The sequence below is a fragment of the Macrobrachium nipponense genome, chromosome 2, assembly GCF_015104395.2.
Source record: "Macrobrachium nipponense isolate FS-2020 chromosome 2, ASM1510439v2, whole genome shotgun sequence".
In the NCBI taxonomy this organism is placed as follows: domain Eukaryota; kingdom Metazoa; phylum Arthropoda; class Malacostraca; order Decapoda; family Palaemonidae; genus Macrobrachium; species Macrobrachium nipponense.
In genome coordinates, this window is record NC_087201.1 from 31,155,190 (window position 1) to 31,291,942 (window position 136,753).

Sequence of the window (136,753 nt, forward strand, 5' to 3'; positions counted from 1 at the left end):
TTCTTTTTCTGCTCCCGATGTCACTAACTTCCTAGGACTCTTGTTCGACAACTATAATAAGAATTTATGCCAAAGAAGAGGAAAACTTGATGCCTCGCCTCTTCAGGATGCAATTGCGGAAAGTTAAGGCCACAAAACCATCCCCTCCCCATCCCCATTCCCCCTCACGGGAAAGTGGCAACCTCTGGGCGGTGTAAAAACCCGTAAGTTAATGCCACCAACCCATCCCCTCCCCCCCCTCCCCCCTCTCCTTCCCCTTGAACCCCCCCCCGGGAAAGTGGTTGCCCCCAACCTCTGGCGCTCGGTGTAAAAAACCACGTAAAGTTATGCACAAACCATCCCCTCCCCCCTTACCCTCCCCTCACGGGGAAAGTTGGCAACCTCTGGCCGCGGTGTAAAAAACCGTAAAGTTAATGCCAAAATTCACCCATTTCCCCCTCCCCTTCTCCTCCCTCACGGGAAAGTGGCAAAACCCTCTGGCGCGGTGTAAAACCGTAAGTTAATGCCCAACAAACCATCCCCCTCCCCCCTCCCGTCCCCTCACGGGAAAGAGGCAACCTCTGGCCGCGGTGTAAAAACCCGTAAGGTTAATGCCAACCAACCCATTCCCCTCCCCTCTCCTCCCCTCACGGGAAAGTGGCAACCCTCTGGGCGGCCGCGTGTTAAAACCCGTAAAAGTTAATGCCACCAACCCATCCCCTCCCCCCTCTCCTCCCCTCACGGGAAAGTGGCAACCTATGGCACGGTTTGTAAAAACCCGTAAAGTAATGCCCTTCAAACCCAATTCCCCTCCCCTCTCCTCCCTCATGGGAATAGTGGCCCCCAACCTTGGCCCCGAGGTGTAAAAACCCCGTAAGTAATGCCACCAACCATCCCTCCACCCTCCCCTCCCCTCACGGGAAAGGGCAACCTTGGGCGGCAAGGTGTAAAAAACCCGCTAAGTTAATGCCACCACCCATCCCCTCCCCCCGGTCCCCTCCCCTCCATCCCCTCACGCGGAAAGTGGCAAACCTCTGCGCGCGTGTAAAAACCCGTAAGTTAATTGCCACCAACCACCCCTCCCCCCCTCTCCTCCCCCCCAATTTTCCCACGGGAAAGTGGCCCAACTTCCCCTTGGCCCGCGGTGTATTAAAAACCCGTAAGTTAATGCCACCAACCCATCCCCTCCCCCCTCTCCTCCCCTCACGGGAAAGTGGCAACCTCTGGCGCGGTGTAAAAACCCGTAAGTTAATGCCACCAACCCACCCCTACCCCCTCCCCCCTCCCTCCCCTCCACGGGGAAAGTGGCAACCTCTGGCGCGGTGTAAAAACCCGTAAGTTAATGCCACCAACCCATCCCCTCCCCCCTCTCCTCCCCTCACGGGAAAGTGGCAACCTCTGGCGCGGTGTAAAAACCTGTAAGTTAATGCCTCCAACCAATCCCTCCCCCTCATACCCCTCCCCTATCACGGGAAAAGTAGGCAACTCTGGCGCGGTGTAAAAAACCCGTAAGTTAACGCCTCAAACCATCCCTCCCCCCTCTCATGCCCCTCACGGTGACAAAGTTTTGGCAACCTCTGGCGAGGTTGTAAAAACCCGTAAGTAATGCCAACCAACCCATCCCCTCCCCCCCTACCCCTCCCCTTCACAGGGAAATTGGCAACCTCTGGCCGCGGTGTAAAAACCCGTAAGTTAATCGCCAACCAACCCATCCCCTCCCCCTCCCCTCCCCCCTCCCCTCCCCTCCACGGGAAAGTGGCAAAACTCTGGCGCAGGTGGTAAAAACCCCGTAAGTTTAATGCCACCAACCCATCCCCTACCCCCTATCCTCCCCTCTACGGGAAAGTGGCAACCTCTGGCGCGGTGTAAAAAACCCGTAAGTTAATGCCACCAACCCATCCCCTCCCCCCTCCCCTCCCCTCACGGGAAAGTGGCAACCTCTGGCCCGCGGTGTTAAAAAAAACCCGAGTTAATGCCACCAACCCATCCCTCCCCCCTCCCCCCCCTCACGGGAAGTGGCAACCTCTGGCCGCGGTGTAAAAAACCCGTTAAGTTAATGCCACCAAACCCATCCCTCCCCCCCCCTCCCCTACGGGAAAGTGGCAACCCTGGCGCAGTGTAAAAACCCGTAAGTTAATGCCACCAACCCCATCCCCTACCCCCTCTCATCCCTCACGGGAAAGTGGCAACCTCTGGCCGGTGTTAAAAAACCCGTAAGTTAATGCCACCAAACAATCCCCTCCCCCTCTCCTCCCCTCACGGGAAGTGGCAACCTCTGGCAGCGTTGTAAAAAACCGTAAGTTAATGCCTCCAACCCATCACCTCCACCCCTCTCTCTTCCACGGGAAAGTGGCAACTCCTGGCCGTTTGTAAAAACCCGGGTAAAGTTAATGGCCAACCAACCCCTCCCCTCCACCTCTCCTCCCCTCACGGGGAACAAAGTGAAACCTCTGGGCGGTGTAAAAAAACCCGGTAAGTTAATGCCACCAACCCAATCCCCTCCCCCCTCCCCTTCCCCCTCACGGGAAAGAAAAGTTGGCAACCTCTGGGACCCAGGCGGTGTTAAAAACCCGTAAAAAAGTTAATGCCCTCCAACCCATCCCATCCCCTCTCCTCTCCTCACGGGAAAAGTGGCAATACCTCTGGACGGAGGTTGGTAAAAACCCGTAAGTTAATTGCAACCAAACCCATCCCCTCCCCCCCTCCCTCCCCTCAAACCCGGGAAAGTGGCCCCAAATCCCCCCCTGGAGCCCCGGTGTAAAAACCCCGTAAGTTAATGCCCCACTAACACATTCCCCCCCCCCTCCCCTCCCCTCCCCTCCCCTCGGGGTAAAACGGGGAAAGTGGCAAACCTCTGGCGCGGCGTGTTAAAAACCCGTAAGTTAATGCCACACAACCCATTTCCCCTAAAAACCCCCTCTCCTCCCTCAACGGGAAAGTTGGCAACCTCTGGCCGCGGTGTAAAACCAACCCGTAAGTTCCCCATGCCACCCCCAACCATCCCCTCCCCTGTCCCCTCCCCGCACGGGAAAGTGGCAAACTCTGGCGCGGTGGTAAAAAACCCGTAAGTTAATGCCACCAACCCATCCCCTCCCCCGGTACCTCCCTCACAGGGAAAGGGGCAACTTCTGCGCGGTTGTTAAAAACCCGTAAGTTTAATGCCACCAAACCCTCCATTCCCCTCCCCCCTGTCCTCCCTCTCACCGGGAAAGTGGAAACCTCTGGGCGCGGTGTAAAAAACCCGTAAGTTTATCCACCAACCCATCCCCTCCCCCCCTCCTCCCTCACGGAACGTGGCAACTCTGGCGTTTTTGTTAAAAAACCGTAAGTTAATGCCTTCCAACCCCACCCTCCCCCCTCCCCCCTCCTCCTCCCCTCACGGGAAAGTGGTGCAACCTCTGGCCGCGGTGTAAAAACCACCCGTAAGTTAAATGCCACCAAACCCATCCCTCCCCCCTCCCCTCCCCTACCCCCCGGGAAAGTGGGCAAACCTCTGGGGCGCGGTGTAAAACCCGTAATGGTTAATAGCCACCAACATCCCCTCCCCCCTGGGCCCCTTCCCCTCAAAAACCCGGGAAAGTTGGGCAACCTCTTTTATGCCGCGGTGTAAAAAACCCGTAAGTTAATGCCACCAACCCCATCCCCCCCCTCCCCCCCCTCCCCCCTTCCCCCTCCCCTCACCCGGGAAAGTTGGCAAACCTTTGGCCGGTGGTAAAAACCCGTAAGTTAAATGCAACCAACCAGCCCCTACCCCATCTCTCCCTCACGGGAAAGTGGCAACCTCTGGCGCGGTGTTTAAAAATAACCCGTAAGTTAATTGCCACAACCATCCCCTCCCCCTCTTCCCTTTTTCTTCCCTCAACCCGGGGGAAAGTGGCCCCAACTCCCCCCCCTGGCGCGGTGGAAAAAACCCGTAAGTTAATGCCACCAACCATTCCCCTCCCCCATGTCCTCCCTCACGGGAAAGTGGCGCAACCTCTGGCGCGGGTGTAAAAACCCGGTAAGTTAAAAATGCCACACACCCATACCTACCCCCCTATCCTCCCCTCCCGGGAAAGTGCAAAAACCTCTGGCGCGGTTGTAAAAAACCCGTTAAGTTAATGCCACCAAACCCAATCCCCTCCCCCCCCCCTCCCCTCTCCCTCACGGGGAAAGTGGCAAACCTCTGGTTCGCGGGTGATAAAACCCGTAAGGTTAATGCCTTCCAACCACATGTCCCCACCTTCCTAATCCCTCACGGGAAAAGTGGCCCAAACCTCCCCCCCCTGGCCCGAGGTGTTAAACAAACCCGTAAGTAATGCCACCAACCCATCCCCCCCACTCCCTCCCCTCACGGGAAAGTTGGCAACCTTGGCGCGGTGTAAAAAAACCCTTAATTTAATGCCACCCCAACCATCCCTAACTCCCCTCCAAGAAGCCCTTCAACGGGAAAGTGGCCAAACCTCTGGCGGGTGTAAAAACCTCCGTAAGTTAATGCCCACCACCATCCCCTCCCCCCTCTCCTCCCCTCACGGGAAAGTGGAACCTCTGGCGCGGTGTAAAACCCCGTAAGTAATGCCACGCAACCATCCCCGCCCCCCTGTCTCCCCTCACGGAAAGTGGCAACCTCTGGCGCGGTGTAAAAACCCGTAAGTTTAATGCCACACATCCCTACCCCCCTTTCTCCTCCCCTCACGGGAAAGTGGCACCTCTGGCGCGGTGTAAACACCCGTAAGTTTAATGCCACCACCCATCCCTCCCCCCTCTCCTCCCCTCCCGGGAAAGTGGCAACCTCTGGCGCTGTGTTAAAAACCGTAAGTTAATGCTCCACCATCCCCTCCCCCCTTCCTCTCCTCCGGGAAAGTGGAACCTCTGGCGAGGTGTAAAAACCCGTAAGTTAATGCCCCCACCCATCCGCCTCCCCCTCCCCCTCCCTCACGGGAAAGTGGCAACCTCTGGCGCGGTGTAAAAACCGTAAGTTAATGCACCACCCATCACCTCCCCCTCCCCTCCCCTCCCTCACGTAAAGTGGCAACCTCTGCGCAGTTGTAAAACCCGTGTTTAATGCCACCACCCATCCCCCTACCCCCCCTCTCCTCCCCTAACGAAGTGGCAACCTCTGGCTCGGTGTAAAAAAACCCGTAAGTTATGCCACCAACCCATCCCCTCCCCCTCCCTCACTCCTCCCCTCACGGGAAGTGGCAACCTCTGCGCGGTTGTAAAAAGCCCTTAGTTAATGCCCTCCAAACCCATCCCCTCCCCCCTCCCTCCCCTCACGGGAAGGGCAACCTCTGGCGCGGTGTAAAAACCCGTAAGTTACTAGCACCAACCCTCCCCTCCCCCCTCCCCTCCCCTCAATGGAAAGTGCCAACCTCGGCGCGGTGTAAAACCCGTAAGTTAATGCCACCAACCCATCCCTCCCCCCTTCTCCTCCTCCCTCACTGGAAGTGCAACCTCTGGCGCGGTGTAATAACCCTTATTTTACTGCCTCCAACCCATCCCCTCCACCCTCCCCTCCCCCCTCCCCTCACGGGAAAGTGGAAACTCTGCTTTAGGCGCAAGTGTGAAAAACCCGTAAGTTAATGGCCACCAACCATCCCTACCACCCTCTCCTCCCTAAGGGAACGTGGCAACCTTGGCGCGTGTTGTAAAAACCCGATAAGTTAATGCACCAAACCCATCCCCTCCCCCTCCTCCTACCCTCACGGGGAAAGTGGCAACCTCTGGCGCTGGTGTAAAAACCGTAAGTTAAGGCCTCCAACCCATCCCCTCCCCCCTCCCCGCCCCTCACGGGAAAGTGGCAACCTTCTGGAGCGGTGTAAAAAACCCGTAATTTAATGCCACCAACCCATCCCCTCCCCCTCCCTCCCCTCAAGGGAAAGTGGCAACCTCTGGCGCGGTGTAAAAACCGTAAGTTAAGCACCAAACCCATCCCCTCCCCTCTCCTCCCCTCACGGGGAACGTGGCAACTGCTGGCGCGGTGTAACAAAAAACCCGTAAGTAATGCCTCCAACCCATCCCCTCCCCCCTCTTACTCTCCCCCATCTACGGGAAAGTGGCAACCTCTGGCGCAGTGTAAAAACCCGTAAGTTAATGCTACAACCCATGCTCCCTCCTCCCCTCCTCCCCCCTCACGGGAAAGTGGCAACCTCTGGCGCGGTGTAAAAACACTGTCAAGTTAATGCCTCCAAACCATCCCACACCCTTCCTCCCTCACCGGGAAATGGCACACACATCGGCGCGGTGTAAAAACCCGTAAGTTAAGCCGCCAACCCATCCCTACCCCCTCTCTCCCCTCACGGGAAAGTGGCAAACCTCTGGCGCGGTTGTAAAAAACCCGTAAGTTAATGCCTCCCAACCCATCCCCTCCCCCCCTCCCTCCCTCAAGGAAAGTGGCACCTCTCGCGCGGTTGTAAAAAACCGTAAGTTAGCCTCAACCCATTCCCTCCCCCCATCCCCTGACCCCACGGGAAAGTGGCAACCTCTGGCGCGGTGTAAAAACCCGTAAGTTAATGCACAAACCCATCCCTCCCCCCTCTCCTCCCCTCACGGAAAAGTGGCAACCTCTGCGCGGTGTAAATAAAAAACCGTAAGTTAATGCCTCCAACCATCCCTCCCCCTCTCCTCACCTCACGGGCAAGTGGCCAACCTCTGGCGCGGTGTAAAACCCCGTAAGGTAATTAATGCCTCCAACCCATCCCCTCCCCCTCTCCTCCCCTCACGGGAAATTGGCAACCTCGGGCGCGGATGTCAAAAAACCCGTAAAAAGTTGCCTCCAACCCATCCTCCCCCCTCCCCCCTCCTCCCCGCTCACGGGGAAAGTGGCAACCCGGGCTGGCGCGGTTGTTTTTAAAAACCCGTAAGTTAAATGCCTCCACCAATCCCCCTCATCCCCCCTCTCTCCCCTCACGGGAAAGTGGCAACCTCTGGCGTGTTAAAAAACCCGGAAGTTAATGCTCCAACCCAATCCCCTTCCCCCCTCCCTCCCCCTCCCCGACGGGAAAGTGGCAACCTCTGGCCGGCGGTGGGTAAAAACCCGTAAGTTAATGCCTCCAACCCATCCCCTCCCCCCTCCCCCCTCCCCTCCCCTCACGGGAAAGTGCAAACTCTGCCGCGGTGTAAAAAAAAAAAACCCGTAAGTTAATTTGGCAACCAACCCATCCCCTCCCCCTTCCCCCCTCCCCCCCCGAAAAAGTGGCAACCTCTGGCGCGGTTGTAAAAACCCGTAAAGTTAATGCCACCCAAATCCCCTCCCCCCTCTCCTCCCCACCCCACGGGAAAAGTGGGCAAACCTCTGGGCGCGGTGTTCCAAAGTAATTTAATGCCTCCAACCAATCCCCTCCCCCTTCCCCCTCCTCTCACCGGGAAAGTGGCAAAAAACCCTGGGGCGCGGTGGGGGGGGGTAAAAAAACCCGTAAAGGTTAAATGCCACCAACCCCATCCCCTCCCCCTCCTCCCCCCCCCCTAAAAAAAAACAAAGTGGCAACCCTCTGCCGCGGGTGTAAAAAAACATAAGTTACCTGCCCTCCAACCCATCCCCTCCCCCTCCCCTCACCTCACGGGAAAGTGGCAACCTAGGGCGCAGTTTAAAAAACAGTAAGCTAATGCCACAAACCCATCCCTTCCACCCTCCCCTCCCCCCCATCCCCCCCCCCCCCCCCAATGGTAAAGTGGCAACCTCTGGCACGGTGTAAAACCATGTAAGTTAATGCCACCAACCAATCCCCTCCCCATCCCCATTCCCCCCCATGGGAAAGTGGTAACCTCTGGCGTGGAGTAAAAACCTGTAAGTTGATGCCACCAACCCATCCCCTTCCCCCAACAGGAAAGTGGCAACCTATGGCAAGGTATAAAAACCTGTAAGTTAATGACACCAACCCATACCCTCCCCCCACCAACCACTCAAGGGAAAGTGGCAACCTCTGGCGTGGTGTAAGAACCCGTAAGTTTATGCCACCAACCCATCCCCTTCCCCCTCCCCTCCCTCCACAGGAAAGTGGCAACCTCTGGCATGGTGTAAAAACACATAAGTTAATGTCACCAACCCATCCCTTCTCCCCTCCCCTCCCCTCTTGGGAAAGTGGTAACCTCTGGCGCGTGAAAAAACCCGAAAGATAATGCCACCAACCCATCCCCTCCCCTCTCCCCTCCCCTCAAGGGATAAGTGGCAACCACTGTCGAGGAGTAAAAACCCATAAGTTAATCCCACTAACCCATCACCTCCCCCACAGGAAAGTGGCAACCTCCGGCAGGGTGTAAAAACCCATAAGTTAATGCTACCCACCCATCCCCTCCCCCCTTCCCGGGAAAGTGGCAACCTCTAGCGTGGTGTAAAAACCTCGTAAGTTAATGCCACCAACCCATCACCTAACCCTACCTCCTACAGGAATGTGGCAACCTTTGCGCGGTGTAAAAACCAACACATCACCTTACCCCCTCTATTCCACTAACATGAAAGTGGCAACCACTGACATGGCGTAAATACCCATAAGTTAATGCCACAAACCCATCCCCTCCTACCTCGCCCTCTCCCCCATGAGAAAGTGGCAACCTCTGGCATGGTATAAAAACCTGTTAGTTAATGCCACCAACCCATTCCCTTCCCCTCCCCCCATGGGAAAGTGGTAACCTTTGGCGCAGTGTAAAAACCCTTAAGTTCATGCCACCAAATCATCCAATCCCCCCCCCCCCCCCCCACGAGAGAGGGACAACCTCTGGCAAGGTGTAAAAACCCATAAGTTAATGCCACTGACCCATCCCCTCCCCCGCATGGGAATATGGCAACCTCTTTCACGGTATAAAAACCTGTGAGTGAAAGCCACCAACACATCCCGTCGGACCCCCATGGGAAACTGGAAACCTCTGGCATGGTGTAAAACTCCATAAATTAAACACACCAACCTATCCCCTCCCCCCCCCCCCAGGGAAAGTGGCAACCTCTGGAGTAGTGTAAAACTCCGTAAGTTAATGTCAGCAACCCATCACCTCCCCACTCCCCCCACGGGAAAGTGGCAATCTCTGGCGTGGTGTAAAAACCTGTAGGTTCATGCCACCAACTCATCCAATCCCCACTCCTCCCCAAGAGAGAGTGAAAACCTCTGGCGAGGTGTAAAAACCCATGAGTTAATGCCACCGACCCATCACTTCCCCACCTTCCCCTCCCCCGCATGGGAATATGACAACCTTTGGCGTGGTGTAAAAACCTGTAAGTGAAAGCCACCAACACATCCCCTCCCCCACCAGAAAGTGGCAATCTCTGGCACGGTGAAAAAACCTGTAAGTTAATGCCACCAACCCATTGCCTCCCTCCTCCCCTTCCCCCCCATAGGAAAGTGGCAACCTCTAGTGCGGTGTAAGAACCCATAAGTTAATGCAACCAACCCATCCCCTCCCCCTACCACTCCTCCCCCACCAGAAAAGTGGCAACCTCTGATGTAGTGCAAAGACCCGTAAGTTTTTGCCACCAACCCATCCCCTCCCCTCCTAGAATAAGTGGCAACCTCTTACGTGGTACAAAGCCTAATAAGTTAATGCCACCAACCCATCCCCTCCCCATACGCCCCCACGGGAAAGTGGCAACTTCTGGTGAGGTGTAAAAACCTGTAAGTTAATGCCACCAACCCACCCCCTCCCCCTTGGGAAAGTGACAACCTCTGGCACAGTGTAAAAACCCGAAAGTTAATGCCACCGACCCATCCCCTCCCCATACCGTCACCCCCACGGGGAGAGTGGCAACCTCTGGCACAGTGTAAAAACCCCTAAGTTAATACCAACAGCCCATGAGATTTCATGCTTTCTTGAATATTAAGGTGATGGGTATCACGGTTTTAGATCTTTGCCCGTATTTTCTGTAAAAATTGAATATATATATATATATATATATATATATATATATATATATATATATATATATATATATATATATATATGTAGAATCTACTGGTTAGTTTTTTACCATATACATATGCAATTGTAATAGCCACAATGCCCTCTTAACTTCTTGAATTGTTTGCTCTTTTTTGGATACGCTTGTCACTACCAAGCCTGAAGATCGAAGTTCAAAGAAATTTGAAGAAAAAATTGTGATGTCTGGTCCTGGGAAACGAACCAAGGTCCAATAATCACAAAGAGGTCACGTTGTCGACCTGACCACAGCAACGTGACCTCTTTGTGATTAAAGGACCTTGGTTCGTTTCCCAGGACCGAACATCACAATTTTTTCTTCAAATTTCTTTGAACTTCGATCTTCAGGTTTTGTAGTAACAAGAATATCCAAAAAGAGCAAAGAATTCAAGAAATTAAGAGGCCATTGTGGCTATTACAATTGCATATATATATACTATATATATATATATATATATATATATATATATATATATATTATTTGTGTATATTTATATATATATCTATATAGATATATATATATATATATATATATATATGTATATATTTTGTATATATGTTATATATATTATATATATATATATATTATATTATATATATAGTATATTATATATCTATATATGTATATATATATCTATATATGTATATATTATATATATATTTATATTATATATTGTATAGATATAATATATATATATATTATATATATATATATATATATATTATATTATATATTATATATATATTATATATAGTATATATTTATATATATATATACGTATACCCTATATATGCTATAGTATATCATACTATATATATATATATATATATTATATATTATATATATCATATATATATATAGTATATATCTATATATATATATAGATATATATATATATATAGATATAAATATCTTCTATTTATATATCATACTATATATAATAAGATATATATATATATATAGATCTATATAATATATATGATATATATATATATATTATATATATATATATAGTATATTATATAGATAGAATATATCTATATATATAGCTATATATATATATATATATATATAGATATATATATATATATATAGATTATTATATATAGATACATATATATATATATATATATATATATAGATATATATATATATAGATATATATATATATATCTATATATATCTGTAGTATATATATATATATATAATATATATAGTATATAGTTATATATATATATATATAGATAGATAATGTTATATATATTATATATATATATATCTATATAGATATATATATATATATATATATATATATATATAGATATATAGTTTATATAATATATATAATAGATCTACGTATATATATATATATATATATATATATAGTATATATCTATATATATATGTGAATATATATATAATAGTATATATATATATATATATATATATATACTAGCGATATATATATCTATATAGGATATATGATATATATATATATATATATATATATATATATAATATATAATTTTAATATATTAGTATATATATATATTATCTATATGTAATATATATGTGTAAAAAATCTATATATATATATATATATATATATTATAGTATATATATCCTATCTATTATAATATAATATATATTATATATATTATATAATATATATATATATAATATAATATATATTTGTATATATGTATATGTTTTAAATATATATGTATATATATGTATATACATATATATATGTGTGTATATATGTATATATAAGTAAATATGTATATATATATTATAGATATGTATATATGTATATATATATATATATATATATATATATATATATATATATATATATATATACAGTGGTACCTTGAGATACGAAATTAATCCGTTCCGAGGCGGCCTTCATATAATGAGTTTTTCGTATCTTGGAACACATTTTACATGTAAAATGACTAATCCGTTCCAAGCCCTCCAAAAACACCCCATTAAATTTCATAATAAAGCTAAATTGACCTATAAACAATGAAATACTACAACAATTTGGACCATTCAATACCTAAATTAAGAATAAAAATCCAAAACCTGTAAATAAAGTGTATATTAGTGTACAAGAAATATTATTACTGTAATGTAAAATGTGGAAGCTTACCTTTCGAGTGAGGCTATCTCTGATGGTGGCGGCAGAGGAGGAGGAGGACAAACGGCAGATAACGTACGTACGTACACTTAACTTTACGAAAACACATAAAAAATTTAAGGAAAACCATAAAACTAAAATTTACGAAACACCTTAACAAAACTGTATCACTTAACTTACAAAAATCTAGAAATTACGTAAAAAAAAAATTTTTCTTTTTTTTATTTTTAACTTTTTTTTTTACTTTAACGTAGGCTTTTTTTTTTTTACAGAATTTCTACTTCATCACCGCTTTCAACGTTCTGTTTTTCATCACTTGGTTCTTCCTTTTTGCTTTCAACTTTCTGTTTTTTATCACTTGGTTCTTCCTTTTTGCTTACTCCTGCTAATGCTGAAGGCCTCTTTAAAAAATAACGATCCAAGGAAGATTGCTTCTGCCTACTTTTCACAATGTTCCTGAAACGACTCAAGCAAACGTCATCGAACTGCGCAAGCATATGACCTGTGTGAGCCTTTTCGGGGTGTCTTTTTTCGATAAACAATTGCACTTTATGAAAAGCGCCTAGAATATCCTTAATTTCTGCCATTGTCATAGGCTCCTCCTCCTCTTCCTCGCCGCTGCTAGAGAACTCCTCTTGAACGACGTTAAGTTGCATGGCCTCCAACTCCTTCAGGTCATCCGTCGTAAGCTCCTCTTGGTGCTCCTCGAGAAGGTCGTTGATGTCGTCCTCGTCGACGACCAGCCCCATGGACTTGCCAAGTGCAACGATCTCGTCAAGATCTGGTTCCAAAACAGTTTCGGGATCATCAACTGTTTCTGACTCTGCAGCACCAGCTTCACCCACGTCGAATCCCTCGAAGTCTCTGGCGGATACGGCATCAGGCCAGAGTTTCCTCCACGAGGAATTCAAGGTTCTCCTCGAAACCTCCTGCCAAGCTAGGTCAATGAGTCGGATGCAAATGACGATGTCGAAATGCTCCTTCCAAAATTGACGCAAGGTGAGGTTTGTGGTATCGGTGATGTCGAAACATCTCTTGAAAAGATGTTTCGTGTACAGCTTCTTAAAGTTCGCTATCACTTGCTGGTCCATGGGCTGGAGGAGAGGGGTGGTGTTGGGTGGAAGAAAAAGAATCTTAACGAAGGAATACTCCGCTAGGATATCTTCCTCGAGGCTAGGAGGGTGGGGAGGGGCATTGTCCAACACCAGCAGACATTTCAGGGGGAGGCGCTTCTCTTGCAAAAAACTCTTCACAGTCGGGCCGAAACACAGATTTACCCACTCGGTGAAAAAGCCTCATTACCCAGGCTTTTGCATTAGCCCTCCACATCACTGGAAGCTTCTCCTTCCAACACTTTTTTTGTCCTTGAAGGCTTGAGGAGTCTCTGAGTGATACACCAGTAGGGGCTTCACCTTGCAATCCCCACTGGCGTTCGAACAAAGTGCAAGCGTAAGCCTGTCTTTCATAGGCTTATGCCCGGGTAGCTTCTTCTCTTCCTCCATGATGTACGTCCGACGAGGCATTTTTTTCCAAAAAAGGCCAGTCTCATCACAGTTGAAAACCTGCTGAGAACTGTAGCCTTCCTTGGTCATCATCTCGTCGAAAGTCTTCTTAAAGGCTTCGGCCGCTTTCGTGTCCGAGCTGGCAGCCTCCCCATGACGCACCACTGAATGGATGCCAGTCCGTTTACTGAATTTCTCGAACCAGCCATGCGAAGCCTTGAACTCTGGGTATGGCGTTGAAGTCCCTTCCCCTCCCTCGTCTTCCGCCTGCACAATCAAATCGCTGAAAATAGCACTGGCCTTGTGAGCGATTGCCGTCTCCGTTACTGTATCGCCAGCGATTTCTTTGTCTTTTATCCAGATGAGGAGCAGCCGTTCCATCTTGTCGTGCACATGGCTCCACTTGCTGGACAAAATAGTGATGCCCTTCGATGGTGTAGTTGCTTTGATGGCATCCTTCTGTTTAAGGATGGTGCCTATTGTCGACGGATTACGGCCGTATTCCTTTGCGATCACACTCAATCGCATACCAGCTTCGTACTTCTTTATGATCTCCATCTTTGTCTCCAAAGAGAGCATGCGCTTCTTTCCGTGAATTTCAACTTTCTTGGGACCCATGACTGCGTTAATTTACGTAAAGTTACACAATATACAGTCTTCACACAGCATGATAATATGTACTGCAACGAAATCACTAACGAATTTACGTTACTAAACGAAATCGTTGGAGCGAACGAATGCCGATTGCGTACGGTAAAGTTTCGGGTGCGGAGTGGCCGAGCTATGGGACGCCAACACGTACGTATAGAAGATGCATGATGGGAGGGATGCTGTCCAATCAGAGAGAAGGATCTCATGGCTTGGCTAGCATCAGGAACCAATGGAGAGCAGGAGGATGGTGGCGAGTCTACTATAACTAAGATGGCGGCGTGCGGCGCGAGTTTCAAAATTGTTATCGGGCGAATCTCGGACTTTCAGAAACCTTTCGTATCTTGAAAACTTTTTGTATGTAGAGCAGTAAAATTTTTTGCATTGGCTTTCGTAACTTGGATTTTTCGTAAGTTGAGCCTTTCGTATCTCGAGGTACTACTGTATATATTTAATATTGTATATCAAGACCAAATGTATTTGGAGAAATACTTCGATTTGATAAACAAGAACTTTACAGTGAATCCTTCTACCGATAATTTACAAGCAAGGTGATTTTATATTGCATATATAATATAATATATATTATATTATTATATATATAATATATATATTATATTATATGATATATATATATATATATATATATGTGTGTGTGTGTGTGTGTGTGCGTGTGTGTGTGTGTCGTGTCAGCGTATGTGCGTATATAATTTCATTCATTACGTTTGCTGTATGAAGATTTTTCCGAAATATATTGCAGTGAATATTAGCATGAAAGCTTCCTCCTAGGTTTTTAGGGAATCTCTATTATATCTACGACCATAAAGAAATTCTCTCCATTATTTCAGCTTTTTTTTCTGTCAGCGCTTTTTCTGTCCGCCCTCAGATCTTAAAAACTAAAGATGCTAGAGGGCTGCAAATTGGTATGTAGATCATCCACCCTCCAATCATCAAGCGTACCCAAGTGCAGCAGTAGTTTTTATCTTGTCTAAGGTTAAATTTAGCCATAATGGTGCACCTGGCAACTATATGGTCTAGGCCACCACCGGGACGCGGTTAATGTTTCGTGGACCGCGGGTCATACAGCATCATGCCGAGACCACCGAAAGACAGATCTTTTATCGGAAGCCTTGATCACACGATGAACAGAAAACTCGATTACGCCGAAGAAACTTCGGAGTATTTTTTTTTTACTTTTTTTTCTTTCTTTTTCCACTCTATACAAGACCCGAGCTGCAGCCGAGCTTGTCTGCATAAATTGACTTTGTTCATATCAACGTTATCCTGAATACTGAGAGATGAGCAAAACGGATCCATGTCGTCGTGCTGCTCGTGGCTTTTTCCTTGCTTTTACTTATACATTTCAGGGTTTACTCTCTCTCTCTCTCTCTCTCTCTCTCTCTCTCTCTCTCTCTCTCTCTCTCTCTCTGTTCTATGAAAGCGTGAATTGTCAAGTGATTATCATTTTTTTACACTAGAATAAGCTGTCTACATCTAAATTCAAACCGCTCCCCTTTTCATCCTCAGGGTGAAGTTTCATTCTGAACGCAAAGAACTCTCCCTGTTCAATCCAAATGAGGACCATCGTCTAAAATGGAGGTGACCATGAATTTTATCATTCCATTACATCCTCACTGCATTATGCTCAAAATTTACTATGGAAATAAAATGGAAATCCAGTCATCGCTTTCTTTCGCGAATAAGATCACGAATCTCTTTATAGCTGATAACAATTGTAATCGCTAAACCGATGGAACACTAACTGCGAACTGTGACAAAATGCCAAGTATCTGGTTACTACACTTACCAATCAGAAAATAGTTACCTCACTACAGCCAGACACCTGAACCTTCATCATAGATAAAATGCGACTGAATACTCTAAAGGCAATAGTCATCACTTGAAAATTTATTAATTACTCAAAAATTTAGACCAAGTTCATTAAAACAGTGTGAGGTAATAATATAAGTAAATAAAATTAGTTAAAGGGCATCACTCCATCAACTACTTTCCAAAGTCTAAACATCAATTAAATTGAAGGAAAGCAAAGCAATTTCCACTCTATACTTCTAAGTAAACAAAATTAAATATGCTGATGAAAATAAAGAAAACGCTCATAAAAGTTTCAAATACAAAAATTTATTATCAAACTCAAAATTTATAAGTGAAATTCACAATCTCAGGGAAATTTATTATTACTTGAAAACAACACAAAGCTTAATTAATTCTTGAATTAATTATTAAGTAAAATTAAATCAAAATTAATTTATCACAAAAATTAATTAATTACGTAATTAAAGTATCCAAGAAAATTTGAAAGAGTTAAGTAACAAGTAAAATTTGAAAATCAATTCATAAGTGTTAAACAACAATAAAACTTGAAAAGAATTCTAAATAAATGCAAAGCAATTCACAAGTACTAAATTCCATTGAATAGGCAATGATTAATTGATTAAAACAATTAAGTCAAACAAATTGTGAATGCAAAACAAAACGCACTATGCATAACGATTTCAAATTCACCACCAAAATGCGAAAAATAAGAAATGGTAACAGAATTTAAAAAAAAAACGCTTCAAAAGAGCAATGGTAACAGAATTAAAAAAAAAAACACTTCAAAAGAATTAAACAGAATATAAAAATTTGCAATGTGTAAGAAATGAACTAGTTTCACCAAACCACTGTAAATATCCTTGGAGCAATGCCTTTTAGTCTAGCAGCTCTTTTCATAGTTTTCTGTAGTTACAATAATCTATATGGTTCATAACGCAGTTGATGACAAGATTCTCAACAGAGCTCTCATCAAGATACTTCCTCACAAAGGATCACACGAGTGTGTTCTTCCCTTCCGCCCGCCTTCTGAATCTCTTCATTGTTCTCGAGCCTCTGTTGCAGCTGAAGAATTATCCTGTCTAAGTTCACCTACTGCTCTCTCTGGCACCGGATGGTGTCTTGCCAAGCCGCAATTCTCTCCTTCAGTTCCTTCTCCTTGGGCTGTTCAACTCCATCAACAGTAGTCAGGAAGAACCTCACCAGTGAATAGGCAGCCACAATAAACAAGACTATTCCTGCGTTAGACTTCTCTCCGTATTGCGAACAATATCTGGACATACCCAGTTCACATACTCTCCTCTCATTCTCTCTCGATTTTTCGTTGATTATTTATATTCCACGAGAGATATTTCGATTTTTCAAAATATAGCAGGAAATATTCTGAAAATTTTTTTAACTCTGCCTTGTCTCTTGGTGTTAGAAATTGCTGAAATCTCTCACTCTCAGGGATTTTTTGCAGTACGTATCTTCTCTCTCTCTCTCTCTCTCTCTCTCTCTCTCTCTCTCTCTCTCTCTCTCTCTCTCTCTCTCTCTCTCTCTCCATGCGGGATTTTTTGTTCATCTTACCTGTTAAAATAAATTTGGGGATTTTACTTTATTTACCTTTTTGTCTATAAGAAAAACAATATTACCTACAGGCGGGCAATTGCAACTTTTTATTGAATTTTACAGGATAACTAATCAAAAGATACAATTCTAAACGAATTAGCCGAGACATCAAGAGAAATATATAGGAAATATATATACTATATATATATATAATATATATATAAATATATAATAATAATCTATATATATATATATATATATATATATATATATATATAATTACCTATTCAACCATAAACATTTTCAAAAACTTTAGGTAAGTTTTAAGATTTTAAATGTATATCATATGGATACAAAGAAAAGATGAACTGAAATTTAATTATAATTCATTTTGTCCTACATAAAAGTGAAAAAAGATATAAAGGAGTACAATTTTATTAGAACATGACTCGCGTTCGTAAACTGAAATGCAATATGAAAACAAAGTAGGAAACAATAACATCCCTATTCCTATTTAAGGCGAAAATGACACTAGCCATGAATTAGCGCGACTCGATGCGACACGTTTGGTGTGAACGCAACCTTAGTAAGACGTTGCATATATGTTTAATATAATATGCAGGCAGCTTTCTGAACGTCGGAAATATTTGAGACTCCTTGTAAAACATTAAAAATGGTATGCAAATATGCAATTCACAATTATCTTATTATTTGAGAATATAGAAATAATAAGAATTGTTTTAAATGAATGCGGTTCAGCGACCATTAATCACCTGGAATCTAAATTCAGTCCCAATTCAGTAACAGAACAAAAGTAAACACACCTTTGATTAACCACAAAGTCATTTTCCAGGGAATCTATGTTATGTGACTGGAAATTCTTTGTACAATTCTGTGACGGACGGTTAATTTGAATCACAGTAGTTTTAAAGAATGTTGTATTCCAATAAAATATGCAGCACTCCTACAGTACTGTGTAACCACACTATATCATCAAATTGTTTTAAAACTGAAAATTTCATAGAGATGATGAAAATTTGAATTCCATTTTCAAGTGTTCAATCATTGACTAATTAATTATGTAGTATACTACTGGGTGTTTCGAAATTAGAGCCCCCCCCCCCCCCTTCCACAGAACAAATGGAAAGTTATGACGTTTTCTGCCATAGGCTATCTCCAAGTACATTATCTTTAGTTTCTATTAAGCCATTTTTTATTTTACATTTCTTGTATTTTCAGACTGAGTGACGGAGTTAGATACAGCCATGGCTAACGACTTGGAGGAAATCAGATGGATTGACCGAATCCGGGCTATAACCTTCAGAGAGGCCAGGGATGCTGGCGCATCCTTCATTTCACGTTCCTGGATAGCTAAATACATTAAAAGAGATTAATCCTTTGTTAAAAGAAACTGGAACAAAAATCCATATGACTGTCATCGCAAAATGAGTGAGAATCTTGTAAAGGCTGAAGTCCTTTCTCAGGAGTCAAAAGACATAATAGCTGAAGCAATGGGTAGACCAAGAAAGTCTTTATGTAAATTGGCGCTTGAACTAGAAACAAAAAGGGGAAAGAAGAGAAGTTATAGTGCTGTATATCGTGAGTTGAAAAAATCTCGTATTAAGCCATTACATGTTATCAGCAAGCCCAACATCACTCGGCAACAGAGAGAAGACCATGCATGGTTTTGTGGTTCATTTCTTAAAGATTGGGATGAAGCTGACTTTCTCCATGTTGCCGCATCAGATGAATTCTTCATTTACACAGTCAGGAAGCCAAATCATAAAAATGACATCATTTGGGCTGCAAAGTTGGATGATATCAGCGATGACGTGCACTATCACCAAGTTGTGAAATTTCCTGAATGTTTGGGAATTATTCTCCGTTTCACAGCCAAACGGTTAATGTGGATCATCAAAGGAAAGGGACAGTCATGGAATGGCGAATACTTCAGAGAAACTGTGCTTACTGGTGGAGTATTTCCTTTCCTCAAAGATTCTGAAAATGTGTTATCTGTTGAAGAAATCACATTTTTGCGTTATAAGGCATCATGTTTCAAGGCTCTTCAAACACAGGAGCTGCTTCGAAATAGTAGTATTGATTTCTTCACGTCAAGTGAATTTTCAGGTAGCTCCCCTGACCTTAATGTGTGTGAAAACATTGGTAGTATCTTAAAGGATCGTGTTGAAGCATGCACAGTGAATAATGATGGTATACCAAGCCTCGACAACCTGCGAAGAGAGGTGACCGAAGTGCTCAGGGAAATGGAGTTTGAGTCTCAGCTTTTTTATGATTTACTGAAATCATACCCTTCAAGAATGCAGGCTGTAGTAGAGGCAGATGAAGGCCACGCAAAATATCAAATACTCAAAGAGAAACTTAAATACCTGTTCTAAATTACTATTGTTTTTGTCCATATCAATTTTAGTTTATGCTGTAGAGGTGGGGGGGGGGGGGGGGGTGGGGGGGGGGGGCTTTAATTTCGGAGCACCCTGTATATATGTTCATACAACCGAGTAACCTACCTACATATATTGGATATCATTTCTATTGCTATGGAATGCATCCACCTACAATTCCAGTACCTATTATTTAGTAAAACACTGAACCGTCTTCTCTACCAGAGAGAGAGAAATGACAGTTACATTTGCTTTGAATATGAGAGCATTTTTTTTTACCTGGTGCAGTAGTTTTCATCAATTGAGACACAATAATCCATATTTAAGATATTTAATTATCTAATTAATTTTGTCTTGAGACCACTAAACTAAACAAAAACAAGAAAATGCTGGCGCATTTCATAATTATACAAACTCGCATTGTTAAAAATGCAGAAGTCTGTAGAAATAGTTATGTAGGGAATATATTAGCTAGGAAAATCTACTAGTAGAGTTATGGTAGATGAAGGCGAAGGAGAGGTAGAGAGAGAGAGAGAGGTAGAAACTGAACGCAAAATAGGATGTTTGAAAAGTGAGACCCATAAAACCAGCGCCTTCGACACAACAAAATGTGATGAGGCAAGTTGTAAGTGTTGAACCTTGGCCCATCAAGTGGGTGGTTACGATGGATCACGGCACCCACTAGGATTCGCCCAAAGTGGGACCGGAAACAGTAGGCGTTCAAGTTCAACCAATTAAGAAGAAATAGGGTGTTCTCCAGTTGAAAAGAAGGAGGAGTCTGATTTATCCTTATTTTTAATTACTTATTGAAAACAAACTAATGATGACATATGACAGGGAAAAAGTTTTAATCTGTCCTGGGTCCTGAATCAAATATTGGTTCAAATACAATAGAAGCTCAACTTTTCACTGCATAAAGAAAACATAATTTCAGGTCTATTTTAAATGTATTATGATGTAAACATATATTAATATAATAAATTCACATCACTGGTGCATCTGATGTCTAGGCCAGTGCTTACGACGCTCCTGATTGGCTGATGATAAGCCAATCACGGGGCTGGAAACTCTCAGTCTCTCTCAAGAGTTCACATAGGCAGGATGTATGTTCCACCTCTCATGAGGGATACGTCTTTCAAAAGCATCCCTCAGGAGAAGTGGAACATACATCCTGCCTATGTGAACGCTCCAGCCCTGTCATTGGCTTATCAACAGCCAATCAGGAGCGTCATAAGGGACTGGCCTAGACATCAAATGTACGGCTGATGTGAATCCACTATAGATTGAATAATGTGCACTACTAATTTTACTTCAACATAAATGTTATAGATGACATGATAATGGATTGGCGATCTGGGAAGACAGAATACTTAGTCCGCATAATCATGGTTGCCACTTGATCTTTACGAGTTTTGCAGAGATGCAGGTATATATATTAGAAGTTTCATTGTCTATGAAACGTGAGCTCCGAAGACATATTTTTGAAACGCTGGACATCACCTTTGTACATAGCAAATTAATTAAAAGCGGGAATTCGTTGAAAACACTGAGTATCGCACGTGTTTAGCGTACTAGCTACTGGCGATAAAAACTGTATGCCCATAGGAGATTGTGGAGGTAATTGATCACTTGTTTACTGCACCTATTAGTAGGATATTGTGATCATGAACTTCGCACATAGGGATTTGAACGATTTATATCAATTTCGGTATACTTAAGGTACATTACTAATATATATATATATATATATATATATATATATATATATATATATATATATACGTGTATATATATATATATAGTATATATATACTACGTATATATATATATATATATATTATATATATATATATATGAGAAGTATTATTTTTTCCTTTCTTATTTGTCCCAGATATATTTACAGATAAGTTTGTTATAAGCACAACAGCATTTATGTATCAGTATATAACTCATTAAATCATATAGGAAATAATTTTATAATATATTAACAGATTGATGTACATTAATCATATCACCGTCATATTCTGATAAGAGTCTTATCTTTTATAATATTGTATTTGAATGAGAAATTGTTTAAAAGTAAAAAATTTTGTAATTTGTATATGATAACTTTACATGAAAGCACCATGAAGAAATTGCTGCTGAAAATGCAGATGTGGAATCTGCATCGGCATACAAACTTGGATAGCTGCCCCGTAGACTTTTTATTCCGCATAGCAGACGAAAATTCCGTACTTCGGCAACACTGGTTCACAATGGTTCCCACCACAGGCTTGCTTAGAAACTCTTCTTCTTCTACTTAGTTCTTCGGCTGAAGACAGGTGATCCTCGATAGTGCAAACTTTATAACTGCTCCTGTCGTTTTACTACTCTGGTTCTAAATTCAATTTCGTGATTGCATCGATATTACGGATTTTTACGATGGACATGACGAAGATTAAATAAGATTCTGGATTTATGTTTAAGCTGCCGAATGGTAATTTTTTGGGTTGTTAACAAAACGGCTGCATAAGTTGGTGGATTTTGATTTTATCATTTTCCCCATTCAGATAGTTGTTTACCTTAAATACCGCAGATGTTTTCCTGATTGACAATCTGCATACAGACAATTATATTCCACTGAGACACCTATTATGTTCAGTGGTAAATGACCTATTGGATACATGATTTACTTTTAGATGATCTCCTCCATCGGAGTTGTGAATGATGCACTTGAGCTTTTGAAGGACCATTTAAAGGAAATGTCGTATTGCGTAGCCTGCATATTGGAAATGCCGTGTCGTCGTATGAACCTTTAACGGACGGGAGGAGTTCCTGTCCTTTTCGGTTTGTCTAATATACTACATAATATTGGAGTAGAATATATAAGTTATATGCCGATAGCACACGATTCTATTTCATTGTTACAAAAACAAATAGAAAGTTAAATGAAGTTCCATCGAATATTAAAACAATGGATGGCTCTGAAACCGTTGAAATTGAACGAAAGTAAAACTGAGCTTATTATAGCCGGCAAGGAAACTGTCTGGGTGTTAATCAAGTGTGTATAAACGAAAATTGGGTCCAGACAACTGATAGGGCCCATCACGGGCCCTATCAGTTGTATATTTGGAGTCTGACTTGTCACTCAGCCTACAAATTAATAATGTAGTGAACGTTGTTTGACATCACCTTAAGAATATAGCCTTTGTGAGGAAATGATGAGACCTCTGTTGAGAATCTTGTCATCAACTGCGTTATGAACCGTATATTTTATTGTTAACAAAACGGCTGCATTAATTGGTGGATTTGGATTTGATCCTTTTCCCCAGTCAGGTAATGGCTTACCTAAATACTTCAGAATAATTTATGTGTTTTGACGCATCAAATTGTTAAGATCGGCTCTCCTCGGTATTTGAGTGACCTACTACAGTTTATACAACCAATAAATCGACCTTGTACAAGACTAGTTACAGATTGTTTAAAGTTGGTAGAGCCGCGTTTTGCCTCAGTCTGTGGCTGTACTTAAAACCTTTTTGTTTAATCGAGCTCTTATATGGAAGATCAAACAGTGAATGTGGAATTTGCAGCGTGATCAAATACATTCGAGGAATAAACTGTTCATTTGATAACAAGGGTCCTTCGAGGGCTATGGAAGTGTCTTTATGGTAATAAAGGTAAAAGTTCGTTTCAGGTTCAAACTCCAATTCCACATAAAGCGCCTCAGTGGCGTGGTTGGTTTGGTGTTTGCTTCTCACCTCGGTGGTCGCGGGTTCGATTCTCGGCCATTCCATTGAGGAGTGAGAGATGTGTATTTCTGGTTCACTCTCGACGTGGTTCGGAAGTCACGTAAAGCCGTTGGTCCCGTTGCTGAAGAACCACTGGTTCCATGCAACGTAAAAACACCATACAAACAAACAATTCCACATGACAAACATATTTTTTCGACATTGTTCTCGCTGTTTTCAATTGTCCCATTCAAGATATCCACCGAAAATCATTCGTTGTCAAGTTTCCAAACCTCTCACATCTTTTGCAATTTTCTCAAAACTTAGTTTTTTTTCAAAAATAAGTGCTTATATATAAAAGAAGAGTGAACCAAATTCGATAAAAGTTTCGCAAAGTGTAGCATAACCACATATCTTGATTTTGCACTCGGGAAATTAATTTTTGAGGTAATCTTTTTTATCTTTTTTAAAAGTTTTAATTTTAATTTTCGAATGCAAAAACAATTAACATAGCAGTCGAATTTCTAAATTTTCCCCTTTGGAGAACTTTAATGTTTAGTTAAAGGTAAGTGGTAAAAATTTTACCATAAATGGACAGTAAGCACTTACGTACTTTATAATGGGGCCTTATGGGATAAAAGCTCCCTTTATAATGCCCACGTCTCCACAACAGCATTTGATAATATTTTTTTTATAATATCAGTGCCAACCTGTGGTAGGCGTGTAGGAATACTACCACCGTAGGTCCTGTGTGTCGTAAAAGGCGACTAAAAGGACAGCTGCTGCCTTGCAGTCTTACTTTTTTAGTAAAAGGCTAGGCCCATCGCCAATAACTGTGGAAACTGCTACCATACAGGTGGACTTTGCCAAACAATAAACCATGCCTGATGTAAGGAAAGGCGCACCAGGCAACCAACCCCGTAGTGTAGGGATAACGGTTGGAAAGAAGAAGATTTGATAATATCAGGGGTTACCTGCTGATAGAGTTCAAGGCTTTGAATATATCAGTATGATAAACAGAATTGTATGGTAATTGCCAGAACTGAATAAGGTAAAAAGATCCAGTGGAGCTATCTTAATTTCTTGGTCCAAGCATGAGCAAGCGAATCTGTTTTTTATATATCCAGAATGAAAACCAGCCAAGACAGGCGTTTCATTCATGCAATATCACATATTCATTCTTAAACAACAGATTACGGTAAATAAACGCTACAAATAAAACGGGAGTTACATGACGGGATGGTAGCGACACCGTATATGTAGTACGTACGCGTGGAGGTCGACATGACCGGTCCCCCTCCGCAGAAGCTGTCATGGTGGAAACCGATTTTCTCTGTTACTTCGATATCAGCCGACGTGGGGCGAGCATCGTCATCGTTTCCCGCTCAGCATCTAGGAGAATTCCAATCGTAAAAGGTGAATATGATACTTTACCCTTTTCATTGTTTACTTTTCAATAGCGTGAGATAGAAGTTGAATGAATTAGGGGGCTGAATGATCCCAATCATCTCTTCGTCACAATTCTTACCTTTGTGTGTGTGTGCTTTAGTGCCTTAGATTTTTCTCTCTGTACTTTCCTTGTCTCGACGGCCGGATAAACACATTGGCAACAGTTATGAATGGTATATATACACGCACGTACGCTCTTATGAGTGTATATTTGCCTATTTATATAATAAGTAACAAACTGATTTAATACAATAGTGTGAGAATCTCTGTGAAAACGAAAATATAATCCCGCCGAGATCTGAATAATAATAATATGAATAATCGAAGGAAAATTGCTTGGCACATTCAACACAGTGGGGCAGTGGGCTCATCCAAAATGGATAAAAGTTGGGAATTAAGGGACAGGTCACCGATTTTAAAATGCTATGGTTGCATGTTCGACGCAAAATAAATCCTCTGCATCTGTATAAGAACAGTTAATACTTGAGCGAGTGCAATGAAGCTGAAGTGAGAGAAGATGAATCATATAATCGAACTATCGTAAAGACGCCAGACCTTTGCTTTAGGACAAGGGCATTCTCAGATGCGAAAAAAAAAAAAATTATGTATGTGAGTGGTAGAATGTTTTGCCGCCACCGTCCTAAAAGAGGTTCCTGGTTCCTAAGCGCTCACTCCACAAACACAGTTGCGGGCACACTACGCTGTTTATGAGGTGCAAAGCTCTATTTCCTTAATTGTTTACTTTACTCACTATTTAGTTTAACTTTACTTTATGGTACTTCAAAACTTTTATTTTAATTCATCTCTATTATCCCTTTTTTGTAACAAAAATAACCCCGAAAAATTGCAATCCAATATTTTCACTTTACTTTTAACCCAACTCCCTTTCATTTCTTCTTCTTTAAAAGTGATGCCCAACCGTACTATTTAGCTTTGACATCCCTCGCTTTCCAGGTTAAGAACATTCTTAATTTTGAGGGCTATCCTTATATATTCCCCCTGTTTTCTGTTAGGGGGTATCAGTGTCCCTAAATTTATATCCTGATCTGGTTTTTGTAGCGATTTACACATGAATAAATGTCATCCTCCACCCTGCATATTTCACAGACCTCGTCTGTAGATTTCCCCCGGAAGTTAACCTTTAAGGTCAACATATTCAGTCAGTCTGGCTTTCATAATGATACACGCATCCTTTGTATCCAGTTCCCTTATATGTACTTGTTTTCCTCGAAGTCATCTATGAATCTCAGCTTCTTCATTTCTTTTCTCTTTTCTCTCAGTCTCTTGGATATCTTGATTCATTTTTATCTTTATTTCCTTTTTCAGTGCTGCTTTGGGATATTCTCTTAGTCAATTCATTTCTATGTCATATTTGGTGCATATGTTCACAGCGCCTTTTGTCCAACATTGCCCATAAGGGGCTCTTAACTTATCTTCTACTGTTTCTTTTATTAATCTTTCCTCCTCCGAATTTGTGATGTTGTGGAAAAGCATTGCTTTCTTATAATCACTTCTGTAGGCTACTGGCCATGTGCCGGACTCAACTATAATTCCCCAATACGGCGTGCCCTTGGGCTGTTCATACATACCTCGGAGGGTCATGTATTGCATTTTCTCTAGCGCATTTAACTCATTTTCCGTTACGTTACTCCATGTCTCTATGTTGGCAAATGAGGTTGGTACAACTACTGTTTCATGGATCTTTTTCCTGAGACCAGAGAATTTGCGTGCATCGTCTTCTTCTTCTACAACTTGCGTGCATGATACCACAAAAGAAGTTCCGTTTCGCGTTTTGTGAACAGTGCTCGCAAACGTTTCAAATATTCTCAGACAAATAGACACCTATGTGAAGAAATAAATCAAGAAAGAAGGGAGAGGGAAAGATTATTAATAAAGACGATGATAAAAAATGGAAAACATTCATGACAAACTCGGCTACGGGGACAAATATACGTTTTATATATAGAGATGTTAAGAACCATGTGGTTCGTGTATTTGTACTTTATCTGGCTTTCCATTTTTGCTTCTCCTCTTCATCGCTTGATCGAACGCGCCCGTTTCGTCGCTTTTTCTTCTCGCTACATCACTCTTTATTCGTGGATTGGTTTACAATAGGTTTCTTGAATCTCTCATATTATGTGAATGCAGCTGATAATAAAGTTTTTAGAATTCCATTGATTTTGTTTTATTTCATTATTTTTATAGTGTCTGGGATTCAAATGTGCAAGTAAATGGCTCCCAATACAACCTGTAGATCCTCACAGGATGTTCGCAAGACAGGATCATGCCTAATGATGCGTAGGAAATCCTAATTCTGGTATTGTCCGAACTGAAACCAATGCACGAGAGAGAGAGAGAGAGAGAGAGAGAGAGAGAGAGAGGAGAGAGACGACTACGATTAAAGTTTGTTAATCATGAAGCATTTCCCCGCGCGCCGTTACGCGCACACACACGGTTTATTCCCTTCGAGAAAGTAACTCCAGAATGCGTTTATCTTTTTATGATTGCCCACTTCCTTCCCCATAGCTAATGGCGTCCACTACAGTCTGCTGACTACCAAGAACCTAATTCCCTGCTCAAAACTAGTAGTAGGTATCACGAAGTGTTATTGGAGCGAGCTCATATTATTCTGTGCACAGAGAGCGTGTGATTACGTCGCTGGTTCGGAATGGAATATAAAATTTCGGCCAAAGACCAAACACCATGACCTATGAGGTCATCCAGGGCTGCAAGGGAAACAGAATAAAAAATTTGAAACCTGTTACAAGAGGAAGCCCTGGCAGTTGCACTATGAAACATTGTTAGGAGAGGGTAGAAAATATGGTGGAAGAAGAGGTTCAGTAAAGGAATGAAAGGGGTTGAAGTTAGCAGCAGCAAAAGTGACGCTGCAAAGAACCTACAGTCATATCTACAGTTTATTAGTTTTTGTTTGTTTGTAGTATGGTGTTTTTACGTTGCATGGAACCAGTGGTCATTCAGCAACGGGACCAACGGCTTTACGTGACTTCCGAACCACGTCGAGAGTGAACTTCTATCACCAGAAATACACATCTCTCACTCCTCAATGGAATGGCCGAGAGTCAAACCCGCGACCACCTAGGTGGGACGCCAGTACCATACCAACCACACCGCTGAGGCGCTACAGTGTGACTTAATATTTGCACTGGTAGGTCACTGGTTTAGAAAGGTCAAATTTATGTTTCGTATTGTGTGTGCATTTGATTATTATTATTATTAAATCTCCCGTTACCTGTTTGTAGTACTACAACCTTTCCGTACAATTTCAAACGAAATTGTCCAACCTTTAGAGATACCTCAAGTTCCTAAATATTCACGTGTGTGAATTTCTAATTAACCCGAGACTCTAATTCACCTTCTTTACATAGCCTAGTGGGTGACTGAACTTTGGAAAGAAACCTGGCTAACTGTGCCGCCAAAAACGAAAAACTCGGAATCACGTATATATACGCACGTACGGGATGCGCTCTATTCCAACAAGAGCCTCTCTAACACATCGGTGCTTCTTCCTCCATTTGCAGACAATTTAACCTTTTGTGTGCTGAACCCTGCAGTCAGGAAGGGCTCTTTTACCTCGGACCATTGAATCGTGAACCCCGGACATCGCATTTGGGGCAAATACCAGACACGTGGATTTGTGAATGACAGTAGTGTATGTTTATTCTGCTGAACGACGAGATGATATGGAAGGAAACATATGCTAAACGAAAGAGTGAAAGATAATCAACTCATTTGTTTAATAAAGAGGCCATTCTGCCAGTTAGTCCCTTTCCAATAATGGTTAAAATGCTAGTGAATGATTATAATCGAATCGTTCCGGAAACTTTCTGTAAATGGGTTTTGAACAACTGATATAGCATAAGTTTGTCGACGAAAATACTTTTTCATGTGACGAATTTGAAGTTGTGCCTTTGAAGGAGAAGTTTTTAAAATTAACTTTGGTAAATGCGGTTGTTTATATATTGTCATTGTCTGCAGTTATTAACATGCGTAGATAGTCCAACGATTATCAATATTACAGAATGCATTTGTAATGCCAGTACAGGTACCTGAAGCAAGACATTTATGTAAGATACAGAGTAATCAAGAAGCAAGATTTGAATGAACTCAGAAAAAAACTGACTTATGCTAACAAACAGAGTAATGAATAATACTAAAGAATAACATTTGAACGCAGCGAAAATCAAGATACAAAAGTAGTAACTTCAGATAATCTAATTAGCATACTTACTTCCCGGCCATACGTGGCTGCTCTTACGACTGTTGAGTCTTGCCAAGTAACTCCACAAGCTTGAGGTTCCATTAATTTCCATTTTTCACCACCATGCAGGAATGCAAGGACAACTCTGAGAGAGGAATACCTACCGTTTCTGTTGATGCCATACGGTGATTGCTTTTTTAATATATGCCTCGACAGCTTAGCGGAAGCATGCTCGGGTAGCTAGCGGGCCCTTTATTCTTTAAGAGTATAGAAGTAACATCAAGATTATTATTAATTCAGACTGTACACATCCATGTGGAGAATGAACGAATGTATAGGATATAGGCCAAAGGCCAAGCACTGGGACCTATAAAGGCATTCAGCGCTGAAACTTGAATTGACAGTAGAAAGGACTGCAAGGTGTAACAGGAGGAAAACCTCAAAGCAGTTGCATTATGAATCAAGGGTTAGGAATGGGTGGAAAGTAGGATGGAAGAAAGAGAATACGAGCGGAGGTATATAGTCAAAGGACTCATAAAAGTAGACAAAGACCCAGAAATATAGACAGGAGAATGACAAACAGAATGGAGAAATGACACAACAAACCTATGCACGGACAAACTAAAGAAATGGGCAGCGATGAAACATGACACTGGCTACAGAGGGGAGAAATCAAGAAGGAAACTGTAATGCTATAAGAACCAGATATGTTCAAAGAACAATAGATGGAAATAACATCTCACCCCTATGCAGGAAGTGCAATATGAAAAACGAAACCAAACCACATAGCAAGCGAATGTCTGGCACTTGCACAGAACCAGTACAAAAAAAAAGGCATGATTCAGTAGCAAAGGCACCCCATGGAACCTTTGCAAGGTAGCTGGTAACACCAGCTACCTTGCAGTAATAGGTGGTACGAGCACCAACTTGTGGAAGTGATAGAAAACGATCAGGCAAAGATCCTCTGGGACTATGGTATCAGAGCGGATAGGTTGATATGTGCCAATAGACACACACTCAAGAAAAAAGTATCACGCACTGATGTCGTAATACCATGGGACACCAGAGTAGATAAAAAAAATGAAAAATATCAAGACCTGAAAATAGAAATAAGAAGGATATGGAATATGCCAGTGGAAACTGTAGTACCTATAATCATAGGAACACTAGGCACGATCCCTAGATCCCTGAAAATTATGTATTCAATTTAGACAATAAATCTCTTACATAGATACCAACAGGTAAGACTACTAAGATGTAATCTACATATCTGAACCATTTTAAGGGGACAAGTGTGATATTCGGCAGGTGTTGTCTTTCAAAAAATTCCATATATATGTAAGTTTGAAAGAAGAGGTGATAAGGGGTTACCCATGGCCATACCAAATATTTTTTGTTAACATTCTCCATTAAAAGTAATTCTGCAATCACAAATACACAACTTTATCAATGAAATTATGTGACTAGCGGACATAGGTAATTCATGCAATACAAGTTCACTGAAAATTTACTTTAAATGGAGAATATTACCAATAAATATTTGGTATGGCCATGGGTAACCACTTTTCACTCTCCTCTCAAACTTATACAGGGTGTTTCGAAATTAGAGCTGCCCCCCCCCACAGCATAAACTAAAATTGATATGGACAAAAACAAAAGTAATTCAGAACAAGTATTTATTTAAGTTTCTCTCCTGAGCATTTAATATTTTGTGTGGCCTCCATCTGCCTGTACCACAGCCTGCATTCTTGAGGGGTATGATTTCAGCAAATCGCAAAAACGCTGAGAATCAAACTTCATTTCCCTGAGCACTTCCAATGTTTTCACACACATTAAGGTCAGGAGAGCTACCTGGAAATTCACTTGACGAGAAGAAATCGATACCACAGTTTCGAAGCAGCTCCTGTGTCTGAAGAGCCTTCAAACATGGTGCCTTATCATGCAAAAATGTGACTTCTTCAACAGATAACACATTTTCAGGATCTTTGAGGAAAGGAAATATACTCCACCAGTAAGCACAGTTTCTCTGAGGTATTCGCCATTCCATGACTGTCCCTTTTCTTTGATGATCCACATTAACCGTTTGGCTGTGAAAGAGAGAAAAATTCCCAAACATTCAGGAAATTTCACAACTTGGCGATAGCGCATGTCATCGCTGATATCATTCAACTTTGTAACCCAAGTGATGTCATTTTTATTATTTGACTCCTGACTGTGTAAATGAAGAATTCATCTGATGTGGCAACATGGAGAAAGTCAGGTTCATCCCAATCTTTAAGAAATGAACCACAAAACCATGCATGGTCTTCTCTCTGTTGCAGAGTGATTTTGGGCTTGCTGATAACATGAAATGGCTTATACCAGATTTTTTCAACTCACGATATACAGCACAAAACCTTCTCTTCTTTCCCCCCTTTTGTTTCTAGTTCAAGCGGCAATTTACATAAAGACTTTCTTGGTCTACCCACTGTCTCAACTATGATGTCTTTTGACTCCTGAGAAAGGATTTCAGGCCTTCCAAGGTTCGCAATGACAGTCATATGGATTTTTGTTCCAGTTTCTTTTAACAAAGGATTCAGCTCTTTTAATGTATTTATCTATCTAGGAACGTGAAATGAAGGATGCACCGGCATCCCTGACCTCTCAAGATGATAGCCCGGATTTGGTCAATCCATCTGATTTCCTCAGAGTCGTTAGCCATGGCTGTATCTAACTCCGTCACTCAGTCTGAAAATACAAAATTACAATGAAAAATAGCTTAATATAAACTTAAGATAATGTACTTGGAGATAGGCTATAGCAGAAAACTTCATAACTTTCCATGTGTTCTGTGGAGGGCGGGGGGGGGGCCGTAATTTCGAAGCACCCGGTATATGGAATTTTTCGAAAGACAACACCTGCCGAAGATCACACTTGTCCCCTTAAAATGGTTCAGATAAGTAGATGGCATCTTAGTAGTCTTACCTGTTGGTATCGATGTAAAAGATTTATTGTCTAAATTGAATAATTTAGTGTCATCCATAAAATTCGCTGTTGAAATTGAAAATAACAATGTCATCTCTTTCCTAGATATATTAATACATAGAAAGTCTTTCCAATGTAGATTCAGTATTTATAGGAAACCCACAAATAATTTAACGTATGCACATTTTTATTCTGGCCACCATCTTAATATTAAAATTCAATTCTTTCTTCCATGTTCTGACATGCTTTGCGGATTACGAGTCCATAATATCTTGACCAAGAAATAGAATACATAAAAAAAGATGGGAAATTATCCCTGCTACCCACTTCATATAATTGATTTATGTTATCAAAAAGCTCACAAAAAGTTTTGTAGTGTTCTAAATAATGAAAAGAAACCCCTAAAAAATGTACTTAGCTTGCCTTACTTTCGTGGATTTGAAAATATAAAATCAATATTTAAGTCTTTTAATGTTAATGTTGTGTTCTCTTTAACAATTAAAGTTATGCTAATTAAGAATAGTTCACTAACAAATAACATCATTTACAAAATTCCTTGTAATGGTTGCCTATCGTTTTATGTCGGTCAATCAAGCAAAGATTTAGATGTGTGAATAAAGCAGCATATGTAACAGCCCAGACTTCAAATGCACTATTTATCCATCTGAGCAAAAAAATTTCATTGTATTAATTGGGGTGATAACACTAATTGCTAAGTCTAATGATTGTTTCAAGAAATTTATTGGAATCAGCAATTATACAAATCACTAATAAAAAAAAAAAAAAAAAACCTAAATCTTAGTCTGGGATTGTACCATTTGGACCCATTTATTTGTAAAATGTTTATGAAGGACCTTAAAATAAATGAATTACACGTTTTTTTAGTTATAATTATTATTTTCTCTCATGCTCGCTATATTTATATCTTATGTTCGTTTCCCACTCATTGTCTGAACACTTGTAAATTTCATGTTACTAATAGAGTCTATTGTTTTCCTAATTAAATTGCCTTTGACTAGTGCGTTTAGCCGCACCATTCTTAAATCCTTAATCTAGCCTCCGGGATTTTACTGAATTTGTACCGTCCGGTCGTATATGCCTCCGTTTTCAAAATGTATTGTTTTCTGACTAAATTATCCGTGATCACGTGTGGGTTGGCTGCTTTTAAATCTTTAATCTAGGCCACGGGCATTTTTTTTGTTTCTTTTAAGTGAATTGGACCTTTTGTTAATTCTGTAATGTCCGTTTGTATATGCTTACCTGTACTGTGTTTTCTCATTGTTCTGCTCAGTTTTGCCTACAGTAAAAGGTTATTAAGACCGAAAGACCTCGGCAGCTGTCGTTTTTTTATTTTCCTCTGTGGCATTACCTTTATATATATATTAATATATTTGTGTGTATACATATATAAAAGAGAGAGAGAGAGAGAGAGAGAGAAGATGGAGAGGAGAGAGAGAGAGAGAGAAGAGAGAAAAGAGGAGATAGAGAGAGCGAGAGGAAAGAGAGAGCGAGAGAGAGAGATGAGAGAGAGAGAGAGAGAGAGAGAGAGAGAGAGAGAGAGAGAGAGAGAGAGAGAGAGAGAGACTCAATAATGAGAATCTCTGTGGGTGAGTACACCACTTACTTTCCAAGAACTTACCAATATAATAATATATTTTTCCACGTATTCCAGAATAAAGTGAATCCCTGAATCCATAAGCCTTCTCAAGTCGAGGATCAAAGTATATCGAAAATCGAGATGGGGAGCTTTCGTGGAGCTGGTCCCGCACTATTTATGTTGGCTGTCATTGTTTTTGGCGTAGAAGGTAAGAAGAGCTCTCTTGAGTGTCCAATACTTTTCTTTGGGGGTAATAGAACTTCGAATTTAATGCAGGGCAGCTCTGTTGCCTTGATCAACCCTCCCTGTAGGGGAGGTAGCACCGTCAGTGCACCGTAGGTGTCATTTAAGGTTCTTTGCAACGTGCCTTCGTCCCATAGCTGCAACCCCTTTCGTTCTTTTTACTGCACCTCCATTCTCTTTCTTCCAAATAACTTTCCACCAGGGGCTTTATGTGCAGGCTTGAAAGCATCATGGGTCTGGCAACGCAAATCTGCACTTCTGTGTCTGCTACTGCGAGTGTGGACACTTACCTTCCCCTTTCATGGGAAACACAAACCTTGATTGTAGGGTTGGGGGAAGAGGGGTGTCTCTGCAACAATCCCCAAACTCCTGCTGTATTTCTGGAAGAGCCCTACCTTTTGGCACCCATGTCACGCCATACCTTTGCTGGGCACGATGCTCAACCAGGTAAATGACGTCCCCCACAGTTCCCGCATTGCTTTGCATTGGAGTTACTGTGCAACACCATGACATCTGGGTAAGGGCATTGGCGTTCCATTTGGCATCCGAGTACCAAACGTCCAGGCAGGTTTCAGCACCTGAACACAGTTGTTCTAATAACATCCTGTGGCAGAAACTTGTTAAGGTAAATCCAATATGTCATCGAACGTCTCCTGGACCTGAGCGCTGCTGAGGACATCACAACATCACATTTCTCAGGGGCAGCAGACACAGGGACTTTGCCGGCACATCATCCAGAACTGGGAAAAGCATCCCGAAGGGAACGGATGACGCGTAGCTGGTCTGCAATTAACACCTGTGCTTGCATCACGGCCCGTGACAAGGCCCTTTGCATTGCAGAAGAAGCGCACCTTGGTGGGGCCTGGGGTGGTTGACGTATCAGGGGCATGACTTGGCTCGAAAACTCACTGTGCCATGCTGGGTTTGCAATGAGACGACGTCCTAGTAACAGAGGTTTATTGTAAGAGACCAGAGAGCCGGCTGAATGTTATTCGTCACCTCTTAGCATTAAACTTTTACAGTACTTTTAGGGAGGAACCTCCTTTTCCAGCAGAAGAAATTCATTCAGTGCCTATTCTTTACTGGTTAAGGATATGACAAAAGTTATATCCTTTGGTTTGATTTTTAATTAAGTAGGGAATTGAAATTAAGGGACAACGGGTCATCAGAATCAATAATCATAGGAATCAGCAGTTCACTTTTAATCAAATGTAAAATTCAAGCAATTATTAAATCCTACACAAATTCATGATCATAATCAAGCATCAAACTCCTATTTCCAAGAATAATATTCCGGTACTATAATCTGCAGACCACAGCAAATCATGTGATCTAATTAGGCTGACGTGAGCTTTCAAACGTGAAATCCCTCACAAGAATTAGTCCCCAGTACAAGCTTATTTAGCCATTCTTCCAGAAATATTTACTATACTATACTATCTCTACTTAGCCTTATTTTTAGGCTAATCTATTCCTTACTTTTGCGATTAAGGTCAAATATGTATCGGTGTTTACTTCTTTCGCATATCGTTCCTTTATATCTCACAGCCATACCATACTTTCCTACAAATATCTGGCTCTGCAATGAATGTTTGGAATGTGAAACTCGACATTATGAGGTCACACTCTTTGGGTATTTCAATAAGCTTTGGTTCCGAAAACAAATTTCGGTTTTAATATCTTACCCATTTCTCTCTTTAGGCTTCTGTAAAGAAAACTATAGAGATGGTTATTCATCTGTCTGTCCACACTTTTTCTTTCTGTCCTCAGTAAAAACTGCTGAAACTAAGGGGCTGCAAATTGGCATGTTGATCATCCACCCTCCAATCATCAAGCATACTATATTGCAGCCCTCTGGTCTCAGTAGTTTTTATCTTATTTAACGTTAGTTAGTCATGATCGTGCATCTGGCACCACTTTAGCTGCCAATGACACAGGCTGAAAGTTTCATGGGCGACGGCTGAGTTTCATACAGCATTACACACTGTACAGAAAACGCTATTGCTCCAAAGAAACTTTGGCACAATTTCTTGTTTTTTTTTATCTCTTTGAGCATTTTAGGCTTTCTCCTTTTTAATCATAGAATAAACAGCAATAACTCTCTACTCTACTGCATACTGTAATTCCTCATTAGACAGCACAAATTTTTAATAAGGTGGAGTGTTATTTCATGTCTGCCACATTATGGAAGTTACTTTATTATAAAAAAAATTTTAAAAAGTTGCTACTTTATGAAAGTTTTCCTCATTGCAGTTAGCTTTCAAAATTACCTAATTTTATTATTATGGTTTAAAAAAGAAAAATGGGAGTCGCTTCTTTATACACAGGAAATGAAATTAAAGAATTAGTATGTGCCTCTACTTATCTCTTCGATATTTTTGTCCCTAGAATTCACTTGCTCAGTAATCATGACATGCGGTACGTACGTTATCCTTAAACCAGATTACCCGCTATGTCTTAGGGATAAAGCCAGCTGTTCAGTATTTGCAACTGTTCATAAATACCACTACTATATCCTTATACTACAACTAATATTTTTATTCTTATGTGTTGTATACAAATTAATTTACTTATCATGTACATTTTTGTGTTGTAAAATGTTTTATATAGTACAGAAACTACTGCACAATATCTTACAATCATGGACGCTGCAATTTATTATTTTTTAAAGCTATTTTTTAAAGCAATCAATTAACTTATACATATGTTGTAACAATACCTCTGACTCTAAAAGATATGAATTTCACAGTCTCTTAAAAATCTGCGGTAATATTAACGCCATTTTTTTCCCATTTTTTTACTTGATAGATTGCAAGGCCAAAGCATACGCAAAAGATACTTGGTGTCGATTTACAGGCAATCTGAACTGTGGCAATTACAAAATTCTGTGTAATGGACATGGCTTCATTGACTGCAATGGGAAGGATAATGACAAAGGTTAGTATATACGTAATTACTGTTTCTGTACTCTTTATTCTGTTGAGACAAAATATTCTCTTTGATTCTACTGAAAAGTAGTTTCTTTTTGTGTGAACTCAAGGTCAAGAAAATGGGTTGATAATCAAAGGCAAGGGAAGAATTTTCGTAAAAACATTTTTTGAGTGCAGTCACAGGCAAAAGGTAAACATGAGCACTGACAAAGGGTGAAAATATGATTCTCAGCCACTTCACAAAATGGCAATTTGTACCTTAAAGACAATTAAAATATCCACTAACATTTTTCCACAGGATTTTGGAATGTTGTACAATTTTTAACCAACCCAGTTCTGACCAAGATTTTCAAGACAAAGATGAAGCAGCCACCAGGTGCAACTGGAAGACAAACGATAGAAAAGCTCCTAAACAGTTTGCTGAATGAGGAGGACATGCAAGATGTAGACAGCGATGGTTTCCTCAGTTTTTTCAGTGACGAAAACACCAACAATAACATCAATCTGGTGCCGTCTATTACTGAGAGCCAGCTCACTGAAGAACTGGTTACAATTACTAACAGTAAATTATTTTCAAAGGACACTAGAAGTTATGATAGCCAGTTAGATACAGTTGGTACAGGCTCCTTGGAGTCGTTACATTTGTTAGAAGGAAATAGAAAATCTACTAATATGGAAGATGAAAGAGACAGCATCTTTTATCCACCAGTAGATTATTACAAACAGAATAAAGATGATGGGCCCAGACTGGAGATAACAAAATTTGAAACAAAAAACAAAGCTGCATTTAGTTCAGAGAAATTGGATGAATTATTCTCATTGCTTGAACAAGAGAAAACTAATACGACTCTAGTTGATGTTAGCAACAACTCACAATCCCTGTGGGACTTCACCCCAGAACAAAATGATAAGGAAAACATTAAGCTAAACTCTGGCGAAGAAACTTTCTCTTTGGTGAAAATCTTAAGAAACCATACAATGACTGCAGAGGAAAATGTCTCCAGTGGTGCAACCACACGATCAGATGAACTTGAAGACAAGGTTGATAAGCCAGTCAGTAAAACAAAACGTTCCATTTACTTGCTGCCACAAGAAACACACACCAGCAGAAACGGTGGTTACGCAAAAAGCCCTGTTGACAGATTTAGACCAATCCCATTGAAGCATCGGCCATACAGGAAGAAAGGCAGCATTTTTGAGCTCCAAAGACGTCTTGAACGTATCCTTGATACTTTGAAAACATTCAGAAAAGCTCATTCAGTCAAAACAGGACAAGTAACAACAGAAGTGGCACTCAAAATCTTGGCCTCCGATATCCTGCATAAACTCCATTCAACTTCACGAAGGGTAACAAGAGGTAAAGAAAGGTTTTTTTGTTTTGGAATATTGTTTATAGTGTAAAGACTTTCTCTATGGTTGAATGACTATTCCTTTTCCCGAGAAATTCTACAACAAAAAAATCAATATTTCTCACAAGTTGATATAAAGTCATATTAAATCTAATTAAAATTTGGTCATTTTCCTCTATGCTCAAGACTAGAGGTAGGATAAATCGCTTTCTGGAACAAATGCAAAACTCAAAGTAAGCCTTTAGCACAGATAACACTTTCATAATAAATGAGAAAGCATGCCATTTCAGATAGGTCTCATGTACACAAATCTACCTGGTTGCACGATCTTTCACTCCCAGATCATTCATTGTGGGATATTTCAAGTGTGAATTTATATACTTGTCACTTTTTTATTGCCTGACATAATGGCAGCAAAACATTTGCTTCTGTCCATAAAAAAGCAGGCTAAAGATAGGATATAAATTATCAGGAAAAGGGAAAGCTGCAGTATGTACATAGGAGACTGGATATTGGTTAAGGGAAAACACTGATAGTTGTTAACAAAGTAGGATTGGGCTTATATTCCCTTATATTCCATCTTCCTGGAACATCCAGAAACAAGCTGCTCTATTTAGACAAAATCTGTAGGCAAAGCAAGGGTATAGGTTATCATCCTCTTATACAAAGTTGTCTGAAAGGAGAAATAAAAGGAAGGAAAAATGGGACGTATGAAAATTTCACAATTATCATCAGATTTGCATGATCCCATCATAATCATTTGTAAATGTGAATTTTATGCCTCAAGTCAGTTATGGTTTACAATAATTTTGTGTTGCAAAGGATAATTACAACAATTACAGACTGATAGCATCACATTATTATTATAATTATGGTATATTGGTTGGAGATCCACAATTATATAGCCGTGTGAGAGTTGATGGTTCTTTATAAATATCAATAGCTTTCAAACCCTGCGGTAGGTTCATCCTCCATCACTTGACTAGGATGAACCTAATACAAGGTTAGAAAGCTACTGATATTTATAAAGAACCATCAACTCACACAGCTACTTTATTGTGGACCTGCAACCCTTATTATCAATTTTGACACGTTAAACTGTACTAATTATTACTTCTTTTTCCATCATTATTATTATAATTATTATTATAATTATTATTATCATATTTGGAAAAGTAAAATGCTAGAAGCCCAAGGAGCCCAACACAGAAAGTACTCTGTATGGAAAAAATAAATGGGGAAGTAAATTTACTAAACAAGAGAAATGGCAAACAAAAATTAAGAAAATATAACAAACTGTGAAATAACGCTAAATTTGAACTTATGGATTTCTTAAAATCCAATCCTATGATTAAGATAATTTCATAATATGGTCACTGTGTAGGATTTTTTAGTGTACGAGCTGTGGGCTGTCTCTCGGCAGCTATGATGTTACCACCTCGACACTGTACCTTGCATTCATCTAGGGAGCATTGCTTATTCTTTGTAAGAGCTAGAATAAAGGGATTTACAATGAGCACGATACGAACCTACGGGGGAATATCCCATCTGATTTCCATTCAGTCGAACACAATGATAAAGTCTGTAATAAATATGGTGATATCAGAATCCAAACAAAACTTATAATTTCTACGTTAGAGCACTATCTCAGTAACTTTACACTTGTGAAATTAGCCATACAGAATAATAAAGATTGATGTAACAGAAGAGACAGAGAAAATTAATATACAGGCAGTCCCCAGTTATTGGCGGACTCAGTAATTAACGTTCCGGTTTTATTGCACTTGTCTAGTGCCATAAAATCGGCGATTTATGGCACCATAACAGGCCGAGTTTCGGTTATTGGTGCCAATAACTATGGGCAACTTGTAATAATCTACCAAGCTTTTTTTACCAATACAAATGAATAGTACCCTTACAGGTTTCATAAATAGAAGTAGATAACTTGGTTACTTTAGTGTTGCATTTTACCTGTAGTACATAAATTATACACATGCATACAAAAACGAAATATAGAAGATATGAATTGTGATACTCTAAATTGCTTGACCATTACTTATATATTTCAGATGCAAGTTCTCTACTGAACTCAAACAACGGTTACATAGTTGGTGGTCCTGGTACCGGAACCTGCCGTGTATTCAATATGACTTGTTTAGAACTGCCTCCCTTGTCCGCTTGTAGTGGAGCGGGCCTCGGAGGCTGCATAAGTTAGATTACTTGTTTGTTACCTGACTGGCCTGATAATGAAAATGCCAGTTTATATTTTAGTTTGTGTTAATATCAGTCATTATGATATATGTACGTAATACTTATGGGTGAATACGATATGCTATACATTGAGAAGTATGACTGAACATTCCATTAATTGCCATACTGAATACACAAGATGGAGACCCTATCTTCTTTGAATGACCAGCTAAATATGATTTAAAAAACATTTGGTCTGTATCATAGACACTGATTTCATTTAAAATGAGGAAATAAAAATCTATCTGTTTGTTGTTAAATAATTAAAAATATTAATGATATACCGCTCTACTTGATGATGTTAGGTGTATTTATGATGAATTGCTGAACGGAGATGGAAACAATTTGAAATGGATTCTGTAATCTTCTACTCTTAAAAATTTCAGAGAAAGGGGTACCATACACCAACATATCTTGCCTCGTCATTTCTACATCAGTTTTGATTGTTATGGCTATTGTTTCATTGATTATTGCTTTTGGAATACTATACCAAAGGTGAGCTCTTCTTTTCTATAGGAATAATTTGAGTGTAAACATTTTATCAATTAACCAGTTCATGCACTTGAATAATACAGTATATATAATGCAAGAGGAAAAGAGAGTTGTGGCTCTGCAATGCTCTTTTGCTCGTAGAGCCAAAAGTAGTTTCTTTTTATCTATACATCTGACAAGACTTATTTGAAACTTACAATTATAAACACTTCAAGTTTTTTCTTCAAAAATTAATGTTCCACACAGTGTTATCCCACTTCTTTGCGCTTCACTTTGGCATGGATTTTTGGGGGACACTTTTCACTTTTCCGCTGGATCTTTCACCAATTTGCAAATTTTTGTATGGGCTTTATCTCTAAAATGACATTCATTTTTTCTGTATTAAATTAGGCAATTAACTGTTAAAATAGGCGGTTATAAGCATTTTAATTTAAGGGGTACATAGTATTTAGCAGTTACGTACATACGAATATGCACTTAACCAGTAATTACATAGCTGATTCCCACATTGAGGGGAGGTGGGAACTATGGACATAATATCTACTAGTACTCCCAAAACATTATTAACTATAATGACTGAGAAATAGAGACTGCTAACATTTGTTGTTGTACTCTAACATGATAAGCGAGCTGCACAGATAATTACTGCTTCTGGATGGTGTTCATCCTATCATGTAGAGGCGAGGCTGTATGGCCTTGATGCGGCTACTAGTACTTTAGTGGGTGACTTTGTAGCTAAGGTTCATTTCCTCTAGCTAAACAAAATGCATGAATCTCACTAACTCTTTTTGCTGAAGCTAAAGATACCAGGAAAATAGTTTTCTTTGTTGAGTCTCTCAGAGAAATTAACTGCAAGGGTTTGAAACGAGGATGCGTCAACCATTTTAGGACTATGTCCAAGTTCCATGCTACGGAAGAAATCCCCTTTTGCTTAGAGGTATCGAATGATTTAATTTAATCTGATAAATCCTAATTTGAAGCTAAATCTGTCCCTCTGTGCTAGAATGCAGAATTTAACATGGATTTGAACCCTTTAATAGTTGATTAGTTGAAGTAGAGAGATTTCTATCCTTCCTAAGAAATAGCAGGGAGTCGGCTATTTCCGCTACAGATGTTTGAGTAGAGGAGACACCATTACTCCTGCACCAAACTTGGAAAATTGTCCACTTTGCTTGATAGACTCTGTCAGAGGATAACCTTCTACATCTGGCAACCAAAAGCTGCTGCAGCTGTCTTTGAAAATTCCTTTTTTCTGAGCAGTTTCCTGACAGTTTGTAACCTGTCACAGCCAAAGAAGACAGGTTTTGATGGAACCGGCAGATATGTGGTTGTCCAAGAAGCTGTTGTTTCTTTGGGAGCAATCTTGGAAAGTCAGACAGCAGATCGAGTAGGTCTGGAAACCACACTTTGGCTGGCCAGAACGGCACTATCAATATCATTGACACGTTTGTGTGTGCTCGAAATTCGTTCAGCACATGTCTGATCATACTGACCAGTGGAAATACATACAGAAATTTGTCTGTCCAGTCCTGTAGTATGGCATCCATTGCCCATGCTAGAGAATCTGGAATCGGAGAACAACATAATGGGAGATGGTTGTTCCTGGACGTCACAAAGAGGTCCAGTACTGGGTTTCCCCATAACTTCTAAAGGTCAATGCATACAAGAGGGTCCAAGGTCCACTGTCAGGAGAACCTGCCTCTGGTGGCTTAATTTGTCTGCCAGTACATTGTGCTTCCCTTGAATGAAACGAGTCTCTACTTTTATATCACTCTTCCAACCAATTTGAACCAAAGTTCTTCAGCCTTTTGGTAAAAGGAAAAGGAGTGAGTTCCCCCTTCATTTTTTAGGTATGACAGAGCAGTCATATTGTCTGAGTGACCTGTAACTGTCTTTCCGGAAAGCTCTGACTTGAAGAACTGAAGACCTAGGTGTAATGCTTTTAGTTCTTTGACATTTATATGCCAAGCTCTCTGTTACATGGATCACTTCCCCGAGATTTCCTTGTTCAGAATTCTAGGTTGGGGTTCAGAGGGAGGAGAGACTTTCCTTTTGAAAATCTTTCTCTTCAGTTCCACCACTGAATGTTTGTTTTTATTTCTGTTGTTACTGGGAACATGGAGGAATCTGGAAATTTCTTCCTGTTCCAACTGGCTTTTAAATAAAATTGCAATGGTCTCATGCAAAGTCTTCCCAGGGACACAAACTGCTCCATCAAGATAGAGTTAAGTATTTCTTAGTTTTACCAGACCACCGAGCTGATTAACAGATGTCCTAGGGCTGGCCCGAAGGATTAGATATTTTTACGGGGCTAGGAACCAATTGGTCGTCTAGCAACAGGACCTACAGCTTATTGTGGGATCCGAACCACATTATATAGAGAAATTCATTTCTATCACCAGAAATAAATTCCTCTGTTTCCCCGTTGGCAGAGCCAAGACTCGAACTTCAGACCACCAGACTGGTAGCCAAGTGCGAAAACCACTGGTCTAACACAGAACTATCAAGATAGAGTGCCTACGAGCTTCATCCACCTGTTGGCCAAACATTCCTTGAGTGCCAAAGTACTTTCCAGTTTCTTGAGACAAGACTCTTATTCTTTCCTGGGCTGGGAAAACCAGAAACTCCTGAGCGTTGATCATCATCCCAAGATACTGAATCTCCTGCGGAGGACAAAGATTCAACTTCTGTACATTTATTAGAAGGCCCAACTCCTCAGCCAAAAGATGGGTTCTTTGTAGGTCCTCCGTACACATCTACTTCAAGCTGGACTGTCGAAGCCAATCGTCGAGGTAAAGGGAGATCTCTATCCCCATTAGATGTAACCACTTCATGAACATTACACACGGAACTGAAAAACTTGGCACCTGGACACAAACCTGAGATACTCTCTCGCATCCAGGTGGATCAGGACATGAAAGTATGCATCCATTCCCCTTAACGAATAGATGCAAGCACTGTCTGGTTTGTCTCCATTTTGAATTTTGTCTTTTGGACAAACACATTTAAAGAGCTTACATCTAACACAGACTTCCAACCTCCTGACGATTTGGGAACCTCAAACAGCCTGTTGTATGACCTTGGGGAATACGATAGGACTGCAAACTTCCTTAGTTGACGGTCTAGTGGATGATTTCCTGATACTTTTGGGAGTGAAGCGGGCATCAGCTCTTGATCTAAAACTTGTTCTCTGTCTGCCATTCTGAATCTGATGCACTTGGGGCAGCTCCAATGACCTGGCACTGAATACAGACTGCTCCTTTGGGTGCCCAAAAGACTGAGACAAAAGATCCTGTGTACTCTTTTTCTGCAAGTTAGAGGCTATACCTAGCACTGTCTCCTGCGAAAACAGATGCAAACAATTCAAAGGAGGAAAAAGGCTGATCTTTGAGCTGGAGTTTCTCCTTTGGAAGTGAAAGAGCACCAAAGATCTCATTTCTTAAGAACTCCCATTGTGTATAGGGAAGTTAATTCACAGGTGCTATCCCCGACTCCTCTATCCATACAGGAAAAAACTCCCTGCCAGTCTGCAGAGAAATTCTGTGGGAGCACTGAACATTCCTTAATCTTTCTAGCCAGTGCAGCTAATGACCAATCTAGAAACTCATCACCTCAAATACCTTAAAAATATTTTCCCGTAGATGAGATAATTCAGTAGCCAAAAAAAGTTTTAGCTGCATCAAAGGCTGACCTTCTAGCCGAATCCACAAGTCAGGGGAAGCCCACAGGGAGGAGGCAGTACTCCCTGAGAAGGACCCATGGCATAGAAGAGGTACTTAGAATAAGAAATCCTAGTAGGAGGGAAACTGAAGGCAGCTTTACCATGTTCCATCTTCGTTGACAGTCTTAATCTCACCTACAGCCCTTTTAGCTGAAGAAGAAAGCACTAATATAGGCAGTTTTGAATAGTTCACCAAATGAGCTTCCATTAAAAGGAAGAAGCAGGAGAGGAAGGTGCTATAGGAGAGAAAAAACTGGAAAATGTTGTCGGAAGAAATCTCATCAATGATGCATAGGCTGTAGGAGGAGTGTCTGTTTCCTCTTCTTCTTCAGAGGGAACCTAAGATAAAGCCAAATCCAGGGAGTATTGAGGAGTTAAGGGCAGCTTATTAAAAAGCTTCAACATACTTTGAATAGGATCCAAAGTAGCCGATATGTCTTGAATAGAGCTGCCTGAGCTCCCGTATTAGCAGTCACTTGCATCTGCTGAGCTTGGTGGGGAGCGAGCACCAATGGGTGCTTTGGGCGCCAAATCCACTGTCAGCAAAACTGGGCGCTTGGGCACCAGAGAACCATCCACCACCTGAGATTCCCTTGGTATGTCAACAACAGGCACCACTGGTATTTGGGGAGCTCCTGTATGAACCGTTACTGGAGGACGTTCTACTTCTAACAGAAGAACTGACGTTACTTGATTAGAAGGAGGATTACGCTCTTTAGAAGAAAGCTTCTTATCTGTAGAACACAAAGTGCCCTTGTGTGAAGCTTGGTGTTTCAGTGCCTGGAAACATTCTCCTGAGGAAAGGCTATCTGACGAAAAGTGCTCCTTGATTATACAGTGGACCCCCGTATTCGTCTACTCTGGATTCGCGGACTCACACTTTCGTGGATTTTTCTCGGGAACATTTCCCCGCATTATTCGCAGAAAATTCGGCTATTCGCGGTATTTTTATATGAGAAATATCCACAAATTCCTGTTTTTTTTATTAATTTCACCATAAACTGCACTTTTTGTGATAAAACTATTAAAAAAACCAGGTATAAAAATTTTTAGTGGGTTTCCTTGAGTTTAAACTAACAAAATAGGAGGTTTAAAGCATTTTTATAGGGGTTCCAACTATTCGTGGATTCTAACTATTCACGGGGGGTCTGGTACAAATCCCCCGCGAATACAGGGGGACCACTGTATATCAGTTTAGTCAGCGTTATTTTATTTTTATTTGCTGAATTGGTGAAATGTGGGTGATGTTCAATGTAAGGGAAATGTGGTTGATTTTAGAAAATGTCTTGATGTATTCAAGTTGTGTTGTGACATCACAGAAGACAAGATGGTGGCAGTGTGGGGTGGAAAAATATTCAATAATAGAGCGTGGAGAAGAGGACGCACGGAACTGGAGTTTGGTTTTATAGAAGTTTGTGGTTGTAAGCCATGTTGTGGTGTTGTTCTAAGTCTTAAGCTGGAGTATACTAGGCCCAAGGAACGTGAACAGGGGGGTAGATTTCACATTTGCAGCAAATAAGAAAGATTAGGCTAGGAAAATATTCAAAACTCCAGACTATCCCAGTGGCTACAAGGATGCTCTCTTACTTTCTTACAAGGCATGGGAAAAGAGTGACACACATCCACACCTCTCCTTTTCAACGGGGGCGATTTTTCCGCAAAGCATCCCCAGTGCCCGGAAAATGAGCCTTATGAACTCGATGACAACGTAAGGCAGTCCATTGAAACCCCTTTCCAGTGGGCTTTGGTTGCAGCCTGGGATTCATCAATAGGTTGAACCAAGGGGGCGACTACCAGGGACTCCCTTAGGCTCCCATTTTGACTCCTCCCAAGTTTTGGGGAGTATGTCAGGGACTTTGGCATAGGAGAATAGTGGGCCGAGCAGCCACCTCCTCCAAAATCACTTCACTAACACTGGTTGCTACAGGGCACTCTGATTCATTATTCTTAACCATAAGAATCTTCACCAAGACGCTAACTAAGCAATTGATTCTACAACCATTTTGAACTGTTCATCTATCTTGCACTCGAGACTGGATATGGTGTTGGGTTGGGAAACTTGGGAGCATGGTAAAGGAAGTGATGGGACAGATAAGGGCATCACAGGATTCAAAGAAATCACAGGGACAACAGAGTCAGATTTATCTAATGACAACTCCTAACTGGCTAATACTTTGCTATTTCCTCCCCTAGCCAATTTTTTCAAGTTAATTGTGTATTACAGCCTGTGCTGCAATACCTAAAAGAGCAAATACAAGAGTCGGAGATCTTGATAAGTCAAAATTGGTAATACAATGAAAATATTCTAAGTCAAAATTAGAAAATAAAGTTTAAAAATCCTCTATCATAAGCTAAATAACCTGAAAGGCAACCAAAAAATTGTACTTCGCCAACTGATGCGAAATCTTAAGAATCAGAAAAGTCAAATTCCAAAAAATTATCTGCAGCCAACTACAGGACTTCACCCATCGGCCAGCAGAAACAAATTGAAGCTCTTTGATACGTCGTACCACACTTTCCCCCTCAAAGGGGGTGGGGGTTAGTTAACTGACCCCAAAACTTTAACTGCCAAACAAGTGAAACTAATTACTAGGTAAGTACATATATATAAAACATGATAAATAAAGTAAATGCAGTCACGCATTAAAAAATAATGAAAGTTACAAAAATCTCTCAAAACAAAATAAAGACATAAAATACAATTCACCTTCTCTTTGCTAGTACAAGAAAGAAAAATGGAAAAGAAAGTGGTTAGTGCTCACAAGAACTAACTTTCATGAACTAGTTAGGGGCAATACTGTAGTACTTTAAAAAATTTCCCAGACAAATATAACAAATAACAAAATATAATTAATTTATATGTACTAAGAACACTGAAATCACAAACTAGATTTAAGCAAACACTGTATTACAGGTAATTGTCAGGATTATCAAAATATTAACGAATCACAGATAGGTACACCTTGCAAAGCTGGCAATTTGAGAGAAACTGGTGAGTACCTGCTACATGAAGGATAGGAGAAAATTGAAAATAGTTATTAGTAAGTGCTGAAATAATTATCTTTTTCAAGGTAAACACCTTGGGATGGGAAAGTTAAGAGAACTGTTGACAACATTACACCTAAAAAGGTAAAGGTGACTGAAAAATACTAAAGTAGTATCCTGAGTCATGCTTAATTAAATTACCTTCTCTTGTCTGACTAATAAAAGAATGGCACATGAATGTAAACGAATACATACTGTATTGTACATGATTACTGAGGGTGTCCTGAAACAACATAAAACTCGCCCATTACTGAGGATGTAATAACATACAAAAGTCTACTAAAATTTATTACCTATAACAACCAATCATCAATTCTTCACTTTTCTAAAGACAAGGCAAGTTACCTGAGACCCGACCTTCCCTCCAAACATGAAAGATGGCGTTGGAATCACATGATCAACAATGAAATCTGTGAAAGAACGAAACAGAAAAATAGAATTGATAAATTACTGATAATTCAAAAGGAAGGTGAAATACATGGAAAGCAATTTTGTACCTGCAATGTATACTGCACTATCTAGATGTCTAAATGAATTTTGTTGGTGTAAATGCCCTGCCATACTGAAGATGGTGTGCTCTCTATTTAACCTGAGTATGATAATTATATCTGGCAGCTATTGAGCAATGCATTATATTTATACAGCTTTTAAAGAACAAAAGTGATTGCTTGTACAAATGCATGACTTTCCAGCAGCCTATTCCTGCAGAATAAAGCTCTCCAGACACACACCAGAATTCAAAACGACTTCCACCTAGTATAATAAGACTTTCAAGTTCCAATACTCCTTTACCATAGAAACAAGCCCTCTCTGTGTTGTCTGATCTTCTCCTGAGATATGTGGAGTTGGCAGGGGAGGAAATTCAAGAATTATAGTACTAACAATGGGTCATGGGTTGGACAGTATTCTTATTAATATAACTTGTAAGTATGCCTTTAATTCCCACCAGAATATACAAATTATTCACTTACCCTTTTACCACAAGCATGGTATAGTATTTCTCACATTTCATACACTCAGAATAGAACATATGGCTGTTTAAACAAAGTCAGGTTATTGAAATACCTTTAGCTGTAAAAACTTAGTGAGGTATCTGTTATCTTCTCTATACTAGTCCCTTTTTCCATCACTGACCTCAAATCCATGTCCAGAACCAGAAACTTCATTGAGTTCTCCATTTACATCTCAAACTATACATAGATTCAGGTGTCCTGGGGGAGCTTTTCTCCAAATATGGTAATCAATAACCTTCCTTCAAGTTTTGTACTAACCACAAGTATGTGCTCAATTCTTGCCAGAGCATCAAACGAGTTCCCACAGAGAACATAATGGGAAACCATCTAATCTATGCCTTTGTAGCCCCCGAAGAAGACTTTGGATTAGGCTTCCTACTCTCTCTGCTGGGTAAGAAAACCACCCTAACCTAGTTTCACCAACCTAGTCAAAATATTGGGACAGGATGTCCTGACTGGAGTTTCAGATCTATAGGACTGCCTACCCATGGAATGCAAGGACATGGGGGAATTTTAAGCTCCCCTACCATCCCTGCTTCCAGCAGAATGTCACAATCAAAGAATTATGGCATCCAGTTTCTTTCTTGATTTCTTTAAAAGAAAAAAAAAAAAAAAAAAAAAAAAAAAAAAAAAAAAAAAAAGAGAGAGAGACTGGAAAGAAATGTCAATGCATTACATCAGCTTTTCTGAGACTCCCAGAATCCAAAACTCTTCATGATCAAGGAAGTCCCCTTAAAACAGAATATCTCTTCTTCAAGGTGTTAATCACTACAAAATATGAGCTCTTTCATATAAAGATTTCACAGGCTTTCTTAATGAAGCTACTACAGTAGTACTTGTCTCTCTATCTTTCACTATAATAGGAAGGACCTGTACAGCTTTCTCCAAATGCTTGTTTGTGGCCTCAACATCCATTTCTGTCAGTTGGCAACCACTAACATTTCCTTCCAAAACCTCCCCATATAATGCACACTGCTTGGATTACGTCTAAGAAGAATTGTAGCAGGGTCACTTCTTAAGTGCCCCTATACCAAAGGATGTTTGCTCACCAGGAGTAACACAATTAAGCCATTTGCATTATCACCCTAGTCTTACATCTGGAAGAGAAAAAATAAAAGGTGTTGTGATGGGATTACCCCCAGAAGATCTTAAATTACTCTATTGCAACAGTCATGGGTAATTCAAAGTCTAAATAGTATCCCTTTTCTGCTTTGATAGTTGCTCTATGCTCCATTGTAGAGAGCAGGTTTTGGTTATCTTTCCAGCACTATCTCTTCACAGATGCAATTAAGAGTCTTCTACAATTAATCCTCTTCTTGAACTGTCTGGAAATTTTCCATCTCCATTCATTAAAATTTTAACCCACTCCAAAGATACTGTGAAGATTTTCTCTTAGGTGCTGAAAAATCTTCCAAAACTTCAAAATGTTCTTTGTACCTTCAGGAGATGAAAGGGTGATTTTTCTTCTTCTATTAGTAACATAACCATTGACTAAAAAGGTTCTAAATAAACTTGCAACTACCAGTTGGCTACCTCTGCCATTGCTAAATAATTTAGCAAACCTGCATGAGACTCTTTACATAACAAGAAGCTTTCCAGTCTCAAAGCATAAAACCTGTGCTTGGGACAGGATATGCCACAAGTCACAGTTCAAAGTCTTCTCACCTTACTCTTAGCATCGTGTAAAATTGACTTAATTTCGCTCTCCCAAAGAAACGTACACCAAAACATTTTTGGACAGGAGCAATAGAAATACTCTTATCACTGAATGAAGCTACTAATAATATCTGAGTCTGCCTCTCCTTCGTTGAAGAATATTCTCTTAGTATTTCCTACCCAGGATGCTGAACTTGATCTTGGAAAGATCAAGTGACTTCCACCCTGGTCATGATGCTATTGCATTGCATTTCTGAGCTGGGCATGGTTTCACCAGCACAACCTCCAAGTCATGCCACTCCTCCAAATCAGCAAAGCTGGTTTCCAACTTTTACCCAAGTATCAGGAGCAAGATCATACTTAGTTGCTCACTCATTCATGGAAGTAGAAGCACAACTTCCACTACCTATGGAATCTCTTAAAACCACATGTGCGACTGCAACAAGTCTTGAGAATGGGATAACTACAGGTCATGCTCTATGCCTGCAGCCATGGAATACCATTAATCCTTCATACCAGCAAAGTTGAGTTTTTTACTTTAAGGCAAGTAATAGTTGCTCATTGTATGCATGGAATTAGATGGTACAGTTTCAATTACCTCTAGAATCTCTTGGGTGAAGGTGAAAGTTACAGGGCATTGCATACAGGTTTATGCATAGCAAGAGTAATACATTTTTCTACTGGTCTTAAAAGTAGCCACTGGATCAGTCATAACTATCTTATCAGTTGGTGTGAAAAAGTCACTTGAGCTGCTTGTTTTAGAGGTGCCACTAAAATGCTCATACTGTCCAATATATCACTCAATTCCACTGAAGCGATAGTGCAGGGAGCCTGATTAACTTCACTATTAGTAGATATTGTACACTAAAGAGGCAGAATGGGATGTGCCCCACCTTGAAATTTTGATAATCTTAGACCTAACACTTTTGCACATTTGACCAAAACAAAAATCCTCTATTCTGTCGGCAGATTGCACCTGAATCTTTATTGGACTAAAGAGGTACAAGCTCAACTCTGAGGCATTTGCGACACTTCTGAAAGTTAACTCCTTAAGGTAATAGAACCTAGAAGTATACTTGCCAGGGAAAATCTTGATGCTTATGGCACTGGCATTGTGGTTGTCAGACTTTTTACCTGTCCTACAAAACAATCTGAATCTGCACAAATGTCCAAATCCCTCCTCCATGATGGTACAAGTCATGCAATTATTCTGTCCTTATTAATACATAATATACATTAGTGGCATTAACAGAACAGACTCCAGAGAGGGGCAACCTCTCTTTTTTTAGAGAGACAGATAGCAAATAGCAAATTTAGATAATTAAGTAAATGTTCAAATAACATCATTAGATTACTCCATCTGTTTATGAAATATACAGAAGAGGTAACTTTTTAACTTACAAATCCTTGATTGCATACGCTCAACGAAATCTTTATTAACTGACTATGAAGGCAATGAGCACTTTCTCTTTTAACAAGATGAGTACCATACAGCCACAGAAATTCACACAAAACCATTTCCTTTCAGACCAGTTAATGCACACCTCAAGCAAGTTCCTGTGTACACACTTGTACCCTGTACAAATACAAGCTTGTCCCCAGCATGGATCCTTCTGAATACGTAGTTGGTTTAATATTTTACACACTGCATCATGATTCCACTGATTTATGCCAGTTTAACTTTTACACTTAAACATTGCATCATTTTGGCTCATTCTTACAGTGCATTAGGGGATCTACTAAGTCCAATAACTCCCTGAGACTCAAAACCATTTTACTCTACTCTTCACCAAAGTTAACTGTATTCCTAACAACATGGCACACATATCTTCCACAAGCAAAACAAAGGAATCTGTAATCATAGAAATTCTGACAGTGTGGGGACATCAACTCCACCTGATGCAACAATCCACCTGGATGGTTATGCTTATTCCTCATTCAAGGTTTAACACCTTATTTTGCTGTAACTCGAGAAAAGCATTGTATCATAAGAACTTTTTGATGATCTCTATCAGAAAAGTTTGAGTACTTGAGGGGTGTGAAAATATCTCAAATGGGGGTGATACAGGAGCTTGGGTCATAAAGGGTTTTAAACGAATCTGTCAGTAGACCCAAAAAGTAAGAAAACATTTCATGGCACTACATAATACATTATATCAGTTTCAGTCTAGTGAATGACACAGCCTTATTGAACAGAATTATCAGAAGGGAGGGCATGGGAATAGTTAATCTACATAGTCCACCTAGCTGCTCATAAGATCCATTCTCCAGGCTAACTAGTTTAACAGTGGAGGTTATTACATTATATTTTCACAATTATTTGCCACCCTTGGATACAATGAAAGATATCTGTATCTGTATAATCAATGACAAGACCACCAACATCAGGGAAATCATCTTTCCCCCCATACTGATCTACAAATACCTGAAAACCCTCTGCTAATTTAGGTATAAAAATACTTAATATGACTATACTTGAATTTCATGAATATCGCAGGGCTGACTGACTTATGAAATAAAATTAAATAAATCATCTGAGTCTCAATCTGCTGCAGCTGTTCAGTAAATTTCTTGTGTGATTGGATTCTAGTGATTTTTATGCTTAACAAATAAATTCCCAAAACTAGATCCAAGTACAATTATTGACTGTTAACCTTATCCTTCAGTTAGAGTGTAAGAAATTTTTGTGATCCATGAAAGATGCAACTTACCAACAGATGTGTCAACCTCAAAACAGGAATAACAACCACTGTGACCAGCAAAGATTTGATTCCTAGTCTGCTTTGATGGTTACAATTCCACATATCATTCAATGTACCTTCAAGTCTTTATCAAACCATGTCTTCCAGTCAAGACATATCCTGTGAAAGTGCACAATACCCATCTCTTTATTACTTTAGGTGTTGAAGAGATACATCTTGTTGATCCTTGGTCAATGTTTCCAACATTTGTATCTAAACATTTTGTTAGAGTGCAAAGGAGTCTCCCACGGAGAAGGGTAATAATCTTGCTGTCACCATTTTTCTAAGAACCCTTATTTCCATAGCTGTTGGTTAAAATAATTGCTGGCCAACAAATCAATATCCTTGGATAAAAATAAATGTTAGGCTGTTATTTGGCAAACTGACAACAGTCCAGCATCATCAGCACCTGATGCAAACGTTTTGATTAGCTAAGCACATTTTTCATAAACATCCTGAATAGACCACCTCTCACTCCATCACTACTCTTCTTCACTACTTAACAACGAAATAATGAAAATGGTATTGAAAAATGCATTACAACTATTATTATTGCTATTATGATTATTATAATTTCAAATTTCATATACATATTATTAGTTACTTTCTTACACATGAACTTTAAGAACTCTGTATTCCTACATGTCTAGCATTACAGTCAGCATCTATTGGGTTCACTGATCCCATGAATTGTTGTTTGTTTGTTTGTTTGTATGGTGCTTTTACGTTGCATGGAACCAGTAGTTATTCAGCAACGGGACCAACGGCTTCACGTGACTTCCGAATCACGTCGAGAGTGAAGTTCTATCATCAGAAATACACATCTCTCGCTCCTCAATGGAATGGCCGAGAATTGAACCGGCGACCACCGAGGTGGGACGCCAACACCATATCAACCACGCCACTGAGGCGCTCTGATCCCATGAAGCCTCTCCTCATAGATGGATCTCAGCAATTTAATGGGACCATGCCTTACATATTCATCAAGCAGGCTCAAGTTTCTATCTGGTCTCCAACCTCCTGTTGCCTGGGCACTACTTTGGAGGAAAAATACTGCTATGTACTTTAGTGGGTCATCCTGAATCTCCTAAATTGTTGTATTTATGATGGCAACCACATTCATGATACAGAAACGAAAAACAAACTGGTTTCTACTGAAAGGAGGCTATTGTATTTGTTTCAGAGAATGTGAACTACCTACAGTCTTTTTCAATGGCTTTCCACATTCTCTGTGCTATCCACAGATATCACCCTAATACGTACTATGGCCACCGGTGGAAATAACATCCTCATCATTTGTGTTCTGTCAACTTTTGGGGGGTTTAAAGACTGATCCTTATGTCCCAAGACTTTAATTATTACTTCCTATATTTTCTGGCAACATGGCTATTTCCTTTGATTATGGGCTTCTTCTTAAGAGCAAATCTCAATTCCTCATATGAGAGCTCAGTGTTCTTTGTCTATCGGCTCTGAAATTGTAAGTAAATCTGAATACAGATCATGTAACTTAAGTTTTATGCTTTAAAAGCATAATTTCAACCATTTTCTCTATCTCGTCTATTATACTACCAAGACAAAATGTTGACTATTTTCTCTATTTAACTTGCTGGAAAAAGTAATACATACGCTTCCATCTACCAGTATTTAAATGTGAGCAATGCTTACACATCTCATGGGGTAGTGCTGCTTGCAGTGGACTTTGTGTGGTGAGCTTTAGGCACTACTTTGACCCCAACTACTATATGGATTTTTGGCTATTCTGTGTGATGAGCTTTAGGTACTACATACTTTGAACCCAACTACTCTATGAATTTTTGGCCATGCAGGTCCCTTCAATTGTATGCATTGAACTTCAACCTTCACTAGTTCAAATTTTTACCATTAATTTACATTCATATAATTTAAGACAACCCAAAAGGTCTAAAACTTTACCTCAATGGCATTTAAACAAAATTACAACAGGGGTGAGGCTTACACTGGATTGGTTGGCGTCACCTTAATTTACTTGTACACTGTTGAATAAATGCCTCCATTGTCAGATTCATGGAAAGGTTGAGGTCTTGTTGTTTCAGCTTAATTCACTGACTAAGTGGAAGCAGAATAACTTACTAAGTGTTGTGGTGGTCGAGTTCTTGGGGACACCTTTCTTATCTAGTATCAATTCAGTATTGTCAATGTGAGCAATCAAGGTCATTTATACGAACTTCTGATGTTTGGTAAATTCCTACCTGCTCGAGAAAAGTTTTCGTCGTGAGGCCTCCTTGAACGGCCCTTGGTTTATTGGAAGGAGGAATATTTCCTGTGGGTAATTCTATTCTGCCTTGATACATAACATCTGTAGTGCCTCTGGGAAGTGCAAGTGACTGCTGTAGATTCACTAACAATAACTTTGATAATTGAACTTTTGTAAATCATAGCTCTCATTTTTGGGGTCCTTGATATTATCTTTTCATTTTTTATATGACATTAAAGAAAACTTATTTAGCCTTCTTCCTAAATACTCTTTTCTATTTACAACATGAAAGGCTCATTCTTACTTTTCTACGGTCACTTTTTTTGTTAGTGTTAATGAATTTAAAGAAAGGTTACTTCTCAACATAGAACAATTCATATCATCAATCATGCAGCCACTTCACCAGTTTACTTAGATTACTCAAAGCTTCAGTAATCCTCAGACAGCAGTTTGGTACCTGTATTTTAGCCTCTCTTTAGACCCGATGCTAAAAGTTAACTTGTCTTGTCAAACACAAAATTCTCTTTCTGTTTATCTTTCTGTGTTAAACTCCAATGCTTTTCTTCCCTTTCTTGTTTTTGGTAAACCTACACAGAATAGTCACGAGTCTGTCTAGCCCATGATACTCTTCATCAATGAAAGGTAACCATCAAAGAGTACCCTTTTCTGGTACTATTAACATTCTCAAATAGTTTCATAAAGCTTGGTTAAAATATTTTTTCTTGTCCTCACCACGAACCTTAGGAGAATGATGAATATATTACTCTTTCTCTCTTCCATAAAGTTATGTCCCTTTTATTTGGACTGTCTAAATGGCTAAGGTCTTCCTGTTGTTTTTTTGTCATAATTAAAACTGAACCAGCAACCTAATGTGCAAACTAAAAATTACCAAAGTACAAGTACCCTGCTTGAACCAGTCTCAAGAGAGGGCATGACTATATATATCTTGTCATATAAAGAAAACTATCATCACGACAAAAATGCTGCAAATTGCCACCAAATACTGGGCAGACATTTCCCCAGAAACCTGACTTTCTGTTAAATACTTATAAGAATAAAATAAATGATAAATATGCAATCTAAACTCCAAATCTGAAAAAAACCATGACATCTTGAACACAAGCTGCCACCAGATCCATGTGAGAGCCTTTGCACTTTCCTTATACTGTAACCCTGATCTTCATAAAACTTATAATAAAACTATATTTCAAAAGACTTATAATAAAACTACAGTAAAAAAAAGGGGTATACTATGCGGAATAGTGAGTTTTTCATTAACAAAAAGAATATAAAATTCAAATAGAAAAGCTATCAATAAATCGGAAGTATTTTTTACTTACAATTCTGAAACTGTTTTTCCAACTCTTCTTTTGTCCAGTTGCAAGAAGTAATGATAAACAGCCCACTATCATCAATAAGACAATGAACCCCTTTTATGTATGCTAATCTTTTGTTCGCAGGGTCTTCTGGATTAAGAGAAACGGCATCATAAGTTCCCTTATCATGAACAACATCATAAGTTCTGTTAAGCAATCCTTCTGTCTTGTTACCTGCTACCAAATCAACTTGCTGAAAAACAATAAAAAATATAACTGTAACAGCAGTAAGGAAGTGTAAACAACAATAGTTTAAAATTCAAACAATTACATACAGTTATAAAGTGCAGGTATATACAAAAAAAGGATATCAGATAAATATGAAATGACTAGTTTACACGTAATATCAAAAATGAAATCGGTTACATATTATGAAATGGGCAGTTTTAATATAATTCAAGTAAGATATTTATTAGTATCCCGGAACAATATTCATGAAAATACTGAATTCTGCAGTATAGGAACAAGCATAGCTCTCAGTCCTCTACAATACAAGTTAACCCTTAAACGCCTATTGGACATATTTTACGTCGACTAAAATTGTCTGTCGTGTGCTTAATTGACGTAAAATACGCTGACTCAAAAAAAGTTTTTTTTAAATATTCCCGGGAAAATAGTTATAGGCCTACTTGGCAAAAAATTTTGAATCACATGCCTCGAGGGATGCTGGGAGTTCACGGATCAAGCTGTTGTTTTGTTTACGAGCGTTACCCTTGCACGCATACGCGAATTTCTTTCTTCTCGCACTAAAAAGCATCAGCGTCACATCTCGGAAATTCTTTTGTCACTTTGTCATAATTTTTGCACCGTTTTATATTAGCCGTTACAGAGTTTTACATATGAAAATGTGCACAATTTCATGTAGAATACAACAAAAAACAACCCATGGTTGTACCTCTTATCAGTTTTGAAATATTTCCATATAAATCATGATAAGTGCCAAATTTTCAACCTTCTGTCAACTTTGACTCAACCGAAATGGTAGAAACGCAATTGTAAGCTAAAACTCTTACATTCTAAAAGTATTCAATCATTTATCTTCATTTTGCAACAAATGGAAGTCTCTAGCACAATATTTCGATTTATGGTGCATTTTTGAAAAAAAAAAATTTTACGTCATGCATCATATTGTGATAATATTTTCTCTCTGTTGCTTTGATCGTTTTACAATTAGTTATATACCAAAATCATTGAAATTTAGTGTACAATACAACGAAAAAAAATTTAACTCATTAGCTTCAACCATTTTGCTCACAGCACGATTTGTATACAACTATATATGACATTTTTTTCATGCTGTCATATATTCCAATATTTATATATGATAATGATATTTTTTTTCATTTCTGATGGTTGCATACTAAACTTCAGGCAATGACAAAAAAAGGAGCCAAAAATGAACTCTTAATCTTGAAAACTAAGTGTGCTGTGATTTTTTGAAAAAAACTTTTTTTCGGCTTCGGTGCTCACTCCCGAACCCCGCCGGCATACGGGAGACACTTTTGGAAATACCAGCTCGGCGTTTAAGGGTTAATTCCAAGTAACCAACCAAAGTCAGTTATGTAATCTCAGATTCTAAGCAAACCGGAGAAATAAGAACGATAGAAATGCAGCTAGAGGTAACAGAAGATGGATCATTACTACATTTGCTAGTTGGAAGCTATCCAAGCACATTCACTGGAATGAATTCTTTATAGATGTCTTGTTCTCTGTTGTGTAAATATTTGTATTTAAAGTATTTCCAAGTTCTTAATAATATACAGCATGTTCCTCTACATGATGGTTAATTTATCTTCTTCAGAGGCCTTTTATAGGAAGGTACTTATCAAATGAGCAAATATTTTGTATGCTTATAAGTTACAATACTGTTACCACAGTTCTTATTTAACATTTCTGCGTTTTCATTTAGTATAAAAAAATCAATAACCTTGGAGTCATCTGATCATAACTTTGTAGATTTACCTGCCAGCTTTTTTGTCAAGAAACTGCTCCATAGTGGCTTTGCTGCTGGCAGGATTATTATACTTATTAGTACTTACTGTACATACCAAATTTCATTATAAGGAAAGCATTTACAATTAGGAAATTTAGTGTGGAACAGGAATTAGGATTTCTCATAAATCATGGATATTTTACATATTTTACATATTTTACAAGCTGTGAAGAATCATTAAAGTCTCTGACCTTTACACATTTTACCGTGTGATATGATGTATGTAGTATACTCCACCAAGGAATACTACCATTTTATAGGCATACGTACCTTTAAAAACTCCCTTCAATCTTTTTAAGCACCCCTTCTCTACTGCATCAAGTAGCAAAGGTCTTCTAAATGCAACAAATGCCTGTACTGTTTATTATCGGGCTAATCTTACTTATCAGTGATTTAATATTCTCTTTGCACTTCATAAAAGCTCTTGGTGCTCTTTACACATGAGATACATTCAAATCATTAACAGATGAGCCTTATCAAATGAATGGAAGTTCATGTACTCAAGAAAATATCACTTTCATTAAATCAAATGGATTAGTATATCACTTACTCAAATTCATCTTCCATATCAATATCCAATCTATTGTTATGAAGAAAACGTTACTTATTACTATTCACCTATTTGCTATATACAATGTTTCACTTCAAAACACTGTCCCTTACCTCATAAACTGCAGAAACATCCTTATCCAGTGCAATCGCCTTTGCTAAGTCTATGGCCTTTGCGGAATAATCAATCCCAAATAGCTTGGTAAAACCTTCATTTGCCTGTAATAAAGTTATAAAATGAGAAAAACAACTGCAGTACTGTAATAATTTCAAGTAACAGCCCTCAATAGATCAACATTCACTATAGGCACAAGTCTGCTATTCGTACAACAAAGAACTCTTAAGTGTTCCTTTAAGTTCCACAAAAACAATACTTGTTATATTTATATAAGAATATCATAAATTCCTGAATTGGATTCAAACTCGGATAAAATGGACTTCATTAATTAGCCAACACCATTCTCTATACCAGCTCCAGGATCCCTTCTACATTAGTAACACTGAACTTCATGACATAATATTTGATGATACTTGGGCTTTGCTGTGGCCTCTGCACTTTGGCTTTCGTATACACTTTACTTTCACCATGTTACTGTTTAGGTAACGGGCAGAGGAGCTGTGCAAACTGCTTCTACAAGTCACTGACCAAAAATACACCAAAAAAGCTATTTGGGCAAGGATATACTGCAACATAACATCCCCTTAACCTAACCTCAACCTAAGGTGATATGACCTAATATCAAAAAGCAGCCCAAAGAGTAATGTGTACCTCTATGTCTTACAAATTTTACTGTATGTAGGTTATGCTGTTCAAGGGTATAGGCAAAAATCCAAAGATGGGGGAAATTCTACTGCTGGCAATTGTTTTGGTTTCATTTATTGATCCAAATATTCTGTTAGCTTTTTTAATGAGTATAATGCCAAGCCATTGCTATAAGCATCCTTCTGAAACTTGTTTTTTTCTCTTTTCTTATTCCAAATCACGAGGGAAAATTCTGAAACATGAGGGAGAATTAAAAAACATACGGGAAATTGAAAGAAAAAAAGTAACTGCTTCATGTAAAAATCTTAAAAAAGCAAAACCTTGTTGATGTGATGTTTTTGAGATACATGTAATACTTTTGACTTGGCTTTTATTCTATTGTTTCCTTAACGTCTTGAAGACACCGACCTTAAGGTGATAACGACCTTCCACCTCCGTACGCCATTGTGTTTTGGTCCCTAGACTAATTTCATGAGTCATTAAAAGGGATCAGCCCTAGTCCATCTGACCTGAACTCTCACCCTGTCCTTCTTTGTTGCAGTGTCCCACCCCTGCATCTCCGCTACCAACTCAACTCTCTTAATCCAATTTAGCACCTCTATGTATCCTTTCTTTCCATAACCTTCTCTGCTGGCGTTCAATGACTTTTCCAGGTCCTTGCAAAGATTAATGGCAGAGATGAAAGGACCAAAGGAGATTACCACAGTTCTGTCAGATGTCAGAAAGGACATTTCCAGCGACTCCTGAAAACTGAGTATAGGCAGTCCCCGGTTATCTGTGGATTTGGTTATCGGCGATGCGGTTGTATGGGGCTTGTCTCGTGCAGAAAATCTGCGTTTTTTGGCACCATAATACGCAGATTTCCAATTATCGATGCTGATAATAGAGTTGTGGCACCGATACATACCTAACAGACACACCATCACCAAAATCCAATTATAGGCGCCAAAAATCGCCAATTTTTAGTTATTGCAGTTTTTGCTTATCTCAGGCCATCGGAATGGAACCCCTGCTGATAACCGGGGACTGACTGTATAAATCCTGTATATGTAAACATAGGCTGGCATGGCCCATCAAATCACATTTTGCCCTAGCCTGTACACATGGCATTACGCCCTAACAAAGTAGTGTCACGCCCGAATCTGACAACCCAGCAAGCTGCTCCAGTATACCCAGGTCTTGGTAATGAGCTACGGCTAGCTTCCTCTACTACTAGTACTCCGTCTGGAGGCAGGACTAGTCTCAAAGTCCAACCTAACATCCCACTTGAAGCTGTCACACCCTGAAGTACCTGAGCTTTGTCTGATGCGGAGTGCTCTTTCTGTTATTCCCTGGTGAAGATCTGCAAGCAACCTTTATCCAGCTGATACTCTGGCTCTATCTTTGCATGTCTCATCCACAGACAAAGGTAACTGATTTGGAAGTTGATTTGTTGGCCCTTCACCTACTATTCCTTGCACTCATTCCTTCTTCTGACTGTTCTCCTATTCCCACACTCCTATTATCCTGTCTCCTTCAGAGACCTTCATGACTTAGTCTGTGCAATTGTGACATGCTTGTAAAATCATTGTGGAAGTGTTATTAGATCTCTGCTACTCATACTAACAATAATTTTGTTGTGTTAACGTCTCATCTAAATTTGAAATATCTCGTGTTCTGCATAGTTTCTCTTTTCCATTGATCATTTTATGTAAGCTTAGAGCTCTTAGTATTTGTGTTACAATGTTACCTGCTTTGCAGATTCGTGTAGACTTCCCTCCCATTATGTGCATTCTTCTGTAGTTCAACAGTGCCACTTAACATTAACTGCCAGTGCCATTCTTGGGATACTATTCCTGAGACTCCAGTGGGAGCAAACCTTGCTTACAGCACTCCATCCCTATGTTGTGTTTTGTATTAGTAGTCTTAAGAGTTCGATCCATGTATCTATGCAACATGTTTAACCGCTAAAATTATAGTGTGTTTGCTTGCAACTTCGTGGCGCTCTTGTCCTTTGATATTGTACATAAGTTCAAGTATTGATTCTGTGCCACAGAGGCAGTGAGAGCTCCTTGTCAATTTTGCTTTCCCGATTAACTTATAGAATTATATTTGTAAGTGGACAGATTATGTTTACCTTCAATCCTTTTGAAAGTAATTTTAAAGGCTTCTATCAAGGTATTTATTCTATTCATTTTTCTGATCACTTATGGCAGGACAACCCCAGTCAGCTTTGTCGTTTCCAAAAAAAGGCATTTTTAAGTAGCGCCAGTCCATTGCTAGATTTTCCCAAAGTAAAATCATACACCCCAGCCTGTCCTGTGACACCATATATCTGCCTTCCACAGTCTAAAATAGATAGGACAGCTACTTTGTGTGATAACATCCAGACTGACATCTTTCTTTTCAGGTTACTGTTCTTGCATCTGAGTTTCATGCATGCAATTCGTGCTTTCCAGTATACTAATTGTGTTTCAAAGATTAACCCAAAGAACTTCACAGCTTAGTAGATTGCTAACTGATTGTTTCTTGCTTTTATTTCACTGTCATGATGATTGCTTCAATTTTCTTTCAGTAAAAGTAGTATTCTGACATGTTGTCATTTCTAACAGATATATGTAGCCCAAAATCTACCAAGTGGAAAAAACTTTTTAAGCATACCCACCCCACCAGATATTACTAGAACCTTCAACCAACTCAACCTTCACACTTGGAAGTTACCCAGCAGTACCTCATTAGAAGAGTTTTATCTCATATGGCAGCAGAGGTCATCGCTAGCCCAGGCAAACCCTCTATAAGATATACCAACCCAAATAATGTTTCTCTGTAGCTAGTTCCAGTAACAGTGTCTGGATATATTTCCTACTGTTTTTGAGAAGAATTTCATCAATATTAGCAACTAAAACATCAAGCTCTGCCTTAACTCAGTTTTTTAAAAGTAGAGGAACTGGGTAACTTTTGTTCTTAAAGAAAACCAGACACACACATCAAAGCCTAGATGTACAGAATCTCCAAGTCAGAACACATCTTTGGTACTTTAATATTTATGTACACCAGGATTTGAACCTTTAATAAAACAACCCTAAGATGCCTAAATCTGAGATTGTTTTTTCTAGCACTTACTATTAGCAAGGAGCATTATTGTTATTTCACACAAACATTGGGAGGGTATAGGCATGTCTTGTATCCCGGGGTTCATTGCTAAGACACAAATAACTTTTTCCTAGCACCAGGCTGCTTCATATTTTACAATTCCCACTGTCAGTTATTGCAAGAAAAGAGGAAGGCCTTGCCCTGTGCCCTGTCCTGGGATAAAAACTGAATCTTAAGGACTGTGTTACTGCGAAAAAGGTTCACAAAAGATTCTACTGATTTGGTAGTCTGAAGCAAAGAACACTTGTTCCATTTAGCTGCAAACTTAGAAGTAAACCCTATGGTACAAACATAAAAAGTGAGAACTGAGAGTTATGGAAGTTCAAACCATGGTTATATCAGTAACTTGTTAAAGGACTATCAAAGGTGAGGCTATCCTAAATTATGGTTCATGGAAACTTTGCAGTACTGTGACATTTTATATGAGGGATTTGCAGGCAAGTCTTCAATTTTTATTTGATTGGACATATTGTGGCAGCAGGCCAAGTCATAACTGCCCATAATGAAGGTTAGTAATAATACCTCATATTTCTTCAAAGCCATCCTCATAAACTATTCCTTCCTTTCCTCTTTTGCATTCTGTGGTCATAGCTAGGAATTCTATTTAACAATTTTGTCTCAACCCTAAAAAATATATTTAAAAAAATTAAAGATATAAATAAAAGATGTTCAAGAATTTTAAAATCATAACCTTCATGACGAGGATTCTACACATATTGTTAATCTCATGGAACACCATTCCAGATCATAATATCTAAGGAACCAGCCAATCTCAGCTCCTTGGTTAAAATCTGCAGCATAACAAGAAGCCTTCCCTCCTAGGTAGTTAACTACTTAGGCACATTTAGATCATGAATTTTATAAAGAAATTTTTTCTTTTAATAAAAACCCACTCCCTCTCTTCTTGTGATAACTCTAGATGAGGGAATGACTTGTTCACAGGATGGGCTTTGGATACCAAAGTGTGCCTGGCAAGTGGGGGGAGTGTTCTGTTTCTGTGGTGTGTGTTTGAAGCTGCTGGATCACAGGTTTAGACATATGTAAACTGATGGGTTTATATTAAAACAAAAAAAAACTAATTTTTGCTGTAAAAAATTTCATGCTTTATGCATACTGTACCCTTCAGACAGTACACATGTTACTATGACAGTACATCACAATTATCTAAACCAGGTAAGGGAACAGCATACACAAAGCAGAAGCATAACGGAACACATACTGAATCAAAAACAAAACACTTAAAATGGTTATCAACAGGGACAATTATTATCAAACTTCAAACAACAAAGAGCAGATCAAATCTACAATTCCTCTTGTATTTAGAAAAGACTAATATCTTCTACTTAAAATTACACAAAGAATAATTGCCATTATGGCAATTATTCACCTGTTATAGAGATAGCCATTGCCAAACAATACGGTAAAAGGTAAAATACTGTAATTAAAATAAATACTGAGCACTCAGCAATGAGAGCAAAGTAACTACTTACTGTTACTGTACTGTCAGAACTATCAAAATATGCACTAGTACTGTACAGCAAGCAACCAAACTAATTCAAGGCAATTCAATTATTTTGAAGCTTCTTTCATATTATGGCCAAAATGAAAATGTATGAAGTAGAAAGACATTTTTGTTCCCATAAAGTTTAAGTAAGAAAATTTTCCATAAGGTACACACTGAATCTGTATTAATATGTGTACAGAGTTTGGAGTTTTCAGGATTGATATCTTATAGCTGTATAATTATGGTAAAGTTCATTCATCCACATAGAAAAAAGAAACCAAAACTTGTGATTGCAAGAGCAATATTAAACCCCATGCAGAAAACTACAACTGTATTGGCCAGTTCAATCACCTACTTATGACGCTCATCATTTGCATGTTGATCAACCCTTGCACATACGTAATGAGATACAACAAAGCCCTAGAGCATAAACACTTTTGTGCCCCCTATCAACAAAGGACTTCTTAAGAATTCCTCTCTTCCTGCCTTCAGACTTTTAACTTATACAGTCATTTCACATACCTAGCTCCAATTATTATTATTATTATTATTATTATTATTATTATTATTATTATTATTATTATTTATTATTATTATTATTATTCTTATTATTATTATTATATTATTATTATTATTATATATTATTATTATTATCATTATCTATTATTATTATATATTATTATTACTTATATTATTATTATTATATTATATTATTATTATTGTATTATTATTATTATTAGAGTATTTATTATTATTATTATTATTACTGTCTATCTCAGTCATCCAATTTGACTGTGTGGTTTTTATAGTGTGGAGTTCCAGGTTGCATCCTTAAGAGTCCATCACTTCTCACTATGTGCACTGTTTCTAATAGCACACTCTTCTTTCTGCATGAGTCCTGAAGTTACTTCAGCCATCTAGTTTTTACAGGTTGCTTTCCAGGGATCTTGGGATCATGCCTAGTGTTCCTACAATTTTGGGTATAATTTCCACTGGCATATGGTATTTAAGTCTGATACTTAAGGTATTTAAGTCTGATACTTAACAATTTTTTCCCTTTCTTTCTCATCTATTCTGGTGTCCCAATGTATTGCAACATTAGTGTGATAGTACTTTCTTCTGGACTTTGTCAATTAGTGTAAAGACTGGTCTATTGGCACGTATCACACTATCCATTCTAAAACCAGTCCCAGAAGATCTTTGCCTGATCATTTTCTATCACTCCCTCAGTTGGTGCTTATACCACTTATTACTGCAAGCTAGCTGGTGTTTCTTGCACAGGATCCAATGGAGGTCTTCTGCTACTGAATCATGCCTCTTTTTGTATTGGTTCTGTGCAAGCCCCAGGCATTCGTTTGCTATGTGGTTTATGGTCTCTGCTTTCATATTGCACTACCTGCATAAGGGTGAGATGTTATTTCCATCTAATATGATATTGTTAAACTACAATAAAGTTTTGTACATACTTACCTGGCAGATATATACTTAGCTTTAGTCTCCGACATTCCCGACAGAATTTCAAATCTCACGGCACACGCGACAGGTAGGTCAGGTGGTCTACCTTACCCGCCGCTGGGTGGCGGGTGTATGAACCAATCCCCCTTGCTTGTCAGATTTTCTCTTCCACCTGTCTCCTGAGGGGAGGCTGGGTGGGCCATTAATCGTATATATCTGCCAGGTAAGTATGTACAAAACTTTATTGTAGTTTAACAATATCATTTTTGTACATGAACTTTCCTGTCAGATATATACTTAGCTGATTGGCACCCTTGGTGGAGGGTAAGAGACAGCTAAATAATACAGGTAAGAAAGGAAACAACTAATGTTGTAGGATATAAAAACCTTGGTTCTCGCCTTTTCAGGCTGAAGACTTCATAGATACTGTCTCTGAGTCTGCATTGCCTGGAGAGCTACAGCTAGGACGTGACCTGTTGCTGAAAGACTCTCAGATCTACCACTGGGATATGTGATCCCCTTCTGTGGTAGAATCCAAGTCGGATCCTGTTAAAGGGAACTTGTCCGCTTACATAACAGATCCTTACCACTACCTCTGCAAGGAGCCAAAACCCAACAGACCACCTAACCAAAATACAAAGGGTTAATACTACGACAAAAAGAGGTGCCTCTTGCAACCTCTTTCAGACAACCAAAAACACAAATACAAAATATAGGGTAACATATCAAAAATTTAAAAAGGATAAGTTTCAGCTCCCTGCCCCAGCACCGAATCCGCCGATACGAAAGGGCCCAAGGCGAAGCATTTATCATACGTGATTTTTACATCGCGTAGGTAGTGGTTTGCGAAAACCGACTGGCATCTCCAAAAGGTCGCCTCCATCAGGTTCCGCACAGACATATTTTTCTTGAATGCAAGTGAAGTTGCAATGGCTCTCACCTCGTGAGCTTTCACTTTCAGAAGTTTAAAATGCTCTTCCTTGCAAGCAACATGTGCCTCTGTAATAAGACTTCTCAGGAAGAAGGAAAGAGCATTCTTCGACATGGGCCGAGTGGGGTCCTTCACGGAGCACCAAAGCACATCTTGATTAGCCTTAAGTTTCTCCTTCCTCTTTAGGTAATACTTCACAATTCTCATAGGGCAAAGAGTTCTTTCAGGCTCTTCCCCTAGCAGAAAAGATAAACCATGAACTTCAAAGCTCCTGGGCCAAGGATGTGATGGGTTTTCATTTTTAGCAAGAAATCCTGGAAGAAATGAACAAACCATAGATTCTTCCTTAAACCCGACATTGCCCTCAATAGCTTGGAGCTCACTCACCCTCTTAGCTGTTGCTAGGGCCAAAAGGAAGAGAGCCTTCTTCGTCAAGTCCTTGAAAGAGGCTGAACCAGGAGGTTCGAATCTAGACGATCCAAGGAATTGAAGAACTACGTCTAGATTCCAGTTCGGTACAATATGAGAACGTTTTTTAAAAGTTTCAAATGATCTAATAAGATCATGCAGGTCCTTATTCTCGGAGATATTTAAGCCTCTATGCCGAAATACCGCCGCCAACATACTGCGGTATCCCTTAATAGTTGACACAACAAGATGACACTCTTCTTTGAGAAAAATTAGGAAATCTGCAATCTGGGTCACAGAGGTACTGGAAGAGGAAATGTTCTTACTCTTGCACCATCATCTGAAGACATCCCACTTTGACTGGTATACACGCAAGGTGGAAGGCCTCCTTGCTCTTGCGATTGCTTTAGCAGCTGTTGTTGAAAAGCCTTTCGCTCTGACCAGACTTTGGACAGTCTGAAGCCAGTCAGACTGAGAGCGAGGAGATTTTTGTGGTACCTGTCGAAGTGGGGTTGTCTGAGTAGATCGCTCCTTAGCGGGAGCGATCTTGGAAGGTCCACTAACCATTCCAGTACCTCTGTGAACCTTTCTTGGGCCGGCCAAAAGGGAGCGATTAGGATCATTCTTGTTGAATCGGACTCTACGAATTTTTTGATAGTTAGCCCCAGAATCTTGAAGGGGGGAAACGCGTAGACGTCGAGTCCGCTCCAGTCTAGTAGAAGAGCATCTATTGCTAATGCCTCTGGATCTGATATCGGAGAGCAGTAAGGATCCAGTCTCTTGTTTTTCGACGTGGCAAAGAGGTCTATGTGTGGCCTGCCCCACAACTTCCACAGGCTCTGGCATACATCCAAATGAAGGGTCCACTCTGTGGGAAGGACCTGATCTTTCCTGCTGAGGAGATCTGCTCTCACATTCCTTTCTCCCTGCACGAACCTGGTGAGAAGCTTGATTCCCCTTTTTTCTGTCCACAGAAGAAGGTCTCTTGCAGTCTCGTACAGGGAGAAGGAATGCGTCCCCCCCGGTTTTCTGATATATGCCAGAGCTGTAGTGTTGTCCGCGTTGATCTGCACTACCGATCTTCTGACGTTGGGCTCGAAAGCTTTCAGAGCCAACCACACAGCCATCAACTCCTTTCTGGTACCCAGGTACCTGACACCTCGCTGGTTCCCAGAGTCGACCCCCCAACCCGTGTCTGACGCGTCGGAGAACAACACTAGGTTGGGGCTCTGGGATTGAAGAGATAGTCCCTTTGCAAAGAGGTTGGGATCTGTCCACCATGTGAGATGTTTCTTGACTTCCTGGGATAACGACAGGGAGAACGTCAAATCCTGAGAACGACTCCAATTCCGATGAAGAAAGAATTGGAGCGGTCTCAGGTGCAACCTTCCTAGGGAAACGAATTGCTCCAGCGAGGAGAGCGTCCCCAGCAGACTCATCCACTCCCTCGCTGTGCATACTTCTTTCCCTAAGAAGGTTGTTACTCTCTCGAATCCTCGGGCTATCCTTTCCTGAGAGGGAAAAGCCCGAAAACTCAGAGAGTTCATCCGTATCCCGAGATACACACACTCTTGTTCGGGAATTAGCGACGACTTCTTGAAATTGACGAGAAGTCCCAACGCCTTCGTCAATTCTAGTGTTACTTGCAAGTCCTTCAAACAACGATCTTCTGAATTGGCCCTTATCAGCCAATCATCGAGGTACATGGATATCCTCACCCCCTTCAAATGAAGCCATTGAGCTACGTTTCTCAAGATCCCCGTGAACACTTGAGGGGCCGTCGAGAGGCCGAAACACAGAGCCCTGAACTGAAAAATTTTCCCCCCCATCATGAATCTGAGAAACTTCCTCGAGGAAGGATGGATCGGTACGTGGAAGTAAGCGTCCTGCAAATCCAAGGAAACCATCCAGTAAGTGAATTAAGATACGTAGTTTACAGGTATTTATAGCAGGCAGGGTGTGTACAATCGGTAGGTAGGTTGGTAAGAAAGGAATTTATAAGCCATCCAAGTGACTCAGATGATAAACCATGCACACTGAAAGAGACACCATTCCAGTGGCATTCTGTCGACACCTGGAGTCAGCTATTAGCTTCAACTGAGGGGGCAACCGCCAATGGGCAAACCCCACTGGCCTCCCCTGAACCTCCGGTATGTCTTCTTCCCAGTGCGGGCGAGCAGGACAGGGACCTTTGTCTAGGAGCACCAGTGGGATGGACAGCCACTTCCTCTACACACTCACTTTGCACTGCACAATCACTATGAATATTGTCTTTTTCAATTAAGGCTTTAAAAGATGCACCAAGCTCCATCATTGCACTCACTAAAAATTCAAACCTATTGAATTTTGACTTGAGGCTGGCAATGGTGTTGAGGTCAGGAACTTAAGAACCTCGAACAGGCATTAGTGACACAGGAGCAGGAGGGGAAAGGATTGGGAAAGAAACAGGAATCACAGGCAAAACAATCACTCTATCTTCTACCAATTCTGCAATTTGAACAGTCTCTAAGCTAGACTTACTTTCTGCTCTAACAGCTGCTTTTCTCTTCCAATCCTGACTCATTCATTTAATACATCTTGTACGCGGATTGTAACAAGATTTAGCTAATCTAGTTTTGCATCCTTATACACAAAACCTAACCCTCACTGTACTAGAATCAGATAACAGAATCAGACATTCTGAAATGAATACTGTACATAGGCTACAGCAAAAAAAAAACAGAGTACTTCACCAAAAACTCCGAATTCATAAACAAAAAGCAATGAAGAAGGCAATGTAGCTGGCAAAAAACCAATTGAAGTTCTCTGCCAGGTTGTTCCCTCTCTCAGCCCCAGTAGTGAGCCGGGAATATTAACTACACCTGAACCAGAACTACTGTTAAGCGAATTTTCAATTTTTAGGCTGTTGTAGGTAGGAAGCTCTTAGCTATGTAATTACTGGGTAAGTTACTTATACAAAAACATCAAATCACAGTTATGGGCACAACTCTGGAGACCGAGGAAATATGATCTTAAGCCCCAAATATTTCAATAAAGTACTCTGCAATTTTTCTTACATTAAATAAACAACTGGCTCTTGTTATATGACCAAAACATCTCAATACGTACACATCTATATTTCTCATCCTTTCAACCTTTTTTCTTCACAAAAATTACAACCTCAAGAAATTCCAATTTTTTTTTTCAATCATGTTCATGAATCAAGATACACTTCCATGAACACTTGACTCCACAATCTCATCTTACATATCATCCAAATTTTCCTGCTACCAAACACCTTGCCTCTTCTATTATGTGTGTGTGTGTCTCTCTCTCTCTCTCTCTCTCTGTGTAAATACTAAACAATATGAATAAGTATTTAAGCCTGGATCATTTCTAAACAAGCAAAAACCATTTCATCTCAACCTTGGAATACAGAGCAAAACATATTTCCACCTCACAGTTATAAGTGATTAGTATACAATAAAGTATAACCAAATGAATAAAAAAAATGATATTGTTAAGATACAATAAAGCTGAACACCTGAATCAGCACTGGTCTCTGACCAGCCCGAACAATATTCCCACACACTTACCAAACCTTGGTAACACTGTCGCCAAGACCGGCCAACAGCGTGCTCCCCTTCCAATCATATAATCACTACTCACTGAAGAGGGTAGGAGGGTGCAAATCATTCAAGTGTTCAGGTAAGTATTACAATATTAGCTTTATTATAAAAACTTCATATTGCAATACACCACCTGAACACCTGAATTAGCCCAATTAACAACTTTTAATTGGAGGTGGGATCAATCTATATCATCCCAACCCCTGCACTGTGTATTTGCAGGTAACTTATTTCCTCCTGCAATATAAAAACCACCTGAGTGCTCACCTAATCAGTTCGTTTCATTGGTGAAGAGTCATCGGCGAGAGTACCTCAACGTCAGTCATGTCCGTCGAGTACTGTCTTTGTCTAGTTGCCCACCTAAGTGGTAATCAAATACCTCGCATGTATGGAGGGGAATGAAGCCTCCCATGTGGCTATCTAGCCTCTCATGTATGGAGGAGAGGTTGCACGAGTCCACCTCTTCCGATTGTCCACTGGTTGCTGCCGTCGAAGAATGTCCGGAGCCGTTCACACTGTAACGCCTACCGCCTGCCTATCTAAAAACGTAACCAAGTTTAGGAAAAACCCGTTAATTAAAAAAAAGACACCGTGCCCGATCTAAATTAATTCCCTAAACCTAATTTACTTGCTACCCTTTACCAATATTACCGTACGATTGCAATAGCTTCTACGAATGGACCTAATGAGAAACCCTCTTCCGAATGAAACTGCACATCTGTCAGATAAAACGATGTGAATACTGACAGTGATTTCCAAGTAGCCACTTGTAGGATCGCTGAGATTGAATAATTTCTGAGAAAGGCTGAAGAAGCAGTAATCCCTCTAATACTATGCCCTCTTGGTTTAGGCTCCGTATGAAGTCCATATTCGCTTGTGAAATTGCCTCCCATAAGAAAATGCTAATTGCAATTTTGGATATAGCTTTGGACGGGTTCCTAGGAGATACAAACAGTGACCGGGGATAAGGTAGCAGTTTTGCCGTACGGGCTAAATATGTCTTCAAAGCACAAACCGGGCACAGAAGCATTTCTGAATTGTCACCACCCACGAACTCCTCTAGTGAAGAAACTTTTATTCCGATTTCGCCACGAACTCCGGCAGGTAAGCAAGGTAGATATCCTTAGCTGCCAAGGAGACTTTTCTACTTACCGCTTGAATTTCTCCTACCCTTCTAACTGTGGCCAGCACAACGAGAAATAGAACTCTCTTAGTTAACTCTCTTAACAAGAGGTCTCCTAAAGGTTTGAAAACCAGAGAGCTTAGCAACTTTAGAACTGCCACTAAATCCCACGAAGGGGCCCGAAGCAGAATTATCGGACGCTAAATCCTAAATGATCTAAGGAGATCATGTAACACCCTGCTCATCAACAGCTCCGGCAGGTGAAACCTAAAAGTGCTACTCAACATAGATCGGTAACCCGTCATCATGGAGTATGCCAACTTTTTTGATTTTCTGAGAAACGGGAGGAAATCTGCAATCTTGGCAATGGTGGGGCGAGAGATACTGTGGCCTTCTTTCCAGCACCAACTGCAGTGCATTGCCCATCTGACCTGGTATAGAGTCCTGCTAGAATGCCTTAAGCAGAATGAAAGCTGTCCAGCCACTGAATTGGAGAGACCTGTACTTCATGCTGCTCGCTGGACAGTCTCCATGCAGCTAGCTTCAGCACTCAGAGGTTTTGGTGAATGTGATGGAAGTTTGGCTGTCTGAGTAAATCCATCCTATCTGGAAGGATTACTGGAGGCTCCGTCAACATTTCTATGAGATCCGGGAACCAGGGTCTCTGCAGCCAACAGGGAGCTATGAGGATCATCTCCATGTTTAAGCTGTTCCTCAGCTTTAACAAAACCTGCTGAATCATGCCAAACAGTGGCAACGCATACACCTGTAGGTTGTCCCATGAATGTAGCATTGCGTCCGTCCCGCAGGACATGGGGTCCGCCACCGGTGAGAAGTATACCGGTAAACAGAAGTTCATCCTTGTGGTGAACAAGTCTACTGTGGCAGGCCATTTCTTTAATAAGAGGAGGAATTCCTCTTGAACTAGTATCCACTCTCCCCCAAGAACCTTCTGCGACCTGCTCAAAGCATCCTCCAAGGCATTGAGCCTTCCTGCTACGAAAAACAATGCTACTGTCTTTCCCTCGACCAATTCTGAGAACTGATCTAAAGCTTCCTCTACCACTCTTAGTTCGCGGAAGTTTACAGACTCCTCCTGATCCGAATCCCTCCAAAGACCCTTGGCCTGAGATTCCTCTAAGGTTACACCCCAAACTTGATCCAAGGCATCTGTGTACAGATGTACATCCAGTATCGGGAGGTCTAGACTTACTCCGGTGGTCAGATGTTGCTCTTCTGACCACCATCGAAGATCCTATAGGCAGGACGATTCCTGCAGAAAGCGCATCCGGAGACGAGACCACGGCACCAGTAAGACGAGGGATGACATTCTCCCCAGAAGACTGCCATTTGCTTACTGGTTGCGTCCTTTCTGACAAAATCTTTCCAGGTGACTTAAAATAGCCTGCACTTGCTCTTAAGTCAGGAAAGCCTTCAAAGGAACTGTCTGAATCTTCATCCCAAGGTATGTTTTCTCTTGAGAGGGGTTCAGGGAACTCTTCTCTAAGTTTATTCGTATGCCTAATTTCTGGCAAAGATGTAGCAAAAACTCCCTTGCTCTTATAGCTTCTTTCATCGACGATGCTTGAATGAGCCTATCGTCGAGGCACCGCCTCATCCGGGAACCTCGACTGTGCAAAATTGCAGATACCGAAGACATTACCCTTGAAAATACCTGAGGTGCTGTGGTCAATCTGAAGCAGAGGACTTTTAACTGGTAAGTTCCGGACGGACCCAAGAACCAAAGGAACCTCCGAGAATCCTGACGAATCAGAATCTGGAAGTAGGCCCACCGAAATCATCCAGTCGTCTCTTCGGACTGATCTCAGCATCAACTGAGAAGTTTCCATGTGGAACTTGGTAGGAACCACCAAACTATCCTCCCGACTTGGCTGTGACGAAGATCATGCTGTAGAAACCCCGGGAGGGGGGAGCTAGTTCTATTGCACCCTTTTCTAACAAGGACCAAATCTCCTCCACCAGAGCTATTCCCCTGATGGAAGATTGGGAATAACTGGGAAGGATTAAAGGGGAATCGGACTGAGGAGGCACTGAAAGAAAAGGTATCTTGTAACCCTTCCCCAAAACCTCCACCACCCAACTCTCTGCCCCTCAATCTCTCCAGGTGTCTGTGAAGTGGGATAGACAACCCCCTACTGGAGTTGACAAGGGTAAAGTCTCCTATTTTTGAAAAACCTTCCTTACTGTCAAAGGTTTAGAAGAGCCTGAGGACGACACTTTCGATGCGAATCGTACCTTCTTAGGAGGCCTGACAGGAGAGCGTGAGCTGGAGCGCTCCCCCAGAGAAGATACACAGGATCCCTTAGGGGACCTAGCTCCTTGAGCAGCCACTCGGATCATAGCCTGGTGACTCCACCGTTGAATCCAACGACACGAAATTGACCATATTAGCAACGTCTTCATCCTTAAACAAGCTATCACAGAGCGAAAGAGGTGCTCTCAATAGAACCCGTTTGTGGATCTCCTGGAAGTGAGGTGGAAGATGGCTCAAAAAAGATCCCTTCTCTTCTTTCCTAGGAAGGTAGTGAAACCTGACGATACGTTGGCCTGATGCGCCAACCCCATGGACACTTACGTCACTAGTTGTCAAACATGACCGAATCTGAAGGAATGAAATAACACTTCTGATTGGTTACAGAATGTATCCTCCAACATCACTGCCTCACGCAATGACACACCCACCTGTCTAGAAACTGATGGGACCCTGGACAAAAGAGCCTCGACTGACTTGTTTAGCGGAACTCTAATACCCGCCGACGGGTTACCAGCTACTCTGTAGAAATTCTTCCTGCCGGGAAATAAGGAAATATTCTACCTGACGGTAGAATATTTCCAACCACTGCAGCTAACTTACTGTCTGCATCTTTCAGTGCCTGCTCTACCCAAACGAACCACTGAAACTTACAAGACGTCTGTGGAACCGACAATTTCATATAGTAAAGTTCCTCAAACATCACTTGGTTGGGCTGGACCTGTTCCTCTGTAACCCTTGACTGAGGGTACACAGAATGGATGAATTCAACCATCCACTTATACTCGCTCTCTCCCGCGGAAGGAACCAGTAACTCCGAAGGAGGAGCTCCTTCGTCCAATGTAGCCTCCCTGTCCAATATAGCCTCCCTTCCCAAGTCTACCGACCGAGCGGAAGAAGGAAATTCGACAGTGTGTCACCGATAGTACCCAAACCCGAGGAAGTGGAAGCTACTGACCCCGTAATCTTCCACAAATTACCTGCGGATGAAAAACTTAACGTTGAGCCTATCTCCAACGGTTGTATGAGACCATCACCTACGAAAGTGGGCGTAACCCTTAAGCCCGGAGTGCTGTCAACAGGAGGATAAGTCAATGCCTCACCCATCTATTCGGGAACCACACCCCTGGGCCGTGTGAGCCCGGCAGCACCAATCCACCACCACCGAAACACGATGACGCAACTGTGGGACCAGTCAAGCCTGGCCGAACTACCCCTGACTCGTACATCCGAGGAGCCAAAATAACTGATCCTTGTAGACCCAGAAGTACCGAACCCACACCTGCGTGCGGAGAAGCCGCAATCAATAAACCTGGGTTTACCAAAGTCCTGTTGAGACGTGAAGTCGCCAAAGCGGAAACTTTACTGGAAGAAGAGGGAGAATTCATCTCCGATGTCACCGACACTAAATTTCTGAGGAATAGACAATACCGAACTCAGAGGAATTGTAGTGAAAACCATAGAAGGGGAAAGAAAGCAGGAAGCGGTCACACTCAGTGTTAAAAAGGGCATAGCAATTGCCGCAGTCGGCAGGTAACTAATCCACCTGTCAACACCGCGCAAACAGGAACGGAAACCGACACAGACCATTCTGCTGTGGCCGATGCTGACATAGTCCGCGTAAATTCTGGGCCTGAGGAAAAAGGAATTCCAGGCGCTAACGGACCTATGAGATTACCAGAAGAACAGATTGCTTGTTTTACAATCTCCAAATGAGGTCTAGCTACTCCTGTTGCTAAAGAAGCATTAATTTCAGACTGCAAAACATTAGGTAACTGAAAACTCCCCTGTCCCTTGGAGAACCCATAGCAGAAGCCTGAGGATATTGCAAAGTGGGCACCAAGGAATGACCAGAAAAGGATAGATGAGATACAGCCTGATAAGTAGTTTAAGGTGGAACGGAATGTAAGGAAAGAACTGAAGACAAAGAGGGCAAAGATGAGAAGGAGGATTGTTTAGGAGAAGAGGACATCTTTTTGAGTGATAAAAATAAATTGACTCACACCCCCCCCTTGGAAATCCTGACGCACTTTGTTAGAAAATTCCAGAAAATTCCTAATAACATGATCCCTGATATAATGGAACCACAGGTGGAAACGCTGCCTAACCAACACCCTATATGCCTGTGATAAGCCTAATAAATCGGCATTGTATTCAGCCAGATTAAAAGAGTCTTCCGAATAGACCTCACAAGAAAGGAGCCCTGAAGTATCCTTCGAAGGAAAAGGAACCTTCGACGAAGAAGGAGAAAACTCCTTAGTGTCCGAAGATGAAATTGTGTCCTTAATTGAATCTCCTCCTGGTTTTGGAACCTTATGAGGCATACTGGAGAAAGAAAATAAAATCTCAGAAGGATCTAATGGAGATCCAGGCTGATTCGAAATCGGAATAGTACTCGTCTTCCTTGCTACCTACTATCTGTCTGTGTCTCTCCTAATACTATTTCCTCTGCACTTACACTCTTAGGGGAAAAAGGGGAATCTGCTGCTGTCACTGCCTGCTCCGCACACGGGGGGAGAGAGAGAAGAGAGAGAGAGAGAGAGACGAGAGGAGAGAGAGAGAGAGAGAGAGAGAGAGAGAGAGAGAGAGACCCTGCCCTTCGAGTTTGTGGGTCTCCACAACTCCCGGCACCCGTTAGGCAGGGGAGCTGAAAAAGAACAATTAGTTTTGACATTCCTATTACTATCTATTCCCTCAGTAAGCTTAGACATGAAACTTGCAAGAACGTTCGTAATGCTAGACAACAATCTATCCTATAGCTTCCTAAATAGAACACTTTATAAATCTTTTTCCTCTGCCTTTTTTAGGCTCTACTACCTGCCTACATTTGTTTTTAGGTGCTAAAGCTTTTCTGTATTTCAGGTATACCTCCATCTGGTCAGATGACCACTCCCTACATTCATATCACCTTTGTTTAAGGTTGCACTGAGCTTTCCTACAGCCTATACATAAAGAATGTCCATCATGTCTGAAGGTACTCATCATTTTCCTGCAATTGGTGCAAGGCCAAAGTGCTCCTACGTCTCCGCTGCAGGACTGTTCCGATGGGAGTGTAGACGTGGCAGTTTTCTGGGGGGAAGGCGACAGCGTATCCTTTTGTGAATTGTCCATATTTAGATCCATCTATGAGATTTTCCAGGAGAGTAATACAAAAGTAATCCAGGTCGTCCACAGAAAAACGTATGAAAGCTGTGGGGGTCGGGCAAAGACCAATAAGTTCGCTTGCAGACGGATGCTTCCGTGCTGTTGAGCGAACAAAGAACAAATGGAAGGGGAGCGCGCTGTCGGCCAGTCCTGGCGACAGTGTTGCCAAGGTTTGTGCAGGTAACTCGGTAAGAGATTTCTTTTTACCTGCAATGTTGGAAATGCTGGCAGTTAAAAATTTACCCAATTGTTGGGTAAGTATGTGGGGATATTGTTCGGGCTGGTCAGAGATCAGGGCTGATTCAGGTGTTCAGGTGGTGTATTGCAATATGATAAAGTAGTACAACAAAATTCAATTTCTTACCAAATGAATAAGAAACACACCATTTCCACATCCAACATCTAAAACAGATGATTCTTCAGTAACTTTTTCTGCATTGAGCATCCATTTTAAGACGCGATCCATGCTCTCTTCGCCAAACCAAATATCACCAACATCTCCATTGTTCTCGAAATTGGATAATTCACGTTCATATGCAGAATCCCAACTGAAATTTTTTAATATATTCACAAAACAAATTTAAAAACAGTGGACAAAAGCTTGAAAACATACAAAAGAAAAATGTAAAAATAAATCATGCATCCTAATTTTACTCACACTGTACAGTACTAGCTTTAAGGGGACCGTCCGCTATGATGTCTATTTTTTTTATTTATTATGCAAAATACATAATTTTCATATATGTTTTAGATATATATAATACCTTCATCATATAAAAGTTTCAAGTCATTTGATCAAAAACTTTTCGTTTTATTAGTAAAAATCATGATTTAAAAAAAAAAAATTGGTAGAGTTTTCTCCGCTAATATGACATCAGTTGTATTGAAAATCATACCATAAAAACTTCTTTATATACGGAACAATTCTGTGTGGCAGAATTTTGATTTTTTTATTTTTTTTATTTTTTATGAATTTTTTTTTTTAGTCTAGACATCTCAAAAAATTCTAAAAAAAAAGAAAAAAAAAGATATCAAAATTCTGTCACACAAAATTATGGGATTTTTATTCCTCTTTCCAATGATATCTTTCTCTCTAAAATTGGATAATAAATAACAGAGTAATGGTTACCGACATGCGCATAAGTATGTTTTTGAGTTATGAGCTCCCAAAGATTTGCTATGTAAATTTTCGCTTTTTTCTTATAAAAGTCAAAACAACATTATTATAATTACTTTATTTGTACTTTTATTGTTGATTTCTACATCAAGGATCGTGGTCCTACCCCTAAAAGTGGTGTTAGTACCCTCAGCGTGACACCAGATAATGATGTTGACGGCGAGACATGAGACAATGAAGGCAGCTGAAAACAATTAATTTTCGTGTTTTTCTTTCAGCACACTCCTGGCCTTCGCTAATTTTGCTAGCCATAGTTGCTGAGTAGCTTTCTTGATCTTAGGTAACTTCGGCATTGCTATAAGTTCACTAAGAAGTTATAAAAACAACGTAAATAGCTAGTAACCAAACGCAAGTGCCTACGCGCATGTAACCGCTTTGACGTCTGTGGCGTAACTGAGTCATTCTCCGAGTCTCGCCTATAAATAACCGCTCTGAGCAGCTCGCTTCTTGCCCAGTGTCACACTACCTTTCATTGCTACCAGATGTATGAGGATTTCGAAAAAAATCTTTAAAAAATCGCTGTATATATGCAAAAATAAACACGCAAAAACGATTCTGTCAAACTCAAGTCATACAGACGACGCAGTTACGATGACGTCATTATTTAAAAACCGCTATATCTTCATTATTTGTGAAAATAATTGGCTGAAACTTCTGGAAAGCATGCACGGCATGTTTCTGCATAGATACAAGTAATAACTCGATTTTTTATTTTTTTCAAATTGACATGTCATCCGCCATAGCGGACGGTCCCCTTAAGGCAAAAATAATCGAGTGAAAAGTTTCTGCTGAAGACAATATAAAGGATATGTGATGCTCTCAAAGGTAAATACTCCCTTGTCTTATTTATAGATTTCCCTTATCTATTGCTCTGAGTATTCTTACAGCCACATGGATACAAGTTGCCCATTTTATATGCAAGAAAATACACAAAACTAAAGGGAGGTCTAAATAAGCCCTGTATTAAGGCCTCAATCAATAATTTAAATTATGATACAATTATACTTTCAAATACAAAAATTAACAAAACTAAATACTATTAACATACACTATGAAGATTTCATACATAAAATCATTATCAAACAATAACTTGTCATGTATAAGAAAAAGTTTATAACACAAATAGTAAACATTATTGGAAAGAATTCTCATTTACAGTACACACCTAAGAAAAAAAAAAAAGCGGTAAGTTCAAGTGAAGTCTCAGCAGAGAAATCTCATCAGAGAAACCAGTGAAATTTGTTTACTCAACCCAACAGCATACAAAGAAAACTCAGTTACTGAATAAGTAATGACACATCAGAAGAATCTTAAGATAAAAAAATTCATTCAAGTAAATGGTTAAAATGATCTCATAAACAGGAAACTGGTATAAACTGGTAAATTGATCAAGAACAGGCAAGATAAGAAATTACAGTAATACAAAAACTAAAGAAACTTAGAATCATTTCAAGGAAATTCATGCAATTTGTCATGAGTTTGCCACATCCTAAACATTAATACAATATGTATTTAACCTTCAACTTAAAAGCTAATGGGTTAAATGCATGTTCTTAAAAGGAATGTCACATCCTACCCCATCAACTGCAGTGCTACTTATCTTAGCTCAGTACAGTAACTTAGATTTTTATAGCTACTGTAAATTCTTTTTAACACTCAGAATTTCATAGCTTCCTCTCTATCAATATGAATCATCACAAGCTTATGAAATGCAAATTAACATGTATTTCTTCAATATTCCTGTGGCTCATTACCATATTAAATACAAACTCCAACATAGTTAAAACAATAATTCTTCATAACTTTGAAAACAATTTTTAAATACTGGTATACATACTTTGAAAACAATTTGTATATACTGTTTGAATACTTCATGAGTATTTACTTTAGACTAAAATAAATTAATAACTACATACTACATGAATAATTATTATTACTCAATTAGACTACTTTTCAATAATTATATAGAATTTCTAAAACACTATGTCCACTGGATCCAATGGAACATATGAATGGGCATAATCATTATAGAGATAACTGTTAGGCTACCAAAAGTTCTAGAAGTAAAAATTAAGACATCATGGAATTATACATAATTGGCACCAAAGTTTAAGAGGAAGATAGAGGTAAAGAAAAAAAGACAGATGTGGAAGAGTCAGAAAAGACATTCACCGTAAAGAATGCAGCTAAATTTTTCTCTTAATGAACTGAAAAGCCAACCCCCCCTCCCCAACCAAACATACACCATTGATTCTATGCCTCAAATCTCAAAAACATCAGCAGAAGAAAAAAGGACAGGAGCAAGATTCTTCCTAACTGAACAAGATTTCAGGTATGTATACAAAACTATACTCACATTTCAAGCTTCTGATCTCTAGTATTAACAGGTAAACTGAAAATTTGTTTATGAATAAAAGATTATTATTAACTTACTGTTAATAGGCTTACCCTTTAACTATTACGATGAGATCATAAAAGGTGGAGGTACAGATACCAAAATAGCCTTCTCTGAGGCCTACATGAAAAATTCCAGTTTCACAGTTTCATTATGCGTTCACTTCACAACAATTTCATTCATATTCTTGAGTCATCATTTACCAGATTGTAACCTTCTCTCATTTTACTATATTGCTCCAGTTGCATTTCAGCAAAATCTTGTTGGCCTACTTTTAATCTGTGATCTCCATATTGGAGTGCAAGGATTTTCTCATATAAGCTATTTAAAGGGAGTGTTAAGGTAAAACTGAAGACTACTAGTACCACGACCTGGTTCCTACCAGTTGCCAACTGGAATATTTACTACCTTCCATTTATGATTTTGTTTATGTTTCACCCTTTTGTTTAGTTTTATGGTATTTGCAATCTTTCGCTGTTTTTATGTTCTTCGAAAGGGGCTGATACTAAGCACAGAGCCCATTTTGCACGTAAACTGGTCCTAATATAAGTGTTCTACCTGCTACAAATCCTGCTTTAACATATTTTCAGTCATTAACCCTATCAAAAACCCTGACTGGTTTAGACCTGCCTTGTCTCGCCTACAACTTAAGTTTTAGAAAAGATTTAACGTACCCTAGGCTATTGGATAGCCTGTAATTTGGGAGTTGGTGGGTAAAATTTTACAATAGTTATGCACCTTAGTTCCCGTCAGTCGCTGACCAGGACAGGTTATTGCCATTTTTGGGGCGGTGGAGGGTGGGCAAAGCAGAACCCATCCTTAAGCCCAGGTCAGGGCACGTCGCTGTATGTTAGGTTAGGTAGGTAAGATCGGTAATTTTTTGGAAGACTCCAGCCAGCCATTTTGAAAGACTCCAGCCAGCCATTTTCACACGAAACCCTATTTTGGGTTTTTCATGCAAATAGGGCAAGGAAATGATAGGGCTCTAAAAGAACCTAAAAATACCAACCCAATGTAACCTAACGGTGTTTACTGGGGTTAAAATTTTGCTGTATTAGCTATATGGAAGGAGGGGGCAGTACTGTCTTACCTTATAGGGTAAATGACCAAGCAGTAACACAGAGGCCACCTCTCTCAAAACACGGCCACTTCCCCAAAAAGCACTTGAATTATGCCATTATTTTGTAATACAGGAGAAAACATTTACTGCGAGAGGAGCGTAGATGTCTCGGTGTGCTGCCTGGATAGGCCACAACTCTTGACTGATGCTCATGGCAACGAATTCAAGTACTTTTTCAGGAAGGTGGCCACATTCCGGGATCGATGGCCACTATGTTGCTGTTCGGTCATTTACTGTAGGTCGTAATTTGATTATAATTTTCGAACTGGATATTGGTACGGCAGCCGTATCCTGATCACGATAGATATTGGTATGGTTGTGATTTGCGCATGCGCGAACCCTTGTTTACCACCTCAGGCATATAAATGACAGCAAGAAAATGGCGACCAAGCAACATGAACTGTGTAACAATACATCAGTCTTTGCCGAAAAATAGATGTTTTCAGGTTTCAACGAGCTGAAAAAGGCAATAGACATCTACGAAGAGTCAAACTTCCAGAAATTGTATATCCGTAGGTCACGAACGATCGAATCGGCCCTGAAAAGAGCTCCGAAGAGGAGATTCAAAGAAGATTTGAGGTACACAGAAATCGTGCTCTGTTGTATTCATGGTGGTAAGCAAAACTACCAAAGTCGATCCTCTGCTAAACAGCTTAATCAATCATAAGTAACCAACCAAATCAGGTCTATATTAACAGCATGTTTCCCATAATGGACGCACTGCTGACTGCTGCACTACTTTACTAGCTAGGCTCTAGGCGAGCACAATACTTCATAATTCTGAGTATTTCTACCTTCCATTTGTTTGAAATTGCATATATTTTGTGGCCAAATTCTAAAACGAAACAAAGCAATTTGATCATTCACTTCTACACCGCTTCGGAGCTATCAATGAATTCAGTATAAAGAGAAGACGCCAAAAAATTCATGTATTTGTCTCATTATTGTTTCAGCACTTCTCAAAATGGGTGACCATTTACGGTCACAGTTAAAGCAACAGGGGATAGACAAAGCTTTAATCATCAAGAATCTGACATACCCCCACCACACTAGTATATATTATTTGTACGGCAGGAAGTCTGAAATTGACGCATGCACAATTCACAGCTGTACCAAAATCTATTGCAATCAGTATATGGCTGCCTACCAATATCCTGTGGCTACCTACAGTATAGGGGAAACAACCGAGTGGACTAGCTGATCCAGTCTTGCCCGCTTGTTGATCCACCCTCCGAAAACGTACTTTTGCTTACTTCAAAGGAGAGTAGAGGTCTCAAGGTGTTGCTCCCACTACCGATGACTCATTACTGGTGCCCATCTCCGGTGTCAGGACGTGTTAAAGTACTTTTTTGGAGGGTGGATCAACAAGCGGACAAGACCGGCTCAGCTAGTCCAGTCAGTTGTTTCCCCTAATTTTTCTCTCTGTTACCTAAGTATTTGCACAGGTTAGTAGGGTAAAACACAGCGTGGACTGGCTCAACTCACGGACTATCACAGCTGGCCACCCTCCGAAAAAGTACTTTTAACACGTCCTGACACCGGAGATGGTCATCAGTCACGAGTTGTTGTTGGTGAGAGAAGGAGCTAAAGACTTCTACTCTCCTTTCGAAGTAAGTATTTTCTCCAAAGTTAGAAATTAAGGCCATATTTTAAGATTTAAACAGAGGGTAATGAAAAGGGTGGCCAAAGCAGTGCAAACTTCACCAGAACGCTTTCGAAATTTTTACTTACAACTCGAAATATTTAGAAGATTGACGCCATCTCGATGTTAGCGGAGTCGCATGTGTCCATAAACTTCCCATTTCCTGTGCTAAATCCGCACACCACTTGTACCCATAGACGCTAGGGCACTTTCATTACAACAATCGTACACCTGAACTCTTACCACGGCATTCTTTGCGGCGTTTTGCGCTCTTCAATTGTTTATCAGTGTTGTCAATTGGTATGTGTTTACCCTCCAAACTGCGTATAAGACTTACACAAAACCGGGGAAATAAGTGAAATTAGCGTATCTATTTGTAGTATATATACATATTACAGCAATTTTATCATTACTGCATTACCATGACAACTAGAATTTATGGAAACAGTTTGTGAATGCATCGGCATACATGTGACGCTCCACTAGATTGGCAACGATGAGTCATTTTTCCTCGCGTCATCTGCTCGTAAGTATACATCCGAAATATTTGCAATTTTTGGGGGTTAATTTGGTTGCAAAAAAGGGATAATAGACATGAATTAAATAGCCATTTTGAAGTAAAGTTAAACTAAATAATGAGTAAAGTAAACAATTAAGGGAATAAAGCTTTGCACCTCATATTCAGTGTTGTCGTCTGCTGCTCGTAACTGTGTTTGCGGAGTGAGTACTTAGAAACCAGGAACAGCAACGTGGTTCAAGTGCAATGTGGAGTGAATTGAGACCAAAATGTGTATAATTACAATCAAATAAGCACTGTGGAGTTTCAGTTGTGATGGCAGTAAGGATAAAACCACTGATTACAAGGTAAAAATGATTTCAGTTCAAAACATGACCCCGGGAATAAAAAGTTTCATACTTTCACTAATATAGGCAACAAAATGTTGTTTTATTGTGCTGATTACAACTGCAATCTTGAGTAAGATCAATAAACATTACATATATACGCTAACACTGTTCAAATGAGTGCTGGGAAGGCTGGGAAAGATGGTGGATTGTCCGTGGTTACACCGAGCAGCCTGACGATAGCCGCCATATTGGATTTCAAAACTGTCATGAAAACATATTTTACGAAGAGCGTCACATGCTTATTTAAGTTCGTATGGGGCTTTCATATATCACATTATGTTGACGAAACTTCAATCTTTTGAATGGTATGCTTAAAGTTGTAATTGTATTCTTGTTTCACCAATTAAATATCGAGTGAATAAGACCGGGCCAGCGTGATGACGATGGATCGTCCGTGATTGTTTACCCTAGGTAGCCTATGTATCGAGAAGAAATTTTTCGTTTTGATGTGTTTTACCAGAAGAAAATATAAATTACAATGTGGGAGGTGGAGCGAGTCTTCCGAAAATAAATCGATAAGATCTGATTACGTCCTATTTAGGGGGAAACACCAGCGACTACCAACCCTTATCATGGTGGACTGGTCTTATTCACTCGATATCTAAATGGTGAAACAAGAATACAATTACAACTCCAAGCATACCTCAAAAGATTGAAGTTTCGTCAACATAATGTGATATATGAAAGCCCCATACGAACTAAAATAAGCATGTGACGCTCTTCGTAAAATATGTTTTCATGGGAGTTTTGAAATCCAATATGGCGGCTACCGTGTTGATGTACAGGTTCTGATCAGTGACGACAACCATCTTTCCCAGCCTTCCCAGCACTCATTTGAACAATGTTAGCGTATGTATGTAACGTTTATTGATCTTACTCAAGATTACAGTTGTAATCAGCACAATAAAACAACATTTTGTTGCCTATATTACTGAAAGTATAAAACTTTTTATTCTCGGGGTCATGTTTTGAACTGAAATCATTTTTACCTTGTAATCAGTGGTTTTATCCTTACTGCCATCACAACTGAAACTCCACAGTGCTTATTTGATTGTTATTATACACATTTTGGTCTCAATTCACTCCACATTGCACTTTAAACAAGTTGCTGTACCTGGTTCCTAAGCACGCGCGCCCCAAACACAGTTATGAACAGCAGACGACGAAATTGCAAAGTTTTAATCCCTAAATTGTTTACTTTACTCATTATTTAGTTCAACTTTACTTTGTTATTTAAAAATTTTAATTTAATTCATGTATATTATCCCTCTTTTGCAACCAAATTACCCCGAAAAATTACAGATATTTCTAAAGTAGATACAATCCAATGTTTCAAAAGTTTTCAAACACCTGGCTGCCGAAAACCATAGAGGAACGACTACGGATAAGTGGATTATATACATTTTTTTGGGGGGGCTTTTTTGTTTTTTCTAGCACTTTTCATTGATTTCAGTCTATGTTAGTATTTTGAATTTCTTTAATAACCGTATGCCAGAAATAAATGTAACCTTTAATGTTTGCATGCTAAGAATGGCAAAATCATCGTTGCCACATTAGTGGAGGCTTCACACATAAGCCGATTCATTATTATAAACTGTTTCCATGAATTCTAGTTGTCATAGTAATGCAATAATGATAAAATTGCTTTAATATTTATGTATATATACTTCTAATATTTATGTATATATACTTCCAATACATAGCCTAATTTCACCAATTTCAACATTTTGTATGTATAGTCTTATACCCAGTTTGGAGGGTCAACACATACCGAATGGCAACAGAGAGAGAGAGAGAGAGAGAGAGAGGAGAGAGAGAAAGGAAGGCGAAGGAAGGAAGAAGGAATAGGGTGACGGTGGAGGGGGGGGAGAGGGTAGGTGGAGCTTTTTACTCGTGTTTGTATCCATTTCTACATAATGGAGTTTTCGTCTCTTGGTACAAGGACAAGTGTCGTTATTCTTTACGATTAGTGATTCACGATACCCTTATAAATTACGGCACTGGGTGTAATGCTTTATAGCAAAATCTCGTTCTGATACGAGTGTTTGTTACAGAAATAGGTATTGCCCAAAAACGTGCTTGCACTGTCGCTAAAACCCATAGTAGGTATGTGCTTAGTTGTCAATCAAGTTATTTGTAATAAAGTATTTTTTACAAGCTAGCTATTGAATAAATTTGTATTTTTCTCAATCAAAACATATGCTCCTCAATGCTAACTTTCCTCTTTTAACGACTTTCTGGTCATTGCAAATTCGGCCCCATAATTTCTTATGGTGCGAAAACAGAGGCCCAGGGACCGAAAACGATTGCGTCACACAACGGCGATAATCCGGCAGTAAAACATCTTCATATATCCAAAAAGTAAATAATAATGATATACATGCGCATTACGATTATAACAATTACATGAATAGCTGATAATCTGCATGAATAACAGGTAAACTATTCAGCAAGAAAGTTGAATAAAGCAATTATTTACAATAGGTATGAATATGAAAGCCAAGGTGTCGTGACGTCATAATACAGGACTTAAACGAATGTTCTAATTCCAAAAAATAATTACTTAAATTTGAGTCAGAATCGAGTTACTTTTTCAATAACGAATATTTTCAAATTAATCATCATAAATATGTAAAATATTGATGTTTTGCAATTTATTTTAAAAATTATCCAAGTGCACGCTTCGTCGTCGTCTTCTACCAAAACAGTTGTTTACTAACAAACAAGCCGGTTAGGGACTGTGTTCCGATTGTTGTGATGAAAGTGCCCCAGCGTCTGTGGGTGCAAGTGGTGTGCGGATTTATCACAGGAAATGGGAAGTTTATTGACACAAGCGACTCCGTAAACATCGAGATGGCGTCAATCTTCTAAATATTTCGAGTTGTAAGTAAAAATGTTGAACGCGTTTTGGTGAGATTTGGACTGCCTTGTACCACCATTTCACTACCCTCTGTTTAAATCTTAAAATTTGGCCTTAATTTCTAACTTTGGAGAAAATACTTACTTCGAAAGGAAAGTAGAGGTCTTTAGCTCCGTTTCTCACCAACAATAAGTCGCGACTGATGCCCATCTCCGATGTCAGGACGCGTTATAATGTACTTTATTTGGGGTTGTACATGTTGATCATACATGGTCCACCCCTGTACCATGCGGTTTTTTACCCTACCTAGGGGGAAACACCAGCGACTACCAACCCTTATCACGGTGGACAGGTCTTATTCACTCGATATTTAAATGGTGAAACAAGAATACAATTACAACTCCAAGCATACCATTCAAAAGATTGAAGTTTCGTCAACATAATGTGATATATGAAAGCCCCATACGAACTAAAATAAGCATGTAACGCTCTTCGTAAAACGTGTTTTCAAGGCAGTTTTGAAATCCAACATGGCGGCTACCGTTGGCTGTACAGGTTCTGATCAGTGACGACAATCATCTTTCCCAGCCTTCCCAGCAATCATTTGAACAATGTTAGCGTATGTATGTAACGTTTATTGATCTTAATCAAGATTGCAGTTGTAATCAGCACAATAAAACAACATTTTGTTGCCTATATTACTGAAAGTATGAAACTTTTTATTCCCGGGGTCATGGTTTGAACTGAAATCATTTTTACCTTGTAATCAGTGGTTTTTATCCTTACTGCCATCACAACTGAAACTCCACAGTGCTTATTTGATTGTTATTATACACATTTTGGTCTCAATTCACTCCACATTGCACTTTAAACAAGTTGCTGTTCCTGGTTCCTAAACGCGCGAGCCACAAACACAGTTACGAACAGCAGACGACGAAACTCCAAAGTTTTATTCCCTAAATTGTTTACTTTACTCGTTATTTAGTTCAAATTTACTTTGTTATTTAAAAATTTTAATTTAATTCATGTATATTATCCCTTTTTTGCAACCAAATTACCCCGAAAAATTACAGATATTTCTAAAGTAGATACAATCCAATGTTTCAAACGTTTTCGTACATCTGGCTGCCGAAAACCATAGAGGAACGACTACGGATAAGTGGATTATATACATTTTTTTGGGGGGGGCTTTTTTGTTTTTGCTAGCACTTCTCATTGATTTCAGTCTATATTAGTATTTTGAATTTCTTTAATAACCGTATGCCAGAAATAAATGTAACCTTAATATTTGCATGCTAAGAATGGCAAAATCATCGTTGTCACATTAGTGGAGGCTTCACACATACGCTGATTATTATTATAAACTGTTTCCATGAATTCTTGTTGTCATAGTAATGCAATAATGATAAAATTGCTTTAATATTTATGTATATATACTTCCAATACATAGCCTAATTTCACCAATTTCAACATTTTGTGTGTAGTCTTATAGTACCCAGTTTGGAGGGTCAACACATACCGATTGGCGAGAGAGAGAGAGAGAGAGAGAGAGAGAGAGAGAGAGAGAGAGAGAGAGAGAGAGAAGAAAGGAAGGTGAAGGAACAAAGAAGGAAAGGTGGAGGGGGGGGGGGGGGGGGCTTTTTACGCGTGTTTGTATCCATTTCTGGATAATGGCGTTTTTGTCTCTTGGTACAAGGTCAAGTGTCGTTATTCTTTACGATTAGTGATTCACGATACCCTTATAAATTACGGCACTGGGTGTAATGCTTTATAGCAAAATCTCGTTCTGATACGAGTGTTTGTTACAGAAATAGGTATTGCCCAAAAACGTGCTTGCACTGTCGCTGAAACCCATAGTAGGTATGCTGCTTAGTTGTCAATCAAGTTTTTTGTAATAAAGTATTTTTTACAAGCTAGATATTGAATAAATTTGTATTTTTCTCAATCAAAACATATGCCCCTCAATGCTAACTTTCCTCTTTTAACGACTTTCTGGTCATGGCAAATTTGGCCCCATAATTTCTTTTGGTGCGAAAACAGAGGCCCAGGGACTGAAAATGATTGCGTCACACTACGACGACAATCCGGCAGTAAAACATCTTCATATATCCAAAAATAAATAATAAAGATATATATGCGCATTACGATTATAACAAATACATGAAGAGCTGATAATCTGCATGAATAACTGGTAAACTGTTCAGCAAGAAAGTTGAGTAAAGTAATTATTTAATTTACAATAGGTACGAAAGTCAAGAGGTCGTGACGTCATAATACAGGACTTAAAAAAACGTTCTAGGGTAAAAAACCGCATGGTACAGGGGTGGACCATGTACGATCAATGTGTACAATCCCAAAAAAAGTACATTATAACGCGTCCTGACACCGGTGTAGAGGTCTTTAGCTCTGTTTCTCACCAACAACAAGTCGTGTCTGATGCCCATCTCCGATGTCAGGACGCGTTATAATGTACTTTTCTTGGGGTTGTACACATTGATCGTACATGGTCCACCCCTGTACCATGCGGTTTTTTACCCTAATTCCAAAAAATAATTACTTAAATTTGAGTCAGAATTGAGTTACTTTTTCAATAACAAATATTTTCACATTAATCATCATAAATATGTAAAATATTGATGTTTTACAATTTATTTAAAAAATTATCGAAGTGCACGCTTAGTCGTCGTCTTCTACCAAAACAGTTGTTTACTCGGTGAGGGAAAGTTTTCCAATTGTTGTGATGAAAGTGCCCCAGCGTCTGTGGGTACAAGTGGTGTGCGGATTTATCAAGGGAAATGGTTAGTTTATTGACACAAGCGACTCCGTAAACATCGAGATGGCGTCAATCTTCTAAATATTTCGAGTTGTAAGTAAAAATGTTGAACGCGTTTTGGTGAGATTTGCACTGTGTTGGACACCCTTTTCACTACCCTCTGTTTAATGCTTTAAATTTGGCCTTAATTTCTAACTTTGGAGAAAATACTTACTTCGAAAGGAGAGTAGAGGTCTTTAGCTCCGTTTCTCACCAACAAGAAGTCACGACTGATGCCCATCTCAGATGTCAAGACGCGTTATAATGTACTTTTTTTGGGATTGTTCACGCTGATCGTACATGGTCCACTCTGTACCCTGCGGTTTTTTACCCTAGAAGTACTAGGGTAGAACATCACGACAGGCCAACCCTCATCACGGTAGACGGGTCTTATTCACTCGATATTTAATTGGTGAAACATGAATACAATTGCAACTCTAAGCATACCATTTAAAAGACTGAAGTTTCGTCAACATATTGTGATATATGAAAGCCCCATACGAAGTAAAATAAGCATGTGAGCTCTTCGTAAAATATGTTTTCAAGGCAGTTTTGAAATCCAATATGGCGGCTACGTTTTGCATGGACGGTTCTCATCAGTGACGGCCACCATCTTTCCCCAGCCTTCCCAGCACTCATTTGAACAATGTTAGCGTATGTATGTAACGTTTATTGATCTTACTCAAGATTGCAGTTGTAATCAGCACAATAAAACAACATTTTGTTGCCTATATTACTGAAAGTATGAAACTTTTTATTCCCGGGGTCATGGTTTGAACTGAATTCATTTTTACCTTGTAATCAGTGGTTTTTATCCTTACTGCCATCACAACTGAAACTCCACAGTGCTTATTTGATTGTTATTATACACATTTTGGTCTCAATTCACTCCACATTGCACTTTAAACAAGTTGCTGTTCCTGGTTCCTAAACGCGCGAGCCACAAACACAGTTACGAACAGCAGACGACGAAACTCCAAAGTTTTATTCCCTAAATTGTTTACTTTACTCGTTATTTAGTTCAAATTTACTTTGTTATTTAAAAATTTTAATTTAATTCATGTATATTATCCCTTTTTTGCAACCAAATTACCCCGAAAAATTACAGATATTTCTAAAGTAGATAAAATCAAATGTTTCTAACGTTTTCGTATATCTGGCTGCCGAAAACCATAGAGGAACGAATACGGAAAAGTGCAGAGGAACGACTACGTTTTTTTTTTTTTTGCTTTTTTGTTTTTGCTAGCACTTTTCATTGATTTCAGTCTTTATTAGTATTTTGAATTTCTTTAATAATCGTATGCCAGAAATAAATGTAACCTTTAATGTTTGCATGCTTTAATGTTTGCATGCTAAGAATGGCAAAATCATCGTTGCCACATTAGTGGAGGCTTCACACATACGCCGTTCCATTATTATAAACTGTTTCCATGAATTCTAGTTGTCATAGTAATGCAATAATGATAAAATTGCTTAATATTTATGTATATATACTTCCAATTAATAGCCTAATTTCACCAATTTCAACGTTTTGTGTGTGTTTAGTCTTATTACCCAGTTTGGAGGGTCAACACATAGAGGAAGAAGAGCAAGAGAGAGAGGAGATGGGAGACGAGAGAGAGAGAGAGAGAAAGGAAGGGGCGAGGAACGAAGAAGAAAAGGGATGGCGGTGGAGGGGGGGGGTTGGGGAGAGGGTAGGTGGAGCTTTATACGCGTGTTCGTATCCATTTCTGCATAATGGAGTTTTTGTCTCTTGGTACAAGGACAAGTGTCGTTATTCTTTACGATTGATTCACGATACCTTATAAATTACGGCACTGGGTGTAATGCACTATAGCAAAATCTCGTTCTGTTAAGAGTGTTCGTTACAGAAATAGGTATTGCCCAAAAACGTGCTTGCACTGTCTCTGAAACCCATAGTAGACATGCTGCTTAGTTGTCAGTCAAGTTTTTATAACCAAGTATTTTTTACAAGCTAGCTATTGAATAAATTTGTATTTTTCTCAGTCAAAACATATGCCCTTTAATGCTAACTTTCCTCTTTTAACGACTTTCTGGTCATTGCAAATTCGGCCCCATAATTTCTTATGGTGCGAAAACAGACAGAGGCCCATGGACCGAAAACGATTGCGTCACACTACGGCGATAATCCAGCAGTAAAACATCTTCATATACCAAAAGTAAATAATAAAGATATATATGCGCATTACGATTATAACAATTACATGTATAGCTGATAACAATCTGCATGAATAACTGGTAAACTGTTCTGCAATGACAGTTGAGTATAGCAATTATTTACAATAGGTACGAAAGTCAAGATGTCGTGACGTCATAATACAGAACTTAAAAGAACGTTCTAATTCAGAAAAATAATTACTTAAATTTGAGTCAGAGTCGAGTTACTTTTTCAATAACGAATATTTTCAAATTAAATCATCATAAATGTAAAATATTGATGTTTTTACTACTTATTTAAAATTAGCTAAGAGCACGCTTCTCGTCATCTTCTACCAAAACAGCTGTTTACTCCTGGCTTGTTGTTGGTGAGAAATCGTGTTTCGATTGTTGTGATAAAAGTGCTCCAGCGTCTGTGGGTACAAGTGGTGTGCGGATTTATCACAGGAAATGGAAAGTTTGTTGACACAAGCGACTCCGTAAACATCGAGATGGCGTCAATCTTTGAAACATTTTTAGTTGTAAGTAAAAATTTCTAAAGCGTTTTGGTGAGATTTCCACTGCCGTGGGCGCCATTTTCAGTACCCTCTGTTTAAATCTTAAAATTTGGCCTTAATTTCTAACTTTGGAGAAAATACTTACTTCGAAAGGAGAGTAGAGGTCTTTAGCTCCGTTTCTCACCAACAACAAGTCGCGACTGATGCCCATCTCGGGTGTCAGGACGCGTTATAATGTACTTTTTCGGAGGGTGGCTAGGTGTTGATTGTAGGTGGCCGGCTTGGCCTGCTGTGATGTTTTACCCTACTAGTATATGAGGAACCTGTACCTACCAGTGGTTGGCCTACCTAACTGGTTTAGTTGAAATGCAATATCCATTAAGGCTGAATCTATGTCAAAAATCAAGCAAATTTCATGGCAATTTCATACATAAGTTGGCTTTAGTACAATACGGTACCTGACACCCAGCAGTTTACCTTCCCTGGAGTAAGTTAGTGGTAATGGTAGTTTAGCCTGGTATCCTAACATAATTAGACTAAGACTTTGATCTTGCTGACATATATAGATACTCACTATTCCTTCGTTCCCAGTTCTGATGCTGTCAGCTCTTCATCATCACTCATTTTCGTCAGATGCTGAGTAAAAAGTAACTTATTTTAATTTTGATGTTGCACAGCATCCAATTGTCATCACGTCATGTTGGGAGAAGCAATAGTAGTAGTATGCGGTGCTTTCCTTTGAAACTGCTCCTTTGTGAGATTTATTCCTCCTTTGCGTTCGTTTAATGTTTGGGGCAGAGATCAAAAGGAGAATGAAGTTTTTGTTACGCAGACGATATGAAAGAAGTAAGTATTCCTTTAAGAATACGGTTTTAAGCTGAATTTCTTCTTTTCCTTTGTTTTAAGAATAGATTTTCATCCTAGCAATCATTAAAATACTAATGTAGGGTCGAAGATGCAAGGAAATTTTGCCATACCTTTTTATTAACCTACTAGTGTATAAGTAATTAGATTATATAGGAAAATAGTACCAAATAAAATATTCGTTAAAAATCATAGTATAATCATTCGCAATACTTGATAACCCATACTTCTTATTTATTTCAGCTACTTCACCACATTGAGGCATTCACTTTTGAAAAAATCCAAACAAATCTGTTTCGTTACTATTCTGTGTTGTCAACAATTCTTTTCCTAACACTGATAAAGTTAATTCTGGCCCTATTGTAAGCTGGCAGGCAATACCACCAATGGTAATTCCACGGTTGCTGATACTAACATTTTTGTGAACGAGAAGGTTCCATTCTGTTTGCTCTGTCTTCTCGCCATCGAAAACTTGCAACTGATGTTGCTGACTATCTAAGGAATCTTCACCAACGTCAGCTTCTGCGTTAGGGTGATATATCTCACGCCATGTTGGTACTCCATCAGGTGACATCCACGAAGCGTTATTTTGGTTATCTGCATTTTCATCCGTGGAGATGCCATATCCCCGCGTACGATAACTATCAAGAGAGCTACGAGACATCGACGATTCGGATTTTAAAGTAAGCCCAAAATCGCCGTCCTCTTCACCCTTTTCAAAACTGTCACAGACATCCCTTTTCTCTGAAGTTGGAGTGTCTTTCGCGCTATCAACGTCACTGTGTTCAACTGCCTGATAGTCAAAGAAGTTTTGACACTCAGTTTCCGAAGAATAGAATGCTGCTTGCTCTGTTTCTTGGTTGAAGTTATTTGTATAAAATGTTGCATTTTGTTCGCTGTCTTTGCGGTTGGTATCGTCGATCGTTGTTACTGAATGTTTCCTGAAAAAAATAAGTTATATATAATTCTATTAATATGTATTTCCGATGAATAATTCAATCTGTAATTCTGCTTTATAATGGTCTTGCAAGACTATATGTACACCCATCCAAGATATGTTAAAATCCATTTGGTTAATATGCAGATTTTCTTACATAAAAATTAGACGAATCTTATATGTCAACAATTCAGATCAAACACGATCTTCGTGTTAGAGATTTACGAAGGCAATTAATGTTAAAATTTCACACACGCCAATGAAATGTTTTCTTGAACATTCAGTTAATTATATAGACATGACTTAATCATTCTTTTCTGATATAGCATTGTTCTTATTTTAACCGTTGTTGTTATTCACAACTCCCTCTATATTATCACAAGCTTTAGCCATAATGAAAATACACCGGAAAATATGACTTAATAGTTGAAGATATGTAAAATCTTATGGCAAACATATTAAACATGTAATGATGCAGAACAGAGCTGGAAAAGTGGGAAATCTGAATGAAAACAAAAGCCGCTCAAATTACCTGGATATCCTTGTTGGTGTTGAACTTAAGGCGCAACCCATAGTCAACCACGAACTCCTTTTTGGGTCGTCTAGACAAAACTCCTTTGAAATTGAAGTGTCCTTTAGCTAATCCCTGCAATACATTACACGTATGAGCTGCTGTTTAACCTTGTGACGTAAATGTAGTGATGGCATTGTCCAACAGTAAGAAAGATGATCACCGATAGATATTTTTTCATGAACAAATATTTAGCAAAGTATTCTTTCGTGAGCAATAAAAAACGAACTGTAAGGAGAAAGAGAGAGAGGCCTTACCTTACAGACCTTACATGTTGTTCGGGTTGCCCCCTGGTCCAGAGAGAGAGAGAGAGAGAGAGAGAGAGAGAGAGAGAGAGAGAGAATCTACGCTCTCTCTCTCTCTCTCTCTCTATACATATATATATATATATATATATATATATATATATATATATATATATATATATGATTTTAAATCACGAAGAAATAAAAAAAAAACTTGATGATTATACGAACAAAGTTATAGCCACGAAGGAAAATTGAAACACTGGCGATGATGCTTAGTATTTTCGTCTTATTATCTTGATAATAAAACGAAAGTACTTAGCACCTCCAGTTTTTCAATTTTCCTTCGTGGCTGTAACTTTGTTCATATATTATATATATATATATATATATATATATATATATATATATATCTATATATATATATATATATATATAATTATAATATATATTATATATATGTGTGTGTAAATATATATATATATATATATATATATATATATATATATATAATATAGTATATATCTATAGTATATATATATATATATGTATATATATATATATATTTATATATAATATACTATAATATATATATATATTAGATATATTAAAATCAACAAGTACATTTTCAAAGTTTCTCAGGAAGCAGATAGCAAAACTGACGGGCAAAAAAAAAATGCAAGATAGCTAGAGCAATGAAAGCATTGCCGTGCAAAATTCACATTGAAATAATGAATTACATATTGGAAACAAGACGTACCAACAATCACTGAAGTCTAAAAAGATCATTTTGAACATTCTAGATACAAATAAGGTAATGCTTTTTACGTGGAGGAACAGTAAATGCCACTTCGCCGTAGATAGATTAATGTGGAGGTTTTGTCGTCACTAAATAATCAGTTCCATATGTGGGATCGCATGAATCAAGGAATGTGAAATTAACTTTTCTTTAATTTATTTTAGTAGAATCAACCTGGTTGTAAAGCGCACGAATCCGTAAAATAAAAAGAAGAAGAACTGACATGAAAAGCATTGAGTAGCGATAAGGATGCAAATAGTAAGTTACTTTTGATTACCGCCCAGCGATTTTCTTTTCTTTACCGCGGTGATGCGTTATAGGTCTAAAATGATTTCCAGCAGTTTCATTTTCGATAGAAATTAAATTGACACGATTCTGAAGAATAGACTGCCGATTGCTGGTGTCCTGCTTAGTAACGCCGAATCTGTCCCATTTCTTAGCGCTATAACCCACAAAATCATTTCTATGCTTCAGAAAAATACGCCGTTGGTAACTGACAAACGAGAGCACGAATATTTTTTTTTAAATGAAAATTTATACTTTTACCAAATATTTTCATGTACAATGGACTTCAAATACCTCTAGTGACGCAAATATTAACTCTTTTTCAAATTCTATATCTGTTAGATTTTCACTCATTTCAGCCTCTGCTTTAGATATTAAGGTCTCTAATACTACGATGAGTCACTCACCAATAACCCAAAAAGCGGGTCCAGCTGTTAAACACGATGGCTTGCCTGGTTTCAATCGTTCGTGCAACACTACTGGAGTCAGGACTCAGGGCTCATCTGGGCTAGAAACCACCGAGTCAGGGGGCGGGGGGGAGGGGGGGCGATGGCAATACAGCTGATGATGACCCTGTCGAAACTTGGTAAACATTACCCCTCCGCTCGGCTATGGTTTTCGCTTGCTAGGTCAGCAGCTCTTTGTCATGAGTCCTTTGTGCCTGATAGACGAGATGATTCTCTTTCCTCTCACAAGAAAGACCAGGAACAATTTTGATAGCAAAACGATATGGTATTTCGAGTGGATGATTCATGATTGTTTTAATTAACAACAAAGAAACAATCACTATAACGTCAACTTCGCCCACACTTTGTTATTCAGCCTTATTTTGTTTCCCTCTGCCCTCAAATCAGTGAATATAGTTTCATAAGCTAACTTTTCTGAACTTTATATACGCGTGCAGACACATACACACAAACACGCACTTCCATGCACACACTCACACACACACACACACACACACACACACACATATATATATATATATATATATATATATATATATATATATATTATATATATATATATATATATATAATACGCAGAGAAGAGAGAGAGAGAGAGAGAGAGAGAGAGTGGTTTGGACGAAGTGAAACACTGATCGTGGCTTTTTGACGCCTTCAAACTGTTGTCAAGACTTTGTTGCCTCTTCTTCTTCTTCTTCTTCTTCTTCTTCTTCTTCTTCTTTAGCATATAGTGTAACATCCTCTTAATGAAGCTTTGCCCTATTTCATGAGATCTACAATTTTTGTGAAATAGAAAAAAAAAATACTTTAACACTCAAAGTTTTAGCAATACGTCCATTTCACAGAAAAGATTATACGAATTCATTTTCAAACCCTCACAAAACAGCACAAATTTCAAAACTTGGCACACACACCCACTCACACACACACATACACACACGCACACACACACACACACATACACAGGTTTCTTTCTATAATACGTGGTGTTTGTGTATTACATGTACGCACGCGTGAAGCATCTTGCATTTGAAAATTATCATGCTTTCACGGTTTACGATTTCTTTTTTTAAATTCAGGAGAAAATTGTCAAAAATTGAGATTATGTATTATTTGACAAAGGGTTTTAATAGAGCTTCACTTTGCCGTCGTTCTTTGCACGCAGCGAGTCTGGACATTTCTATGTTGCACATATTCACATTTTCGCTTGCTCGGGGAGTGAGCCTACACAAACTAATTTGTTGCTGTTGTTGCTTTTGTTGTTATTGTTCTTGTTCTTGTGAGGGTAGAAAAGCCCTACGGAAGAGCCTAAAAAGGTCTGGAAAAGGTGTTTCGCGTCGAGTTCCAGATACAGCAATTTTAGGAAAGGATATTTTTTATTCATTTGCTATTCCGTTGGGTATGGTAAACAGAAGATTCTATCTCATTTCCGTCATCCCTTCATAGATCTGGTATAATCGTATCCACGATAAGATGCTTTGCATCGAAGATTTCTCATAACTTACTGTCACAAAAGCTTTGCTTGTCTTTTTTTTTTTCTATTTTGTTTGATTTCCGGGTGAGGATGGTGTATCTTGGTAATCAACTTTACATGCGATAGATTTTTTGTCTTAATCTATCAGCGTAGATTTGTGATTTGAATGTGACGGAAAAAGCAGCATAAAAGAGTTTGGCTAAAGTGCTGACTATCGACTGTTCTAGTTAAGTGTTTCCAGCCGTCACTCCTCTCCTCTTCCTAGAGTGACACGCTCCTGTAGACTGGCTTTTGTTCTGGAACTCAGTAGTATTTACGTAAGAGACGATCCACTGAGAGCACCTCGAGAGGATGTATGCTCTCTTCCGATGAGCACAATGGCATCACGTGCGCATTGCCTCGTGCCTGTACGGACAGTACGTGCGCGAGAGAGCTGCTGTAGCTATACGTTTTAAAGGTGCATTCACGTGCTCTTTCACGTTCGTTTACTTCCCCCATTTTGGGGTGGAGATCGTAGCAGTCCTTTCTATATGGTAATCGTGAAGTTCTCTGCCTTCATAATTTTTCTCTGAAGACTTCGAGTTACCCACATTTTGGCTCAGCTGGTTTATATTTGTGTATATTCTCATTCTTGTTTTTCAGTCGAATAGAAGCTCTCTTTTATCAAAAGTGCATTTCTGGTCGCCAATATCCGTTTCTCAAAGCAAGTAACCATGCATAGTTTATCTCTCGCGATGAAATTGACGAGAAATGAATTCTTAATGAGGTTGGAAAATTCTGATTGACCTTCGTACAGCTGTCTTTTATGATTGAGTGTGAATATCAAGACTTATTATTGTCATAAAAATAGCTCAAGAGAGTAGAAGAGTCTTTTAGATATTGTATTTTCAGGAAGGCTCGAATTAACAGATTATTAAGATAAAATTTACCCTCTTTCAGCTAAAAAATTGTGTAGTTACATCGTTCACAATTATTCTCTTGAACATAATTACAGCTCAGTTTTGTCTAGTGACCAAACTACTTCGAGGGAGCTTTTGGAAATCTGTTTTTTATCTTTTTATTTTTTTTGTAAAAGAAAACTACTGAGATGGCCATTTGTCTGTCCGTCCGCACTTTTTCTGTCCGGCCTCGGATCTTAAAAACTACAGAGGCTACAGGGCTGCAAATTGGTATGCTGATCATCCAACCTCCAATCATCAACCATAGCCAATTTCAGCCCTCTAGCCTCAGTAGTTTTATTCTATTTAAGGTTAAAGTTAGCCATGATTGTGATTCTGGCACCGCTATAGGTGCCAACAACACAGGCCACCATCAGGCCGTGGCTGAAAGTTTCATGTACAGAAAACTCGATTGCGCAGAAGAAACTTGAGAGCATTGTTTTTTCTTTTTTAACTCCTAACCCAGACATGCATCACAAACTCAATATGCAATGGAACCATTATTACTTTCATCTACGACTTTAGACTGGTCAAGGTTCATAAATTCCATACAGGAAAGTTGGCTCAACATGGAAATGTATGAGGTGAAGTTTAGATCTTGAATTGTAAACGAAATGAAAGAATAATGTGTTTGCATGCATGATATAATTATGACATAAAAAGTAAAAAGGTGAAAATTATGTAAGTTAAAGGGGCTAGAGTAGGTGAATCATGTATATATATATATATATATATATATATATATATATATATATATGAATATGAATAAATTGACCAAGAAGTACATAAAACGTGATGCTATGTATAAATAAAGGTTTTTTGCCGCGAAGGAAAAAACTGAAAAGCGAGATAGCCAAGCACTTCGGTCTAGTAAAGTGTCGCAATAGACCAAAAGTGCTGGCTATCTCGCTTTTCATTTTTTCCTTCGTGGCAAAAAACCATTTTATATATATATAATATTATATATTATATATTATATATATAGATATATATATATATATCAGCTGACCAACCCAGCATTGCCGGGAAAAGTGAATGACAGTCAGCCATTTACCCTAAAAAGGAAGTAACGGTTGGTGAGGTTTTGATTAACATGTTTATTTAGAGCACTGAGTTCTAGACAGAATTATCAGTCACAGGACAAAAGAAATCAAAGATGGAGGAAATTTTTCTTAGCAAGGTCGCAACTCCAGTCGCATTCATCTGCCTGACACTACTTTAAGTAAAGTATATACAGGATGCAAAGTAATGTTGTTCATGCTTTTTGCAAATGCTCTTAAAAACTGGATATTAAAAAATGGAAAAAAACATTAATTTTTCCATATTAACTCACACAGTCTAACTTGGATGCAGCATCTAGGAATTATATAATGAAATTGCAAATAAAATTTCGCAATAATAACCTTAAGAATAATAGCATAAGAGACGAAAGAAGATATTTTACTTCCTAAATTAAATGAAGAATAAATAACGAAATCACCACGATCAGAATCACCGTTTCTCTTGGCGCCTTAAACACATAAAGGCGGTCTTAAAATTCCCGCCAACCAAGAACCCCGTTACAGTGAACCCGGGGCGCGATTTAAATGCCCCGATGAGGTTCCGAAGATCCAGGTGTTCGTTGACGCACGATTGAATGAGGGGGAGGGGAGTGATTTAAACCATTCATTCTCAGGGAGGTATTTAAAGGTATTTATTCAAACTACTGAACTGAGCTATTTGATTCAACGGAGTTTAATTAAATGGTTTCCCCCCTTTTTGAAGCTAGGGGCGGTGTTGCCATTTGGTATCGAGAGATGGTATTTTAGTAAAATGTACTTTTAAGTACTTCTTTGATATTTCAATGAGATTCTACAGTGTGAAATAGTTTTTAAGCTTATGTTGGATTTAATATTGTTTAATATATATATATATATATATTATATATATATATATATATATATATATATATATATATATAGCTATTTAGCCACGAAGGAAAAAATAAGAAAGATAGATAGCCGAGTACTTTCGGTCCTGTTCGGACCCTTTACTGAAGGGTCCGAACAGGACGAAAGTACTCGGCTATCTCGCTTTTTTCATTTTTTCCTTCGTGGCAAAAAACCTTTATTTATACATAGCATCACTTCATGATCAAGTTATTCATATATATATATATATATATATATATATATATATATATATATATAATAATAATTATATATATATATATATCTATATATATATTATTTAATTAATATAATAAATATATTATATATAATATAAACCTATACCTATACATATATTATGAGTTCATATCAGGTAGCTCTTGATGTTATCGCTAAATATTATCCAAGTTATCAAAGGTTAGATACAAAAGCTAATACAAAAGGTAAGAGTCTCATATACGCCCACGGGGGGGAATATCGAAACAATATATGTCGACGGATGTAAAATGAATAAATCAGTTGTCTAGAATGTCTTCTTTTCAGTCCTAATATATTCAATTTCTGTACAGGAATCGCTGAACTATCGTTGACTGTGATTATAATTTAGTGGTTTATCAAATCTTTGAACACATTTATAAAGGTGCTGCTCGATTATCTCTGGGATATTTTTGAACGGATTGATTTTGAAAGAAAAAATTGGATGGTAATACATAATTGCATCTCAGTTTTTAGCTAATGATTTCCGCAGATCTTTAATTCGACTGAGTTCTGTATTCAGTACGTTCTATATGCGCTTTGCGTCACAGTCTGCTCGAGTCTCTCTCTCTCTCTCTCTCTCTCTCTCTGTGTGTCACTGAAATTAGTAGCTAGTGACTATCTCTCTCTCTCTCTCTCTCTCTCTCTCTGTCACTAAAAATAGAAGCTAGTGACTACTGCGGTTTCTTACATCTAATAAACTAACAAGTAAACAATCAACAGAAAATATGGGTCGCTCGATAAGCGCAAACAGGAACTGTATCAATGAGCACCCGCATATCGCCAAATATTATATAGGCTTCCGATTGTTCTGTGACTTACTTAACTTTTTACGTGGTTTTATAAAACACTCCTGAAATCAGCGTCGGGCAAAGTCATAAATGCACAGTTATGGAAAACTGCCAATCTTACGTATTGTTTAGCTCGCCTGAGAAAACTGTAAGAAAGAAAATGAGGCAATTGTAAATGAATTCGTCCGTGGATGGTTCGCATCCTAAGGGCCTTGGAACTAGTTGACCCTCATTTATCGGGTGCTTCGTCAGCTGCTGACGTAGTGCTGAACCACAGCAGCCCAGGGTTCAGTGTTTCTAAAGCTGTCAGTCTTGTTTTGCTAACAGTTGATAAAACTGCTGCGAATTTATACTGGCATCAATTTCACTTCTATATCACGGTACATACACCACCGGCTGTAGGTTTCTTCGAACTCTCCATGTGCAGGTAATGTTATTAATCTGACCTTATAATCGTTAGAGTCCATAAGAATGAAAACTGTAGGTATTGCAGTTGTTTATATTAGATTTCTGGTATAAGAAAATGTACCTTTTCCGTTAACGCATTATACAACGCTGTAATTGTTATTCAACTGTTGTTTTGTAGACAAAATTGTGCTTCAACAGAAAAAAAAATGTCATAGCATCACTATGCAGTACAAAGGTTCATGTCTAGACTAGCGAACGCACTATTTTTCAAGATCTCTTTGATTTATATATATATATATATATGTGTGTGTGTAATTGTATATATAATATATATATAATATATATATATCATATATATATATATATATATATATATATGTATTATATATGTATATAAAAAAAAATAATATAAATTTTTTTTTAACTGGAAATTTTGAAATGAAAATGGTACTTGTTTAAGGGATCTTAGTAGACATACTTATTTCTGTAAATAGGGACCTGATGCAAATGAATATAATAAATACAATATTGGCGAGATGGCTTTGTCTGTCCGTCCGCACTTTTTGTGTCCGCCCTCGGATCTTAAAAACTACTGAGGCTAGAGGGCTGCAAATTAGTATGTTGATCATCCACACACCAATCGTCAACGTACCAAATTGCAGCCCTCTAATCTCGGTAGTTGTTCTTTTATTTAAAGTTAAAGTTAGCCATGATTGAACGCATAGCACAGCTATAGTTCTCAACAACACAGGCCACAACATTCGCTGTGCAGAAAATTCGATTGCACGAAGAAACTTCGGCACATTTTTTTACCTTTTTTTTGGTATTATTACAGTTTCAACCATTATGGGAAATCTATTATATTGATATTTTTCCCGAGTAAAGCACGTGATAACAAAACACTTCTTCTCAATACATTATTGTCGCTAATGCATACTTACAGAGAAAAAAAAAAAGATTAAGTTTTTACCTCGAATTTTTCCTAAGTCGGGAGAGGTGTTTCCTCTACGGTAATGTTTACTTTTAATGAGCCCTCTAACTTACTTTCTTACGCAAACAAAAGCAGTTCCAGTTACTCATTATTGGCTGAGAGGTGTGACATCGTTATGACGTCATGGGTTTCATAACCAATTACGAATGACTTGAGTCGAAAACTAAGTTTCACTAGCATTTCAGCGGAGTAATAAAAAGTTACCTGTCTAGTGTCCACTGGTATCCTTGTTTGACTGAATACTCGAATAATGAAGCAAAAAACGGCATTTTGTCTTCCTGTACCTATGGCAGAGGTAGTGGCTGGCCCTTCTGGCATTAATTTTGACAGACCTTCGATTTCCTACCGATTGTGCGTTTGAAGTGCAATGTGGTCGTCGGGTACCTGGCCACTTCCTACTTTAAGTTGCATGTCAGGGAACCTTGCAACGGCTTTCACGTTTTCCCTCAAAGCAGCAGCACATTTTTATCAACCAACAGTTTAAGGTAAGCTTCATTAATTTATAGAGTATATTATAATGGTGGTAGTATAACGATGTATACAGCAGTACCATCACTTTGGATTTGGTTTGATGGATGTTAGGTAGTGGCCTTAAGGGGGGGTCGCAGGGCGGCGGAGCCCCCCCGCTAGGCCTAGGTAGGGGTACAGGGCCCTAGGTAAGGTTAGGTGGTTGTATTAGGTTCGGTAGTGCCCCGAAAATCACTGTGGCTTAAGGGGGGGTCGCAGGGGGGCGGAGCCCCCCTCCGTTAGGCCTAGGTAGGGGTACAGGGCCCTAGGTAAGGTTAGGTGGGTGTATTAGGTTCGGTAGTGCCCCGAAAATCACTTTTCTCCTCCTCCCCCCACCCAAAAACCCGTTTCCCACGTTTCCCACTGGGATCCCCCATAATTGAAGTAGTAGTAGGTTTTATGCTTAGATTTTGTGTGTAAGAGTAACTGTTTCTTTTTTATTAATTTCCTCATGTTTCTATGCGATGTGCAACACCAATCTGGTCGTTTTTTTGCCGTTTTTCGTCGTTAATACTTGAAAAACGGGTGCGGCCTTCTCCTGGACATTTACCTTTTTCTGGAAAAAAACTTTTTTTTTTTTTTTTTTTTTTTTTTTTTAACTCCAATTACATAGTAAATCTCTAAATCGGATGGTTTGCAGTCAAAATAAATGTTAAATCCGTTGGAACTACATTATTTCTGATGCAACAAATATATTTTATTCCAGTTTTCCCATAATGGTTGAAACTGTAATTTTACCTTTTTTTTTTTTTTTTCAAGATTTAAGTTATCAGAGTTAACTAGGGGGAAACATCAGTTCAGGCCAACCCTCATCACGGTGGACGGGTCTTATTCACTCGATATTTAATTGGTGAAACATGAATACAATTGCAACTCTAAGCATACCATTTAAAAGACTGAAGTTTTCGTCAACATATTGTGATATATGAAAGCCCATACGAACTAAAATAAGCATGTGAGCTCTTCGTAAAATATGTTTTCAAGGCAGTTTTGAAATCCAATATGGCGGCTACGTTTTTCATGGACGGTTCTCATCAGTGACGGACACCATCTTTCCCAGCCTTCCCAGCACTCATTTGAACAATGTTAGCGTATGTATGTAACGTTTATTGATCTTACTCAAGATTTGCAGTTGTAATCAGCACAATAAAACAACATTTTGTTGCCTATATTAGTGAAAGTATGAAACTTGTTATTCCCGGGGTTATGGTTGGAACTGAATTCATTTCTTACCTTGTACTCGGCGGTTTTTTATCCTTACTGCCATCACAACTGAAACTCCACAGTGCTTATTTGATTGTTATTATACACATTTTGGTCTCAGTTCACTCCACATTGCACTTTAAACCCGTTGCTGTTCCTGGTTTCTAAGCGCGCGCGCCATAAACACAATTACAAACAGCAGACGACGACAGACGACGACAGACGACGAAACTGCAAAGTTTTATTCCCTAAACTGTTTACTTTACTCGTTATTTAGTTTAAATTTACATTGTTATTTAAAAATTTTGATTTAATTCATGTATATTATCCTTTTTAGCAACCAAATTACCCCGAAAAATTACAGATATTTCTAACGTAGATAAAATCAAATGTTTCTAACGTTTTCGTACATCTGGCTGCCGAAAACCATAGAGGAACGAATACGGAAAAGTGCATAGAGGAACGACTACGTTTTTTTTTTTTTGCTTTTTTGTTTTGCTAGCACTTTTCATTGATTTCAGTCTTTATTAGTATTTTGAATTTCTTAAATAATCGTATGCCAGAAATAAATGTAACCTTTAATGTTTGCATGCTTTAATGTTTGCATGCTAAGAATGGCAAAATCATCGTTGCCACATTAGTGGAGGCTTCACACATACGCCGTTCCATTATTATAAACTGTTTCCATGAATTCTAGTTGTCATAGTAATGCAATAATGATAAAATTGCTTTAATATTTATGTATATATACTTCCAATACATAGCCTAATTTCACCAATTTCAACGTTTTGTGTGTAGTCTTATACCCAGTTTGGAGGGTCAACACATACCGAATGGCAACAGAGAGAGAGAGAAAGGAAGGCGGAGGAACGAAGAAGAAAAGGGATGGCGGTGGAGTGAGGGGGGGTGGGGGGGGGTGGGGGGGGAGAGGGTAGGTGGAGCTTTATACGCGTGTTCGTATCCCATTTCTGCATAATGGAGTTTTTGTCTCTTGGTACAAGGACAAGTGTCGTTATTCTTTACGATTAGTGATTCACGATACCCTTATAAATTACGGCACTGGGTGTAATGCACTATAGCAAAATCTCGTTCTGTTACGAGTGTTCGTTACAGAAATAGGTATTGCCCAAAAACGTGCTTGCACTGTCTCTGAAACCCATAGTAGACATGCTGCTTAGTTGTCAATCAAGTTTTTATAACCAAGTATTTTTTACAAGCTAGCTATTGAATAAATTTGTATTTTTCTCAGTCAAAAAAACATATGCCCCTCAATGCTAACTTTCCTCTTTTAACGACTTTCTGGTCATTGCAAATTCGGCCCCATAATTTCTTATGGTGCGAAAACAGACAGAGGCCATGGACCGAAAACAATTGCGTCACACTACGGCGATAATCCACCAGTAAAACATCTTCATATATCCAAAAAGTAAATAATAAAGATATATATATGCGCATTACGATTATAACAATTACATGTATAGCTGATAACAATCTGCACGAATAACTGGTAAACTGTTCTGCAATGACAGTTGAGTATAGCAATTATTTACAATAGGTACGAAAGTCAAGATGTCGTGACGTCATAATACAGAACTTGAAAGAACGTTCTAATTCAGAAAAATAATTACTTAAATTTGAGTCAGAGGCGAGTTACTTTTTCAATAACGAATATTTTCAAATTAATCATCATAAATATGTAAAATATTGATGTTTTACTACTTATTTAAAAAGAATTAGCCAAGAGGAACGCTTCTCGTCATCTTCTTAACCCCAACCAGCTGTTTACGCCTGGCTTGTTGTTGATGAGAAATCGTGTTTCGATTGTTGTGTGATAAAAGTGCTCCAGCGTCTGTGGGTACAAGTGTGTGCGGATTTATCACAGGAAATGGTTAGTTTATTGACACAAGCTACTCCGTAAACATCGAGATGGCGTCAATCTTCGAAACATTTTTAGTTGTAAGTAAAAAATTTCTAAAAGCGTTTTGGGTGAGATTTCCACTGCCGTGGCGCCATTTTCAGTACCCTCTGTTTAAATCTGTTTTAAATCTTAAAATTTGGCCTTAATTTCTAACTTTGGGGAAAATACTACTTCGAAAAGGAGAGTAGAGGTCTTTAGCTCCGTTTCTCACCAACAACAAGTCGCGACTGATGCCCATCTCGGGTGTCAGGACGCGTTATAATGTACTTTTTCGGAGGGTGGCTTGCATGATGGTAGCTGGCCTGCGTGGCCTGCTTTGATGTTTTACCCTATCTAAATTGTCATTCAGGTTCGGCATGATTTCCAAAACTCTGCATTCTAACAATTACGGAGATCGCATAAAAGCAAGAATAGAACACAAAACTCTTCTTACAGTCTTTAGAGCACTAGACCTATGAACGAATATTGTAGTCAGATATGCAAGTGAAGCATATATAGGCTATTTGAACCAAGAAACAAATTGTAAGTCGGGCGAGAGAGTATTTGAACATTGCGCGGCAAGACTGTACGACAAAATATCGCCTGAAGCGGAGATCAAAGTAAAATAAAACAAAAAAACTAGAGACTCCTATTCTGCAGGAGCTACGATAATGACGAGAAAACACTACTAGACAATTATGAAATGTATAAGAAGCAGCATTGTTTCCTGTTACGAATGATGAATCCTTAAGATAAGTCTAGGAATGAATTTGATGGTAGTATTTCATTAGTTGCTCACGAAAAAAATATTCTACTTAAAGCAGTAAACTAATAGATTAATCAATAATGACGAGAAAAAGCAAAGAGACAATTATAAAAAATATAAGAAGCAACATTATTTCCTGTTACGAATTATGAATCCTGAAGATAAGTCTAGGAATGAACTTGATGGTAGTATTTCATTAGTTGCTTACGAAAAAAATATTCAACTTACAGCAGTAAACTAATAGATTACTCAATTTTGTTTTGAACTGTCATAATACAGCATCCTCACCGTCATGATACCTTCATCTAAACGATATTCTTTTCACTCATACAAGAGAGTATTTTGTCTCGATACACCGAAGCTTCACGCATGGCGTCGCCATCGGTCATTGTATCTCTCGTCCGTAGGCACTCATGCAAATACTAGATCTTCCAGTACATCGTTTCCATTGGTCTGAGGTGTACACGCATTTGCTGTAGCTCGTATTCGTATACAGGCAAGATTTGTTCGTGCGCTTAACTTTCATTTTAAGAAATCGTAAGACATTTCGAAAAGCGTGTGAAAGAAAAATTCGCCAGTCATGTTCTCCTCGGACAGTGAACGTAGAAAAGTTGGCTATTGTTGATGTATGCGAAGCTGGTTGGTGAAGGACATAAAAATGCTGCCGGTACGGTGTTTATGGTTATTCCATCGGGGACTATGGCTGTCAGGTATTTTAACCGTTCCATTATTCGTCGTTCAATTTCATTTTTGCAATACTTCTTCAACCCTTATCATATTTTGCATGCATGATGTTTATTGCCTGGGGCTTTATCAATGTCGGATTTTGTAGCAATCTGCTATTGTATGCTTTCATAGCTATTACATTTCCAAAGGTAGAAATGTATTGTGAGCTGGAAGGTGTTGTTCAAGTTGCTTATCTGATGATTTTCTCTTTTTTTGAAGAGGTTCTTTAGTTGAAATAAACTATAACTTAGCTGTTAGTAAATTGGGATAGATTGTACTTTGGTAAGTTGTTTATGCTTTTATTTTAGCAAGTTTTTGTAAAATAGTGGTTTTCTAAATTTTTTGTCAGTTAAGTTTTATTAATCTTGAGTTCTGTTTTTACCAAGTGAGTTCCTTCTCAAGACCTTTTCAGTTTTATTTTATGTTTTTTAGCCTGTTATTATAGAAAAAGCCTCACTGAATTTTGATTTAATTCCTCTTAATTTTTTCGATATTAAATAAAATGACTTCTGGAGTGTTCGTTTTAGCATTATTTTAATATTTGTTTTATTACTGCAGGACTTGATTATTTTGGAGTTTATAAAGCTTTTTTTGCCATTTTTGAGATTGTCATCCATGGATGAGGTTCCATTAGTTCTTGCTGGCAATGCAGATCCTACGTGCTATGAAAAAGTAAAATTATAAGTTTCCGGGTTTAAAATGGCTTTCATTATTATACACTATTTGTTATATGAAATCAATCCTATTTCGATATCCACCACTAATTTTCATCTTGGTGTTTTGTCAAGGTCATTGCTTTTTATGGAAAAAAAAGTTCCTTTTGTTTTTAGTTTTCTGTAAAATAGAACTTGTGACGGTTTTGTCTGTCCGTCCGCCCTCAGATCTTAAAAGGTACTGAGGCTAGAGGGCTGCAAATTGGTATGATGATCATCCACCCTCCAATAATCAAACATACCAAATTGCAACCCTCTAGCCTCAGTAGATTTTTTTTATTAGGTTAAAGGTATCCATGTTCGTGCATCTGGGAACGCTGGAAGACAGGCCACCACTGGGCCGTGGCTGAGATTTCATGGGCCGTGCATCATACAGTGGCTGTCGGTGCAATGTAGGAGTTACTCAAGGTTCTTTGCAACGTCCCTTCGGCCCCTAGCTGCAACTACTTTCATTCCTTTTACTGTATCTCCGTTCATATTCTTTCTCCTCTCTTACTGTCCCTCTCCTAATAATGGATTTATAGTGCAACTGCTTTGAGGTTTTCATCCTGTTAATCTTTCAAACTTTTTCATTGTCAGTTTCCGTTTCAGCGCTGAATGTCCTTAGTTACCCCAGCACTTGGCATTATGCCTAAAATCTATATATCTATAACTATGTAATGTCCCTCTATCACAATTGGTAGTTAATGATGGTGATTACTAAATACGTAGACAGGTTAAAGAGACGGCAACTATCATAATTATCACTTGTTTGTCCCCCACATTGCATACCTTTATGCATGATTTAGCCCCTCGTGACTCTTGTCACACACGACCTTAATTTAGGTAGCTCAGGAGTTTATAAGAGGTAGCAATTTCTCCTCTGAGAATGGATTATTCTTTATCTGCATTTACCCAAATATCAGTGTCAAGCTTTCCCAAGAAAAGTCTGTCAATCTCCTGTTCTGTGAATACCGTTGGGAAATCTTATGCTATTCCTCAACAGCATTGCATAAAGATTAAATAAGTTATCCATTGCAACGTGATTTCTGATAGAAGCATCTCCTATTATACAAGGATTTTTCCGAGACAAGAGGCCGTGAGAATGCGCATCATATGGAACGAATGTGTCTGAAAGTAACGAACGAGTAGATTCTTTGCCGCCGAATTCCCAGTATGACACGGAAGTCTTTGTCAGAGTTACCTAACAACCCATTACTTCTGGATAATATACCGAATAGAGAAATAAGACTTTTCTGTTTATAACATATTTCTAGTTGCTAGTGTAATATTGCAAAGTTTTCTCTATCTTAAATCGAGTTTTATGCCTATCGAGTAACTCGAGTTTGCTGTATGGGTCGCAAATTCCTGAGATGTATGCTAACATTGCACCAGTCCCGATTTTTGTTCGATGCCCCTATCTTAGGTTCGGTTAAGTATTTTCAAGAAAAATCAAAGGCTAGTTTTTAAGATGTGGCGTCTCGCTTTTTTCAAGAGAAAGGTCGCCAGTACTTTGTTACATCTTGGGAGAAACGCGAACTGGTCGAATTCTGTCTATTATCACCGTCCCCCAGCCAAGTTGCCAACTTTGTCTAAGGGAGATCTCGTACGCATGTAAGTAAGCATTTAAAAAGAGGATTAGTGAAAGTGTGAAACTGTGATTATGACAGTCGTAGGTCTGAGAGATGAGGTGGAAGCAGGACGGTGATAACCGCAGTCACGCAACTACTTTGCTGCGTAGGCGTGTGAAAATCGATCTGTGTAAGTTACGCTGATGGACATGAGAAATGAAAAGACCCTCTATTCCTGGCAGCCAGCGTGAACTGAGCAGCCTCACTGGCCAATAAATGTCTTTCACTACTTCCGCCAGTTTAAATTTAACTTTATTCTGCGCATGTAGGTTACCCAGTTAAACTTGTGATTTGTTTATTGCTATGAAATATTATTGGTGCCTAACAAACTTTGCAATGAGACACGTTTTTTATAAGAATTTCATGGAAGAATTTGTATGATTATTGTACCCAACCTCCCGAATCTCTCTCTGGTTTCTCCTGCACGCCACTTCCATTTAGAAGCAGATTAAGAAAACCAAATACGGTGGGAATTCAAAATGTCTCTCTCTCTCTCTCTCTCTCTCTCTCTCTCTTCTCCTCTCGTCTCTCTCTCTCTTCTCTCTCTCGCTCTCTCTCTCTCTCTCTCTCTCTCTCTCTCTCTCTCTCTCTCTCTCTCTCTCTCTCCTGACCTTTCAATCCCTTCTGTTTTTCCTTCTGACTTCCACTTACATTTAGAAGTAGAAGTGGACAAAGAAAACCATGTTCGGTAGGAATAAAATATACTTCTTTTACTTTAAGTCAAGTGATCGTGAACTCGGTTATTGACTGACAAGGAAACTTTTTGTTAAACCATTTTTGTGACTTACCCTGAATCTATTATTACTTCAGTGAGGAATATAACAATATTTTGATACGACCGTACTCGGTGCTGAATTTGCATTTTTTCCTTCTCTTAAATTTTGTCACAGTCAACTTTATCAGAACACGACACTTGAATTTTCAATGAGTTAATAACACTGAAATAGCGAAAAGGTATGTTGAAATGGACGTGCTTGTAATTAAGTTTCCTGCATCAGAAACTGCTTTGATATCCTTTTAAAGCTCAATGCTAATCTGCCATTATTTCAGATTGAATCGTTAAACGAACGACTGAAATGAGTTCGACGGAAGACAACTTCGAGGGCCGATTCCTCCACCTCTTTCGCAGCCAACGAGACCTCCCTCCGCCAGTAGTCAGAGAGAGAGATTTGTTCGTCTACCCCTCCTGCGACGCTAGTAAGTCTAGTCACTCATAGGAGTTTAGTGATGTCTCCGGGTGTTTGAGAGAGATTTCCATCTCGCCCCTTTCTGGATGACAGGTGTCGGAGTGCAAAATTGGCCAATGTTCAACCACCGGTCTAAAGTCACTATACGGACCCGTCGTCCAGAAAGGGGTTGGTGGCATTCAGCTTTATGCCGGGAGACATCCATGAACTTATATGAGTGACTATACCTTTTGATGATCGTTGTGGTTTCTTCAGGCGAAGTTTAATTCCGTGATAGACTTGTTAACGTTAACCATGAACGGTAATGATGAAATATAAGAAGCACCTTATTTTGAAAACTTACGAGGGTCCGCCTGTGGAGGGCTGTAGTTCGTAAAACCAAAGATAGTGAAACAGTGAATTAATGTTATATAACTCATTTCGGAGCTGGCAACGGAGTAGGAAAGCTAGATTTATTTCAGATTATAATAAAGTTTCTTGTGTGAACATTAAAGGTTTATATGCAAATTACAAGTTGGTCGTTCATACTTGTTCATTGATAGTTTAAAAAGTTATGTTCTTAAGGATTTTAATTTTTCTCTTTGCAGAATGCAGCAACAAAAGGAGAGCACCAGCTCCCCCAGATCAACCAGGGACGACTGAAGTGAATTCTTATTTAATCAGTATCAATAATCTGGGTCCCGTTTTGAAGAAGTATGCAACGCTCCCTCGCAAATCGACTGGCGCCGCTGCCAGGGTTATTTTAACAGCAGAAAAGTCCAAACTGAAAACTTCCTCCAGCACCTCGGTATTGCGCTCCATGTTGAAGTCAAACGTTTCATTTTCGACAAAAATGGACCAAGGAATGTTTAAAACTGGACCGGGAAGAAAGAATAAGCCCTCTATGGGACAGTACTATGGCAATGATGTGTCTATAAATCATGAAGCAGACAATCACCTTCTTTGCTCGCGAGGTAATGAACATTCAGGAAACATTTCACATGTTAGTGATTTTAGTAAAACCCAAAATGAAAATATTAAAGGTACAGGAGATGACGATTGTGGTAACGCTGAAGGAGTGGATGATTTGAATCTTAATAACAAAGTTGTGCCATCTTCACTGGACACCAAGAGTGACCGTACAGTTGAATCGTCGGTTCAGGCAGATAATCAGACGTTTAAAAACTCAGTCCATGCAAACCATGGTTTCCCAGAGACGAGATATACTCCTCCCAACATTAGAAATCCTACTTCACTACTAACCACCCCTCCCATTAAGAGCATAACTTACTCCCACAAGGAAAGCAGTCCTCCTCGTGAACTTTGTCCTAAGAGTGTTAGCCCTTCTCGAAAGCCTAGTCCTACACGTGGGCTAGGGAGCCGTGTAAACATGAAAGATGGTGCCATTCAAGCAGCTATGGTAACTGTTTCACAGGAGGCACATTCTAATGAGTATCACACTGTCAACAGCTTGACGAGAGGTTGTGATAAGATTCCAGATCAAAAATGCTCTTTGAAAACGAATGGTTATTCATGTGATAATGTTACAGAGAAAACTGAGTCCATGCGCCAGTCACCGTTATCAAGCCCCGAGACACAACAGGGAATTTTAGCAGAAAATAGTAGTCACCTTAGACATCTTATACCAGCTTCCATACAGAGACCAAAGAATACGCTTGAGAAACCAGATGATGGCGTAAGAGAAATGAATTGCAGTGGGAAGGAATTCCCTCCATATTATGTGAAACAGAGTCCCATTTATGAGGAAGTAGATGTTCAACGTCCAGGTAATTCAAAGCTCCCCAGTTACCACCCATCATCTAATGTGCAATCTATTTGTCATGATGACAACATGGACATACCTCCAGCACCTGCCAACAGTCCTGTCATTTTGAATAAAGCGTGCCATCGAAAGAAGAGGAGCCCACCTCCAAAGCCACCTTCGGTTTCGAATACAGAAACCGCCCGTAAGAAGAAAACGCCACCTCCAAAGCCACCTCGTAAAAGGAGGAGTTTAGCTCCTGAAACAGGGACCGAGAATGCATCGGATCATAGGAGTTTGGAAGCTCATCCAAAGACTTCAATTCATGACGGGAATGATATACAACTTGGAGGGGGTGATGCGCACTTCGAAACAGGAAGGCTTATAGCTCAAGATGCAACTCTGAAATTAGAACAGTACTATTTCGGGGGAAGTTTAGAGAGGCGTTCACCAAAGAAGCCTCACGTGACTACTTTCACCTCTAGTCAGCTTGAAACTACCCCCAGTGTACCTTCCGTGGTCATAGGACCTCATGGAAGCCCTCCCCATAAAACGAAGAAACCGAAGAAGTCGAAGAGTAGTAAGGCCCATGCATTATCCAAGTCTTTTAGGTATTTACTTGTAACAAAGTTTGGCAGTTTCAAGCTAACAGGAACTACGTATTTTTCAAAATGCAACGAAGACGCTCATCCCAGGCACAGCCGGTGCAGTAAAAGAGCGTCCTTCTTGTCACTCAGAGAGAAAATGCGTCCACGGTCTCCGACGCCAAAGAGAGTCAACAGTATTCGTATCCCTCGTGTTGTCATTGACTGCGAGCAGTCTGGGTGGGAAGATGACGTCCATTCAGCTCGTGTGTGCGTGAATTCGGTCAATGGAAAAACGGGCACATGCCATTCCTCGGCAACATTATGCGTTAACCCAAATGCCAAGGTGGAAGCAGATTACTGTTCCATGGAGGAGGAGTGCCATCAACACTCTTGCTCGCTCTCTACTTCTCTCAGCTTCCAGGGAAATTATAACAAGGGTCAAGGGGAGTATGATGGTTTACTCTCCAAGTCAAATCAAAATCCATGTTCTGGAATTTGTTCACAGTCCCCGGAGAAGAAAACACGGCTTTGCTAGAGGTGTGGGCATCCTCCTTTTGTATGGCAATTTTCTTCCAGGTTTTGTTGATCAAATAAAATTAATGTACTTCTCTATACCTGACAGAATACTTCAGGAGAAGTTTTTTAATAGGTAGAAATATTCATTGTAGAAAAACTGTTTCCAATGACACTAGGAAAGAAGTTATGTTCAGTGTATAGACATTACAACAACTGTGGTTATCAAAGTTTAGAGAAACTTGGTTGAAGTGTTCTAAAGTGTTATAATAATAAGAATAATAATAAAGAAATAATTCGGAAGTGTTCATCTATTAACACAAGTATTCATCCTTATTGAAATAAAATTCCAGATATATTGAAACTCGCCATGCATTTCATGAAACAATGTGCATTAATACAATAGTTTTTTTTTAAGGTTTACACAACTTTTGTGTAAAGGTGAAAAGTGCGGCTATATCACAGCCTGTATAACTAATCTAGGGTGCTTCACACCACAGTAAAGCATACGTCTGTAACTTATCGCAGAGGCTTTGCAAACAAGTTAAATAGAAGTTGTTATTGACTCACTAGTCGTGCCCGTTAGTGCTGCATATAGTTAAACCGGTATTAGCCGAAAGTTCGTTCTCAAACTACGGTCTTTGAGTTACTTTCTACCTTCTTGTCAGTTTTAAAATCAGGTGGGCATACACTAAAATGTAAACTTCAACTGCCTCTGCTTTGTATGTCAGTTTTTCTTTTATAAGCTTTCAGTGACAGGTCAGGTGAGGGATTTGGCACGTGACATATGTAAGAGGTCTTCGGTACAAACCGTTACCTTACGAGAGCTAAATATCTACGTCGGGTGACATGCTAGACTTGGCTATTTTTCTACAGGCTTTCTAAGCAGATCATAAAGAGGGTTGCATAGAGGCTGTGATTTGAGAGATATCCCGTGGGAAGGACCTGCAAGAAAGTATAATCTCACTGACTGCGGAAACTCTATATCCTTACAGGAAGATTGAATAAATAGATCACACATTCCTGTGGGGAATCTAGGAGAAAAAAATAGGATCACTTGGTTAGGTACGTGGGCTGAAGGCTTGCTGTGTGGCTAGGCATTTCACATCGCTAGTTGGAATTCAGACTGGACATCCTATGAAGGACAGGTTAAGAGTTGGTTTTAAATGAGATAAACAAAGAGAGCTGCGGTAAAGGAGCTCCCTTGAGAAGTTGTATGTAACTTCTGAGTGTGCTGCTTTAAGTTCTAGTACTGAGGAGACCCAGGTATGCGAGAAAATAGTTGGGCAACTAATTGTGACACTCCCACAAACCTCGCATCCTGTTATGGATCTCATACGAGCAAAATGTCCATCGTCAAACTTTTGAAATGAAGGACTAATAAAAGTGCAGGGACCTAATATAGTCTGTTTTAGAAAGATACGATTGCTTATGAAAAAGTAAGTAATTTCCTGAATTTGGAAGATGTTCTTTAGCATCATGTTTCAGTGAATTTTGGTGGGAGTTCCCCTTAGTTGCTACAAATAAGTCTACTTTTTTCATGCCACAAGCATCAGTAATCAGACAGAAGTAAGTCTGATGCAGACTGTAGAAGACGGCACCCTGAAGGATACGAGTTTTGCATCAAAATAATAACGCCAGAACAACTCTCTTCAAGATGTTTGTGTGTGAGAGAATGAGATCCAGTGTGGTTATTTCATTTAAATAGTAATATCTGTTGGGAAGAGTTTTAGAGAGATGGCTAATACTTCCAAAGCTAACCAACTTGGAACTACTTTTTGAATAATTTAAGTTGTTTTTTTAAGGGACAGCAACATTTACCTATCCTCATCTAAGCAGTTTAAACCACACATGGTAGTGAAATGTGCTGCTAATTCCTAAACAGTGCTTGCTAGGACAATGAACTAGAGTTTTCAACTATGAGTGTGTCCGCTTAGGATGCCAATGGAGGGGGTGGAATTGGAGAAGCCAGAGCACAAGGATAAAAGATTGTCTGTAGATTAACCTCAGATAATTTCAGGAAAATGGCTGAACCATCACTGCAAATGTGTTACCTTTCTTACAAACTGAGGGGTAACGTCTATATTGAATGGGCTTTGCAGCATGAAACTGTTGTAGGTGCTCAAGGTTTTGACTGACAGCTAAGATCTGATGAAAGCTTGGCGAGGCTTCTCATGTACAATAGTCAAATATGACAAGAGGCATCATCCTCTTCATTGACGCCTGCACATCCCCTGATCCACTGCGTGGTGCTCTGTGGCTAGACCAAGGTCAGACACGACTGAGATGTGAATGAATGATGTCCATGTTTATTGTTTCAAGGAAAATAGTATTTAGGAAAACATTTAAAAAATTGAAATACTGGTTGATCGAGAGTATGGTTGGTAAGAAACTGTGTTAATATCACAGGTTAAGTTACTTCTTCTCAAGGAAATGTAAGCTTTTCATTTCTAATTCTATCTGCACAGGGTGGCAAAACGCAATAGGCAGTCCCCGGGTTACAACGGGTTCGGCTTACGATGTTCCAAGGTTAAGACTCTTCTCAATTATATTCACCAGACATTATTTCCAGGGTTACGACGCATGTTCCAGGGTTACGACGCCTACAATGCTCATCTGGCAGTTGAAATATGACACCAAAAATGCAAAATAATCAACATTTGAAGGTTTTTTTGATGAAAAATGCAATAAGAACGCAGTTTATATAGTTTTCAATGCACCTAAAGCATTAAAAGTAAGGTTTTCTTAGGATTTTTTACGATGTTCCGGTTTACGACGATTTTCGGCTTACGACGCGTCTCAAGATCGGAACCCCCCTGTAACCTGGGGACTGCCTGTAGTTTATAGGTACCAAGTGTGTGTGCAACAAAACATGTTATATGACCTTAGGATACTTAATATATCAGCTAATCGCTGATGAAAAGGTCATAGGACTTAAAAAGATCATACACGTTAAATGCTGTAGAAACTGGTGGTATTATATATTCAGTAATACTGACCTTAGAGAAGGCCCTTCCCAAATGATGTTAATAAAATAATAATAATAATAATATTAGTGCATGAGCTAGAGCATGAGATTTTAAACTTTAAAAAGATGCTATACAATAATCCTGCTACTTTTACGATATATCAAAGTGTATGCCTGGTGTCTTGAAAAAAAAAAATCTTGGTGCATAGCCTCAGTGTATATAAAATTTTAAGATCTAAAGAAATTAATTTATATAAGAATAAAATCCTATTGCTCCTGCATTACTGTACAAAATTTTACTCCTGATATTTAGGAAAAGAAAAAAAAAAAGAGCGGAGGGAAAGAAGAAGGGGGGGGGGGGGGGCCGCTGGAGTTGCCGCAGGGGGTTCCATTGTCATACAGGGTGTCCATAAAGTCCCAGTACCATTACAAGTACTTATTGCTCAGAATGGTACTGAGACTTTATGGACACCCTGTACTGTAACTATCGCACTTAAGATCTTTCTTGTTTTATTTCATACATGCTTAACTAAACGAGATGAAAGCATTTACTAGGCTATATCACATCATATGCTGTTAGGGTCATAGCAATCGCCATCGCGATAGCCTCAGTCTGAAAGACGTCCAGTTCCAGGCAGGCTAAAACGTAAATAATCCTTAGACATTGGTCTGAACAGCGTCCAACCGTAGGGGCACACTGCTTACGATTATCCAGTACGAACGGCTATTTTAATAACTCAGTCGAAAATAATGCGGGTTGGGTAAGGGGAGGGGGGGTTGTAGCTGTGGTTGTGATCTGACCCTCTCGCTTGCTTGCTTCTTGTAAACCAGAATACAGCTAATACTGCTAAATATGGTGCTATTCGATTTCTGTGCTGGCAGACGATAAATTAAATCTACTTCAGATACGTGTATATATAGAATGTTTCATTTTATATCATGAAAGTATCCACGCGAATTCAAAGTTATATCATCAAAATCAAAGGAAATATGCGACAGGCTTAAGCTGCAAATCATTCGCCAGCCCTTCAATGAATTACGAGTTACGTCCAGGAGAGACTATTCATCATGTGCTATATTTTAAACTTCCACGAAAGGCAAGTAAAAGAAGGGAGTAAGAAATAAAAACAATACTTGCAAACTTTGTGATTTCAAGGATATCCATAGCTCGCATTCGATCATGTTCCAAGAGGCAAGACTGCTACAACTCAGACTTTAGAGTCCTTGGTAATGACGATATCAGTCTAAGTTCGGACTTCGGAAGTTCGGACATAAGAACCTACGGTCTCTGACTGAGTCTAGACTGTAATATAGTTCTGGGCAGTAGTCATTTAACAGAAGTATGCTAAGAGATCTTTATTTATTTATTTTTTACTGAGGAGTGGCGTATTCAATTCGTCGTATCGTAATTGGTCCTGCTGTGAAGTGTTTACGAAAAAACCGTTTATCACGCGATTAGCCTACAGTTGGTGCCTGAGAAATCCATCGATTGTTGCCATTTCGTTCAAGTTATAATCAACCACGGGCTTCTTCAAGGTAATACTGGAACTCTATTGTATTATTCCTAAATATTGTATATATGTTAAGGGGATTTTCGAGTATTGCTGCGTGTTTAGTCTCTTAAAAATCATTGGCAGTCGTCATAACTTATTTTGTGGGTGTTTACCTTAGACCTGACGTGAGTTACGCACTTGTCTAAAGATTTTTATTTTTTTATTTCTAGGTTGTTATTGGTAAGTGTTGACTTTTGAGTTCCTGTTCTAGCGGTAGAACTTCACGCATGATAATGTTTCTCTCTCTAGCAACGTACAGGGATGCTGGAGGTATATTTTTAGTAGTTTAGTTTTGACATTGTAGTAAATTTTTTTTCGCAAAGTTTCATAAATTTGCTTTGACATATATTTGCTTTTGTCATGAATTGTCATAAATCTACCATTTTTTTAAGTTTTAAATTTTAAGAATTTTATAAATTTACGGTTTGGATTTTTGTAATTTTTTGGGTCGTATATTCGCATTATTGTATTTTACTTTTTTTTAGTTTTGTCACATTCTCTTTTATTGTAAATAACTTCGAATTGTATATAGTGTACTTATCCTCCACCCTTTTAGGGGCGGCGCCCCTAGAGGGATGGAGGAGCCCCCAAGTACTGCTTGGTAGGTCGTAAGACCTACTATGCAGGTTCTTGGGTGGTTATGAAAAAAAATAAATAAATAAAACTTTCTTTCAGGTGTTAAGAATAGACTTAATCTGTTGCTTAGTTTCTTTGTAAGTTCAGATAGGTATTAGGTGTTTTACATGAGTTTGGTTAGCTCCCACTCAGTGAAATTTGCAGAATCTCTCTATGGTTTAAGGGAATTAAGGTTTATGCCATCAAACGGCAATATTCATCATTAAAAAAATTATATACAGGTCTGGCGTCTTGGTATGCAGTGGTTAGGGTAACTCGGGAAAATTTTGGTCAATATTCAGAAAGGTGGTTTTGCCCAAATTAAAAGTTTTAAGCGTGAAGTCTGCGTTAGAGTATTCAAACTGAGTATTCAAACTGAAACTGAGTATTCCGCGGCGGCCTAGACAATGGCAGTTGCGGTTGTCTATCCAGTTTTACCTCCTGAACAAGAATTTTAAGTAATATTTATTCGGACGACTGTAATTAACCCCCAGGGGCCAGTACTAAACACTGCGAAATACATTGGACGCCCCAATGCCTAGTGGATGTCGTATCCGCGGTTACGTTCCTTGCAGTCCGTGCGGAACTATTCTGTAGTATTACCTTTTTAGGGGGTACAGTTAAGTATGTGGGTTTGTTTTGCTACTATAAGTTACTCAGCATAAGTATTGTATTTATGATGGTATCTTATTTTATGAATGTACGCACGGAGTTTGTTACTCTGTTGACACAGGCACAAAGTTTGTTACTAAGGTGTTTGATAGTATTTGCTATGTAGCACCAGAAATGTTTGAAAAGGTCATCAGGCAGTTAATGCATGTACCAATATACATATTTAAATACAGTACACAAGTTGGAGTTTAGTCTTTTTGGTTAGTGGCAAAACTGATCTATGATGCAATAATTTCCTCCCTAACATGAGTTCACATGACATAACTTCGTTGCTTAATTTGGAAGTTCAGCCGTTTCTTTATATTTCACCTGAATTCTTGAAAGATCAAAGTGATCTTAAGTGTAGACTTTGATCATAGTGTGTGTATCCTTAATTTTGGTTTAGCAGTTTTCAGATTAGGACATTTTCCAAGTATTCATATAATAATTTTGAGGGATTTCTACATTTAAGGAGCTAGAAGCAGAGTAGCATTGTAAAGTTGATGGTGTAAGGTGTACCAGATAAGCTTACTCCAGATAATTAAGTTTTTAGTGAGTAACAATAATTTGGGCATTGACTGAAGAAACGTAACTCGTGTTTTTTATAAGCTAATTATCCTTAAAGTAAAAAGATCGAAGTACCTTTTTCTAGAAATATTAAAGTTCTCTTATGGAGTTGTTGAGTAAAAAAATTTTCTGTGCTTTTTTTTTCTTTTGTTTTTGTTACAGGAGAAACCAGAATGCAACCAGAATGCAAGAAAGTGCTGATATTTCTAGGGATTCGATGTCGTCAATGTGAATGTAGGCTTCTACAGTGTTAATCTGATTTAAACTCTTCCATGATGCGCTTTTCTTTGAAATCCTGATGGGTTTGTTAATTAGGTTCCCAGAATACTTTGAATGTTTAAACACACTATTTGCTGTGTATTATTTTTTTTATTAATAAATAAATAATGGGTTTTTAGTTTTGATTTCTTGAGTACTTCCTCGGTATTTTTCTTGGAGGAATAATGGTATTCCTCCAAGGTATTTTTAGATTGTTACAAAGTTTGTGGAATCTGGTTTATCATCCATGTAATTACAGAGAAGGTAAAAACTACTTAATTTAGAAATATGCCAGACTGTTGTAAGTGCTGACGTCTGGGAGGCCTATAGCAAATTTTACTTTATGTAAGCCACACTTACAGAATTGCTGAAAATTCATTTTTTTTTTTTTTTTTTTTTTTTTTAATGCTTGGAGATGTGGTTTGGGTATTGGTTGTGACTACTCAAAAACCCTCGAGTAATTTGTGGGACAGAGAGCTGAAATCTGACTAAAATAATGAATAAATGTATAGTAAAAAAAAAAAAAAAAAAAAAAAAAAAAACATAATTTTGCTACTTTTAAAAGAATGTTAGTAACAATCACATTAGTTCATGGAGTTTTAAAAATTAAAATTTATTGATATTAAAATTTAATAGGATTTACCCACGTGAAAAGAATATAATATTAACAGTAAATAATGAAATATTGAAAATTAAATATTGAAGGTATACATTGATTAAATATAGGACTTGAACACAGGGGGAAAGAATTATAGTTGTAGATTATAAAAAAAAAAAAAAATTCTGAAACACTTAAGGCTAAATTCTTGATCAAATTAGTGGGCGACCTTTTTAGGGGTTGGAGTTGAGGGTGGGTGGGGGGCGGTTGATGTGCGTTGAGGGGAGGAGATAGTTTGGGTAACAAGCCTGGTTGACCCCACAAAGCTTTAAGATGCAAAGTTTCTTTTACCAAAAACATTTAATAGTTTTAATGATTTCAGTTTAATATGTCACTTCGATTTTGAATAACTGCATAGGTTCCAGCGCTTTTCCTTTTGCCTAAATTTCATATTCCACTGTTCAATACGTCACTGGTATAGGGCTACTGACATTTATTTTCACAACTATCCAGGACACCCACGTAGGGTGTTAAGGCCGTTGGTGCACCCGGCTTCGGAAGAGATGCAGAATGCACTTTTGCCGAACGATATGAAGTCGAACGGGGACAAAACCGAAATAAAAAAACTAAACACGAATTTCACTAATCTGGCATTGAAGATTTAATGAGTTAGTTTAACTACAAATTCGCCTCTGTTACTAAAGGCCTGTCCACACGACCGGGCCTGATCGGCGGACCTCCCCTCTAACGGGCACACTTGAAGGGCAAACCGTCAAATTGCCCGATAGGTCTTGTAGCAAAATCACCATGGTGGTGCCCGATGGCATGAGCTTCGACCCTGGCAGACGTACGTTAACCATACTTATTTCTTTTACTGGGCCATTCTTTGCACCATATTCTCTTCTTTTTCTTTTTTATCCCCCCAGATGCTGAAGCCTTGCCGAGGATGGGGGGCTTAGGGTTCAGCAGCTGGGCCCTGATGCCTGGTGGGAACTACTTTCTCGCTGGGCCTTGGTGCCCAGCTGTTGATCCAACTAAGTCAGCCCTTTTCCTTTTACTAAAACTTTTCTTCCTTCTGCTTCCTCCCTCTATAAGGCACGGATTTTATGTTGATGACTTGGATTGGTTTTGGACATGATTTGGGCTTGTTCATTGGATTTGATGGAGGGTGAGGATGGTTGGCATGCCACCTCACCCGTAGAACTCGAGTACCTAACGTGGTCGAGCGAGGGGAAAGTTTATATGTCAAACCCTGCTCTTAGTGCTGGGTCTGATCTCGACGGACATCATGACGCCTTAAGCACTGAGGGTGGGGTGTATATCTGGGTGGTACCCCTAGGGCAGCCCTTGTATGGGATAACACTGTCCTCTAAATGTGGCTCCTTGGTGGGTGGGGGGCTACTGGACGAATCCTCAATTACGTCTTATGGAGACACTAAAACTTCTGTTGACGACTTGGGCAAGGATATGGACAAGGAAAATTTTGGTAATTCCTCTATTGTGACTTTGGAGCCTTTTTCAAATGAGCTCCTTGTTACAAACATTTTGTATGTAAAACCAGTCCCTTTAGACTGGAATTATGATACCTTTTTTTAATGAATTTTGTAAATTTGGGAACGTAAAAGAATTACGGAATAGACTTGGCAAAAATTATGGTTGTTTTGGATATTTTTCAACAACGAATCGGAAGCTCACAGAGCCTACAGAGAGTTTAGGTCAGATTATATGAGTGTTGGAGTTGTAGAGGCGGAAGAGGTCCCTAGGCATCTTGAGATATATAGACCACCAACTGAAACTAAAGATTCAAGTAAAATAAGTAAAACCTCCAGATCACCAGACCCAGCTAAGTGGTTGATTATTACAACACATGGTGAGAGAGGCAACCTCTTCAAGGTGAAAAGGTTGGTAAGCCAGAAGATCGGCAATGTTGGGAGCCCAGAAGTAACTCGCTTTGGGCGTAATAGTTTTTTAGTTCATGCCAAGACCAATGTTCAATCAGTAATGCTCCTAAATTTAAAGCTTAATCCCAAAGGTATGATAAAAGAGGTAAAACCTCACTATAATTTTAGTTATGCAAAGGGTGTCATCTTCAATGAAGATTTACATGAAATGGACGAAGAGGAAATTTTGGAGATGTGTCCAGACGTGGTTTGGAAGGTTTTCAAGGTGTCCCGCTAGTCTATGATTATTTTAACATTTGTAAGTCCTTTTTTGCCATCTGAAATTGTTCTTGACAATGAAATTATGAAAGTTCGTCCTTATAGACCGAGAGTGCTCCAGTGCTTTAAATGTTTTGGCTTTGGACACTCCTCAAATGTTTGCACCAGAAATAAACTTTGTGAATCGTGTGGCAAGCCTGAGCACGAGGAATGTTCTGAACCGGTAATTTGTGTGAACTGTAAGGGTGACCATCGAGCCCGAGATAAGAAATGCAGTGAATTTAAAAAAGAACAGGAAGCATTACTTAAATCTAAACACATCAGTGTGGGACAGGCCAAGAAGCTGTTGGGAAAGAAAACTTATTCAGATGCCTTGAAGGCACAACAGCCGGATATTGCTACTTCTGGTGCCCCTTCTGGTGGTGCTCCCCGGGGGTTCCCCTAATGGGTTTCCCATGCCCTCTCTGTGGGGCTCCCCGGGCCCCCCTGTTGGGGCTCCCGTGCCCCCCCCTGTTGGGGCTCCCCGTGCCCCCCTTGGTGGGGTTTCCCACGCCCCCTCTGGTGGGGGCTCCCCCGGCGGCCCCCCCTAGTGGGGCTTCTCATGGCCCTCTGGCGGGCTCCTCATGTTGTAGAGAGACTGGTCAAGCCAGGGGACCCTGTTGGTTCAAGGGTTTCAAGTCAGATCTCATTTGTTGACGAACTTCTCTCTGACAGGGACATTGCCTGACATTGAGCCCTCACCTGATCCTGTCATTACTGTGCACCGTGGAGATGACGGTGAGGAGATAGAGGCCCTCTTTATTCGTCAGAAGAGGGCCCTTTCTCCCTCTTCGCCTCATTCTCGGTCACTCGGCCATCATAGGAAAAAATAAAGGCAAAACTGGAAGGGCAAGTGAAGGCCCATCATCTAAAAGATCTATAACACCCAGATCTAGATCAAGTAGTTCTGGTAAAACTGATAAGATCTCTCTCACCAGGACTCAGATTCCTAAATTGGTAGAAAATTTTAAGATCCCATCTTCTAAATAATGGCTCTCATGCAATGGAACATCCGTGGCTTTGTACCAAATAGAGAGCAAGTTCGGGTTCTGTTTAAGGAACATAATCTATCTGCGATGTGTCTACAAGAGACAAAGTTGGGGGAGCACACTCCCAACGTGGGTTTTAATTATTCATTTCATAGGTCTCCACCCCTGATAGGTGTACGTGCTCAGGGAGGCACAGGCATCATAGTCCGTACGTCTGTTAATCACAGAGTTGTTCAATTGAACACTGTGTTGCAGGCTTGTGCAGTTCAAATTTTCAATTATAAATGGATCACAATTTGTTCTCTCTACCTTGATCCATCATTGGAAAATAGATTGCAGGTTGCGCAGGGTAATCCCCGTCAGCTAGAATTAACCGATCTACAGACGTTAATAGACCAGCTTCCTAAACCCTTCATTCTGATGGGGATTTTAATGCCAAGCACACCCTCTGGGAGAGCCAAACTGCGACCGGTGGGGTTTAATAATAGAACAGCTGCTTGACTTAAATGACATCACTTTAATGAATGATGGTTCCCCTACAAGACATGATGTTTTTCATAATACTGACTCAGCCATTGACCTCGCTATCTGCTCTTCGTCTTTGAGGTTAGATTACCTGTGGGTAGTAGACCAGAATGATCATGGCAGTGATCATTGGCCCATTCACTTAAAGTTTATGAAAAATATTCCATCTCCATGTTTACCAAAATGGAAGGTAGGGGAGGCTGACTGGGGATTATTCAAAAATCTACTGAAGTTGATCAAGAGATAAAAGATTTTCAGAGCCCATCTGCTTATGAGTATTTAATCAGTATATTGCTGTGTGGTGCCATGCTGGCTATACCTCGAACTTCTGGTAAGCCTCGGCGTCCTCTAGTTCCTTGGTGGAGCGATTCATGTGCCTTGAGCCGAAAGATAACTAGAACTTGCTACAAGAGATATCGTAAATTTCCTTGCTTGGTCAATAAAATTATCTATAAAAGAGCTCTTGCTAAGCAAAAGAAAACATTTAAGCAGGCAAAGAAGGAATTGTTTATCAGGTATATAAGTGAATTAATATATGATTCCCCTATGTCGTTTGTCTGGAACAGAATCCGAAAGCTGCAAGGGAAATTTTCTCCACCTCCCTTGCCTATATTGAAAATTGATGGCTTCCTCATATCTGATTCTGGAGAAGTTGCAGAAACCTTTGGTAGGCATTTCTCCAGTATATCTCGTGCCCTACATTACTCTCCTGCATTCAGGAATATTAGGGACGGTACCACGGTTGTTCCTGCTGTTAGTTTAAATTTAGAGTCATATAATCTTCCTTTCACCATGAAAGAATTGGATCATGCAATCTCGTTGTCTTCCCCAACATCTCCTAGGGAAGATGATATACTGTACTCAATGATTTTTAATCTGCCTAGAAGTACAAAAGAATTTCTTTTAGACATTTTAAACAGTTTTTGGCTTTCGGGAACTTCACCAGAGTCTTGGAAGATATTGATTATTGTACCTGTTTTAAAACCTTTTAAAGATTCCTTCATTCCTAAGAATTATAGGCCAATTGCTCTAACTAGTTGTGTTAGCAAGATTTATGAGAGGATGGTGAATGCTCGACTTGTGTGGTATTTGGATTCAAAGAATCTTTGGCTTTAGGAAAAATAGAAGTACTTCTGACCCTTTGATGTTCCTTACTCGGGAGATACAGAATGCTTTTGCTGTGCAAAACCAGACTGTTGCAGTGTTCTTTGACCTAGAAAAAGCCTACGACACTAACTGGCGAGGGGGTATCCTTTTGCAACTTGTAGAGTGGGGTGTTGTGGGTAATTTGTTCTATTGTCTGAAAGATTTTTTGTCAGAACGTTACCTGAAAGTAAGAGTGGGCTCTTACATTTCTTCTGCTTACCCTCAAGATGAAGGGTTACCTCAGGGAAGCGTCCTTAGTCCAACACTCTTTAATGTAGCTGTCAACGGCCTACTAGATCAAGTTCCTGTCGGGGTGCATGGTCTGGCCTTTGCTGATGATTATGCAATAATCTGTAGCAAGTCTACAGCTGTCGAAGCTTGTCGAAAGATCCAGACTGCTATTAATGCTTCAACATTATGGGCCAGTGCTAAAGGTTTCAAATTTTCACCAGAAAAAACCAAAGCTATACGATTTTGCCGATTAAGAAGAGTGGAAGAGATCCCTACGCTGTTTTTAAATGATTCGATTTTACCTTATGAAGATAGCATTAAGTATCTAGGTGTTACATTTGATAAGAAATTAACTTTTACTCATCATGTTAATGAAGTTGTATGTAACGTGAAGCTTCGTCTTAATATTCTTAAAGTTGTGTCTAATTTTAATTGGGGGGCAGATCGAATCACTCTTTTGAGGATGTACCAGATTTTATGCCTAAGCAAAATTGATTATGGTTGTCAAGTCTATGGTTGTGCATGCAAGACAACACTGCAGAAATTAGATGTTGTCCATAATTTGGCTTTACGTATTTGTACGGGAGCCTATAGAACATCTCCAGTAGAAAGCCTATATGTTGAGTCAGGTTTTCCCCAACTATTTATCCGTAGGGAGGAATTAGGCTTGAGAGTCATATCAAGAGTACTTACATCAAAGCTAAACCCTAACTATAAAGTATGTTTAGAGAACAACTGATAGAGCCCCAAATAGACCTAGACTGCCAAAGCCGCTTGAAGTTCGACTAGCAAGCTCTGCCAGGGAGGTAGGATTACTACCCCCTGCAGTAGCTGAAATTTCGCCCACAAAATTTCCTCCTTGGAATAGGCCACACTTAGAAATCTGCCCAATTAGGGACAGCAGGAGCATCAGTTCTGGTGATCAGTTGAGGGCAAGTTTCTTGGACCATGCTTTTGAACATGGTGATTCTCTTCATATATATACTGATGGTTCGAAGAGTTCTGATGGTGTTGGTTGCTCTGTAGTGACTAGTGATAATATTATTAAAAAGAAGCTTCCATCTAATTCCTCTGTTTTTACAGCTGAACTGCTGGCAGTTTTGACTGCTCTTAAATATTATTTTTTATAGTTCTTGTACTAAACAACAAGGTTTTTTACCATTTTTACCGACTCCTTTTGAGTGTTTTATCTTCTCTTAAAAGCCTAGTCTCTTGCCACCCTTTAGTGCAAGAAGTACAAGATTGGTTTTATCTTTTAATTAATAGAAGAGATTTTTCTGTTAGGTTTTGTTGGGCTCCGTCCCATGTTGGAATTGTTGGGAATGAGTGAGCCGATGCTGCTGCTAAGGCTGCAACTAGGCTTAGGCACATTTCCAACATGGGCGTCCCTGTTTCCGATTTTAAAAAGTACCATTCGATTTATTGTTAGAGACCAGTGGCAGGCCCACTTTAGATAATAATCTTAAATTAAGTCGATTAGGCCTTCTGTTCATCCTTGGCCTCATAGCCGGATGGATAGAGGTCTGAGATAGTTTTTAGCTAGATTACGTATTGGCCACACTAAATATACTCACGGGTATCTAATGACGGAGTGGAGCGGATAGGGGGCAGGTTTTCCCTCGCTGTTTCCACCTGTCATGTGGATTTGACTGTGGTGCATATTTTGGTGGAGTGCCCTCATTTTGAAACCAAACGTAGAGCTTGTTTGCTGGCAAATAAGTCTCTTGCCGATATTTTAGGTGAAGGTGCTCGGGCAGAGCAAATTATGCCATTTTAAAAAAATATTGGTCTTTTTTACGAATTGTAATTTTCTTTTAATTATTTTAGGTTTCTTGTTTGGTTTTTATGAATGAATTATTTGTATGTTAGATCGGTTGTGTGTATGTATGTTTGTGTGACAGTGACTTTTTTTATTCTTAAGATGTAAATGCGCTGAATGGCCCCTCGGCTCCTGCGCTTGGCTATGTGCCAAAAATTTTATAATCTAATCTAATCTTTTTCTTTTTTATCACGCACAAAGCAATTATCATGATACACTATCATCTTTGCGGTAGGCACCATGTTTATCGTACCGCACTGAACACACTACTGGCATCGTCAGGCACGCCCATCTCTCCATCGCCTCACCCGTGTGGACAACATTCACGAGTAAGGCCCCGTCCACACGGTCGAGCTCTGGTCGACGAACTTTGTCCGATGTGACGTCAGAAGTGGAGAAACTGCGGGAAAAGTCAGAACTTTACCGCAGTTTCTCTGCTTCTGACGTCACATCGAACAAAGTTCGTCGAGCAAAGCATCCTCCGTTATCTATCCGGCCGTCGTGGACGGGGTGGGGCCTAATTTTTTTTGCACGCCAGAATTTGCCCGTCGACCCCGGAGCACGCCGATCAGGCCCGCTCGTGTGGACAGGCCCTAAGAGACTTCTCAAACTTAAAATTTTGAAATATGTACGAAAAGCATGTTACCCATACAGTTTGACCTATGGAATACATTGAAAATGTGTGTGGGAACCAAAAAAAGAAAGGAAAAAATTTAGGAAACCACATACAGGTGGTGTGGGAAACGGAACTGTATTTGATACCGAATAAGGCAGAGCTTAAAGTAGATCACATCCTCCGGAAGGTGTTCAAAACAGCGTATTGAAAGCTTTGGCTATTATGCAAAATAGAGCCGAACAGGCAGACAAGAGATGACAACCAGTGCAATCAACAATGTCATGGAAGAATGGCCTCTAAGCATTGTTGGTTTTCTGCCTTAAGAGAGAAACGCTTTGAAGAATATTAAGTCGAGCAAGAATGTTAACGTGAGTCAAGGTTTGAACATGACAGGAGAATAATTGGCAGGTCGGCAAGAAAGTGTTACTTGAACATGACAGGAGAATACGTTCTATCTAGTAAAACCAGACATTGCATTGTCGATGGCACACCTGACTCCGCTCCTCTCGTAAAACAGCTGTATACCATACATGCTGTTATTTCAGAGAGCAAAACCTTGTCGCTAGTGTACTGCATTGCAAGTAACAAAGAGGAGAAAACGTAATTACGTATTCGAAAAACATAGGCGTTCAGGATCCAAGCATCGTTGCCAATTTAGTGGAGCTTCACATATACGCCGATGCATATAAAAACTCTTTCCATGAATTCTAGTTGCCATAGTAATGCAATAATAATAAAATTGCTCTATTATCTATGTATACTACAAATAGATACGCCATTTTCACTTATTTCCACGGTTTTGTGTGAGTCTTGCACCCAGTTTGGAGGGTAAACTCATATCAATTGGCGACACTGGATCATCCAGGTTCAATAGCAATGGACTTCGAACGAACAACAACAACAGCATTTTCAAAAAATGCTTACATAATACATCTGTAGTAAGAGGTTGTATCTTTCATTTTGACCTATGTTTAGATCGAAATACCCAGTCTTGTAGCCTGTAACAATACGTTGAACCAGGCAATGTCCTTTTAATTAAGCAGTTACAAGCACTTTAATTATCCCACCAATAGCTGTGCATGAGTTATTTGACCAGCTAGTGAATTCCATTACTGCAGCAACTGATGATTTAAGTGATTTTCTAGTGTTTTGAAAGTTGGGAATAACCCAGAGGGAGCGTCGAAGGAGACCAATTTTTTATGTTGATTTATGGTCTGTCCACACTCCTACTTTCCACCCTCTCCTAAATATTGATTCCTCTTGTCACACCTTTCAAACCTCCTTACCGACTGCCAATTTCTCTTTCAGCTCTGAATGACCTCATAGGTCCCAGGGCTTTGCCTTTGGCCTAAATTCTATATTCGAATTCCTATATAACAAGCGTAAAGCTATAAATAAGTTAACAGCAATATACGTGATTGTAACTAACACTTGGGAATGATGGTTTGTGTTTGTTGTTTAGGGAAGGGAAACCTTTTGGTAGGGAGCCGTGTGACCTCATGGCATCTAGGCCCCGTAGGGGTAATAGTGTTGTCAGTGCACCTCACGTGGTGCACTGTAGGCAATTCTTAAGATTATTTGCAGCATCCCATTATTGGTCTCTAGCTTCAACCTCTTTCATATCTTTTACTGTATACCACCGTTCATATTAAGTTTGACTTTTCACCCCCTCTATTAAAAATTGATTTATGATGCAACTCTTGTTGTGTCTTTCAAACCTTCTTGTTGCCAATTTCTCTTTCAGCGCTGACTGACCTCATAGGTCCTAGAACTTGGCCCTTTGCCTAAGTTATATTATTTATGACATTGAAGGCCTTGGCCACACGATCGGCCACATATAGTCAGCCAGCTTCTCCTAAAACACAACTTGCTACACACACACACACACACACACACACACATACATTGAGAAAACTGCCTGCCTTGGACTGTTTGATCTGGTAACACTGTTGAAAAGCGAGAGAATTACGGGCAAATCAGAGTGCCCGTCGTATCTTTGCCCCTTGTGTGGAAGGGGCTTAATGTGAATAACCCGCTGTAACTTTAAAATTTCATAATTTCAAAAACCAAATCCCGAGAGACACCCCTCCAGAATACGAGCTTTCAGAAAAAAACTAAGTGTCACGTCTGTTATCTTCTACCGTTATTGCTTCACAGGTATGTTAGGTCCCTCACCCTCTCACCCACCCCTGCCACATCACCTGAACGCCAGAAATCATAGCTGGATCTCCGGAGCTCCTTAATGGATTTCGATGAAATTTGGGACGATTAGAGAACTTAGTAGGAAGCCTCTGAAGCCAGAGTTTCATCCCGATCGGTTGGATATTTCTAAAGTTATAAAGGGCCAAAATCTGCGGTTTTGTGTATTCCGGGTTGCTGGGCTTGACTAACCGCCAATTGTTGGTTGATGAAGGGTACAAAGTACGATAAATTACATTTTATCTCATGATACTCGTTATTTAAGAGTATAACATGTAAAAAGCACTTTTTTCAGTAAGAAAGGCATTTCTCTGTTAACAACGAACATTAGCAATATGTAGGAAACTTTACAATTACGTCGTATAAGTTCAATGATCTCATGAATTCTCCTTTAATAACTACCAGAGATAAAGGATTCAAACGAGTTTTATTCATGGTTAACTGATAAAGTGAAACCTTCTGCTAACATACAGCCAAGGGACGAAAGATTAAAAAAGATTGCGCACCTAGGAGGCTATAGTCTTACTTCGTTTCATGGTTAATCCAGACCCTTAAGCATCACCATATAGCGTCCCAGTTTGGTCTTAGAAATTGGTATTTTTTGCTGGTGAACGCAACTGGTATCGCTACAGAAACCTGACTCTCTATCATTTATCCTACAAAGAAATGCCCCGTGTCCAACAAGATGAGGCCTCAAATCTGAAGTGAGTACTGTGAATCCGGATAGATTACGTGTGTGTATGTAACGTACAAACCTGTGATCTATGTATAGCCGAATACAGAGAGCATGAAGATGAAGTAAGGAGAGAGAGAGAGAGATTCTTTGAATATGTATTTATAAGACGCCTCTCGTATGACGATCAGAATATCCAGTTTAATTTAGGATTAGTACTGATTGTTCTAAAAAGGCTAAAGCCATCAAATGTATATCATGTGATCTTCCCAGTTATCCTCTTTTTCATTAAAACTTACATTGTAATTTTAGATCTAATAATTCATAATTTTGAGAAGTTACTAATTGGGCAAGTGTACTTTAGGAGACGCAATGGGTTTTCACAGAATATTTGTGACTGGTATAAACTAATCGAATATGGTACATTGATTAGATAACAAATATAGTCCTAAGAACTGTAGCTTACAAAATTAAGCTTCTACACCCAAAAAAAACTATATTTTTAGCTGATACAGATTTTTCAAGCTTTCAGATCATTGAGTGACTCACTTCCTAAGTCTCTCAATTATATATTTATTGAATAGTCGAAAATTTTTAGTCACAGCGGAAATTTAACTCTCTCTCTCTCACACACATATATATATTCAAAGGCACATAGTACTACAGTTGCGGAGCGTCATGCTCCATCTTCAGTACGGTGACATTAAAAATCAACAATGCTTTTGAAATATATTATATTTCCAATTTGTCATATTTTTACAACGTTTAAGATGCCGATACTGATCTGCTATCAACACTGCGATAACCCTCTGGCAGACCCAATGACCTGTTGAAAGAAAACCCTGCCCGCAGGGCATTCTCCGGTTCCCCAGATGGCTAGCCTGCCCTTGTGTGAAGGGTGGTTTCAACTTTGCCGATTTTTCTCACGTTAAAAAGGAAATCATCTGGGGCAGGCCCCCTCACGTCCATGTGGTTGTAATCCCGAATATAGTACGTCTCTTTGAATGAGTAACGGTCGGTTTCGTTCCATGTTGCTCGAAAAAAATTAGTTTAGTTAGTCATCGAAATTCAGGTTAGCTTTCAAAGAAAACTTTAGTTTAGCGTAAACTAAGTTAAATTTTAACAGACGTACAGTTGAAGAATATTTTCATTCGAGAGGCATGGCTGCTTGTCCCATTTATATTTTGTTCAGCTGTGTAGCTGTTTTTATGCATTTATCCTTTATGGAATCGGAAATAAAAACAATACAAAGTTAAGGAAATCAAGTTGTTGTTCATCCGCTTCTATAGATCATATTTAATGGAGCATTTCTTTCTTTCCATCTTTGTGACAAATGAAATCGATCATCGAATAAACTACCCCATAAGCGAAACTGAATAAGCGTTTCGTTAAGGTTTGGGAGGAATAAAATCCATCTAAAAGCTTCAGCTAGCTTTCAAAATTATAGGTTCCTTATCCTATTTCACAAGATTCTACCGAAAATTTTCATCTCTTGCACTTAAAGCAAATAAGATTCATTCTAAATTTTATTATTATTATCTTTTTACTTTCCAGAAGAAGCCTCCATGCAGAAATAAAACAAAATGGAGCACTGATATTCTCTAATAAAACCGACGTATATCCTCTACATCGCTATTTTTATTTTAGGCCCCTTCTTGTTATCCCCTGATAAATAAGTTACCAGTGATCATCACAAGAATATATGATCTTTGCTCAAATATGCAGATATTCGAATGGAAAGGTTTTAAAAAAAAAAGTGACATAAAAAAAGAAGGGGGTGCACATATGTAAGCTGCAAACAAAGTATTTATACTAGATGCCTCAGTGGCGTGATCGGTATGGTCTTGCCCTGCCACCTCGGTGGTCGCGAGTTCGATTCTCGGGCATTCCACTGAGGGGTTAGAGATGTGTATTTCTGGTGATAGAAGTTCCCTCTCGACTTGGTTCGGAAGTCACGTAAAGCCGTTGGTCCCGTTGCTGAGTAGCCAGTGGTTTCCATGCAACGTAAAGACACCATACAAACAAATAAACAATTAATACATCATTGTTATAGAGGACGTTTTTATTTGTATTAGAACCCTTTTGAGATGGCTGGAGTAAGTTGAATCCAGACAGAAAAATACATTCCTCAATATCTTTTTTGTACATAGCATTGGCAATGGTTTGGACTCGTAATAGCAAAATTCTATCGACGATTGCCGCAACAGAGTTTACATTGATTGTTCAACTTACACAACTTATAGGATTGTTTTTTATGAACAACACACATTTATAACGAGACCTACCTTAGAATCTTTGGAAGGCACGTCTTCCGTTGTCGATAGATATATATTTCACAATTACAGATTCCCTAGTTCCTTGAATGACGTAGTGTTGCTTAAGGTAGAATACTAGAACATATATATATGTATATATATATATATATATATATATATATATATATATATATATATATCATAATTACAGATTCCCTAGTTCTTGAATGATGTAGAGTTACTAAAGTTATAATACTAGCATATAATATATATATATATATATATATATATATATATATAGATGTATATATATAGACATATATATATATATATATATATATATATATATATATTATATATAGATGTATATATATATATATATATATATATATATATATATATATATATATATAATCATAATTATAGATTCCCTGGTTCCTTCAGTGATGTAGAGTTAAGGTAGAATTGTTCTGCTATTTAGAGTTCTGTTAGTTTAAATACACTGTTCTCCGTGATTGGCACTAGCCCGCCAGTGTTGCAAATTGGTATCAGTTTACCCTCCAAACTGGGTATAAGACTTACACAAAACCGTGGAAATAAGTGAAATTAACGTATCGATTTTGTAGTATGAATACATAATAGAGCAATTTTATCATTATTGCTTTACTATGACAACTAGAATTCATGGAAACAGTTTTTATATGCATCGGAGTATGTGTGAAGTTCCACTAAATTGGCAACGATGCTAGCCCCTCTGCCTCAAAGTTATTGGCTGACTGTGGAAGACAAATGCCATCGACAACTTACTTAATCAAGACGTGTCAATATAAATATTAGATTTTCCTGTTTCATCTTTTCATCTAGATTAAATATTTCCATTATTCTTTGTGCATTTCCGGATTTCTCACTCTTATCAGCCCATTTGACACAAGAAATATCCTGCAACTTACTGTTTATATTCCCCCTCCCTACCTTCTTATGATCATTCTATGGCCACATCATTGAATCTATATATATATATATATATATATATATATATATATATATATATATATATATATATGTGTGTGTGTGTGTGTGTGTGTGTGTGTGTGTGTGTG

The 136,753-nt window shown here is 39.2% G+C and overlaps 4 protein-coding genes across 6 annotated transcripts; 2 read left to right on the forward strand and 2 right to left on the reverse strand.

Moving 5' to 3' along the window:
* The first annotated feature begins 24,917 nt into the window (after positions 1–24,917).
* Positions 24,918–40,898, forward strand: LOC135220505 (uncharacterized). The gene is made up of 5 exons (XM_064257651.1): positions 24,918–25,058; positions 33,947–34,079; positions 36,923–37,051; positions 37,343–38,401; positions 40,463–40,898. The coding sequence occupies exons 2-5, from the start codon at positions 34,013–34,015 to the stop codon at positions 40,606–40,608; spliced, it is 1,401 nt and encodes a 466-aa protein (XP_064113721.1). The 5' UTR covers positions 24,918–25,058; positions 33,947–34,012; the 3' UTR covers positions 40,609–40,898.
* Positions 40,899–48,175: 7,277 nt separating this feature from the next.
* On the reverse strand, positions 48,176–94,120 carry LOC135220507 (EEF1A lysine methyltransferase 2-like). The gene is made up of 5 exons (XM_064257653.1): positions 93,964–94,120; positions 78,167–78,350; positions 59,577–59,681; positions 56,885–57,113; positions 48,176–48,311 (listed from the first exon to the last, which is right to left on the reverse strand). The coding sequence occupies exons 1-5, from the start codon at positions 94,011–94,013 to the stop codon at positions 48,211–48,213; spliced, it is 669 nt and encodes a 222-aa protein (XP_064113723.1). The 5' UTR covers positions 94,014–94,120; the 3' UTR covers positions 48,176–48,210.
* Positions 94,121–94,437: 317 nt separating this feature from the next.
* On the reverse strand, positions 94,438–97,585 carry LOC135220506 (uncharacterized). The gene is made up of 3 exons (XM_064257652.1): positions 97,498–97,585; positions 95,723–95,836; positions 94,438–95,194 (listed from the first exon to the last, which is right to left on the reverse strand). The coding sequence occupies exons 2-3, from the start codon at positions 95,761–95,763 to the stop codon at positions 94,519–94,521; spliced, it is 717 nt and encodes a 238-aa protein (XP_064113722.1). The 5' UTR covers positions 95,764–95,836; positions 97,498–97,585; the 3' UTR covers positions 94,438–94,518.
* Positions 97,586–103,147: 5,562 nt separating this feature from the next.
* LOC135220508 (uncharacterized) lies at positions 103,148–116,095 on the forward strand. Of its 3 annotated transcripts, none has more exons than XM_064257654.1 (3): positions 103,148–103,370; positions 112,815–112,961; positions 113,539–116,095. In XM_064257654.1, the coding sequence occupies exons 2-3, from the start codon at positions 112,841–112,843 to the stop codon at positions 115,812–115,814; spliced, it is 2,397 nt and encodes a 798-aa protein (XP_064113724.1). In that variant the 5' UTR covers positions 103,148–103,370; positions 112,815–112,840; the 3' UTR covers positions 115,815–116,095. The 3 variants fall into 3 exon arrangements, with proteins under 3 accessions (XP_064113724.1, XP_064113726.1, XP_064113725.1); XM_064257656.1 differs by lacking the exon at positions 103,148–103,370 and adding an exon at positions 104,701–104,827; XM_064257655.1 differs by lacking the exon at positions 103,148–103,370 and adding an exon at positions 109,152–109,425.
* Positions 116,096–136,753: the final 20,658 nt, after the last annotated feature.

What these genes read in the sequence shown, in the direction of transcription:
- LOC135220505 (XM_064257651.1), top strand. Translation starts at nt 34,013, where the DNA reads ATGGGGAGCTTTCGTGGAGCTGGTCCCGCACTATTTATGTTGGCTGTC. An exon ending in CATTGTTTTTGGCGTAGAAG is followed by an intron (nt 34,080 to 36,922) that starts GTAAGAAGAGCT and finishes TTTACTTGATAG; the next exon opens with ATTGCAAGGCCAAAGCATAC. An exon ending in TGGGAAGGATAATGACAAAG is followed by an intron (nt 37,052 to 37,342) that starts GTTAGTATATAC and finishes ATTTTTCCACAG; the next exon opens with GATTTTGGAATGTTGTACAA.
- LOC135220507 (XM_064257653.1), bottom strand. Translation starts at nt 94,013, where the DNA reads ATGAGTGATGATGAAGAGCTGACAGCATCAGAACTGGGAACGAAGGAA. An exon ending in ATGTTTCTGCAGTTTATGAG is followed by an intron (nt 57,114 to 59,576) that starts GTAAGGGACAGT and finishes ATTGTTTTTCAG; the next exon opens with CAAGTTGATTTGGTAGCAGG. An exon ending in GGAAAAACAGTTTCAGAATT is followed by an intron (nt 48,312 to 56,884) that starts GTAAGTAAAAAA and finishes GTTCTTTCACAG; the next exon opens with ATTTCATTGTTGATCATGTG.
- LOC135220506 (XM_064257652.1), bottom strand. Translation starts at nt 95,763, where the DNA reads ATGGGTTGCGCCTTAAGTTCAACACCAACAAGGATATCCAG. An exon ending in ACACCAACAAGGATATCCAG is followed by an intron (nt 95,195 to 95,722) that starts GTAATTTGAGCG and finishes TATTTTTTTCAG; the next exon opens with GAAACATTCAGTAACAACGA.
- LOC135220508 (XM_064257654.1), top strand. Translation starts at nt 112,841, where the DNA reads ATGAGTTCGACGGAAGACAACTTCGAGGGCCGATTCCTCCACCTCTTT. An exon ending in CTACCCCTCCTGCGACGCTA is followed by an intron (nt 112,962 to 113,538) that starts GTAAGTCTAGTC and finishes TTCTCTTTGCAG; the next exon opens with AATGCAGCAACAAAAGGAGA.